The following is a 144,179-nucleotide window of genomic DNA, read 5'->3' as shown; positions in this document are numbered from 1 at the left end:
AAGGATAAATTATTACGGATGGTTCTTGAATCTCGCTATTTAGGATGTACATTTTTTTATCCCTTTAATTAAAAAATTAAGGTATAAAATTTTTCAATGAAACTCGTATGTTTTTAAGTTAAAAAGAAAAATTTATAAATAAATATTTATAAAGATATTTGATACGCTTAATCATTTTTCCGATCACCTTCTTAACTTATAACTTAAAACACATTTTAACATCAAGTGACGCAGGATATATTTTACTTACTTGTTTTGGCATAAAACATTACATTTTGACATATGCATTCTTACTTGTTTTGGCATAAAACATTACATTTTGACGTATGCATTCTTACTTGTTTTGGCATAAAACATTACATTTTGACGTATGCATTCTTACTTGTTTTGGCATAAAACATTACATTCTGACGTATGCATTCTTACTTGTTTTGGCATAAAACATTACATTCTGACGTATGCATTCTTACTTGTTTTGGCATAAAACATTACATTCTGACGTATGCATTCTTACTTGTTTTGGCATAAAACATTACATTTTGACGTATGCATTCTTACTTCTTTTGGCATAAAACATTACATTCTGACATATGCATTCTTATTACTTTTGGGAAAAAACGTTACATTCTGACATATGCATTCTTATTACTTTTGGCACAAAACATTACATTTTGACATAAACATTATTTCTTGTTTTGACATAAAAAATAAATATTTTAATTAATAAGTAAACAAGAGCTTTTATTTTAAAGTTACCGCAATCAAATTTTTTAAAAAATATAGACAAACGGCAGTACAGAAACAAGCAAGAATGTATTATCTTTGTCTATTCGGTATTTCTAAAGAAATCCATTTTAATTTTCAGTTTTTATTTAGGATGTACATTTTTTATCCGTTTAATTAAAACATTAAGATTTAAAATATTTTCAATGAAACTCATATGTTTTTAAGTTAAAAAGAAAAATTTATAAATATATTCAAAAAATCCTTTAACCCTTTAAAGGGCCTTTTTTCTAGTCATATTATGTTAAAATATAAAATTAGAATAATAAAAGGTATTCATTTATCTTATTAGATAAATTTAATTTGATTAATTAATTAATTTGGTTAATTAATAATTAAATATCAAATAAAGACACACCCGTTTGTGTAAAATAAAGACATCCGTTTGTGTAAAATAAAGAACTAAAGCATCTAGATTTCTGTCTCTCTAAAAAAATTTGTCAGAACTTATGCCAACCAACATAAATTCATACGAAGATTAATAAATTTGGTGGGAAGCATGCTTCCCACGGCCCTAGAAAGGGTTAATTCATTTCAACGAACAGCATAATCAAAGAGAAATATAAAATAAAAGAAATAGTGCAGATATACAACTGCCCCTAAGTCTGCTGATATTTTAAGAAGAATTATGGGATATTCAAATCAAAACTTCTACATTAAGAAAAAGAATAACAAAGCGATTTCAAAGGATCCCACTTGTAAGCAATAGAAAAACTTGGACAAATTTAATTCATAAATTTGAAACATTTACTATGATTTTCTTTTACGAATTTCATTCGATGTAAAAGATATAAATGTGAAACACAGCCTTTTTAAGGGATCTTACTCGTGTACAGCAATAATTCTAGTAGTATTTTATTGATTTTTGATAAACATTTTATTCGATAATTGAGCTAACTGAGATCAAACAATAGTAGCACCATCTATATTTCTCGTAACAAAGAACGAATAAAAATCCATTGCTAAAAGATCGCTCATAAAAGTTTCTAAAACATTGATAAACTTAATACTCGCAGCCGTATTATTTACTTCCTTTGAAGCGCTGTTTCCGATTTCCTAGTTGTTGATTAAATTGCCGGTTCTCCATCCCGGAAAAAATGTCAGGGGTCTCGAAAAGTTAGTCACTATTATTTACTTTTCGAACTCTAGATACTCCTTCGCACAGAAAAGCAGTTCTCATTTTTATATGTGAATAAAATAGCTTTCTTGGGTTCTTGAAAGAGATTTCTCTCGAGTTATTTACGGCACTAAACAGCACTGAAGAGGAAACTGTTTCCTTTACTTTATAATTAATTTTTATTAAAATAAACTTGTATCTGAGACTAAATCTAAAAAAAAAGAAGAAAAGAAAAATCATCTGATCAAGTTTTAAATACCAGAAATATTCAGAAACTAAGTTCTGTTTCAAATTTTTGCCGCGGAAACATTGCATCCATGATTTCACATGGACACATGCAATTTGTCGACTTATGAACAAACAATAGAAGTCGTTTTCAGATTTCATAGTATTGAGTCGGCTACATGTCGGACTTTTAAGATGTTTTAAAAAATTGAATATCCCGTCACATGCGAATTACTTTTTCACATTCTCGTTCTTAATATTAGGAGCAGAATATTAGTTACAATTCACAGACTAATTTGTAAATTAAGCATTCAGAAAACATCAGTAAGGAGGTGGGTGCGAAGTTTCAATGCCATGCATAAAACTTTCTACGATGAATTAAATAAAAGAGCAGTGGCTTCTGATTTATGATGAATTGTTTACAAAATATATATATAGAAGTTCAAGGTGAATCAAGGATTCATCATTACGACAAAACTAATACATTTTTCTCATATTTCCCGTTCACCTTTGTCATCATCGCAGGTGGCATCTTTCTATGACAAGGGCATACTAAAGATCACATCTTGCGCAGATAAATGCTTCAGAATGGGTGATAACTATTTTGAAAAATATACATGGCATGTTATTTAACTGTGCAATAAAAGTGGTTCTCAACAATAGTTTCTTTTTTTCTTAATTCCTTAACGGAACTTACTTCTTGGATAACATTGGTATTAGTTTGAGTATTTCAATTTACGGGATTAAAAATGGAAATACAATTTTTAAAAATCAGTAGTACTCGCATTCATTTCCAAACTTAATTCAACTAAGATAATATTGAGTATAAAGAAACTAATATCCAATTCTTACACGCTGTCAACTTGTTTTGTAATCATATCTCGTCGAAAGTTTCCTATCATTTAAAGCTCATTAAGCCTCTCTGCTAATCTTTGTTTGGGTAAGGAAACATACGATATCTTTACGACATGGTTTCATTTTCTAAATGCTGGCCAATATCAAGAAGATAAAATTAAAATATCGTTTGGCATTGTGTTAATAGTGATTAAAAAGGTTGTTTATTGAGCCCTAGATATTTTTTGCATTTTGAACTTATAAACGAAGTTTTTTTTTCTTCTTTCAATTCCGATAGACCATAAAAAAATAAGTTAGAGAACAACATTAATTAATTATCAAATATAGTTACTTTCCAACATAATAGCCTAGAATATTCATGAATCTCCCTTATCGATGAATCAGATTTCCGATTCCGTCATCAAAGATTACTCCACTAATAATGTGAATCGGACTTCAACATTCCTCTGAAGCTCCTCATTAGTTTGAAAGTTTGATATTTCTTGAGAAAGGTTATGCAGCAGAATGTCTAAGCAATCGCTCTTCAAAGTCGACATGCCTGTCGGTCAGCTTGTCGCTTCAGATTTACATTACCTCCTTTCGAACGACTTGATCCATTCGTTGAAGATGATTTGTTGCGATAGTCTCATACGTTTGACACCCTCCCCCCCCCCGCCGCCTTATGAATAATATTGCTTATGGCTTATTGTACTTTGTCTCTTATTTGAATTGAAGAGCAAGTTAGGATGCCCAAATAAAATTACTACAAGTTGGAAATTCAAAAGAATGTTAAGGCGCATCTGACATCAATGGCGACAATGTTTTTCTGCTTCAAATTCAAATCTTCATTTTTATTTTGCCTAAAAATAGTTAAGATTATATGTAATTCTTTGGTAATCAATTCATTTTCTTCGCTATTTTTTTCAATTGAAAAACAGTGTTTAAAAAACTCGCTTTTGTATTATAACTATTCTACAGTTAAATTTTCACTCCATTTGATTTTGGGCTCTTCCCAAATTTATAAACCCTTTTTCGTACATTGCCGTAAAGAAATGTGAGCAATTTTTGTTGAATTTTGGTTTGCATAGCAGTCTCCTTCTTTCAATGCATAAGAGAAACTGCATTTATAAAGAACTTAAATATATGCCAAACAGAGATACATTGGAATAATTACACATTAGTTCCGATAGAAATAATTTCCGAAATAAATAAAATAATATATATATATATATATAAAGATAAGAGCTTTAACATTATTACAAAATCTAATCACAAATTCTATCAGATTAGTGAAATATTTTTGTTTAACTCTTTATTTAAGTGTTGCCGCTCATTTTATCATAAGCTATAAAGTTAAATCATACGCCGCGTTAGTTACTGAAATTAGTTTGGTTGAAATTTCTATGTATGTAATAAAATTTTATTCACAAAAAATGTTAATTTTTATTTTTAAAATATGCATGTTATCATATTTCAAGAAAAAATTCTTGATAATTGCATAAAATGGAAAATTCATAGTTAATTGTAAAGGCTTTTCTTCCAAAATTTTAATTCATTGACTTTTGATAAAGAATTTGTATAAATCGAAGCATTTCAGTATTTTGAAAAAATAGGGTTTTATTCAATATATTCAATTGAACTGATTCTATAATAAATTGGTAACATTTTTTTTTAATTTTGAATATTAGCACACCAGAATTAAAATAATATTGCTCATTGGAATTTTGAGCTTAACGTAATAATCTAATAATTCTAAAACAGTTTTATTCATTGAATTTATAAGATTACAATGTATATTTCAAACGGATTTATTTTATTAAAAATTTCGAAATAAGATTTTATTTTCTTCACATATTAAAATGGATCATTACTGAATAACTTTTAGTAATTGAGTGTCATTTTCATTTTTTAGGAGCATAAAATCTAAAAGTTATAATAAATATGCTAATGTAATTATAAAATATTTCTTTATACTCAAATATAATAAAACTATTATTTTGTGTAAAATGACGGACTAAATAGTTAAAATATGTAAATTGGTAAGACTAGAGTAAATTATGTTCTTTGCCTGAAGCTATCAAAACTTCTTAATTATTTTCATACCTTAAAACCAAACCAAAACAAAAGAGACAGGTTAGAAGATAGAAGTTGGGAAAAAAAAAACTTAAAAAGTGAAATATAATCCACAGACATTCCCTGTGAATTAATATCCCACTTTTATTTATTCTTACCACCTCATGGTGATAATATAGCATTTTCAGCGAGTGTTTAATGACTTGTATTTCTGAAATTGCTTTGGATATTTAGAAAACACATTTAATGGATAGCGTTTTCTCGCTTCGTTTAAGATGAAAAGATGATAAGTTCGCTGCGAAGTAAGAAAATGTCAAGGGAAAACGAACTTAAATTGCTTTCAAAAAGTTATCAAAGCAAAAAATTAACACCATGCACAATATGATGAAAATATTTCTGATTAAATAGTGGGTTTGAATTTTTTCTGGTTTTGTTTATAAAGCAAATTATTTTTATTTAAGCCAAAGAAAGTATCTTCAAAGAGTAATGAAGACATATAAAAAAGAAGGAAATAATTATTGGGATTAGAGTATAAAGAATGTTTGCATTTGTCTTTTAAATCATGCTTTATGTCCTTTTAATTGATTCTTTTTTGGTTTCATTTTCACTTTCGTTTTAGAAGCTTACACTTAAAGCACAAACTACTAACTTGCGATTACTATTTAATTATTTTTTTTTATTTCGTTGTGATTTAGTTTAAATCAGTTTTATAATTTTTATATTAAGAACATTATATACAGCAGGAATTTTTATCAAGAAAATTCGATCGGTTAACTTCGAAATCTTTCACTCTGACAAGATTTCATGTTGATTTCTTTCCTATAAAGAAATTGCTTTCAAAATGTGCTCTAAAGTTAATTATTTTTATTATAATATTAATACATATTGTGTTATTAATTATTTAAAACGGCTTTACTAGATGATACAAATATTTATTTGGTTTGATGTGTTAAAGATATGTTCAAAATAAAATTATTTTAAAATAATTCACTATCAATGCAGGGTTTTAATTAAATGACTGAAACTTCTGGAGTTACTTTATGTGTTTTAGCATACATGGTGAAATTACATGCTATTACCTTTTAAAAGCTTCTGAATCTTTTCAGTAAGAAAAAAATATAGGAATTATGCTATTTCCAGCAGAAATAGTGATTAGTAACAAATATTATAAACTAAATTCATTAAATTCAAATATGTATAACATTTGCGTGTATCTTTAGTTTAAACGTTTTCAAACTTAGTAATGATCATCCATCATCATATTTGGCTAGACAGCCCAGGGTGGGCCTGTGCGATCCTCTGAATTTTGTTCCACCGCATTCTATTTTTGACACTTGTGCGCCATTTTTTTTCCCTGGATAGCCAGGAAGTCTGTCTCCACTGAGTTCTTCCAATTTTTTTTGGGTCTACCTCTTCTCCTACGTGTTAGAAGTTTACGTAAAAGATTTTTCTTTAAGGTGTACGTACACACTTGAAACTTCAAAAATTGTTCGAAATATCGAATATTTTTTATTGCTTAAAAATGTTCTCTGGTCCTTTATCTTTCAAACGATACCAAGATGTTGTCAATATTTCTCGAGTTATAATTATTTTTCTTTAGGTACTTTCACTAAAAACTCTAGTTTCGATTTTTTTTTAAAACTCATTTTATGACGAATGATATTTTTACACTATGTTGCTTCATTCAAGCAATCATAACTCAACAAGAAATTAACCAAATACAATTATTTATATATCAAAATCTGTATGAAACAGTAGATGTTTTGTACCTCAATCAAAGTTATATTTATAGAAATAAATTTTTAACAGCTATTTAAAAGTTAAAGTTGCAAAAAAAATCTCGCTTTTTCTATTTATTGTTGATAAAAAAATTGGTAAAAAGAAAACTATATATTTTTAAAACTTGATTGAGGTAAACAACATGAAGGCTAATATTACACGTAATTTCCAACTAGAATTGTGTTTCTGTACAAATTAGAGTTTAAGATATCATGTTTCAAAAAATATGCTAATTAGCTCATTAAATATTATTTAATTAATAATTAGTGTAATATGGTTTTTTTCTCACTGAAATGAATTTAAACATATATTAATGACATACTGCGAAAAAACTGGAATTTTAAAGTTAAAATTTAAAAAAATCCTCTAGTATGTACGTATACCTTAATATGGAATCATCATCCATTCCAAATATATGAGCCGCCCAGTTCATATTTATTTTTATGAAATTTATAATATCCGGTTCTCTATAGATTTTATACAGCTCAAAGTAATTTCTTCTCCAAACATTGGTGATTTTTATCCCACCAAGAATTATTCACAGAAATTTTCTTTCGAAAATGGCTATTTTATTTTCTCCAGCTTTGGTCATAGACCAGGTCTCTCAGCCATAGGTAAGTATTGGTCTAATTAAGGTTTAATATAGTAAAAATTTTGTATTTCTTGATAGTAATGAGGATTTAAAAATTGTTTGAGTCCTTAAAAGGCTTTATTTGCATTCATTAGACGACCTTGAAACTCCTTGACTATGCTATTGTCATCAGTAACTACGTATAGAAGCAAGATAGTCGCAGTAATGGCCTGTGTAGTGATTGGATTTTGAAGCGTTAAGAAAATAAACGTTCATAGATGGCGCTAGGCAACTAGCGCGAGTGTAATTCAAAGAGTGATGTCATTCGAGTGTTGGCTCTTGGAGGAGAAGGAGTTACTGAGCAGAGTAACTCGAACGAATCTGCAATAAATTTGTTAAGTTTTCTATTTGCCTAATTTTTTTCAAAGCACTCACGAACCAGCCACGACAGCCTGCTTGCCTATATTTTATTACAAAAATGTTTTGATGTAGAGGCCATTCCAAGTATTGAATTGCTATGAAACCTCACACTATTTGAGATAGAATGTTAAATAGTTACTAGCTAGTCATACTTTGACCGAATTAAATTTCACATTTGGTGAGAGAGTAGTAAATAAAAATGAGGAACAAAATTCAGCCATTCGTATTTCAGAGTATTCTCCAGTTCAAATAATATGCGTGAAAGAGAAAATCGAAAGTGGATCTCTAAAAAGAAATTCGCACAATGGGTTAATTGTGCCTAAATAAAGGGAAATGTTCCATTTCATTATGATGCCATATAACCAAGTTTGAACACAGCAAGCCATCTGAATTAGGAATCATCTTGTAACAACTATTGTTTTGCATCTTTCATTTTCAAAGATATAGGGACTGAAGATTTGGGCATCTGTGAGCATATTGCGATAATGCCCGGCTGTGATTTTAACTGCCATTAATAAAGAACTAAACCACTTGTCGTCTTCCTGTTCTTTTTTCTGTTGCATCATTACATATCTGTTTCGCAAACACATAGAAGTACATTTCAACAATTAATAAAGCTTGTCTATTTATTTGTTTTTGAATAAAATGTTTTTACTATAAGCATACAGAACGACATTAAATATTGGACAGCCTTTATTAAATTCATAAAATTTGAATAAATAAAAATCGAATTATGAAACAAATGATGTTCAATAAGTACTGATCACTTTCTCCTTATTATTTATTTATTGCTACTTATTCTGATTTTTTTAATATAGTTTGCCATTTTTCAAAGTTGAAAATAATCAGCAAACTTCCTATAATGATTTGAAAATCGTACAAATAAATATGTGAAATGTAAACAGAACTTTACAAATTTATTATAATTCGAATTACATGCATTAAGAACAATTTTTTTCTAAGAGTTTTTATATACCAAAAGCTGTTGATGTAATTAAATAGGAAATAAATAAGACATAGTCGTTTAGAAAAATACTTTCAAAAAATACTGGCAAATTTCTTTGAACTTTGAATAAAGTCCCTCAACACAAGATAATGAAATTTTATTATTAATTCTTTTAAATAATATCACAAACAATGAAAAGTAAATCTAAATGAAACACAAATAAAACTCAACCCTTTTCTTATAGTATAAAAATTATTAATGCGTATGTTACTAAAACTTTTTGTTTAAAGTTTATATATGGAATACACATTTTCCTTTATTTAATTCAATAGGATCATTTCCTAAATGTTTTATAAAATTGAAAAGCAGATATTGCAACTATTTTAATACCCCGTTCTATTTTTTTCCGTTTGATTTCTTAGCAAGAAAGAAAAAGAAAATTATCTTCTTTATGTCTTCTAATTAAATATAAAATTTATAAAGCGTGACATTTTAGAGTTTTTAAAAAATATTTTTCAAACAACGGTCAATTAATTTTCTTGAAACTTGTGAAATGTTCCTCAACACAACATAAGATTCTTCTTTGATTTACTATTTTAAGTAAGTTAAGTACAATAAAATTCAATTCAAGTTTTATTTTTCTTATACTATTATAAATAGTTATTTGACCTAATTTTAGAATCCAGATATAAGAGTCTATGTTCATATTATAAGCTTTCTAAAATTGAATACCATATTCTAGTTGTTTCCTAATTATTTGACAAAAAAGAAAATATATTTTGCAATTAATTTAACTCACAAGGTTTTTTTTTTCAAACTGACATGGGTTTTTGGAGAAGAAAATACAAACAAAAATAATCAGAAAACAATTTTATTTTTACCTTATAATTAATTTTTGAGCAATATCTTCCAAATCATGCTTGTAAAGCCCGTATTAACAGTTTCTTTATGAAAACACTCTTTCAATTAAGGAACGAAGGAAAAAATTAACACTTTAACAAGAATTATATGAAAATAATCTTCTCTTAAATCTAATAGTAAAGGCGTGATAACATTTAACTACTTAATTTAGATGGTAATTAAAACTTGTTTACGGCTAGAGATATAGTTAGCAATTTAAATTCATGTTTAAATTTGTTTTCATTTTTTTAAAAATTTTCCATCATGATATAATACATAAATTTAACTAAGTGATAATTATCTTCGAATATAACATTTTTATCATGATTGAAAGTGCAAAATTAAATAAATAGTGGTGTTGTGAGATTGAAAATTTTATTTCATTTATTTTAAGGATTTTAATTATATTAGACATTGACAAACAACTCCATCTATCTTAATTTCATAAATTTTATAAATGGGAGAAAAATTTTAATTTTTCCCAATTAGTAACAGACATTTATTTTAGATATTTTCATGATATATGTCCCAAATATAAAACAAAAATTGTGAAATAACTTGAAAAAAAATCTGTCATCCTTATTATTAATTCTGTTTGTTTCTTCCTTTCTTCTTTAAAAAATCTTTAAATTCCTTTAAATATATTAACACTTTAAGATCTATTCCAGGTGGTTGGAAAACAGTCTATTTTCTGCTGCTGCGTTCCAAAATTTTTTGCTATCTAATATGTTTATCTCTAGTTATGGCAGTGTGGGATTATATTACGCTATTAAATATTAGCATATAAATAGCATTCCGTTTCGTCCTAAAAATATTCTAAAGTATTTGCAAATTTTATATCTAAATATAGATTTTAAAAATCGGTATCAGAGAGATAAAAATAAACTGAAAACTTCTCATTTATGTGCTAATTCCATTGCATATTTTGATTTTGAAAATCTATTTTTAGACTGAATTTATCTGTTTTGTTTTATATTGCTAAAAATGGAATATTTTAATTGGGCTTTCATCTCACACTTATGTATTAAAGAGTTTAAATATTGCGTCCTCATTGATTCATAAAGTAAGATACTATTGTATATAGAATTTTATTCTGAATTTTAAAAAATAATTTGATTGGCATTTGAAATATTACCATTCTTCATAAAATTTTATTAGATCGCGTACATTTTTCATTGTTGGATGTACTGATTTCAGTTACAAACATTTTATGACTTCAGAAAATTATAACATGTAACTTAAAGATTTATAAGCATTGGTGCTCTATATCACAATAGGCAATGAAATATATAAGACAATAATGTATCTGTCCTTGTTTTTTATATACATTAAACAAAAAAGTTGACATATTCTTCCAGATAGATGTATTCTAAATGTTCCATTTCTGACGTGTAATTTGACGTATTTTACGGACTTTCATAATTTGCATTTGAAATTTTCATTATAACTAAAGCTACAAATGACGATCATATTAAAAATAAATGCTTTAAATATTTATATTATGAATAAGTGTTCTTTATTCTTGCTTTGCATGCGTATAATATTTCACCTTACAATGCAGACTTCAATCCAATTTTAGTTTCTTATATCTACATTCATCTACAGGGTGTCCCAAAAAAATGTATACACACTTTAAATAATTGTAAATTTGGGGTTTATTATAATTCGAATAATTTTCAACATGTAAAAGATTCTACAAATATCATTCTATTGTCTTATTATCGCATGTTCTCAAACTGATGTCCGTTCTGCTCCAGGCACTGCTGACAACGCGAAGCGATGGAATAGCACACATGATGGAACAATTCCCTTGGAATATTCGTACATTCATGTTCAATGGTTGCCCTCAATTGAACAACTGTTGCAGGTTTCTGTGCGTAGACTTTGTCCTTTAGGTATCAACATAAAAAGAAGTCTAGTACTGTGAGGTCTGGTGAATGTGGAGGGTATTGGACAAAACCTCTCCGTCCAATCCACCTGTTTGGCAAGATCCCATCAAGAAATGATCTAACATCACGATGGTAGTGTGGAGGTGCCCCATCTTGCTGGAAATAAAACTCATCCTGTTCAAAAAGCTCTCTAATGCTTGCTGCTAAAATGTGTATACATTTTTTTGGGACACCCTGTATATTGTAGACGATTGTAAATATTTTATCAAAATTAACAAATTGATATCTTTAAATCATAATTGAAAAGGGAATAGTTAAAATGTCAGTTTCTTTCATTTTAAAAATTGAACTTAACGATTGAATTACATATTTCAGATTTTGCGCTCTGCTCTGTTTACTTGTCATTTGATAAGAAATTAAATATAAAAACTGTTTTTTAAGGGCTGTTGTTTCAACCACGGCTCATAAAATTGAAGTTAAACAACATTCATAGGCCTGGGAAACTATTATCATTTCTCATTTAAAATAAAATTCAATAAAATATTGAATATCCTTGATTAAATAAATATTTCCTTGGAAAATTTTATTTAATGGATGATATACTAAATTTAAATATTTGTATCAAATAAAAGTTTTCCACATTTTAAATGATAAATAATTAAATATTTTATTCTGAAATCTTCCATTTTAAAAATATTTCTGTGAATTTTATCAGAATACTTCTGGACATTTGCTGAAGAATCAAAATTTAAAACAATGTGTTGGGAAATGAAAATTTCAAATTTATTAATTGCACATCTTTACGGAAAGTGTAGCAAAAAAAAACTTCAATTCCAAATTCATTGTCAAAACAAATTTTTGTAACATAAATAGATTCTGGAATAATTATTTTATATCATTTTGTAAAATAAGTGATTTTTATAAACGCATTCAATTGGATGTGATTAAATAACATTTAAGAATGTAAAATTAAAAATGTGCATATATTAAAATGTATTTTTAAGGAATTTTAAAATAAAATAACTATGGAATATATGTAAAAATATGGAATATTTTAAAAATCTAATGAGAGTATAAATTTGCTTATGATTGCTCATCTTTTTCTGAATTTTCTGTGCTTCGTTTCAAATATTCCTTCATTTGAATAAATAATTCCATTTCGTGATTTATTACATATTCTTATATATTGTATAATCTTTTTCGACCTACTAGGAATATCAGTTATATTCAATTTCATATATAAATATTATGTATAACTTGTTGTTAAGGATTCTTCCAAGAAAGTATTTATAAAAGATTAAAGTGTCATAGACATTAAAGCCTTGGGATTTTGATATCATTATCCTTGTTCTGTTTATGTTGTTACCTCCGGCACTAGCTATAGACTAGCCCCCTGAAGAAATTAGCGATTTACTCCGAGTTTGTGCAGCAGCTTCTGAAGGTAAAGACCCCTGAGCACCCAAGGGCAGAAGTCTGACTTCTAGCTCATATGAAGTATAAATAATAAGAAACCATATTCCGTTTGGACGTTTCTTTGTAACTGAGAACTGAACAGTGAGACTTTAATTATGATTTCCCAATATATTCTAGTGTTAATGATGATGCCGTGTCCGCTTTACAACGGAAAGGGGATACGGTAGCTTCTGCGTGCAAAGATACTCGAGCATAGGGATGACGAATATTTTCAGAGTGGTTATTACGTAACCAATATCAAAAAGTGACAAATACAAGTGATCAATACTTTTCAAAGATGAGTATGATTCAAATCCTTGATACGATCTTACTGATGATATTTCGATTACAGGTTTTGGATCACGAAAGAAAGTAACAATCGATACGATATCACTGAAATTTGCCGGAACGGTGATTTTACTGGAAAGTAAGAATCGATACGATCTGTCCAATGGAAGCTCTCGAAAGAAATCTGTGATTGGATTGAAAAGTGAACGGACCGGTTATTGGAATTATCGTATCGTATCATTGAATTGCATATCACTGAAATTTATCGGAACGATGATTACACCGGAAAGTGCGAGGCTTCACTGGAAAGTGCGAAGTCACCGCTCCACTTTACGAGAGTGACCGATATTCGTATTTGATGATGCACTATTCCATACAGATCATTTTTAATTGCTCGTGACATGATTGACTTTGATTACATGTACTCTGTTTACTGCTGGCGCCATCTATTAGTAGAATATAGGACTAAAGTAAACATTTTAAAGAAATGACATATATTTTTAACTCATCTTTTCCAGAAAATGGTTCACTCTAATAAATAAATTAAATAAATAGTTTTGAGAAAAAAAAAATTTAAGAAGTAAGCTGAAACAGATAAATTAATTCAATCAACACGTTAATTAAATTAGTAAATTAAGTATTAATTACAATTAATAAATTTTATATTTAATATTAAGTAATACTTTTTAATTAATAATATGATTGAAATAACAGATATTTGGAACGCATATTTAAAAATAACAATAGCAATATTATTTGTTATTCAAAAAATTGTGGATTATGCATCTCTACTTGAGCATCCGAGGGCAGAAGCTGACTTCTACCTCATATGAAGATGACACACACTCGCTTGGAGAACCCCTTTTTACGGGGGAAAGTTTTACATACCTCATAGATATAACACAAGGTTAAGAACAACCATGCCCGAACCAGACTTGAACCAGGGACGTCCAGATCACGGGCAAGAACGTGCTACCCCTAGCCCAGGGCGCCGGCTGTTCTGTTTATTGTATACATAAAAAATTCTATTGGAATGGAGTCTCATATCATAAAGCTATTAAAAGTGCAACTTTCCAGGTAATCCATTTGCAAATAACTTATTTTTCACGATGCAAAATTTCATTTGTGGCTCCTGAATACAAATAGCAAACCAAAAATTTTTCTCTGAGCTTCCAACAAGGAAAGGAAATAATGAAAAAAAAAGATATTTAAAAAAAATTGATGAAAGTGATTTGAATTCTTAGCAATTATGAAATATTTTGCAGAAACATATGTATTCTTTTAAAAAGTCAAATTTGCGAAAATACTGCTCTATATAATTACATTGATATAAGTAATTTTAATTTTAAAACTGTATAAAATGCGCTTTAGCGCATTACAACAAAAAAATGAATTTTCCTTTCAAAAAGTTTTTTTAAAAACAAATTTTTTTGATACATGCATTGTTATTCTCTAAAATATATTTGTGCAAATTCTGACAGCCTTATTTCAAAGCAAAAGAATGTCGACAGAACGATGCACTCATACTAACAGATGCACATTCCTTTATTATTAACAGAATTTATTATTAACATTATTTTTCTTTATAATTATGAAGCTGTGAATCATGTTAGCATAAAAAAACAAATGAAAATAATTTAAAAAACCTTTAATAATGTAATATAAAGTAGGTTTTCAAATTTTGAAAAGAAAAAAAACTTTGTTTAAAACAACGTGTCGCAAGGAAGAAATCTTTATTAAATTAATTTATCTATATTCTATTATGCTATAGAGATAATGAAATCATGTCATGAACGCACATATCTACAAAGTTTTAAACATCCAGCTAATACATAAGAAAGGAATAGAAAATTTCCCATGTTTACAAACTTGATGAGCTTGATGAGCTTAAAAGCTTTGACGAGTCCTACCTTAGATATGTATTTATGTCATCTTTCAATGAATGTGCAAGCCAATAGGGATAAATTTATTGACTTGTGCATCGACTAATTAAAACAATTCATATTACATTTATTGTTGTGCGTTGTATAATATCTAAGTATCTCTTTATCAAGATAAGAATATATATTGTCTAGACAGAAATTGCTCAATGGGCTTCAAAGCCCTTTGCTAAGTTTTGATCAAATGAAAAGTTTAAGCCTATTTAAATTTAAAATTTCGGTACTATCCTATGAAAAAGGCGAGATTAAATTCAAGTCTTTCCAACTTGGCTTTAGATTGGCGAGAAAATTCAATCTTCCAAAAGTTTTTTACTTTTAATTTTTGTGGATGGCGCATAGAAATATTGATCAGAACTTTGGTTTATATACCTTGAGTAATGTGCGTAAACCTTGGTCTGGTAGTTCAAAGGAATAAAAATATTCAGTGCTGTCTTTCATCTTCCTCCTTGTTTTGGACATTCACTCCACATATTGGTTACTAAAGTGATCGAACTTTTTAAGAATTTTAGTACTTTTTTAGACTAGGATGAATATAAATAGCTTGATATATATCCGCCAATGAATCTGAAAAATGAAGAAATTTTGCTAGATCTATTTTTTTTCTACTTTTATTTCATTTTATTGTGTGAAGAAAAGTAAAATGATGTAAAATTAATTATTTTATCAAAAATTTTGTAATAATGTTTGATAGATGTATGACTGTTTCAAAGATATCGAAAATAAATTTAATTATTCACAGTATATATTTCAAATCATAATTTGTAAAAGCTATTATTAATTTTGCTTTCTATAGGCAAGTTTAATAACCATATCTTCTTTTTCGGCTTGCTGGTTGGAGTAATTTCGTATTAAGAAAAGATAAAAGTAAGAGTTTCACTATTCAGGGACAAATAAATTGACGAATCTTAAATAATTGTATAAAAAATTATTCTCTTTTATTTTCTTTGACCACATATAGCAGGAATATCCAAAAGCTAAGATGCATAAAGGTATAATAGGAGAAAGCGATTATAAGATACCCATTTCTATTACAAAGTGAATCATAATGTGTAGATTCTTTTTCAATATAATTGTTGCCAATGCTGAAGCATTTATCTTAAAGGGGCAAGAGCATTCATTTGCTTTCGTCGAGGAAACAAGCCACTCTGAGAGGTGAAAGATTATGAATTTGAGGGCAATGCATTGACAGTGTGATAATGATGCCCCTTTGGTGCTAATTAATTTTTTAATCAAATGATCTGTAAACATCATCATCAATTAAAGACCCCCACCCACTTCTTTCTCCATCACGAGAAGGCTCGCATCCTTTCGTTGGAATTTCGCACTCTCCTCCATACCATCGAATTCCTCCTCATATTGTTTCATCCGTAAATTTTAATTTCAATTGATTTTGTAAAAGAAGAAAGCCAATAAACGTAATTAAAATTAGAAAGGGATAATTTCTTATAGCATTTTAAATGCTCAACATGCAGTGGACTCAGTACTCAGCCCATATGAGTAAAATCACGACTGTCAATTAAGCATATGGGTCAATCAATTGATCCATATGCTTAAAATCACGACAATTGATTACGCATATGGGTAATCAATTGACCCATATGCGTAAAATCACGACCGATATGAGTAATCAGTTGACCCATATAAGTAATCAATTGACCCATATGCGAAAAATCACGACCGATAAGAGTAATCAATTGACCCATATGCGTAAATTCACGACCGATATGCGTAACTGACCCATATGCATAAATTCATGACCGATATGCGTAATCAATTGTCCCATATGCGTAAATCACACACACACACACACACACACACACACACACACACACACACACACACACACACACACACACCACACACACACACACACACAAAATGCTTCAGTGGCAAAAAATGAAAAATGAACTTAATTTCTTTATATTCCCAGTATTAGGGTAGTATTGGTTGTTATTAAAGAAAGAAAAGAGCATTTATCTCAAAGATAGTCTCATGAATAAATCATATATAATGTCTTTGAAATGCTGTTTTTAAGATTTAGTCCCAGTTTAAAAAAAAATTATATTTAAGATTTCTTTTTACTGTGTATTCAATTGCAATAGAACTATACCTCCTTCTTCTGCTGTTGTGGCCGGGAGGAACTAAATGATCCTCATCGTTACAATTTCACTCTGGTTGGAACTATAAAGACCTATTTACCATCGTTGACCATGATACATTCCTTCCTATAAGAGATGTCCCATCATTGGTAAGTCATCCATATACTATTATTTTACGCACAATAGAAGCGAGAACCAACCACTATATCCCAAAATTATCATCTTTTTTTGGTGTTCTATTGAATATGAATTGAGGTTCTTCTACTGTATCACTCTATTGTCAATCCGCACTCTTTGAAAATATAGTAAATAGCTTAGGAAATACAGTATAAATCATATTATTTTGCCCTGTTCTAATTTTTTAAAAGTAATTCATGCAATTTAAGTTGATAAGCATGAGAAATTTAGAAAAATAACTGAGCATGAAAGTGGTAGTCGCAATAATTTAAAAAGCTTTAGAATATTTAAGATCAAACGAATAATTAAGCAGAAACATTATACGAAATTATTAAATATAGATCGTCCTCATATCAATAAAAATTCACTTTAAACGAAATTCCATTACATTATACTAAAAGATCAAGATTCAAATCTTTAGTATATTTAATACTAACAATTTTTATGAGAATAGATGAGTCATATTTATCGATTTCAATGGAAACAATTGATAATTTTAAAATTTCTGATTTATTCGTGTTAAATTGCTCATGTGTTCCTTTTTCCTCTGAAAAATGAAATTAATTATCACCGCGACCTAGGAAATTAGTAACAGAAGAACATTTTTTATTGTCTTTTTAAGTATACCTGCACCTATGTTTGAGATAAAGCACCATGCTAATAAAATGGTGCTCAAAAAGAAACTTAATCAGCACACATACTAAACTGCAGCAAAGCTTCACAAGAAGCAAAGAAATGACTGTCGACTGTTAGGTGGGGGGTTTTTATGTTTAGAGTAAATGCTGTTTTACTTCACCAATAAATTCCCTCTAATTAAGCATGCACAATAGATAACTTTAATTTTTAGTTTAATTTAGTTATATTAACGTCTCGTTGTAAAGCAACACTAGGAATATTTTGGGCGGACCTCGTAAATTTGTATCTAGGTCAGATGACGAAGACGACGCAGGGACTGGCACATACCTCTCCACCACCACATCAGTGGGAAATAACTTTAGAAGATAATAAATAAATTTAAAACATCGTTAAATTTAAATAAAGAAATTTAGAAGAAAGGCCAACCACATATTTACATTTTTAATATCGCGGTGATGTCATGGGAAGAGGCTGCGTAGAATGTGTTTATGGCAATTAATAATAGAATATATTTATGTCAATAAGTATCTAATAATTTGATGAAATTATGGACATGGAGTAATATTTAAAATTTTTAGCTAGTAATAAATTAATACCTTCTTCAAACCAGCTGGTCACCAAAAGCGACAAGTATGCAAGATGTATTTTTTTAAAAATAACTAATTTATCAACAATTTGCATATACAAATATTTTGAATAATAAAATTCAGTTTTTTAGAGATCTTTTACTGAAGGAATATAAATGCTTAGAATTAGTTATTTATATTTCTTTGAGTTAAGCGCAAATTTTTATGTTAATGTAATTCCTGTCATCAACGCTCTGAACTAATTGATGATAAGGCTATAAAAATAATTTCAACGCTTCGTTAATTTGCAACATTTCCTCTTAACCCGTCTCTTTTCTTTAAAATTTCTTTGATTTTTCGCAATCTTAGATATGCTAGATATGCAATAAAGACAGGTTTGACATTTTTGTCTGAAGTAATACATCAAAGTCAAGAACTTAAGTTTAATCCGAGAGAAAATCTGCAGGTTCTGTGACTTTTTATTATTATTATTATTATTATTAAGGCTGGAATTCTGTAAAAACATAGTCGATATTCAGTAAATAGCGGAAGAATCTATAAGAGTAGTTTGTTAAGAGAAAGGTAATTTGTTAATTCATTATTGAATGAGTTAACTAGAATTGAATAATTCTTTAGTAAATTGTTTATTCTATTCTTTTTCAAGATTCGGAAAATCAAAGACTTTCGAAACAAAGACAGAGTATTGGGTTTTAAAATATATTTTTGTTTCTCTATAAAGTTCTAGCAGACGGGTATTTGAAATTTTCAATTAAGTAATAGTTATCAAATGTTTAGCAATTTCTGCTGCATAAAAGGAATTCGAGAAATTTCTGGTAAAATTTGACATGTTTCACGATCATTTTATAAATTTTTATTACAAAGTGCATGGAGTTTGTAACTGTTTGTCAATTTATTACTTACCTAGTGAAATGCAAATTGCTAATTATTTAGTATATAATTTATAATATTCCGCGAGTTTCTTATTATATTCTTATATATATTTATATTACATTCCGTTAATTTTTTTTTTTTTTGGAAAACTTAATAATATTCTAGTTGGGATTTCTAGATAAAGATGACATTATTAAATGTTTATTATGTTCTTCTCCATTTACACAATACATTATTTAACTAATTTTGAACAGTTGAATAATTCAACTAATGCATAACTAATTTCAAAACAATGAAATATTCAAATGCTTTTTGGTAAAGATTTGCTAATAAATGTTTTTGAGAAATCGATATTTTAGATTTGATTCCCAATTCCATAATATTCACGAATATAATGCTTGACAAAACAAAAATTACAACAATTTTAAATGCTCTGTCATTGTTGAAAGACAACATTAAGTGTTATTAATAACTGAAAGAAAACATTAAACGTTATTTATATTAACTATTAAAGCACTGGGTGTTATTACAGTGTATAGACGTGTAATGCGCATCGAGATGACTTTGTCACAGAATCGCCAATGACGTGCTGTACTCATCAGCAAACAACTATCATAGAATTAAAATAAATTTCACGAACCGCCGAGTGAAATTGTTTGATGAAACAATGCTTATCATAGCACAATCTTAGGATGAAAATTAATTGATTTAGAAGTTATAATTTCTTTCGATTTCTATAAAGAAATGGATATTTTATGTGGTCTTGCTGTGAGTAGCAATGGACTGTTTGGGTACGGCCATCTGCTAATTTCTTGCCACCGCAGGGGATTGAGAAATGCTATTTTCTTACATAAAATGCATGTTTTACACATTCCTTTTGCATTTGAATATGTAAATGAAAATAATTTAATTGCATTGATAATTATATATTATCATTATGTGTTATAAATTAAATTTCTGATTTTTTGTATATCAGAAAAATTGATCACTTGATAATATTAATGATTTTTGTTGGAATTTAAAAATGCTGCAGAAGAAAGATAGATGCAAATATGTTTTTTCTTTACTTTGACATTTGGTGCATCGACTCACCCATAAAGAATTTGCTTGAACAGAAATTCTAAATAGGAAATGGAACCAGTTCAGCCAAAAGCGTTTACAGCGTCAAGACAACTTACTGTTCGAGTTTTCAATCAGAGTAATAATATAAGTATTTCCCACACTGAAAGTAGCTGAAAATGATGTTGGTAGTTCTTGTCAGCAATATAAGAGCCGCATTGAGTGATTAACGAATGCGTCACACTCGCGGCGTAACCATTTTTCATGTTTCCCATTTTGCTACCATGCGCCAATATATAGTAATTCTTTTAAGAAATAACAATATCCTATATTCCAAAACGATACTTACTACAAGACAAACGATATGAAAATGGAATTTCAACCCGAAATATGTATCGCTGAGCTAGAAAGCGCAGTAAATGTTAGAAAGGCCTTTTTCCTTGTGTTTTATTGGCACAAGAGCCATTCTTGGCTAAACTGCGCCAGTTAGAAAGAGCATAAAACATATTTTTTCTTCAGCTACAAAAATTGTAATTCGCAATTAATATATTTTTTTTTTTACTTCATTTATATTAAAGTATTTGGAGGCTTTGTTTCCTTCTGGCTTTTGCTCGCCACCCCCGATGGTGTCATCGAATCATTAATAACCTCAGTTTAACGGGATGCCCTGAGAGTTCGATTCCCTCCTTCCAATGACAAACTGTTTATAAAATTTCAGGGGTAAAAAAGCTCAATTCTAAATTTAAAAAAGTAAACATTAATTAAAATTAACAAAAAAAAATCTCTTTCATATTTTTAACTTTTTTTTTATCAAAAATGAAGAATTAAATCATAAAATTATTGTTTAATTTAATCAAAATTTTCTTAAAACCGTTAAAATATACTTACTAATATAATACGTTGCTTAATTTTTTTTTACTACTTAAGAACATCTTTAAAAAATATTTTTAATGCTGCCTACTTTAGCCTAGATTCAAATTCCAGTTCTAGATTTTATTCTAGACAGTACTGCATACAATTGACCACGTGAAAATATTCCACTTTGATCACTAATAATCATACCATCTTTGTCACACTGTTAATCTTGGTCATAATAAAACCTCAATAGAAGTTAAAACCTTTCCAGCTTTTTTTTTTTTTTAATATGGAAAACCCGCTCAATATTTTTCGCAATTTTTTCATCATCTGATATCGATATCATTATTATTTAAGGTGTACGTACACACTTGAAGATTTTTTTTTAAATTTTAACTTTAAAAATCCAGTTTTTTCACAGTAGGTTATTAATATATGTTTAAACTCATTTCAGTGAGAAAAAACCATATTACACTAATTATTAATTAATTAAATAATATTTAATCAGCTAATTAGCCTATTTTTTGAAACATGATATCTTAAGTTCTAATTTGTACAGACAAACAATTCTAGATGGAAATTATACCTAATATTAGTCTTCATTTTGTCTGCCTCAATCAAATTATAAAAATGTATAGTTTTTTTAAACAATTTTTTCATCAACGATGAATAGAAAAAGAAAGATTTTTTCTGTAATTTTAACTTTTAAACAGCTATTAAAATTTTTTTTCTATAAATATAACTTTGATTAAGGCACAAAACATCCGCTATTTCATACAGATTATTTTGATATATAGATAACTGTATTTGGTTAATTTGTTGTTGATTTATGATTGTTTGAATGAAGCAACATAGTGGGAAAATATCATTCTTCATAAAATGAGTTTTAAAAACACCTTAACTAGAGTTTTTAATAAAAGCACCTCAAGAAAAATAATTATAACTCGAGAAATATTTCGAATATTGACAACATCTTGGTATCGTTTGAAAGCTAAAGAATCAGACAACATTATTAAGCAATAAAAAAATATTCGATATTTTGTACGATTTTTGAAGTTTGTACATAGACCTTAAGAAAAATACGCAGGGTTAACACATGCATTTCTCAGGCATTCAAGCAATTGCTGGCCAAGAGATAAAAATTTTCGGTTACTCGAAAGAAATAAAGAAACCGGAAAGCTTTCCATTAGTGTTGCCACAAATTGCGTGTCTGAAAGTAGAACTCAATTGCTCTTAAGCTTTACTTATTCGTCACCATTTCACAACTAAGTACAATGTAAATACTTACTTCGACGTAATACTATTTTTCATTAAATATTTCAAACAATACTGGCAAAACAAACCACAAATTATTATAGGTCAGTTGATCTGCTATTTATCAATCACAAAGCGAATAAAATGCAATGTTTACATGAAAAAAACCATATAATAGAGAAAAAAAAATTGATAAACAGTGATTTCATATTTTCTAAATCTATTTTACGTCGAAAGTGTTCGGTTAAGATTAAATTTCGTACGATTTTTACGATTTGCATAAAGATTGAAATTCATGAAACTTTTGTGAAAAAACAAAAATAAGATTCTTTATATCATTTGTCAGACATACTGCAGAATAAAATGAATTTCTGCTCTTTGATGATTGGGATTTGCTTGAAAACATATTCGAATTTATTATTTCTAGTCCGCTCGATTCTTCGCAAAGTTTTAGCTGTTTCTGTTAATACTGTTTCTGCTAAAATAATTAGCTGGTCAGTTTTTGCTAACATTCTTTTGAACTAACAATCTTTTGAATTTTCATGAATAGATCGTTTTCCCAAATGCGATCATTCCATTGATTCACAAATATGATTAAATTCTTTTATAAAATTTATTTTTATGGAACACAAAAAGTATCATTCCATTTCCTTTTCAGGCCATTACAAAACCATTATAGAAATCTATACTTATAATAAAGCTCAATGTGTGTGTGTTGGCGCTCTACAGGCCAGACCATTCAACCTACAGCTACCAAATTTGGCACGTGTAATACCTTGGAGGCCGGGAATGTGCACATGGGGTTATTTTTTCGAATTTTTACTTAGAATTTTATTTATTTAAAAATTAAGCGAAATTTTGGCATGTTTCTGCTATAACTTCCGAAAACATTACCGCGCAAAAACGATTTTTACATGAAGTTAAAGATCAAAAATTTGTCTTTTAAATGATACTAAAAATTTAACCTTAAAATTAAATTTCTATTTTTAATGAATTTTTAAATAAATATTTAACTCTATTTTTCAACAATTTTTTTCGTACAAAATAAAAATAAAATTTAAGCTGCACGAGCACGTTTCGCATTCATGGGAAAAAATTAGCTTTTTTCAAAGTGTTGCCATCACATTGATTAAAGCTCCAATTAAAAATAAATTAAATTATTTGAAAATGAAATCTTCAAAAATATAATTTTCGGCGCGTGTCTGCAGGAAGTATAATTTTCGGCGCGTGTATGAAATATTTTTTTCTAAAAAATAAATTCAAGAAAAATTATTTAATGATCTTTTACACACTCTATATTATTAATCCAATAAATCAGTTTTATTTTAAGGCAAGTTTTGTTTAATATGAAAAGTATATCCATTCAAATCAGGGCCACACAGCTAATTTGTAAACCTTTAGTAAGACACAGATGTGCTAAAAAGGCCTAAATGGAAAATGATTATATTTTATGTAACTTGATTTAATAAATGCTCTAATAAATAACGAATTTTTGATTTTACATAAAGCTTCTGCTGTGGAAATCACGATTAACAAAATGTTCTTGAAACACTAATATTTTAAACAAAAAGAGTTAATTTCCAATCAACTAAATCAATCACTTAAACTGACTGATTTACGAAAATTTGAATATCACTATTCAATAAAAAAAGGATAATTTTAGATTTTCCATCGATTGTTTGAAAGAAAATACGCCAATCAGCGCGCAGGTTTCTCAAGATTAATTGGTCTATGATTATGAAAATGTTGAGTTTTTCTAAATTTTTAACTTTCAAAACTTCATAAATAAGTCTTTGTTGATCGTGGAAAATAGAAACATTCATTCATTTATTTAAAATTTGGTGTGTCCAGAATATTTCTCAGAATATGATACCTTACTGCATTAAATATAGACTTTATAATTTTTGAAATATATTTATAGGCCGGAACAAAATATTATTATTGATTTCATTTCAATCCTTTTGAAATCAAAACTAAGAACTGAATTTTATGCTGAATCTGAGAAATTTTTGTTGAATTATTCTTTGAGATATTAAAAAAATTATGAAAAATATTCTGTAGTTCACACAAGACTTAAATACCGAGCGATTCTGTTGGCAGTACTCATATTCAATAATAATAATAAATAACAATAAAAGTGATAAATAAAATAAAACGCTTGGTTTCATTAAAAAATATCTTTATATTAATTGCAATCTCAGCATTTCCACTTTAAATTAAAATTGAAGTTTTACCGGAAATGACAACAAATTAGCAAAACATATATAGTTAATTGAACGAAACAATCTAAACAACAGTATAAGTTTGGTATGACTATTAAAATTTGAAGATTAAAAATGTTTTGTTTGAGAATCTATTAAGAGACCAGTTACTTAAAATATTTAATTGAAAATTGTAGCGAGCGGTAATACTGGCGAACCGGCTGGTCGCCAAAGGCGGCTAGTATTAGATATACATATATATAGCATATGCTTTATTAAAATTGGTTGAGCAATCATTCTAATGGTTTTCAAACTATCTTTTTCTCAGAAAACGTAACTAGTTGAATAAAAAAAAAGATAGACTTTCTTGTGGGCGTCTAAAGCAATTTACTAGAAGAATACACTTTTCCACTGATTATCAGGGTTTTCTATAGAAAAATAACCTGCTTCCTTTCACTGTAATATAAGTTCTATTCATAGACATCTAAAATAGAAAAAAAAAATCAAATTTTTACTAGAGTCTGAAATATTTTAGAAGATTTAACAACGCTTAATTTATTGTTGTCTTGAAACTTAAAATTTTATAAACTTGAAAACTACTGTTTACTTATTGTTAATCGAAATTATTAAGATTTAGTTTATATTATTCCTATTCCTGGATTAATGATTTAATTACATTTATAAAAAAGCTAGAATCAATCAAAGAAAAGATTTCAAATATCATTCTTTCCATTCTTATTTAAAATTCTCCATAACTTAGATATTTTCTTCGAATATTAGTTTGTGTTCAGTTTTCACAGTTCCTGTCATTTGAATTAAAAAATCAGAAAATTTCAAGCACATGCAAAAAAACTCTTATTTCTATTGAGAAAATAAATTACCATGATTCATAGCTTTAATGTTGCTATATTTAAAATCAAAAATACTCCTGTTTTTATTAAAATTATCGTATCTCTTAAAAATATGTCTTCGTAATTTCAGATTCGTATGTGAATGCTTCTGGTTTATCATAAAAAGTATTAAAGTAAATAATATTTTTTCATACATTCTTTTTGATGTTGAAGGAAATAGAATCCCTAAGACATGCGCACTTTAATTTTAATTCCATTACTTCAAAGAGACTTATGTTTTGTTTCTTGAACCTATTTTCATGTAATTCCAGGAAGAAAGTAAATATAACGATGATCCTACAATAATTTTTTCTTTAATAAAGAGTTTCTGTTAGAGCAATCACAAAACATATAAGCTGTTTCATAATATTAGATGTATATAGCCTGGAGAAAATATAAATGATCAAAAATACTTTTCATAGGAATTTTAGAGAACTTTGTTTCAAAATATAAATTTACTTGTGAAAATAGCTTTTTCCTTTACACAAAAGTTAAAAAATATATATTTTTTGCTGAAGAACTCGACTTTTTTTTTAAAGAAATAATAACTACCAAGAGAATTTCCACACAATTATAATCTTCTTCGTAGCTTTTACTTTGTATTTTGTAGGGAATTCAATTATTGAAAAAGAATTTATTATATCCAATTTTCTTGTCATATTTATGGCGCTAAAATTTCATTCTGTTGAGACTTACTTTATAATTGGTTAATACATTTATATTTTTAAGAAAAACTCTAATACAGAATTATCCATATTAATTTTATTTATGCATTTTAATTTTGTTAAGATAATTATAAAACAATAACTAGCGAAACATTTCTCGGCAAATTTTCCTAGTCCGAATTTACTTAAATTTTATCATACTTTCTTTTTTTTAAATAGAAAAGTTATATCGAGCTTTTAAATTGAGTTTCATTCAAAAAGAGTTAAAGCAGTTCTAAAAGACAGGCTACAAAAAGTAAATTAATCTCAATGAAATCACAAAGGGAATTAAACAATTAAATCTTTCTGTCTGGAATTTTAAATTCATCTGTTATTTTTCTTTTTCTAATTCCCAGGAGATTAGAATTCTCTTAAGCATTTTAAGTTTCTGGAAAATTTTTCTTCTATACGAATTGAGATAAAAAATTAGCATCTATAAATAAACAATAGTTAAGCTAATTATCTGACAAACACTGTAGTAGTTAATAGTTAGAAGGGTTTTTTTAAAATTCATATTTAAAGCCTTTCTTCTATATATTTTACAATCACTTGGATGAGAAAATTGCACACAATTCCTGGTAATTGTTTCTTTATAGAGTATCTTATTTTACTCTCACGAATATTTCTGAATCCAATTCAAAATGAATTATTTTTAATAAGAAAAACTTCAATGCATTATAATTTTTTTTATTGGCAATAGTTATGCACATGCTTAGTTTTTATATTAAAGTTCTCTAGATACATTCTGAATTTCTTTCTTGTTCTAATTTTTCTTTATTTTCCAACTTCAAGATTATAAATATAAAATTAAGTTTTAGATTTCGTAATTAATAACATTTTGAAATTTAATTTGTTTAATAAACATCAATAATTCCATTAAAATTATAGATGAAATATTTCGAATCTTAATATAAATTAAAAATAGTATAAAATAATTATTTGTTTAAAAATAGTTTTACAGGAACAAATTTGAAAGTGATTAAAATTTATCACACTGCATAGTTCTAAGCAATAAATGTTTGTAAAACAGATTGCTGTAGCAATATATTTCATATAAACAAACATATATTTTTTACAAAAGTCTGCTTTACATACATTTAAAACCGAGACAGCGAATTCTTCCAAGAAATGAATATTCTCTTTTTTAAAGTGAAATATATTATTTTTTAAGAAAAATAAAATTAACAAATTAGGCACGAAAAAAAATTATGAGGGGGCAATGTTTTGAACAAAATTAAAGGGGTGTCTATATCAAGAAATTTTTGTAATTTGTAAAAATGCAAAGTATGCAAATTTACGGGTAAAAGGTTTTCTTCTTCTTCTTTTACATTTTAAGTTAATAATGATTATTATTTATTTTGCCAAACATATTATTAGATAAATTATTCTTATTTCAACAGTTGAACTAAATATGTTTTAATTATGTTATTTTATCTTGTCTTTCATTTTGAATACTTATTATCGAAAACATGTTCAAGCATTTTTTAATAAAAAGAATATATATGTAACATTTTAAGTCAGCTTTTATAATTTGCAACTCAGTTTTTCAAGTGAAAATTAAATAATAATTACCTATAATAAGAAGTTTTATTAGCTTTTTAGGGACATTTTTACTCAATTTTATTCTGGTATTTTTTAGCCGAAATTCTGTCCTAAAAAGATGACTTCAAAAGAAAGGGGAAAAAAATCTATTCACAAGTTTTTGTTACTTAAGAAATTCGATATTTCTTAAATATAAAGTAAAAAAAAATATTCGGGACTTAAATAATTTTTTAAATTGCAACTAATCATTATTTTAAAATTTTATCACCATTAAAGTTTAAAAAAAAAATACATTTTTTCAATTCATTTTTTTTCAAAAGTAAATGCAGCAGAATATTAAGAATTCAAAATAAAATGAGATCTAACTTTTTTTTTATTTCTTAAATACAATTTATTGTAAATAAGGAATTATAATAAAATAATATTTATCAAAATAAAAATGAAACAAAATTTAATTTCAGATATAAGTGCCAACTAATTCATCATCATTTTTTTCCATTTAATATACATAACTTTTCAATTGATTTCTATCTACTTTGTTGAAGAAATTACTAGGAAACAATTAAGAAATTAGCATATCAAAATCCAACAAGTGAGATTAAATCCGGTGATTCAATACTAAGACTTTAAAAAAAGTTTCTTTTATTACTAAGACAAAGATTAGATAATGGAATAATCACTTGTTAGTATTATTTCGTTTATTCGCTATTCAATTTTGTAAACACTCACATTTCATATTTACGTTTGCATTCGTTTTAATACGTTGTTCTAGTTTGTAATTGACTTACATCTCAAAATGAAATTATATCCTATTAGATTATCTATATAAGTAAATAATTATCTTCGTATCTTCTATATAAGTAAATAATTATCTTCGTATCTTCTATATAAGTAAATAATTATCTTCGTATCTTCTATATAAGTAAATAATTATCTTCGTATCCTCTATATAAGTAAATAATTATCTTCGTATCTTCTACATAAGTAAATAATTATCTTCGTATCTTCTACATAAGTAAATAATTATCTTCGTATCTTCTACATAAGTAAATAATTATCTTCGTATCTTCTACATAAGTAAATAATTATCTTCGTATCTTCTACATAAGTAAATAATTATCTTCGTATCTTCTACATAAGTAAATAATTATCTTCGTATCCTCTACATAAGTAAATAATTATCTTCGTATCTTCTACATAAGTAAATAATTATCTTCGTATCCTCTACATAAGTAAATAATTATCTTCGTATCCTCTACATAAGTAAATAATTATCTTCGTATCTTCTACATAAGTAAATAATTATCTTCGTATCTTCTACATAAGTAAATAATTATCTTCGTATATTCTATATAAGTAAATAATTATCTTCGTATCTTCTACATAAGTAAATAATTATCTTCGTATCCTCTATATAAGTAAATAATTATCTTCGTATCTTCTACATAAGTAAATAATTATCTTCGTATCTTCTACATAAGTAAATAATTATCTTCGTATCTTCTACATAAGTAAATAATTATCTTCGTAATTTCTACATAAGTAAATAATTATCTTCGTATCCTCTATATAAGTAAATAATTATCTTCGTATCTTCTACATAAGTAAATAATTATCTTCGTATCCTCTACATAAGTAAATAATTATCTTCGTATCTTCTACATAAGTAAATAATTATCTTCGTATCCTCTACATAAGTAAATAATTATCTTCGTATCTTCTACATAAGTAAATAATTATCTTCGTATCTTCTACATAAGTAAATAATTATCTTCGTATCTTCTATATAAGTAAATAATTATCTTCGTATCTTCTACATAAGTAAATAATTATCTTCGTATCTTCTACATAAGTAAATAATTATCTTCGTATCTTCTACATAAGTAAATAATTATCTTCGTATCCTCTATATAAGTAAATAATTATCTTCGTATCCTCTATATAAGTAAATAATTATCTTCGTATCTTCTATATAAGTAAATAATTATCTTCGTATCCACTATATAAGTAAATAATTATCTTCGTATCTTCTACATAAGTAAATAATTATCTTCGTATCTTCTACATAAGTAAATAATTATCTTCGTATCTTCTACATAAGTAAATAATTATCTTCGTATCTTCTACATAAGTAAATAATTATCTTCGTATCTTCTACATAAGTAAATAATTATCTTCGTATCTTCTATATAAGTAAATAATTATCTTCGTATCTTCTACATAAGTAAATAATTATCTTCGTATCTTCTACATAAGTAAATAATTATCTTCGTATCTTCTACATAAGTAAATAATTATCTTCGTATCTTCTACATAAGTAAATAATTATCTTCGTATCTTCTATATAAGTAAATAATTATCTTCGTATCTTCTATATAAGTAAATAATTATCTTCGTATCTTCTACATAAGTAAATAATTATCTTCGTATCTTCTACATAAGTAAATAATTATCTTCGTATCCTCTATATAAGTAAATAATTATCTTCGTATCCTCTACATAAGTAAATAATTATCTTCGTATCTTCTACATAAGTAAATAATTATCTTCGTATCCTCTACATAAGTAAATAATTATCTTCGTATCTTCTACATAAGTAAATAATTATCTTCGTATCCTCTACATAAGTAAATAATTATCTTCGTATCCTCTATATAAGTAAATAATTATCTTCGTATCTTCTACATAAGTAAATAATTATCTTCGTATCTTCTACATAAGTAAATAATTATCTTCGTATCTTCTACATAAGTAAATAATTATCTTCGTATCTTCTACATAAGTAAATAATTATCTTCGTATCCTCTATATAAGTAAATAATTATCTTCGTATCCTCTATATAAGTAAATAATTATCTTCGTATCCTCTATATAAGTAAATAATTATCTTCGTATCTTCTACATAAGTAAATAATTATCTTCGTATCCTCTATATAAGTAAATAATTATCTTCGTATCTTCTATATAAGTAAATAATTATCTTCGTATCCTCTATATAAGTAAATAATTATCTTCGTATCCTCTATATAAGTAAATAATTATCTTCGTATTTTCTACATAAGTAAATAATTATCTTCGTATCCTCTACATAAGTAAATAATTATCTTCGTATCTTCTACATAAGTAAATAATTATCTTCGTATTAAATTATATTTTGAGATTTTTTTTATTTGACATCTTCTTAACACTTTGCAGGACATGTAGGGTTTATAAAGTATTTCTTCCTTCTATTATTCCAAACTAGCATGAGACACGTTAGCACAATGACTGCAAATAATATAATGAAAAAACATTTGGCACGGAATTTGCATTACCTTGTAAAATTAGTAATCACATAATCTTAATATTGGGTTTGCTTTAGTTATTAATGAATGTACACTAAATAAATATACAATAAATAAATGTTCAAATGTGCGATACAATATTTTGAGGCATTTTTAGCTTGTTGCACTCTGGAATTTCTGCAGTATAAGCAACAATTTATTTAAGGGTATAATTGAAAAATATGAAATAAAGAATAATGAAAAGAATAATTATATAAGATAATTCATTTGTTTTTTTGTTTACATGATCAAATTTTCTCCATACGGAGAACTGTGCCCTGCTTTTAAGCGATTATTAAAATTCTTTAAATATATCTATGATTGTTAAGCATTCGATTCAAACAAAGTAAAATATATGAAATTTAATAAATTTTAATATTATTCAAATAAAACGATAAATAATCAATTATTTCAAATGAAAATTTCAGTAAAATATTTGTTTCAATCTTTTAGTAATAATGATGGTTCTCAGTTACTTCCGAGTAATAAACATCCGTTATATTTATATATTAATACAAAAAATGTTCCAAACCAATTTCAATACCGAATGAAAATAAAGGGAAATATTCATGTAATAATATATTGAAGTAATATTTAATTTTCCTCTCAGACAAGATCTAATTGATAACATGAAAAACCACAATTTAAAATTGTTCATCAAATCACACGTTCCGTTCATAAGCCATATATTTATTTCATTGAATATTCCAGATATTCAAGCCAGATATATATTTTACTGAATATATATTGAATATTTTATTTATTGAATATATATAATAATATGAATATATATATTCATATTATGAATATTCATAAATATATTTCATATATTTATTGAGTATTCATAATTATTTCATATATTTATTTTATTGAATATATAATGCAAAAGTAACCGTATATAAAACTGGAAAATTCTTGAGAAATATGTGGAAGAAATTTCTAAAGACTTATATTTTAATTATAAGATCAATAGTTTTTATTTAAAATAATTATGCATGAAATGAAAATCGTATATACTATGAAAAGAAATCTATAATTAAATGTAATATTTTAAAACTAAAAAGGAAAACTAAAATTTCAAAGAAAAAAACTTTAAAAAATATTGAAGGAATCTAGATGAAAAAACCCATTTGTTAAACGTACTCATTTCAATTTTAACAATGTTGTACTGTTAATGGGAAAAGAAAAACTATGCAATTAAAGGAGAAATGTTGCCACTAATTGCATTGATAACAATGACAAATCTATAATTTCCTGCGAAATTGCACATGCGTTGTACATTTCTTTCACATGGCATTTTTCTGCTTATATATATTATATATATTTATCTAGTATAGCAATCTGAGGCTATTTATTATAATAAAATCTCGATAATACAAAGATGTTGTTTGTTTAAAATACTCTCAATTCAAAAATACTATTAATCGCAAAAAAAGTATTATAATTCAAAAAATAAGACCAAGGATTGTTTTTTCTATTTAAAAGTAAATTTACAACATGTAAGCATGGAAATTACTCTTTATTAAGACATATATACTTATGCCCTATGTAATTTTTTTTTCAAAACATTTTGTATTGATTTTTATCCTTCTTCTATTCATTTCGCAAATTGTCGGAATTTACTGCGCCAGCCAGTTTTGAGTATCATTAGGCGTATACTAGTCTATATTATATATGCTGGTTAGTATATTTTACAGGAGTTATGCTAATATATAATTTAATAATGTGATTTATATGCAGAATAGCAGATCTGAAACGATTCTTACATATTAGCATTCAAAGGCATTCCTACTTTCATGTGATTTTTTTTTCGTTTTATTCATGTTCCTGGAAGAATTTCCTTTACATTTTTTGTATATATTTAAATAAATTCAATATTTCACGAAATAAAAGAAATCAGGAAAAGTCCTTTCAGTTTTCAGAAGCATCTAATTAGACAACATATTACAAAATAGAGACATTCAATTCTTAAAGTAAGACTTCTTTTTTGTTCTTAAGATATTTGTCTTTTGAATTTATTAACAGGTATGTAGATAAGAAACAAGTTGTACTTAGGGCTTCATCCTTATGTATAAAAGTAATTTCATGGAAGAAAGAGGAAAGAAAATCATAACATCTAAAATTGCTTTTGCTTCTATATTGAAGTCCTCTATGTGAAATATATCGAAGTTACATAAAATATCGCTAATAATATAGAATTTAATAATGTATTGAAGATCTGTAACTGTCCATTATATCTTCAACCACTATCCCGAGAATAATTACTTAATTTCCTTCTTTGAAACAATTTCTTTTGTATTTTAATTTAAAACAATTGCTTTCAATTTGAGCACGAATTGACAGCTTTATACTATGATGAGTTTAATATCCATACAATTAGTTTGTATTCGGCGCTTTTGCTATAAAAATGCAAAAGGAAAAAGACGAAAAATATTTGAAAAGAGCATCTGCAAGAAAAAAACAAAACAAACGAAATGACAAAAATTTCCGTTGATAACCAAACCCCCGCCGGAAAACATCAGAATTAAGGACTTGTCAAATGCAGCTGAATGATTAGGGACACAGTCGTCGACTTTTGAAAAAGGAACTATGAAACTTGTTCCTATGAATAGCCTTGTCGAACTTGGCTTTATTTGGCTGAAAAGTAAAGTCTTTAAGAAGCCAAAGAAAAATGAAAACAATAACTAAACAATTTTTATTTTTATTTTTGAACGTATGTAGATAAAAATTTAATTACTAAGTGTTAAATAAATTAAAGAGAATGACATTGATGCCCGAGACAAAAGATTTGTCGGAAGACATCCTGAAAGAAATTTTTGTGCATTTTCTGATAAAATATAATTTTAAGAAATCTTTGAGTTATAAAGTAACATAGAAAATACATATCAAAGGTATCTACACATTCTCGAAAATTGTATTTATCTAAAGTAATCACTATTAGATGTCTAAATTTCATTTTGTTAGATTTGATTTTTTTATATTTTGAGAAAAAAATGTAGTGTTTGAATACTTTTAATAAGAGTAAATAACTTAAAAAAATGTATAGATTGTATTAATAAGTAAATTATAATATTGTAATTGTATTAATCTTCCTGGAAATCAATTTATTACAGGATGGATTTGAATTCGTTTAATAGCTGTGAGAAAAACATTCACAAATTTATTTAAATTATATTTAGTGAACAGGAAAATCAAGATAAAACATCATATTAATGCTATTTCATGCGAAAGTTCTACCGAAGATAAGTTCTTAAAAAACTACATAATATTTATATTTTAAATATGAAATAGCAGAGTTAGATATATTTTACTGAGCTGTTTGTTAGCTTAGCTATCCAATATCTTACTTCATTGGGGTTCAAAAATATGAGGTTCATTTAAAAATATCCATTCTATTCATTCAAAATGAGACATTGATATTGCAAAACTAATCAACAAACCAATTCTTTTAAATTTATGTTAGAAACTCTCTCAGTAAAAAATAGTTCAAAAGTTTAAACTGCTATATATAAAAAGCATTTATCGTTGCCATATGCTTCAACATCTAACTAAAAATATTAGTTCTTATTATTCTTGAATATTTTATTGATAGATTGTAACATCTGTATATTTATAAGAAATAATTTCAATAGTTATTTATTATTTGGATGAAATATGATAAGAAATCAGAAATACAAAGTCAGCCATTTAAAATATGTGATTCATTATGAAATTAATCCTAGAATGCAAATACATTAAATTCATCATTATAATTTTTTATTCTTTAATTTATAATGACATTTTTGCAATTTAGAATAATAATGATAATTTAAATTTAAAATTTCGATAGCTTTCTTGGTTGAAATATTAATATTTCAGTTATAAGTATTAAGGAATATTAGAAAAAAAAATTCATTGATTAGCAAGCATACAGATGAAAGTGAAGTGTGGAATTTTGTTGAAAGATTTGGTTTCTTTGGTATGAAAGTCACATCTAAGAAATAAGAAAATTGCATTTTCTTTGAAAACATCTTAGTCTTTTTAATTATCCTTCTATTTTAAAGCGATATAAATAATATGATGATGGTCCGAGAGACTAACGAGTTAACTGTTTGGACCTCTTCGGAAAATGCGTATCTAAATTGTGTCGCAAATATTTAGCGTGTATGCTCGTGAAACCCAGAGTAAGTATAATATGAAATTATGTTGTAATGAAATGACGTTTATTTCCTATTTCAATAATCACATTTATTTATTTACTTAAGCTAATGTTCATTTTTTTGCATATGAACAAAAAATAAACATAATAAATAAATTTATTATTTTAATTTGCTGTTAGATAATGGTATTGGCTAAAGCATGGTACAACTTATCTGTTATTTGTTCTTTTGTTTCCGACTTGGCCTCAAAATATTTTACGCATCTTGAAATTTACGAATGAGTTTGAGTTTTTACTCTAATTGTAACTCAAACTGCATATTGTCACCACTTATTACTCCTGACGAATAAACTCGTCATAACGCAAAATGATGTACTATTTTCGTGACGAGTTAACTCGTCAACTGGTTAAGATCCATTGTTTCATCATCAAAATTTGTGTAAATTTACAAAATAAAAAATATGGACGCTAATAATTTACAAAATATATTTTGTTATCGATTTATTTAGAAATATAATTTTAGCTGATCTCTCTTAATAGAAGATTAGTCAATTCGTAATGTTAGAACTTATACAATAGAAAATCAATTTGTTTTTTATTTATGTATATTTCTCAGTTAATAATTTAAATTTAAAAAATAAACAATCATTGGATAGAGAAATTTATTATAATTAATTTTAAATATGTTAAGATAAACAATGAATTTTCTTACAGGCGAGTCACAAACCAAAACTTATAACAATTACTATAATTTATCTTCTTTCACCTCAATCAGCTTTCCAAATAAAAGATCGTAAACTCTCAATTAATTTACTCTAAATTTGAAAGTTTGGATCTTGGAAAGTTCAAAAGAATCCGAAAACCTTCTATTCAGAAGTCATGGTCCTCGTTTCTTTGTGGGACTTATTTCTCATTAAAGGCAGGAAATGATCAATGCATTCTTTCTTCCGACAACCGTCTGCAGGAATTAAGATAAGTGATTTATGTTCTGTGTGTTGACGGGCGGAATCCAAGCAACGGTTTTACCTATAAGGCCTCTAGCTTTCCTGGAAGGATTAGTGGGTAAGATTTATCTCCATTTTAGTCGCCATATCACTCCCCCTAATGAACGCTAGTAATCAAAATATAGCTTGCGCGAAAATGGCTTGCTGCTTAATAGCTATTCTCAGAAGCCGACCTTAGATATTCAGAGCTAATCATAATTGAAATATAGATGCTTAGAGCTTATTTACAAAAAAGACTTGGTGAAAAGAGTGTCATTTTTTATAAGTACTCTTTAGATAATGTTGAATCACTTATAAAAAATTCTCATTTTCATCATAAAAAAACAAGGATGAAGAAACAAGCGGAATTTCGAAAGTAAAATAGGCATCAAAGCTAATATAAGGAACATTTTATACGATTATAAAAACTAATGGGCATTTTAACACAGCAAAAAATTTCAGCAGTTAAATGGCCGGTGTAATTTGCATATATGAAAATTCTAGAAATGTTAAGGTACCAGAATACACTGCACAATAAACAGATCTGTTGCTATTAGCGATAGGCGAGGATCGAACTCGCAACCTTATGGTTCGTAGCCGAGTAACATGACCACAAGACAAAAGAAATTTCTCATGTCTCGTAGCTGTTATCTGGCTTATAAAGCGTCACCACATTACTCCCCCTCCAGTGCGTCGGAGGTGTGACGAACGATATTTTGTCCTGTTTTTGCTGTTATTAGTGGTGATATTGGCTGTTGCGCCTTATCCATTTTTTTAATTAGCTGATTATTTATCAGCTTCATTTTTTTGGCTGCTTATTTATCAGCTTCATTTTTTTTTTATTTATTGGCTGATTTTTTATCAGCTTATTGATTTTATTTATTTCTGGTAGAGGGCGCCACAACAGTTGTATGAAGGTTGTGTATTTTCGTCATCGAGTCACCAATATTGCTATTAGCGATAGGCGAGGATCGAACTCGCAAACTTATGGTTCGTAGCCGAGTAACATGACCACAAGACAAAAGAAATTTCTCATGTCTCGTAGCTGTTATCTGGCTTATAAAGCGTCACCACAGATCAATAGAGACATTATATTTTAGGCAACTGATGGTACCATTTTCAGAAAGCAATGATGAAGGATTTTATCAAGGAAACATATATATTTTGCAAACAAATTTTGAAAGAATTGTAACAAAAATACAAATATTTAAAGCATATACATTAATAGTATTGCAGTAACAATTTAAGGGACATTTTAAATGATTATAAATATTTTAATGGGTATTTTAACATAAAAATATTTTTCAGCAATTAAATGGCCTGCGTAATCTGTAGATATGAAAAGTTAAGGGATCATAATACACTGTACACATCAATTGATACATACTTTGGACAATCAATGAGGTCATTTTCATAAAGTAATGATAAAGCATGTTTCAAGGAAAGCTACTATACATATTTAGTAAATGATTTCGTGTAAGAATTGAAACAAAAATACATATACGTAAATTTAGTATTTCAATAAAACTAATTTCAAGAACGTTTAATATAATTATAAAAATTAATGAATATTTCAACATTGGAAAACATTTTCAGCAATTAAATGGCATGTGTAAACTGTAGATATGAAAATTCTAGAATCATTAAGGGACTATAATACACTATATATTAGATAGATCAATACATACATACTAATCAATAAATACAATATATATATTTTGCAAATTTGTGAAAATATTGAAACAAAAATCCAAAGAATTAAACTTTATATTGCAATAAAAAAACTAATTTAAGGAACATTTTATATAATTATAAAAAAGACTAATGGGTAATTTAACACAAAATTAAATTTTTGAGTAATTAAATTTCGTTTCTAAAATTCTATTAAATTTTAAACATCTGCTCTTCAGTTGTTGTTGTTGTTATTGCAATTGGGAGTTTATATTTTGATATTTTTATTTCTGTTCTTTCATAAATGTATTTAAAAAATTTGTATAATATGTTTCCTGCCTCGCATTCATTACGCTCGTACATAAAAAAATTGAAAATATTCTGAAAGAGAACGTTATGAACAACTGCGGACGAATCTTATATGCAGAGATAAGTTAAACATATGAATAATATTTGTAAAATTGCAGAACAAATTTACACAAATAGCAATGAAAACAGTTCTGATTATGTTTAGTTCTAATTATCCAAAATACATATTTTTTAAAATTGATGATTTATGAGATTAAGGCTGAAAAATTAATTTTTCAAACTGCAAAATGTTTTAAAATAAAAAGAAAAAGCATGTTCTAAAAAGATTAATAAAGGCTTTTGTATGAACAGTTAAAAGTTATATGTTTTATGCTCATTAATATAGATAAATAAAAGAAATCAAAAATAATTATTCAGAACATTTAAATTTGAGCCTTTCGTCATTTAAACGTATTCCCTTTGCTGTTTCAAAATATGTATTTAATAATAAGGTACTAAAAAGGCTTATATATAATTAAGATCCTTAAAAATCTTAATTATATATTATTATCATTGTAACATAACTAATAGTTTTTAGTTTTCAAAATAATAATTACTTTGTTTACAAACTATGAATAAGTAAATGTTTTAAGAATATTCCCCGTGAATGAAATAAATTTAAAGTAAATTTCTACGTAGGGAATTTTATTTCAAATTTAATACCTTTCTTCCAGGTATGTGTTTTTAAAATATATATTTGATTCTGTGCTGTTGCCAAAATATGAGAAACTTTTGTATCAAAGAAATTATTTAGAAAATAGATGCCTTTGAACATCATAAATAGGCGATAAAAATTCTATGATCATAAAAGTATTACACATTTATCAGATTATCAGTGTTTTCCCAAAAAATATGAAAAGAAGAACGCGCTTCTTTGATTACTTAAATAAACATTATTTTTATTTAACAATTAAAATTGATATTTTAGTTTCATAATTTTGTTTTAACAAAATGTTTCCCACTTCATAAATGTTTTATAAAATGCAAATTTCCTCATAATCTGAACATTGGGCTCGAAATTTGCATTACCTTTTAAAATTAGTAATCATATAATCTTATTATTGGATTTCCTTTAGTTATTAATAAATGTTCTTAAAATGTCTTTAATTATTAATAAAAATTCTTGAAATGTTATCGAATAAGTAATGAATAATAATTAGAGCACAAATGTCACGTGAATTGGATTGCAATCATAAATTCCAAAAATTACTGTAGTTAATCGCAGAATTTAGTGCGTTAGTATTTATAAATTCGATGCAATCATAAGATGATTTAAACTTTGTAGTTCCAAAGGATTTCTTGAAATCTGAAATTTTGAAATTGATCAAAAGTCAAATGAAATTTAAAACAGAATTTATAACAGGCCGAAAGCAAGATTCCATTTTCAAAAATATGTAAAACTAGTAAATCTAGAAAAAATGATATACATTATCTATTAGAAATTGTATTCCTATTACCACATTCACTTTATTTAGATACCGTCTTAAACTTGCATGTCAAAGTATCAGCGAATCTTGCTGTTACAGTGACTCTCACTAGTTCTCTGAATTTGCAGTAAGCGGAAAAGTTTCAGCCACTATCTAGGTCTAGACTCTAAGTCTAGTCTCTGTTTGTCCGCCAGTCTCTACTTGCCCTCTGAACTCTTATGCATAATGTATGTTAGAAGCATTTATTTCATTCGCAGTACTTAATTAAGGCATCCGACTTCATACATTATGATTGCTTTCATGCATTCAAAGTAGGCCGTTTAACAGCTGCTGTCACGCAAGAATAAGGATTGAATGTATCACCACAAGTATCATAGACGCTTTGTTTTCACAGGATCTTGTGACAGCTTTTCTTTTGTTGTCCACAAATGATGAATTACTGTCCCATTTATGGTCACAGGATGATTGACACAGTTGAGATAGAAGGCCCAAATCTAAAGGACCTATAACCTGAAATCCTGACTTTGTGCGAAACCAAAATGCTTGTTGCATATGCATCCACTTTTCTACCAACCAGTGTGATAACTGTCAACAGACTTGTAAACTACCATAAGTCACAACATACTAACCAGCGTTTGTCAGCATTGTCAATAAGATGAGCGCATGAATAGATATACATATCTTGACATTTTATTTAAAAATTGAATATTTAAAAATATATGAAAAGTAACAAATGCACTTTAATACCTTCCGAATAACTTTTATATCTAAATTTATGGATATTATACCTACTTTTAAACAGCAGTCAATTATTTTGAACTTTACTTTTGATGAACGATGAATATTAAGATTTAGGAATGTTCTCAGGGTATAAAAGTAATTCAAAGGTTTCATGAAGAAATAAAAATTAAAGTTGAATGTGGGTTTTTAAAATAACTCCACGATTTATTTTCTAAAAGTTACCACAATTGAAAGAATAATTACCATTTCGTTAGAAGACATTTTTGAGTAGATTACTGTCAGCAAATTATGAAAAAATGTTATTTAAACTCAGAGTGTTAGAAAAATAAAAACAGCATTTGTGTGCCCTGCTTGCACAGAATAATTAAATATACCAACAATGTCAATACTGATTTTGCCATGAGCATTATCATTCTCATTCAATTTTTACAATGGTGCAGTTGTATTGTCAACAAATATTAATATGACTAACAATAAACATTGTATAAATATAAAATTGAATGGCAGTGTAATTTTGATTGACAATGTAATTCGAACGGATATTTATATGGATGTTTATTTCTTTTATTAGCAAGATTTGGAATTCGTTAAATTTAATAAAATTGTCTAAAATTCTTTGGCAAAGAAAATGCAGTTAAAAAATTGTTGATTACAAAACATACTCATTTCTCGTTTCTGAAAATGTAATTTTCAGCACTGCACTTTATTTCGTCGTATGATTTTAAAAGTTTTCAGACTACGTTTCAGAAAAGTCTATTTCCATCTTAATATGAATTTAAGAGTGGATCGCATAAATTAATTTTTTTTCAAAATTTTGGAGAATATAAAATTTTATCATTATGAATCGTATATTTTATTAAGTTATAAATTTTTTTAAAAAAATATTTTCTAGTTCGTAGGTTGTACGTTCGATACTATTTTTAAAATAATAAAAGCGATCCGAAAAAAAAAATCTATAAAGATAATACCTTTGGTCGTAATTAATCAGCCCTTAAAAATATTTTATTGATAACAGAAAACTTAGTTCAATATTTATATTTAGAAAAAAAAATTCGGTTTGGTAATTAAATAAGTGTTTTCTAAAATAACAATTAGTTTAACAAATGGGAAAAGATAAGCATAAATAAAAGCAAGAAAATAAAAAAAGCATAAAGCCTTAACAAAGGGCAATTTTTTCCATACGGTTTTCCTTTAAAATGTATGAAATCATTCATTTTAAAAACATTAAAGGTATAAATTACTTCAAAGTTAATCCCACAGAGTAAGCATATAAGTAGAATATACCATGCAAGATAATTGTGGTTTAAAATTTACTGAATGTCGAGTATTTTAATTGCTTAATCAAACATTAGAACTGAGGGATGAATATTTTACTAACACCAGGTAATGAAGTGGAAATTTCGGCATTTCAAGCAGTTAACCGAATCAATTAAATGTAAACTAAATAGATATTTTAATGCTAACAAGATTTTAATTCGTTCTTTAACTGCAACAAAATTCTGTTCAATCTCTGTTCAATTGGGAATTATGTGACGGAATCGATTAAGTGTGTATATTTAACAAATGACAGAATTTCCGCTAATTCCGGCAGTTATATAAATTGTGTCAAATAATTACTTACTCAGATTTATACACCGCTTCAACTATCGGCGACAAAATTATCATTTTTCAATTGCATCTAATCATTTGAAAATCAAGGTCTTTGAACAGAACGTCGGATATCAATAGAGTAGCAACCAAGGGAGAATTTGAGAAGCGGAATTGAGGGATATAAATTCTAACCTCCAGGGACGCCACAAAAACAAAATCTTAGAAGGTTTATTTTGTGTTTTAAGATCAAATATCAAGAACGGAGATAATAAAATATTTTTGTTCCCGGTGCCATATATCTTTACTGCGCCACTGAATATCTACTGTTTTTTGTTAGCTCGATAAATTCTCTTTCTATGCAGCAATACTAAATAAATATTCCAACGGGGACTTTTGCTTAGAAAGTTAATGTAAATAAACTAACCCAATGAAAGCCTATTACTCAAATATTCTTACAAGCCATAAATATTTGAACAACAAAACATCCATTTGACATTGGTTTCCTTATAATAGTTCTATAAATCAACAAATAACATAGGAATAATATAAAATGAGTTAACGAATAGACATGCAATAAATCGTTGTCAATGGGACAATTTAGAGACAAAGTAAAGTATTGTTCTTACATTTTTAAGTCTGAATGTCATAAGAAAAGTGCTAAAAATACATTTTATCGTACCCTCCATATAACCTTGTTATTCAACGTCTGATAGAATGAGATTCATGCTATTTTTCTTTGTTTTCCTATCATTCCCAACTTTAACAGAAATTTGCAAGCATGCAGTCCCAATTGACTTTAATGTCTTTAATTTCAATAAATACAAAATGTTATATTTTATTTAAATTATTGATCATTGTGAATTGTAAATAGTTGTTATTTATAGATATTTTAACAATGAAAGATTTTAGTGAGATATTAAAGAGCCTTGCATTATGCATTATCTGAAATGTACAGTACAGATATGAATTTTGGCAAGAATAGAGGAATAACGCTAACATGCAACTGTGCACCAATTAGAAATTTGGAAATGATCCAGTTTCTATATAATTTTTTTTTCAAATCCTTACGGTTCCTGGCCTCTTTATGGAAATTCTATTGCTTTCTTAGAATTTAAGAGCTAAATTTTATAAAAGGGAGGCGAAAAAAATTAACTTCGTTATTGATTAATTAAATGTGTCCAGAAAGTACTTGTGATGATCATTTTTTATTACTGGTGAAAATTTGAATGATATGACTATTTGTTAATGACGTGGATAACAAGATTTTTGAATGATAAATTCAGAAAAATGCAAAAGAAGGAAAATTTTATACCATTTTAAATAATTTATAGTATAAATGAGAAGTCTATATATAATTAAAATATTGTTCAGAAGTTAAAAAAAATCAAAAACTCACAAATCAATAAAGTTTAAAAGTTACCATGTTTGACAAAAAATTTCAAATAGTTATATTTTTGCTAGAAATCAGAATTCAATCTTTAGCTTTAGTACTTGCAATTTAAGCCTCAAAATAGTACAGAACTCTTCGAAATAAGAATTATATGGAATAATACAGTGTGGATATAATTAAAGTGCAAGTATTTGAAGGACTGTAAAAGAAAAAATACTTAGAGTAGGTTGAAGAAATTTGGTGTATGTTATATTTACAACATGGGGAAATGAATTACAAATTAAAAAAAAAAGTTCATTTTTTGAAAAAGATGGCGTTGTAGATTATTAATACGTTGTTTTTGCTCTGTACTATGTCAAAATGAATATCACTTCAATTCAATTTTAAAATCATTATGATGATAAAAGTCATGTATCTTTAAGCTATAGCCGTGACTTTGTCAAAAGTAGAACGTGCTCTTTTAGTAAAATGTTATTACCAAAAGAATATCAATTATAGAGCTGCTTTGAAAGGATATCGCCGTCTTAGAGTAAAATACCAATATCTGTGAATGTCTTACAGAAAAGATTAATAAACTTGTAGCTACAGGAGAACTCGGAGTGCTCCCTGGAACTAGAGTAAGAAGATCTGTGAATCAGGAAGTTGTGGAAGAGATTAGGGGAGCAATTGATTCAAGGTTAGTGGATCAGCGACTTGCAAGTTCTAGAAGTGTAGCAAGGACTTTATCAAAACCATGGGCGACCATACACAAAGTCTTACGCTACATTTTAAGACGCTATCTATATAAAATTTTATAGCACTTGCAACCAGGCGATCCACAACAACGAAATGATTTTGCCAACTTTATTCTTGCCAAAATTGATGAAGACGAATCATGGATTCGAAAAATTTTGTGGACTGGTGAAGCTCATTTTGCTTTATCCGGAGCGTAATATAAATTATCCGGTGTGACTATTCAATATTCTATTATATGTCTTTGATAATCATAAAATGAAAAGTTTTTGTAATTTTTAGCTCGATCTCTATAATTTTTGTATCATGTTAGGTAAATCTAACTCTATGTGTTTTGAAATAACTTATAAATTTAAAACCAGTTGTTTCGCAGTGAAGTAATTATGATTAGTAATGAAACCTCCGAATATATATAACCTGCATTTCAACATTGTAGGAATCTCAATGTTGAAAACTTGATATGCTTAACGTTATATGAGAAACAATGTTTAAACGTTGTATTAAAAACTGAATAAAGCAACAAGACAGATACAACATGCGGTCATTTGTAAATAAAAATTGATAGCTCTTCGAAAATGAGAATTCTTTTACACACATCAAAGAATAATTATGTTATAAGATATATGTAAATCTATCCAGTTAGTTCTAATGGAATAAATATAATATTTGGCATCAATGTATGATCTTCTAGATTTACGTTCCGCATATTACAACAGAAGCTCATCGGAAAATGTCAAATAAATAATAATCGGGGTGTGGGAAAGGAAAATATTTCAGAAAAATGGCAGTGAACATCCTTTTCAAACCTTGTATGTTATTCTAGGAATCAAAAATGCATAGGAAAAAAAAACTTTTATTCACCTTTTCCTGAGTTGCTCAAGCAGCTTTTTAGTGTAAAACAATCTACCAACTACTATAAGATGCATGAACACAACTGCTTACAATGAAAACTAGAACAGTATATATCCTGCGACAGTCATGCATACAATTTTATTACATTTTCCGTATTACACTATGTAGAAATTGCGTTTACTTATAAAATTATGGCGTTTTTAATTTGCACAGTATTTTATACTCGTGTTATTAGCTGCATTCTTTTTCATATTTTTTTTCACTCATTCCTTTTTGCTCTGTAATTTTGAAACTTTTCTCACGTATGTATGAATGACGATGGTACAAGATTTGAATTTATTCAGAACAAACGAACGAATTTATTCAGAACAAACGAACGGATTCATTCAGAACAAACGAACGAATTTATTCAGAACAAACGAACGAATTTATTCAGAACAAACGAACGAATTTATTCAGAACAAACGAACGAATTTATTCAGAACAAACGAACGAATTTATTCAGAACAAACGAACGAATTTATTCAGAACAAACGAACGATATTATTCAGAACAAACGAACGAATTTTTTTTAGTTGTTCCATATTCTTTGCTGTAATGTTTTAATTCTTTTTTGGTTCAAATTGATTTCATTTCAAAATGAACAATTAAGGCGTCGATCGTCTTATTTCAATTTTGTTTTACATTTTATTTCCACGTTTATTATTTAAGATTTCTATCCACAGCGTTTCTTGAATTGAAGGCTTATCTTGTTTGTTTTTTCGCATGCTTATTATATTTTCCCTCATTTTTCGTATCTTTGAGATACTTTTTTTCTTTACTCAATCTGCTTTTTATTTATTTTCATTCTTACATTTTTATTTAGTTTTTTCTTTTGTTTATATATTATATATTTCTGCATATACCTGTTTATCAAATTTTATCTGTCTAGCAGTTATGTTTTGTAGTCACTGAATTCACTTTTTCTCGAATAATCAGACAGACTTTCTCTGAATGGATTTCGTTGAAAATTTAATAGAATTCTATACATTTGATCTAAAGTTCCATATGCCTAATTTTATTATAGGCATGATGTCCGCAGACAGATATAATGCCTGAATTGAAAAAATAGATTTTTGACAAGTCTGAAACGAAGAGATACGCCAAAATCTCGAGTTCCAGCTTTTTAATGATTACAATACTTTTACTTTTTGATATACGAAGTATTGACAAATGCAATCACCAGAATTTTCTTCAAAGTTTCAAGTTCATAAAATGATATTGAAAATATTATAGTACATATCTTATGATTAATAATCTTTTAGCAAAGAAGCAAATAATAATAATAATTTATACATATATGCGTGCTGTTTGTGTCTTTCTTTCTGTGTGGTGACCAAAAACAAACAAACAAAAAAAAAAGAATAGATGATATTCAAAGGAAAGCTTTTCCTCTGTAAAAGGCTAATGGTTCACTATTAAAATAAATGCCATTTTTATATTTAAAAATACGATAAAAAGAAATTAGTATATTATATAATTTATATTTATGTCTATATTATATATATGAAAAAATAAACTAAGAGGATTTATGTCGTTCGTCCATTAACTATTTATGATTCTTTCTTAAATTTTATATATCATCCTTAATTTAATACCATCTTAAAATGACATTTTTTAATATTTATTATAGCTCAAATTAGAAAAGAAATTTTTATATTAAATTAATAGTACAGGTTTCTCTTTTTGTCAGTCTGATGTATTGACTTATTCAAGGCAAAAAGAAGGAAAATGGGAGATTTAACGTTTCCTAATTACATTTTGAGCCATAAGTTTAAATTTTTGTTCACACAATCCTCTTTAACTTTCTTTGTTTTAAAAGACTTCTTTCAGATAATGTAATGAAGAATATTGTAAAAAACAAGCTCTAGCTAAAATATATTTCAAAAGAATATCTTGTTAAAAAGGACTTGAAAAATTTTAACTATTAAATATTCTTATGAAATATATCATATTTAGATTTAGAAAGACATTATGATAAATATATGGAATAAAATTTTTGATGATTTATGAATTTTTTTAAGAAAATTTATAATGTAACAGTATAAGTTAAGAGTATTATGAGCTGAATTAACTTTCTAATTTGTTATAAAATAGATTACATAAAATTTTGCTTTTTCTTTTTTAAAGGATTATGAATCATATGAAATATACTACAGCATTTTCAATACTATTTTATAAATTAGATGGTTTTATATTAGAATTTTATAAATTAGATGTTTTCAAGAAAATTCTGGATATTGAATTTTATTTCCTGGCACACGGAATATAGAGAAAGTTTTATAATCATCAAAAAGTTGGAATTCGAGATTTTGAGATTTTTTTTTTTTTTCAGATTTGCCTGAATCAGAAAAAAAAAATACTTTGTTACATGATGTATGTCTATGAATACGATAACTTGAATGAAATTTTGGGTATAGAACTTTTGAAGAAATTTGTCGCTTTCTAACAAACTTTGAAAAACTATTCAGAGAAATTCTGTCTGGCTGTTCGAGTAAAAAAAGATTTCAGTAATTTCAAAAAAGCGTAAACTAACAAAACTTAAAAATGAAATTTGATCAAGAGGTTTAAAATATAGAATGTTACTAAATTTTTAACTGAATCTGTTAAACTCATCAAAATAAATATGTAAACGCTGCAACTCATAAATGCCCGTACTTGTCCGCACCAGAATAACGATCACACGAGAATAGTAAAAGTTATATTTATCACGCTGCAAATGAAAGTATAAAACCACTCGCAGTCTTCTACGAGAGACTAAGAATCTTTTCCCTAATTCCAAGCATAAGAAAAAGAGTCACGGAAAGAAAAAAAACACTTTCATAAGAGTCCGAAATCAAGTTAAATTTCTATGCAATCTCCAAATTTTTTAGAGTTTTGATTTAAAAAAAAACTACAACTCAAAAGGATAGGAGATGGAATGGATTAAAATAAAATGCTTACACTGAATCCTATTTTGAGTTTATAAAATACAAATACATTCTTAAAGAATCACCATAATTTCAAGCAGTGAGTTTAGAAAGAAATAAAAAAGGCCTCTGTTATCCCGGATACTTACATATCTCTTTTGTTTCGTCACTGCTACTAAACCTTTTAATGAATCTATTTCATTATTTGAAAATGCTTTAAAACTCCCAATAAAATCAACGTTTCATTCCCTTAATTTAAAGCATTCCCCCGCAATTTACGGTCATCTTTGATAGTCCAATTTTTGAACCTATTCTTTTTGTGGAGAAAAAAAAAAGAATGTTTAAGAAGTTGTAAAAATTGATCAGTTGCTGAGTAAAATAAAATTTATAGTATTGTCCAAGGGGATTCAATGAGTTGACCTCAGAGTGAAAATAATTCGGGTATATATATTAGGCTGTATTAAGGAACAAATACTCCCAATGATTAATAAGCAGAAACATTGGGTACATCCATGTAAGATGGCTATTAATGGTAAATCGAATTTCATATTTATACTTTGCAACACTTCACTATTTTGATTTCCATAATTGAAAAAAAAAATATCTAAACTTGTTATGAAAGTTTATGCGCTTTCATAGCTTAATATTAAATGGCATATAAATTAAGGTAATAAGATGTTTAAATAATTTAGTTACGGCATGCTCAGTTAGCTTTTCAGAGAAAAGTTCTTATGGTGCATACAAATAGTAAGTGTCTTTCGGTTTATGCTGTTTCTAAAATACCTACTAGATTGAAAAAATTCGGAAATTAGTTGGCAAACGAAAACTCGAGAAATAAACTTCAGAAGCAAAAACCATCATAAATAAATTCTGAGGCGGAGGAATACATCGATCGTATCAATTGGTCAAAAACAACAGCATAACTATTTTGTAACTAAAGTATGCAAGAGTTGACCATTGCCACAGTAAATAGTGATATAAAGGAGTTAAAAGCTCCTTTGTACTCATAAAAATAAATAATTATAAAATGATTTGTATAAGCTGCTAAGCGTAATTAAATATCAAGAGTTTTTTTTTTAGATTAATAATGTTGGATAAAAATACTTTCTACATTTTGAAACGAAACTTCACAGTTATAACTAGAGGAATAAAGACGAAAATACATTTTAGTATCTATAAAAATAAAATAGATATTTTATCTTTATAGATGCTAAAATATTTTAAATAGTGAATAATATTTATCTCTCATAAAAAAAAATAATTTATAATATAAAACTTTTATTTAGTTTTCCTTCGCTTATTCTAAAAATAAGCTTAATTTCGTAAAATAAAAAATAATTAGATGCAGATATCGAGCATATTTCAATTTGAAATAGTTTTTATTTGAATGTTTATAAGAAATGTATTAATCAAAAAGTATATTTGAAGAAAATGAAATCGTCAAAAATAGAATTTTATTTTATGGGGTAATCGACAGCGGTACTGCTAATCCGGTGAATCTAAATTTTAGGTGATGAATATAGATTTTTCTTCTACTAACTAGCATTCTAAATCCTAAATTTTTATATCTAAAAATAAAAATTCTCTTTCTTCTTTCATTTAAAAAAAAATATAATTATGTTTTGGTTAAAAAATTAAATTTTCGGTTCATTCCGAGAAACCTAAATATTTTTCAACTTATTTAAAACATTTTTGATAATGATGTGACTGACGATAATTACAACATTTTATAGAATTCAAATTTTGAATTTCGAAAAATAAAAAATTCTGTAAACCCTATTCCTTAAAAAAGTATAATGCATTTTTCATTACATTTCATGCATTTTAATATTTTTAATCCACAGGAGAGAATGTTACGATTTTCATTTAAACATATCAAGCATGCTCGTTTCTTAGTTAAAATGTTATTTTTATCGCTTAATGACGCACCTTTGCAATGATTAGGTTTAGAACAAAATAAATAAATAAATATTTTTTGGCTTACCCGATTCCTTTTCTCTCGTACTGATGGCAACAGTACTTTTAGCCAAGGATGGTTCCTTCCCCAAGGGTATGATTTTTTCTGCTATGGACGATGTAATTCAGCATGTCTAATTATGTCATTCCCTCTTCCTCGACCTCATTCAGGATGAAAGTCATCAATTTGTCAAGAGATCGATTAAGTCTTGATTTGGCGATGAAAGAACATGGCACCAATATCTCCTAAAGCGTGTAGGACGAATTCTGGGCGGCATGATTCAACATGGCGAACATAGACATGGCGAGTTCCTTTTGCACTCATCCAAGGATTCAAGAACTAACACTTTGCTCTTCATTTTATAGTATATAATATAAAAATCACTATATCGTATAGCTCAGCCAAATCAAAATTTCTTTTACTACATGCATTTCACTTGATGCGAGTAAATTTCAGGTGTAAATTTTCACAAGATCTTACCCGAATCTTCACTTCTCTTGTTGCATAGCTTTAGCATGGTTTTCACTTAATGGCGGAAGACTGGTTACCAATCTGGTTGTTTCTTTTATCCAGGAACATAGATTTGAATGAAATACTATATTTTATCGTCATCTAGAATATTAGTTTGGATTTTTTCGAATTGTGACAAAAATTTATGAAAGTTTTTAGGCCCACCACTAAATTTTGCTAATTCCAATTTCAGCCTTTTAACTTCATCACATTTTCCGACATCACAATTTAACTGGATTGTATATTCTCTTCTTTTTTATAATATTTTACCAGTTGTCTTTTAAACTCCTTCCATTTATGTTTTTTAATTCTGTAAAGTCATCATCGTAATCATTATGCAATTCTTCATCACCCAGAAGCAGCACTTAAATTTCTTTCAGAACGATATGCAATTTCGTGAATTTATCCATAAACTACTTTTTAAAGGAAAATAAAATCGTTAACACAGTGTATTCATCTATTATCGCTTCTTTCGTAGCATTGCATCATGTGGTGAAACTTGTTCGCAACGACATTTGTTTTACTTTCAGATTGTCTTTCACCATTATTTACAAGCCGAAGACAACGGAAAATGCATGTTGTAAACAGATACAGATATAAATGCGTTTCTCGCATTATTTATTATAAACTTCTATGGGATAAAAAAGTCTAAAATGTTACCGGAAATAGCATTCCAAAGCAAGAACTTAACGAAAACACACCCACAAAAGCACAAACTAAACATCACGACATAATATATTGTTAAAGATATTAATTATAGGTTACAGTTAAGTCCTTTTGTTAGTAACTAGATTGTCTATTTTTTTCAATCTGTAGGAGAAGAGCCGCAACGGCATGGTAGATAATGAAACGGTTTGAAATGCAACAAAGAGCATTATGTGTTTTCCTGCATTGAATCATTACAGCCTATTTATGCTTAGAAAATCCATTGCATCTGATTATCAAAATTCCAGATATTAGCTAATCCAGATATTAGTATTTTGTTTCTATTTCAAAACAGCACAAAAATAAGTATAACAAATCTTATAACAGTTCAATTAAATTCTTTCATTATTCTTAAGCAAAGAATCTCAAGATAGTTCTCTCCTCCAGAATACGTATAAACAACTTGACACTTGTTACACGGGCACTACCTGGAAATTTTATTACATCACTTATGTTTACACTACCCTTTCACAGCTGAATACCTTCATTTTGATTCTAAACGCCTTTTATGACTTCAGAAAACGAGACTTCTGCAATTGGGAAACTCATAAAAGTGGTGCTAAACATCTCTTGGAGGTAATAAAATATATTGTCGCAAAGAATATGCCCTTGTTTGTGTCATATGTTGAAATAAAGATTAAAAATATTCAAACCGATAGGGAAACATTAAAACCAGTTGGAGTGTCTTCGCAAAGATTTCTCGCATGCTCTTTAATAAAGGTTTTATTCCAGAGGACTCCTTACATGGCTTTGGGGTACATTAGTTACGGAATACTAAGCTTTTGAGTAAAATTAGTATCTTTATATCATTTAATTATTAATTAATTATATATTATAATATAATTAATTAATAACTGGGCCAGTTATTTGGCAATTGATCCCTAGCAAGCGTTTAATAGTATCCTAAAATCGAATTTGTGTTTTAGACTCGTTTTTTTTCGCCTTACCTTAAATTATATTCTATAAATCCTATTTATTGATACTCAGAGTGGGGATTTTCCATTAGTTGAGAAAATGGAATATTGAAAAAACTACATGGTGTAATCCAAATTTTGAGTATATTGTGTTGTTACTTATGGCACTTGTCATAGATAAGCCCGCTGACAAAGTCAGCGATTTAAGCCTAGTAGCTTCTGAGAATAAGGGCACCTGACCACCCAAGAGCAGAAATCTGACTTCTAGCTCATGTGAAGATAACATTCACACACTCTCTTGCGCAATCCCCTTTTACAGGGGGGGGGGGGTCTTTCACACATCTCACAGATAGAATATAGGGTAAAGAGCAACCATGCCCGAACCAAGACTCGAACTCGGAACGGCCAGATAATGCGGAAGAAGCACTACCCCTTGGCCAAGACGCTGGCGAGTATACTGTTCAAACTTAATGCAGCTCAAAGTTCTTCAGTTTGTTCTTGTAGAACTATCCAAATGTTGTCGCAACTATAAAGAATTTCATGTAATTGCTTGAAATTTATGATTAAGAAGAATTTTTACCATAAATGTCTCTCAAAATAATGTTCACAAATAAATGAATAAACCATGATAAGTTAATCTCAAAGATGAAGGCTGTTTATTTTAACTTTCAATAACATAGCCTCAGAGAAATCTCAAGCATCTTTTTACTACGCTCATTTTGATGAAGAAAGTTGAGAGTGCTTTACCCTCTTATTAAGTAATTCAGATACATTTTTATATAAGATATCTACGAAGCATTTTGATTGCCAGTTAAGCGATCAAACATCTAGATGTGGGGTGACCGAATATGACTCGGCCATCAAAAAATAATCTATTATAACTAGTTTCTTTTAGAAAAAATGAATATTCATGATTTCTACATAATAGTAAATGGAGATTTTATTGCAAGATATTAAAAACAAATTTAAAGCCTCCTTATATGAATTGAAGCTATAAGCTAAAGCATATTTTATTCTTTATGTAGCCATTAAATTCTTGATTGCCAGATTTACTAGACATATTTGAGAGACATTTGGATTTATTTGAACGAAACCATTTGCATTCATTAGTGAAAAAAAAAGAAGGGGAAAAAAAAAAAAACGAAATGACCGCGCAATTATGGAATTTATTATTATTAGATTCGATTTAATGTTTCATCTTTATTAATCTTTTAAAAGCATTTTTTTTTACTTAGGAAAACAAATCCATTTTTGTATTTTTTTCTATTTAAATACAACCTGACTCATATTTTGATCAAAACAGAAAAAAATACTATCAATTAAATACTTTCTTCTAATTTAGAAAGAATTCCCATAATTACACACCATTATGCGTATCAGTACTATAAAAATGCTACCACAGGTTTGAAAACATATTATTTTTTTAAATTGGTTATTGGCAGAAAATTCCTTTGGGACTAAGAGTCTCAATTTATTCAATCTCCTGACTCCCTTTTAATCTAGGGAAATAGTGGAACATGTGTTGCAAAATAAATTAAACTTAAGATGAAAATAATGTATTATTTTTTACACTCTAGCATTTATATCAAAATCACTTAATAAAAAGAAGACATTTTAATCTCCAGTTCCATGCTGAAAAAAACCCCTAGAGATTGCAATTTTAATTTGCAATCATTTTGTCAAAAGCTATTGATTAAGAAGAAGTCCTCAAATATGATTTTTCACGTACGAATACGCTAAGAATATGGTAGGAAATATATTCTGTGATAAAATATTAATAATCAATATAAAGGCTTATAATTAAAATTTTATTTGTTATAAAATGAATGTTATGAATTGACGCTGACACAACTAAAATGCGAAATAAAAGCATTCATTTAACTTTTTAAATAGAGTTTGCATATTGTGCCACAAAAAATTAATTAATTTGCATTATCATTGAACATATTAGTAATTAATTAATATCTTAGTATGCAAGCGAATATGATGAATACGGTATGAATTCAGTAAGAATACAAACTCTAATCGTTAAAACTTCAAAATAATAATGCTAATCGTATCTTTCACAATATCTGAAGAATTGATTTTTTTCATTCAAATAGTAAGAGAACTATTCAAATTACATACACATTTAAATAATTAATGTTGGATTTAAATTCCTCTGTATCAGATGATTGCTTGTAGAAATTAAATTACTGAAAAAAATGAAAAAAATAATGACGTTTTAATGAATGCAGTTGTGCGTTTAATTTCACAGATCATTGCAGAGTTGCATTAAGTATAGTTTGTAGAACAATACGATTTCATATTAAACATTTTTGCTGAATATTTCTTTATTTATGATTTATTTACTAAAGAGAATTGGATGCCAAAACAACATTAATTACATGATATATGATAAAAATATATTTTATAAAACTGCTGTCCTACACTGACCCAAAGGTGACGCACTGACCTTACACCCAAAAGGTGTAGAGAAGAAAAAATTATTTAGCTTTAAGAGGAAACAGATTTATATAATTTATATAAGCTACATAAAATTATGTTCTCTAAATGTTAGTAAACTATTAATACATTTTTGATAATCATTGAAAGTCGATTAATCAACCAGCATTCCAAAGGACAATATATTGCTTTGAATATTTTTCTCAGACAGATAGGCAACACGTTATTTGTTTCATGAAAAATAATTATTTAATATTCCACATTTTTTTTTTACTCATAGAATATCTAGGTACAAGTAAAAGATAAAAAATACTGTTGTATTTGTATGGACTATTTTAACGGCTTAATTAATTGCTTGTAATACAACTACGGGAATTAGTTATCGATATTTTAAAAATTAATAATAATTCATTAGATAATCACTTGGAATTCGGTTTTATTGATTCAGCGCTTAAGAAAAACTGGTTGTTGGATTTTAGTATGGATTTAATCAGCTCGTATATCTCTAATTTACCTACACCATAAAAATCATTTGACAAAGGCGCATAAAGTCTATTTAAAATCTTTACTTTACAATTGTACATTAAAAGATATTTCTTATTTCATAGCAATTACATAGTCATGAAAAGTTTCCTGTGATAATCTTTGAAATTTAGAATTGAGGTTTCGTAAAAACTACCTTTTGCTGATACGAGAATAATACTTTTACAAAATCATTCGAATGGTCTTTTATCAAAATTCCAAATTTTATTTTATTGCAAATTCTTACACTTTATTACGCTGAAGTTACGAGATATCACATTACATTTCTAATGAAATATATTTCTGTTTATGATCATAAACAACTTCTTCGACCTGTCTGAAGAAAAACAGAAATATTGAAAAATCTCAACGGCGTGGCAGCATAGGTGAGGACTATATTTGAGTTCTGAAGGCATCATCGACCACGGTACAACTTCTCCCGTAAGAGATAGTCACCGGCAGGGGTTTGCTCGATAGGGTATCCCATCATCAGTAGGGGGTGAGTGAACCAACACCATTTCTAAATAACAAAATCCTACCCTCATACTGGAAGTTTCTCAACCATATGTCAGATATATCCTCCGGGATAATTAATGATCATATAAAATTAATATAATCTACTTTCCCAACAAAATAATTAGGAATTATCAGAAATTATAATGAAGAGAATTTTTGGTAAGATCTGCATATCAATTGATAAAAATATAATTCAAAGTTAAAATTAAATAAAGTTTACTAAAAATGCTTAAGAATGGTAGTTATAAAAAGTGCGGATAATTATCATTTGGAACAAATATTCAAGATTGATTTTTGTCATATTTCTTCCCATAAAAATAGTCAATAATTGAATTAATTAATTCATTTGTGATCGGTGGATTAAAGATATTACCAAGGAAGCCATGTAAAAGTTTCTTACAGACGAGCATTTGAGCTATGTTTTCTTTCTTTTTTTTGAGTCGTCTCTTTATTATAAAATATAACAAACAGACATATGCAATTAATTTTGCTAACGATAAAAAATGATATAATCGCAAAATAAGATATATATACAAAAAAAATGAATCTAACGAACTTCTGACAAAAATCTGGATAACCTTGCCATCGAAATATTGTAAACAACAGTATATACAAATCGAAGATGTGTTTCACCTTCATAAAAATTCATAAGCGACTTCATATTCAGAGTTTTTATTGTATAGTGACATCAAGGTTTTTATTGTATAATGACATCAGTCTTTATTGTATAATGTGTAATATATATGTTTTGGAAATAAACTAATTTATTTATTGCAGTTTAATTAACTAATTTATTAAACTATTTTTATAGCAGATTTCTTTTCCCAATGATCCATTCAACCTAAATATCAAGTTTCTTCGACATCCTTCCACTAGAGCGGACACTACGTAGGTCTAAACAGGTTAACTTTAATTATAACCACTCTGTACATTAAGAGACGGAAAGAAAAATAAATGAAATAAAATAAAATCTTAAATAATTGTTGTTTGACATTTTGTTGAAGCTGTCTCTGTATTTTTAAAAAAATAATTAACAGTAATTTCAGTTTTTTTTAAAAAATTATTTCCCTACATTTTCATAAATCCAGATGTTGATCGGTTTGTAACTTGAACACCATTTACATACATCAACAAGAGCTCTTACATTTTGGTTTATGTTGATAGATGTTTCCATAAAATTGGCTCATGTCTGCCAAGCTGGCTATAAAAAGACATAGGAAGAAGAAATCAGATGAAGAATATTTTGAAAAGAAGATCTCATAGAGCCGAGTACGCCGAAAGGAAAAAAAAAAAAAAAAAAGAGACCTGGCAATAAAAAATCTTAATTGGTTGTACAACACCCACCAGAATATCCGAATAACAAGCTTGTCAGATGCAGCTGACTGTTCAGGCAACGCGTTCATCGGCTTTCAGTGAACGAAATTCTGAAATGTTTTTCTAACTGACAGCGAGAATTAGACTGGATGCCGCTAAAAAAACACCGCGTCTTGGAGAAATGTCTGCTAAATGTCAAACTAAAATAAAAATGCATTTTTCTCTTTTATTTTTAAAAGTATCAAGATGTAAATTTAAACGTTACAATTTTTCTAAGTAAGTGTTATATTATTTAACTCGAAGCATGACAATCATTTGAAAGAAAAGGTGTTATCAGTGTTGTTAATCTTGTTTCAGAAAAAAAAAACCTTGTATGAAACATTGAAATTTTTATGAACGTTAGTTAATTAATAAAGCTGTTAAGCGAAATACAATAAAGTGCAACCAAAGCACACTGCTTATTAAAACATATCTGTAAATTATGCATCACAAATGAAATGTTTATAATGTATTGACAAAACAAAACTAATTTTTAATTAACTGACTTCATAAATTGATATAATTTCGTCTTTCTAGAAATAATCTAATTTAATAATTATTAAAAATAATGTTTAATTAATTTTTTTAAAAATTAATCATTAGCCATCCGAAAATGTAGATATGATTTTAATATTTTGGGTATCGTTATTTTTTACTATTGATAGTTAATTAATTAATCTATTTATAATTTGATTTTTACTAAGATACATTATTTCTCAAAATAAATCTGTGAATTATGCTTTTCTAGAAAATAATGTGATATATATTTGTGAAATAAAACTAATTTTATTTGAATAATTAAATACATTGTTACAGCTTTATTTCATTTCGATTAATTTGAATTAAATATTTTTAAAACGTATCTTTATTAATTTTTATAAAATTGATTATAAGACATGTAAAAAATATAAATATGTTTGACGCATTTGGATACCATAATATTATGTACTATTATAGATCTCATGTTATTTATTAAACTATTTATATAAAAAAAAATCATAATATTTTTTCAAAAGTAAAAAAAAAAAAAAAAAAATCAGCGAAAGCATTTTATTATTATATCCTAATTAAAATCTAATAACTTACGCATACAGTTACTGACAGTTTATAGAATTAATTTGCTGCTTATTTGTAAAAGAACTTGAGAAAATTAATATTTTCTGCCCAAATATTTGCCATGGGCGTTAATAATATATGCAAATAAGGATTTAACTAAAAAGAGAAAATATTTTAATAGTTCATTAGCAAATCTGTCAATAACTAAGCAAACATTTTAATTCATTAGAAATTGTTACTATATAGCCAAACTTATTTTTAAGGAAAGTTAATAATTTTAATTTGAAAAATAGTTAATTTCCTTGAAATACATTCTTGGTGACTATTTAAACTAGTATTAAATGAAACTCTGCTTAAATTATATTTGCTCCATCTGTTAGATTTAATATTGATTCTTTAGTAGCTTATATGCGAGGGAATAAAAATATGCAGTGTAAGAACACGGAGAATGCTCTTATAAATATGTTGTAATGTAGAAAAAAAAGCTGAAATATGCCTGATTTTAATTCGCTCTCAGAATGAAAACAGATGAATAAATCTGCACCACATTTGCTACTAACAATATTCAGCAATAAAATTACAATTTTCTCCTAAAAAGCTTATAGCTTAATAGATCAATCTTTGTGGGGGTAAAATATATATACAAAGCGTAGGTACCATACAAAAGAATTAAAAAAGGTATATTTCACCAAAACAGAAAAAAAGAAATGCAAAGAATCTACCTCTTTATGTATTCATCGAATTGGTTAGATGTTTATGGTGTATCAAATTACAAAACTTTGGTGCTCGGGAAAAATTAGTAAATTTGTTGGGATCATATTATGAAGTAAAAGACAGAAATAAAGAAATAAAACTGCCTAGGGAAATTCCAGCCAATTTTTTTTTATTAGTATGCTTTTATCTTTTGACAATACTGTTGTTTATTTTCAGTGGGTGTTTCTTTCCTGTATTGTAATTATATGTTTACTAGAATAATTTTTCTTTCTATTATTATTTATTTCGCAAATATGCAAAAATTACATAAATACAAACATATAATATATTTTATACACGACAAAATGTTATTTGCATACCATATTTTTTCTGTGTATTGCTTTAAACGCATTGTTTTCGTCATGATCAAGAAGCAAAAAACTAATTTTTTAGAATATATTTTTAATATTATAATAACGCACACCCTGATACACACACACACACACACACACACACACACACACACACATATATATATATGCATTTATTTTATGTGCTCGCATTTAACAAAACATATGCGGAAAGCTTATATTTCTGCAATGGAATTTTTAAAATACATTCCTTTTATTTATTTATACATTGAACATTCGACATAATATTTAACAAAATCGAGTTCTTTTTTCACATATTCATAACTATTTATATTCTTTTCTGTATTTTAACCAATTCGAAAGAAGGTCCTAGAAAATGATGTCCATTTATTACCATTAATATAATGATAATGAATTATAGAATCGTATTTTGTTCGTTTAAACATAAATTTATCTTTATCTAATACATAAAAATGAATTTTTCGTTTGTTCGTATTTTATGCACGTCCATTTGATTGCGATAAAACTTCGCCAACTTATTTTATACACTTGAGCAAAGGTTATAGATATAGTACAATTATTAACAACAAATCTTTTCATACGTTTCTATTAGTCAACTGTAATTTATAATTGATAGAAGACAAACAGTAAACGGCACATGTAATTCGGAGTTAATCACACATAATATCATACAAAATAAAATGATTATCGTCCATGTCAATCAATATGAGTGAAATGAAATCGAAAATATTTAGTGCAAGGGCCAATTTTCTTCTTCTTTTTGTTAATGAATATTCGTCTACAGAAGATATTGTCATTCAACATTCACAATATTTTGACTGCAGTTTATCGCACTTATTATTCAGAGTTTATCCCACATATACAAAATAGATCTATTATTATCAATGCCGATCATGGTAAATTATATATAATGAAAATTTTCTAGTGCAAACAGCAATTGTTCTATTTATTCAGTGAATCGACAATCGATTCGGTTACGCAAGCGTATATCGTGGTAATTGCTACGTCAAAAAATATGCTCCCAGACGTTCGTCACTTAGTACATCTAACAGTGCAGCACGTAGAAATAAACGAATTCGAGCTTTTCAAATAGATAAGGAACGACAAACGAGCAATGAAACAGATTGTTTACGAATTGCAAATTTACATGCTTCCGAATCTCAAGATCAACATACAGCAAGAATCAAACGACAATGTTTATATGCTAACCGATCAAGCGCATCAGAATCAGAAGAATCAACATGCAGTAGAAATTGAAGCAACTATTGTTAACGGAAAGTCGAAAGAAGATGTGCTCATTCCATGCATTCCCATTATTCTCAACGACTTTCCATTTGATTTCAAATGACTGCAGTTCCTTATTCGACTGGTATTCTTGATAACTATCAACAAGGCGCAAGGTCAATCCCTTCAAGTGTGCGAATTGAACCTATACAATCCGTGTTTAATACATGTCAGTTGTATTTTGGGCTTTCACGAGTCAGACAGCCAAGAAATTGATTTGTTTTTCTAAAGATGAAAAAAAAACTGTCTACCCTGAAGCATTTTATAATAAATTTAAAAAAAATAGAATAAATATTATTTATAATTCTCCTTTTTATATCATTCAATATCAATGAATGTATTCATTGCCGACAAGAAAATAAATATCATTCTTTCTATCATTCCTTATTAAACAAGACAACTGTTTCAAATTTCGAACTATATTTCCAAAATTATTTTTTTTTGTTCCAGCGAGTTCCAAATAAAGTATATGTAATCATGATTTTTTTTAATACATTTTTCGAAAATATAACTTTTAAACCTGAATTCTCTATTCTGAAATTAAAATTAATAGTTTTGTTTATTATAGGAATTAAGATTTCATGCATGTTTACTTTAATAAAATTATATAATATATTTATTTAAAAATTTAATTTAATCTTAAACTCTCCTTTATCGCGGGTTTAATAAAATATTTAAGAGCTTTCTTAATTTATTGCATGAAAATGCAATATTTGTTAATCAGATGAATAATAACGTTAATATTAATCAGCTAATTTTATGTTAATGCATATTTGCTTAGCTTCAAAAATAATTGTTTCTATTAAAGTGAGAGCTTCATAAAATATGTAGAATTATAAAAATAAATCTTTTTTTAATTTTGAATTACATTATCAGTCACAAAGCCCATTTTCTTCTGATTTTTTTGATTATTTAGAAATACTTTAGCTTCAAAGAAGTGAGTAATTTATTTTTTAACATTTAAAATTATAGCAACAAAATATATTTTTGTCTACAAAACATATATTTACAGAAAGTTGAAACATGCGGATTTATTTAAGACATTAAATAAGATTATAAATAAGTATTTTTCTCAATGTTTGATACTTTTTTTAAAATGTATAGAGGACATTAAATAAGATTTTTAAGTTGGATTTACTTGTTAGTCAAAAATTTTTTAATCAATTAATACTCTCAGCACGGGAAATGCGTTCCAATGAATTCTTCTTCTAAAAGAACGAGAGTTACAGTGAGCGAGAAAATAATTCATGTTTGCATTGCCATATAACCCTATCAGTGTTTTTTGGAAAAGATATTTGACATTAACTATTACACATTTGGCATTAATAAGACACTTGAGAATTAATCACTTTACGTTAAAAAAGTATATTTTGTTTCCGTCAGAAGAAATCCAACGAAAATACGAAATACCATCTTGTCTAGACGCTTGCTGTCTGGAGAGAGCAAGTATCCAAATTAAGTTTTTGTTTTTCACAAATTAACTTGAATGGCTGCTGAAGTCAAGTTTATTCATTTCATATTAATTCGCTGGCAGTTCTAATAGAAAATTATTGAAAATAATATTCCCAAAAATATTTAAAATGCGCTTGCCTTAACAACTGTAAAATATCCATCTAATAGTTAACATTTCATTAAACTTCCGTTTGTAGCAGGAGACATTTTAGATCGCTTTGTTGCATTTTTTATTTCTTGTTATCAACAAATCAATGGCAACGGTTTTGTGACGTTTCGCCCATCTCTTTATAGACTTTTGAAAAGTAGAAATTGCTCACGTTTTGGTATCAATCACTCCAGTTCCAATGACGATGCGCCATTGTGATTCATTGTAATTCTCGAAGTCTCTAATTAATTTCGGCTCATCCTTTTTTTCATTTTTTGTGTGCTTATTTTAAATTGTTTACTTTTTAATACAAATTAGATTTGGCACAACTGCAATATGTGAACAAGCTGTTAACCCGTTAATTGCCGCATGGAAAGCCTGAGTGCCACAACTATTATATGATTGTATCGAACTATCAATCTAATAAGATGATTCTTTCTATTCTATAAAAAGAAATAGTAATGAAAGGAGTCAGCTAATTAGAGAACTGAATATCAGATGTGAATCTTGGCAGTGAGATAATGCTGATACTTTTATTATTCAATGATGATGATGATGTCGTGTTCGCGTTACCACGGAAAGGGGGCGCAGTAGCTTCTGAGGGTAAAAACCCCTGAGCACCCGAGGGCAGAAGTCTGACTTCTAGCTCATATGAAGATGACACACACACATTCGCTTGCATAACCCCTTTTTACAGGGGGGGGGGCACATTCACAGATAGAACACAGACGAAGAACTACCATGCCCGAACCGGGATTCGAACCTAGGACACCCAGATCACGGGGAAGATGCGCTACCCCTATGCCAGGACGCCGGCTTATTATTCAATAGCGGCTGATATAGGTGCATTATTTACAAAAATGTAACGTGGAATTTTTTGTAGCATTTAAAAAATTATAAGCAAGCAGAAATATATTGTAGATATTTGATGTTATAGATTTGTAAACTAATTAAGAAATAAGAATATGCTGTCTGAGAGATCTCTTCGCTTAATTTGATGAAAAGAAAGTCTGTGCCTGACGAAAGGTTAAAGAAGTTGTTACAATATAAAATATTTCCTCCTCATTAGCAATATCTTCTTCAACAATTACATTGTCATTATCTTCATTGTCAATATCACTCTCACTCTTACTCTTTTCAAAGTTGGAATACGAAGTTTCTATATCCACAGTATTTGGATTCTTCTGTTCTTTATATTATTGGTATAAATACATCTATTACCACTAATTGAATTCCATATGCATAGCACAACTGCTGATTTGCTCCAATCAATTTTCCAACTTTTTTCATAATTGTTGCTCCATCAGTCATTATGGATACAATATTTTCTTTAAGGGTAATCCATGTTTCGCTAATTTAGATTTAAGCAATTAATTAAGCCATTAATTAACTAATTAATTTCGGCAGTTAGGGAGACATAAAAACAAAAACGTATACTACATTGCTATGTTCGCGATACCTGAACATATATTGGAGACAATTTAAAAAAATTTCTAGTAAATACCGAAAAACCGGTATTTAAACTTGTGAATACCGGTATTACAAAATTGTACAAATGGCTCAAAATACCGGTATTTGGTATCCCGGTATTGCCCTAATCCCTAATCTCACAGGACGGGAGTTTGGCGTTGCTAAGCCTAACTTTGAAAAACAAATCACAAAAAAATAAAGTTTAAGTCCCAATGTCGTCATTTTTCCTACATTTTTAGATTATTATCTTTTGATAAATTGCATTTTTTTTTTTTTGCCTTAATAAACCGAAACTAAGGTTTTCCGTAATAAAATAGAAGTGCGCGAAATGTATCCTAAAGATACGTAAAATATAACAGAACTGACGGTAAAACCCGAAAAAACTAGTTACGCAGTAATAGTAAAAAAAGAAGAGACAAAAAGAGGAAACGCGAATGATTCTATCAAGTAGAAAGTTACACAACGCAGCTCTATTTATTTATATTACTTTTACCCCTCCCCCCGCAACAGCTACTGAGTAAAACATCAATGTGAGGTTAATATGAGCAAACTGAAGGTCAGGATACCAAAACTATATTTATTTCAAAAGTAATGGTCACAAGGAGCCATCTAGTGGCGATTAAAAATTATTCCAGTTTAAAATGAACATATGCATAACCGTTCCACGATTTCGATGTCTAGAAATGTACGGGTGTGGGAGACGTCCACTGGTGATGCATATATGACACACCCGTTGCGAAAGGGGTAAGAATACCTAATCTGATTCTTTTTAAAGAATAATACAAATAAACAATTATATACATTATTTTCAAGAATTATATACATTAATTCGAATTATTTTAACAATAATTTACGCCTTAACAATGGGAGGATGTTCTTTTCAAAATGATGGCCAACATTTTAGAATCTTATGTCTTTTAATGTCTTAATCTCTTTTTATTATAGATAGAAACGGTCATTGCATTAATTTCCTTCTCAAAAGTTATGCTTTTTGGTGTTACCTGGGCGAAGGGCTACTAATCATAGCTATGATTATTTCTGCTGAATACTATAAGCTGCAAGTCCCTGGAAGGATTAAGGAGAAATAGTTTCTTGTCATTATTTTCTGACATAAGACATTATGAAAATAGTATTGAAAAACAAGTTGGGCCAAGACATTATCTCCAAATTGACTACATCCGCAAAGAATTAGTCAGTGAGCATACAGTGGATCCCTTCTCATGTGGGCATCAAGGGAAATGTAATTGCAGATGCTCTGGCCAAGGAAGGAAGCCTGAGTCCCAATTCCCCCTCTTCTAGACTGCAGGCCTCAGAGATCCATGCCTTGTTTAAACTAAGAACTAAAACGAAATGAAGGATTCCCTCAGAGCATGACTATTATGCCGGTAGGTGTCGAGGTTTGAGGTTTGTCTCTGGCGTGCATTAGCCCAAGGAGTGTTCAAATGCTCTTTTATGTGGAAGGTCTGGCCATATAAAAAATATTTTCTTCATCATCAGAGGCCAAAAAATGTATACCCTCGCCCCTGCTCGCCTGACGCTTCTCCCCTCATATCATTGGCTCCTCTGTCAGGGAACTGGAGAATGAGGGGGAGGTAGTTTACAATCTTATCATGCGATTCGGTCTCTTGGACTTGGTTTGAATTGGTGTTCAATCCAAGGAGGATAAGAAAAAACAACAGTACTGTAAAAAGGTTTTTGAAAATAGTCTTGAGTTGAAATACAGATTATAAAGAATATTAGACAAATTACCGGTATATATTGCCAATTTATATGTAAATAAAATAATTAGCAACAATTGGGAGTATATAGGCAATTTAAATAAATGTTCAGCTATACACATTTCTAATAGCATTTTTGTAGAGAGATAAAATTACATGGGAAAAAAATCGCCGTTAGTAGAATCGTTTTCTAATTCATTCTTCTCAAATACATTAAATAAATTAAATTTTAAATATAGTTATTATAAAGTGACGGTAAAGAAACTGAATAAGAAATTCTTGGACCCACACGTTTGTTCCCAATTTCAGAAGAAATCACAACCGACTCAATTGACTTAGTTTGTGTTGCAGTGAGGAAAATTCAACTGTAAACGTCTGACTCAGTTTACAGATAACTTCTAAAATATTTATATTTGCTATGAATAAGTTTTGTTGTGAATATATCTGTTTAACATTGATTACATGTCTTTGCTTTCGCGTATACAAAGAAGAAAGTAAGATAATCATCAAAAGATTCCAAATGAAGATTTTGATGAATCCCAACGTTTCAGACATCTCTCAAAACAGACATACAGACAGTCCGAAAGATGCATTTTGGGCATTATGTATGTCTGTGCATACAAGAACACAAAGAAGTCCATTCATAGAAAGTTTGTTTCTTTGCCAAATCGAATATAAGAGACAACTAGAAATACAAATTCTAAAGAAATTTATCGATACAATTTAGTTCGAATTTAGCATCTAAACTAAAGAGCAGTATTAAATTTTGAATGATATCCCTTGAAAGGAAGTTTGTCTATCCATCTGTAAAATTTAAGCGAACATGGCGTCTACAAAAGGTATAGCGCTAGGAGTTTAAAATCTGATAGATAGTTTTGTCATATAAAGTATAGATTCGAATAACAATTTTAACCAATTTTGTCGAAGAGGTGACCGTTTGACGAATTTGTGTACTTCCATTCACGTAAACGCGATAACTTAAAAACGCAATATTTTATATAAATGTTAATAAGTATGCGATTTCGTTACTGAAATTATAGGTCAGCATTTGATCTTTGTTTCAATCGGGTCACAAAGTTGCTTCAGAAATAAATACATAGTTTAATTCATTAAACTTACTACGTAGCCTAAACTGCTCATATGAGGAACTCTGAAAATATAATACGAATACTTTCGCCGTTCATAACTTTGCCCAAGTTTCATAATTTTATGCATACAATACTATGCATAAAATTATGATATGGCGAGATAAGTTTTGAGAGATAACTCTCGCTGGTTTATTCTAAATAGAGCCAGTATTTGAAGAATTTGAACAAACTTCCATCTCTTATTTCTTCGAATCTATAAATAATTTTCCCGCTATTTTTATTTATTTTATAATATTCTATTTATATTATGATTGCAAATTACTGAATCAATGCATTTTAAAAGATGATCTTACACAGAGAAATTTAGCTCACAAAGATTTGCTAATATTTTCTAATATATTTGTATTTACTATATTTTCTAATAAATTTGAATTTGCTAATATTTTCTAATAAATTTGTATTTGCTAATATTTTCTAATAGATTTTCATTTACTATATTTTCTAGTAGATGAAAGTATTTTACTATAATATCTATGAAATTCAATATTAATTCAATAAAATTTTTGAAAAGGCAAAGTAACACTTATCACATAGACTAGATGAAAAAAATTCCATATTTAAGCAAATAAAAACACTAAACGGCAGAGCTATTCTGAATGCAAAAACGTATCAGATCAAAATTTAGACGTGTACATTTTTTATCGTACAGTATATTGGAAAATTGTATGCATTTTATATATTCATCGAAGATACTCTTTGAAGAGAACATATATTAGGAATAAATTTATTATATTTCCGAAAGTATGCAATTTTAAAAGTCTGGTTTCTGTAAATCTAATTTCCGTGACGCTTTTATATTTCTTTGCTTGCTTTAACCAAGCAAATTTAATTCGAAATTCGTACACGAAATTAACATCTTCACTGGTTTCTGGTATATAACAGTCATTCAGATAAAAATTCTAAAATTACATATGGACTATTTCTCAAAATGTAGTATGGGATGCAATAAAGTTTAATGCTATGCTTTGTTTTCTGCTTCTTCAAAAAAAAAAAAAAAAAAAAAAAAAAAGACTTTAAGTAGCCTATTTTGCTTATTTATCTGGTGCGGTAAGATTAAGATTTTAGGGGCGTGAAACATACAGTCAAAGATAATTCCATTGAAAATGCAGTGAAATCTTCTATGACGCTGAAGAAACGTTCCACATAATACGAAATTACTCCAAATAGAACATGCATTAGAGAACACATTTATGTAAGCTCAAAACTGTCTTGAATTTGTAACTAAATATATGAGTGTAGAGAATTTATTTTCCTATAATATTAGTACTACTGTGCATAATAAACAATAAGTAAATGTATGATCTTCTTTCTGATCCAAAAAATTATAAACTACGAAAATTTTAAATTTAATTTACACTTAACAAAGAACTGTTAACTGCCTTAACAAAACTAGTCCCATTTTTTTGACACATTGCGCAACTTCCCGTTACAAGAAAAAATTACACTTGAGTCAAATATTAGACAGTAATACGAGTAGCCGAATACTTAGAATTTGTGTGAATTTGAGGCTATCGATTAATCACATTTGTGTGAATTTGAGACGATTAAATTAATTATCGTACAGCAATTGATTAATTTTACACTCAAAGTGTAAAATAGAGTCAATTGACTAATTTTCATAATTTAATTTTGAATAAAAATGTTAAATTACTTTATATTTTAGAGAAACATCAATTATAACAATTTCAGAATTTTATAACACTGTGATGCGAGTCTAAATTTGATTAGAAAATTCCACCTTTAAAAATATCAAACAAGACAAAAAAAATGATTATAATAAAATAGAAATTAGTAAAAAAAATGAAAAGAAGTAGAAAGTATAATTAATACAAAAGAAAATAAGTATGTAAGTTTTTAAAAATTTGTCTAAAAAGAAAATTGGCTTTTAAAACTCTTTAAAATTGTAATTCTAATCTCAGATGTTTTCCTTTAAATTGTGATTGAGTTCTTAAAGACGACGATTTGTAAGATATAGAACAGTTTTAATAATATAACATTTACAGCCTCGCATATTGTCAATTACGTTATGTGTCCTATATTATTAAAATTATCATTATATAATGAACTACACAAATTTTAAGCTTTTTATTCTTATTAGAGGTGCCTCCTATAAGAAAAAATGAAATTTTTAAATTAAATTTGGATAAAATATTATTGGAAGTTTCAATGTTTTCAAAAAAATAAAATTAGAATGTATTACCTCACAAAAAACAATTTTATAATGCTTTAAAAAATTCAAAAGCAAAATAATGTTTGCCATTGCTATTTATTATATTTCTTAAATTTTAGAAAATATTTTAGAAAATTTTCAAAATTATGCTTTATTATATTATTTATCATTGTTTTACTAGTTTTTTAAGTTTTAACGCATACATGGGTTGAAGCAAAATTATATAGATTTCTGAATCACGTTATCGTAATCATAATTCAAATTAAATTACAAAACATCATAACGATAGACGAATACATAAATTACATTAAGATAGACGACTCTAGAAACTCGAATCTGCTTTAATATTTTCCATAAATATTTGTAATTATAATATTTATTTTAAAAATTAGATAAATACTACTTATAAAAATATGTAGTCATTCTAATATGTCAAGAAAGAGGAATGGTGGCAAAAATTCCCATTTATGCTAATGACAAAAGTTATAAGCTTCTAATATTTAAAAACAAAACATTAATTTTCATTCAAATTACAGCTGTTAAAACTATCCTAACCGAGACGCATATAACATATCAAGCATGGAAAGTTTGGACTAAAGTTTACTCATAATTGGATATTTTAATTACGTATTCAAATCGACGAGGGATTATTTTGGGCCATGTTGTTGGAAGGAAATTTCGAGGACCCTGCTTCTCTCCGCATAATTGAATTAAATATAAACCAAATATTTATTGTGCTGTTGTCAAGGGCCTTGATTCCAACCTTAATTAGAGTAATACGCTGGCTAGTTTTAACGAAAATTATGAATTACATAATTAGATAAGGTTATGAATATTAATAACAAATCAAGTCTGAATTTTTATAGCTTTTTATTCACCGCAGGATATAGTGTTATGGCAAAACGAATTTTACCTTGAGGTTGGATTTCTAATACTCTTTACTGTAGTTAAATGGTGATTTAATTCAACAAACAATTCTCTATGAATTTATCTGAAAAATCTTTAATATCATTGACAGTAATTTTTTGTTTTTATTTTATAAAAGTGGTCTGAGGTCTGGTAGACATGGTTCTTGCACATGCAACCTTGGTTGTAAAACCACGATTTCGTCATCAAGATACAGCGGTCCTCCATCAATTGTGTTAAATCAATATTATTGAAGATCCTCAAAAAGGAAAAACACTCAGCAATTTTCTTATAAATGGAAATATTAATATAGATAGGAGTTTTTTATATATTTGATTATAAAATTAGAAATAAAGCAATATCTATCAAAATGGTATATGAAAAAAAATGCAAATTTCATGATCATATTGTTATATTAACCAATTTTGCCCACCAACTAACTCGCCAGGAATATTGGTTTTATTAAATTAGAGTTAAATAGTTTAGATATTACTCCTTGTTCATATTTCCGTTAAATTGTCTAGCGTTAAAACTAAGTTATTTTAATAGTCATATATATATGTTCTGTTCTTTGTGAGCATGGACTTTCCTAATGCAGACCAGTCCCATGTAATAACAGTATTAATAAAAAATATTTATCAGGTCTCATCTTTCTTCTAACATTCAGGATACTGCAATTAATTCTTTATTGGTTGTAAACAACACTTATATTAAATCAAGTTCTTTTTCCTCAATTTTTAAGGATAGGAGAAAATTCCAACATTAAATACTAGAAGAAACAATAAAAAGATATGGATTTCAGGTCAATAATAAAATTTATTATTGGAAATGCTATAATAAATAATATAATTATATATATATATATATATATATATATGTAATGATATTTTAACTCTAATTTCAATTTAATTAATTTTCATAGTAACTTCATCTTAATTTAGCCCATAGTAACTTCATTCTAAAATATTCTCTTATTTCGTGATCCAATTCCACTGTCTCTACTTAATTAATTCAAGAGAAGCTTTGTTAAATTGTTGAATCAGCTAAAATCTAACTTTCCCACACTACGCGTGAAGAGATAACATACCGCTGATCAAGCAAATTCTTTTTTAAAATCTCCCTTTGTTTCTCCTACCTTCTCGGCGCCTGTAATGAAAATCCCTATCGAAATCTCATAATACATTAGCACTGTGAAGAAATGTTTTCCCTATCAAAATCATAGGTTATATAAGACCAGGGATAAAATGTCCGAGAGCTCTTCCCTCATTCCTTTCTGTGTCGTTCTGTGTGCTCGTCGCTTGTACATATGCTTGCTTCTTCAAAATGAAATAAAACGACGTCACGAAATTAAAAGTATCTTCATTGCCTTCAAACTGCATCATGCTTCACAACAAATAATATTACATATATATATATATATATATATATATATATATATATATATATATATATATATATATATATATATATATATATATATATATATATATATATATATATATATATATATATATATATAATTTTAAAAGAAAACGCCTGTAATCAGGAAACATTTGAGCGATCATTGAATAGATATTATATATATATATATATATATATAACGCTAACTTACTTCGCATAGAAATCACTGGATTGATATTGTTAACACACACACACACACACACACACACACACACACACACACACACACACACACACACACACACACACACACACACACACACACACACACACACACACACACACACACACACACACACACACACACGTTATATACGTTACACAGAATTCATTCAAATTACGTATTATGTAATGACAATAGTTAAATATGAAGCACTTGAAGGGCCTAGATCGTTTCAAATGATCAATCTGGTAGTTTTAACCTGAAAATCTTTTATTCTATTATGCATGTGTAAATATTTCGGAGCCCTTCACCATTAACAATATTTTACCATTACTCAACGCGCTGTTGTTTTAACAATATATATTCAATTATATTCAGTAGAAATAGTAAATAATAAAGTATTCTAAATCAGCCTCAAAAGTAAAAATTCAGCAGGAACATTTGAAAGTATTTACAGTGCCTTTTTTTGTAACTTTTGTAAAGTAATCTGATACTCCTCGTCGAAGTATCTAATCAAATAGTCGGTACGTAGCGTCATCTCTATATAATACATTTTAAATGAAAATTCATCTGCCGAACATTAGAAGGAATATTTGAATCTTTATTTTGTTGCTGAATGAGACGTATCAAAATAGATAATTAAATGTATGTATAATGTAAAAGATTTCAACTAAATTATCAAAAATAAAATGTAATTTTACATGAAGCAAAAATATAAATATTTTATAATGCAATGAAGAGACATACATGCGGTGCATAGTATACTGGAATTTGAAATGGACAACACGATTTAATATCTACAATAAAATGTCTACAATAATGTACCTTCGGTACAGCCGCAAATAGTTTGTGTGGCATTGATAAACGATAGTAACATATTATTTAGATTCTGGACATGGCTCTATCAATTTTGCTGCATCTGTCGCGAGAATATCTGTTTTGTGTGTTTTCTTGCAGACCGATTGATACCAAAATCTGACACACAATTAAAGTCGTAGACGCAAAATAGCATACCGGATTTCATTGACTTCATTTATTGCGTTTAAATGTATGTGAAAGTACAGAACGTCATGCAGTTTGTGAGATTTTGTATAAAAATTTATAATTATATATATTTTGACAAGTAGCCATATCTAAAATTAAAAAAAAAATATTTTTGAAATGAAACTAAATCATTTCTGAATCGCAAATAAAAATTATTTTATATTATTTTATGTTATTGTATTTTTGCTTATTAGTGGTGGTATTCTTCTAATTTATTGTTTTGTGTTTTTCTTTTCTGTTAAAATGGTATATCTTTTAGGCCTAATTTCAGGGGATTTTCGGGTCACTAGGAATCAATATTGGATATCCTTTACATAATCCCTTTAAATCCTTACATCCTCCTTCACATAAAAAATCCTTTTTTTTAATCCCTGCCTGAGGGTGACCCTTGAGAAAGTCTTCAGGCCGGATTCTTATTTTATTCGGTTTAATTTTGATCCCCCCCTATTAACTTGGTTTTTATTACAATTATATTTTAACAAGTATTTCAACCTTCTAAGCTGTATTTATCAACTTAGGAATAAAACCTAAAATTAAAATTTTAGCTTGGCTAAATAACCAGACTTTCCATGAATGGAATTTGTTCAAAATTTAATAGGAATGTACAAATTTTTTTGTCATTACATATAATAAATTTCAGCCATTTAGCTCAAATCGTTTTTGATAGATAGGGTTCACAGAGATACTGACAAACAAATATGATGCTAAAAAATACGCTTTTCTTGCTCAGGAGTCCTGAAATGTGGAGATTCGTAAAAAATATTTACAAACTATCCTCTATCTGTTATTGCTTTTGTTTAATGATTTTTCAACATACCTATTTACGTTCTAAATTCGCTATAAATTCCTTATTAAGAGTCAATTTTCAATAAAGTGTTGCACAATCAGTTTTAATTATATGCAGTATCCTTTCAAACCTTAATAAAGTCTTATTACAGTATACCAAATTTGATACTAAACTTCATTTTGAGTTGTAAATAATTGTTAAAAAAAGACTTTTTAAAATTTAACCAAGACTTATAATTATTAATTAAAATTTTTATGTGTGTACCTCGTTTTTTTTCCGAAGTGTATTATTGTATTGTATTTACAGAACTTTCAATTACAAAATTTTAGCTTTAAATAGTAAAATCACAAAAAAAAAGAAGAAATTATTCTAAGTCTGTGAAATTGCTTTTCTTTAATCTTAATTACTTTTCAAATCTTTTAAGCAAACTCATCTTACTGAAATACTTTTCAGTATTTTATTACAATTTGGCGTGCGTGTTACTGCTGCTATAATTGAATGGAACCTTTTAAAATAATGGAAAGGTAATCGAAATAAATATGAAGCAGAAATGCGTTGCGATGTTCGAAGATAAGAATTTGGAATTTCTTTCATTCTTTCTTTACTCGTTTTTCTTCGCATTTCAAAAAAATTTAGTTGTTTGAACGACTATCTTTTTCGCATTTCAAAAAAAAAGTGTTGTTTGAACGACTTAAAAATATTTTTAAAAAGGCGTTAAAGCAATTGGAAAGCAAATTTATTAATACATTTTTAAGTAAAATATTCTCCTATTGAGAAGCACAGAGAAAAAATAAAGAATATATTACCTGAAAACATCTTTTCTTAATTGCCTTTTATTTGTCATGCAGTGATGTTGATTTTACGGGCGTCGACTCCCGTCTTTAGTATAACATAATATTATTCATCGCATTATGTTGACGATAAAAAAATAAGATGTAAATCAATATATTACATCATCGATGTGTATCATAATTATTTTACTAAGAATTGGGTTATTACAGTTATGTTACTATAATATGATTCGTCACTGTCAGTTTTGTTACAGAATACAATTGCAAGGGTATTAAAATGACACAGCTCTAAGTGCTATAATAATATGAAATTATAGTTAAATTATTATTAAATATTTTAATAAACTCTTGATTATCAAATGATATGTAAGAGATTCACCTGAAACTAACTAACTAACTATCATAACGAAACTAACTAACGATCATATGCCATTCCCTCTGAATCACCTGGTAAAGAAAAGTTGCTAGTAGTATGATGTAATTTAACTGTAATGCAATTAATTTAATTACCTATATTATATTGTAATATGAGAAACTATGTAAATTAACTGAGAAGCAGTTTCTATGTTGGAGGCATTGTGGAATTAAAAGCGTATTCTGCTAATTTTTAACTTAGATATTTAAGTTTTAAAATAGCTAAGAATGGCGAAACCGTATAGCTAATTAAATATTTATATAATTGTAATACAAAATTATAGAATTAATAATACATATATTGAAAGTTCGGAGAACCCTTTTCTTCCACTAATATTTCAGGAATGACCAAATTTCTTGTTTCTTTAATTTTTTGCAAACATATGTTGAAATTCTGCTGTTCGGAATTCATAATGCAGTAAGATTTAACGTAGACTTTTAATCTGAGCTTTTGTCAACGCTATGGTAACGCTATGGTTAAAAATTAATTTTTACCCATAGGCATGTAATGCGCTAGTAGAGGTTAAGTTATATTTTGACTTTTGTGCGAAATAAATTGTTGGAAAATATACATAAATGTTTTTTTTTTAATTGATAAAATTTTATCTTAATTTATATCTTAAAAACTTAGTATAATTGAAAAAATAATTTTTGAATTTTAACATGATGTAAAATTTATTTTTATAATGTACTATTTCCGATGATATAGTGGAAAATCTTCAAATATTTCATACATTTTAATGAATTAAAATTTTGAAAAACTCGCTCTGAGACGCACATTCCTTCTTCCATAGTACAAAGCGTCAAAGTTAGAAGCTCTAGGTCAGCCTGTAGAACGCCAACATGCACATGTAGGAACTTACATTCATCTGAATTTTATAAAATTGATAAATTATTTAAAATTATTGTATTATTTTGTTGTCAAATTCTTATTCACGTTGTTTATTCATTTTGTGCACCATATTTTTTAGACTTAAAATGAACTGTTATGATCAGATTTTAAAACACTAAAAATGCAAAATGTAATTTTCGTTTTACGAAATAGCTGATGATATTGGCATGGCTTACAATCTATTTTTGACTTTATATTTTTCATGTTTGATAAAATGATAGATTCAGTAAGTTTATAGTCAATAACATTTATAAAAGTTTGTAGTTATTAAAAGTTATATTTCAAAAATTTCCCTTTGAGCTTATAGATGTTATGCGTCTGAGGAATTTTATGACTTTTAAAGTTTTAATTCATAACCTGAAATATACGAGAAAATATATGATAGGAAGGCCGGAGTACAATTTTCTAAAGCAGGGAGGCGAAAACTACTTTTCAAGCTCAAAGAATTATTCATGGAATGAAAAATTCATGGAAAAGGGTAGTGAACAGCAAATTATTCAGCCTTTCGCGAGATGACTTTTCCATATGGAATGTAAAATTTGTAGCGAATCTTCAAAGGGAAAAAAGATGCGCGGATAAGAATTTTAATAAATGATTCTGATCTTTCATGTAAGGAATAATCTTGAAATAAGTGAATTCCTCATATTTATATAATGTGATAGAATCGCAATAGAATATAACCATTAAAAAGGTACGGATATAGGCATGGTGGCTATGAAATTATGTGAGGTATTCAGAGCTTTACATTCGGGAATACATTTTTGAAATACATAAAGGGCAAATGTCGATGTATATTTGATGTAGAATACGAAATTTCGATTACCAAAGATAATTGTTGTGCGTATGAAAAATGTACTACTGATAGATTGCAATGGCGTATCATTTCGAAGGCGAATTAAATTATTATTATAAGCAGGTTTTTAACAAATGCCAAAATTCTGACGATGGTAACATACGACACACGATCCAAAATAAAGAAAATTAACTCAGGTGCTTTTGATGTTTAGGCTACAGAATTCCATGGTGAAGGGATATTTTAATTTTAAAAATATTTCTGGAATATAAAATCAGTGAAGGGACCTGTTCAAGCATATCGACAAACACACGTAAAATTTACATCTCTGTATGGCAAGATTGAGAGTCGTAGAAACATTTCTGACAAGCAAAAAGCAGTAAGATATAATAGACATTCTATTTTTTCATATGTTTTTTTATTTGAATAAAATATTTATGAATAGTTTAAAGGGAAATTTTCTGTATTTGCATAGACTAATAAAATAGTATTTATAAAACATTATATTTACGATTATCTATATTCGATAATTAAAACAACTGATCTTATTTACGTCTTTTCTATATTTATGTATTTCTATGTTTGACAATATGATTAAGAGATTGTGCACTCATATGCTCTTTTGTAACTGTTGCTCATCAATGGAATGTGATAAGAATAAAATATCAGTTTGTAAGGCAAGCACGTCAATCACAGGAGGGAAAATAAAACTCTGCTTTCCAGGCGTTCAGGGCATTGTCCAAGGTCCACACTTTTATGCGGGAAAAAGGGGATAACAGATTCACAAAAGAGTATCTGGGAGCACTCCCGATGGTTTTACATATTATAGCCGTGCGTTATAACCAATAACACTTACAGTAATATTATTGGAAATATATATTTATCAATCGAAGTTAATCTGCATCTTTGAAGTATTCATCTATGTTCACATTTTCATAAAAAACATGCAGAGCAGCACCCTCTATTCATTTAAGTAAGGATAATATTTCTTCAGTACTTATTCCTTAAGGATAATATTCCTTCAGTAATCTTAACATTTCAGATATGTAGCTGTAGATTTGTCAATTTTGAATAAAGATGCTTTTTTGCAAAGAAACGAAGAAAAAAATAGCCTGTTTAATCATTAAAAATGGCATATATTTGTTTAGCTAAGGAGAATTTCAAATTTTAATTTCGATTTGTCTGAAAAAATGGAATCAAAATGTAACGATTGAATAAAACGTAGCTCTGGTAGAAAAAAATATTATTATTAAACAGATAATCTAAGAATATGTAAAAATGCTACATTTCGTCATTTGGATTGTTTATGAACATATTAATATCTTACTGTTCCAAAAGCCATCATTATAAAACCCTAGTTTCAGTGCATTAGTCAGAATGTACTAATAATGTTCTCTTGTCATCTTTTCACACAAGAGAAGGAGTGGTCCAAGACAACTAAGAGAAAAAGTGTACATCAGACCCAAACCATTGAAGAACCACCAATGTGTTTCACAGTCACATCAACTGTATAAAATTATATTAATGCTCGGGCAACTTCCATATATAAATACGGCAGATACTGTTCCATATACACTCATGTCCAAAATTAAGGTCACAAAAATGTTTTTCAAAGTAATTCTAAATGGCTACCAGTAAAATTTAAACAAATTACATTTTATATATTGTGAAGGACCGGTAACACGATATTAATCGTTGTTGTAGGAAAAAATGTTGTCTAGCATTCGTTTATGAGGAACTACTAAAATTAGACCGTTTAGGCATTTGGGATTTTTGCCTGCAATTTTGTGAATATTGCATTAAAACAAAAAATTTAACCTGTTTTCAGTGAGAATGAGTTGTCAGGCTTGAAGCTGGACAGTCTCAGGCAGAGGTGACTCGATGATTACAAATGGCACCGAAAGTGGTATTCAGATTGTGGAATCAATTCCAAACAAATGGTACTGTAACCAGGAAGGCCGGCCAAGGAACAACGCTGCTGCTGCGTTTGAAATAAGAATTTCCAGACAAACAGTATACAGACGTCATGCAGAGAGGGCCCTTTATGCCCGGCGACCAGTTGAATGCGTCCCTTTCACTGCATCCAACAGAAAAGCCCGATTGTTCTGGTGCCGAACACATTAGTCTTGGCACAGCAAAAATGGGAGCGTGTTCTTTTCAGTGATGAGTTGAGATTTACCACACAGAGTGAAACTCGTTGAATCTTCGTCTGGAAAGAGCGAGGAGCTCTCTATCATCCCTCCTACGTAAAAGAAATCGACAGATTTGGTGGCAGAGGAATCCTTGTCTAGGGTGGCATAATGCTGGGCAGTCGTACACCACTGCACGTCTTTTATGCGAGTACTGTCAATGCATATCACTATAGGGATGAGATCCTTGAAGCCTATGTGAGGTTGCTCCAGGGGGCTTTTGGCCCAGACTTCATGTTTATGGACGATAATGCGCGTCCACACAGAGCCCAGATCGTTGATGATTTTCTTGAGGAAGAGGATATTCGACGTATGGACTGGCCATCGAGGTCTCCGGATCTTAATCCTATTGAACATGTTTGGGATGGTCTCGGAAGAGCCACTGCACAGCGTAATTCCCCTCCTAATACCCTCCAAGAGTTAAAAGCCCTGCTTTCGGAAGAATGGACTTTGTTGCCCCACGCATTTATTGACATCCTCATAAACAGTATGAAAGCTCGTTGTGAAGCCTGTATAGCACTGCACGGTGGTCACACTCCATATTAGACATGCTTTCCCCGAGATAAATGCTTTATCACTGATTCATAATGTAACACTTTTTGATATACCCTGTTTCTTAATTCCCAATTAAAATCTTTTCCATGTTGTTATGTGACTATGTTCTTTCTTCCATTGTAGTGTACCTCTGTGCCAAATTTCGTGGCAACACAGTGAATAGTTTCTCATTTTTCGCAGATTTTATGTTTGTGACCTTAATTTTGGACATGAGTGTGTAATACCATTGAAGAACCAACACTATGTTTCACAGTCACATTAATTACACATGATTATACTCCTCCTCTGGCAACTTCCATATATAAATGCGGTTGATTTATTTCAAAGATAGTTAATATAAATTTATCACCACGACTACATAATGTCACCGCTGTGAGGTCCGGCACTGATGATCTTTGAATCATTGGCGTTGCATGCAAACATTTCATTATATCATCCACGATTTCCAAAAGAGCATTCTGCCAAAAATGTTCTCAAAAGGAAGCTCTCTTTATACATTTCTGGTAAAAACGAAATTTTTCTAGGAAAAAGAAACTAACGATTATTTGTATATTATTAGATTATTTATTAAGTTATATTATTACATTATTTTCTATCTGGATATACCAACTTGGACTTTTATATACTCAAATATTTTACTGACAACATCTTTTAACCTTTCATGAAGTATGTCTTAAAACCTAATAAAATGCGCCCTGCTCATTTTTTTATGTACATTCTTGCTACCATTGAGCCTAAAATTAAAGTTTCACTCATCATTTCTGATACCAAATCTATCAGCACAGCTTTTCTTAGTAAATAGATGCATGTAATTCCATCAACTAATATCTTTCTTTCGTGGACGCGGACTTTCTGTGCCAAATGGAACAACTTACAGGTAAAAGGCAATCAATATTTTTTTCTGGATTTCATACAAGTTTTCAACTTATCTTTCTTTTTTCCTTCTATAGGTTGTAACGTTTCCTATTTCCCTCACCTGTTAATTGGCATTCCGTCCAGACTTAACACCACCTGTTACCACACACATAGTAAAGTGCCTCCGGATTACCGGATGGGGGATCTTTTTCGCATTGTGTCTGGTCATTTAGTTCTATTCAGATAAGAACTACATGTGTCTGTTTCGTCGTTTCGGGGAGATCCATCGTATCTTCAAAGGAGAAGAATGCCGAAAATTCCAGATGGCAAACTTTTTTCTATTATGAATGGACTCCTCACATCAATCACCAGCAACCGTTGTCATTAAGTGTCGACGTCAGGTGGACTTTAGTCAAGTGTTAGCAGTGAATTGAATATAATTAACATGCTTTCGGAAAGGATCCGCTACAAAGATGAATCATTAACAGACATTCCCAAGATCGGCTGGAGACCATGGAGGAAACATTGCTGAACGGCCGTTGGATGGAAAGGAGCTCAAGTGCCCCAATGAGAAAATGAGTGGCGGAGATTTGGCGGAAATAAAATGCTGTATTTTTTAAAAAGGAAAAGAAAAGCAGTGGAAGGAGAAGTCGGAGAGACATGGATGTTCGAAGCTGTTCCTGATTTTATGAGAAGCCCCGTGTGATTCGGATTTCTGTGTTAAGATTCATCCGATAAAAATCAGTGGATTTCTGGAGCTACCACTGGAGTAGCAGTTTGAGCTAACAGCCTATCAAGAGTTTTTATGGTGTTTATTCTCCGAATTGATGGAAGAACTATTTCATGATTAACTTTCAATCGTTTTGTAAATAATATTAACCTAGATGAGAACAAGTTGTGTTTATGTATACATATAAGGCTGCAAATAAAAGAATTGTTTGTTTACGCTACCATCTGATTTAATCGGTTAGAATCAAGACATTACAAGGCTAACATACATTTTATACAAACGACGAAGCTATCAAATTTTGATTTATTGAAAATTGTATCATGAATAAAATAGAATTTCTTAACGATTATTATTTTTTTATATATCAATTTTTCTATCTTGACCAAAATTGTTCAGAAAAAATATTTTTTTAGACGAATACCATTGAAAGTGAAATTCATGTGTAATGTTGATATATTTGTGTAATAATATGTTAAATATATAAATAATGTATGAAATATATATTATTTTGATCATTTTTTTTCAAACCAATCGACTTAAATTGCATAATTATCAGAATTTTTATTTCCACGAATACAAATGACACAAAAAGTATTGGAAATGTCAAAAAATTCGACGTCGAGATTTTATAGAATCTCCATTTTTAAACGATTTCATTCCTGGAAAATGTATTTATGAAATAATATATATCAGTTTGTGAATTTGTTAACTATAAAACGTAAAAATGTAGAAAAATAATATTTGCTATGTTGCTTGTTTTTATTTCTAATGAGGATACAATTCGGTTGTAACGGCAGGTTCGGCTGAAAAGGCGCCAAGAAAATATTCCCCCAAATTATAAAAATATAGTCAAGTGCATTATTATTTATTATGATAAACTTTGAACTTGCGAATCACATGCTATATAATTTGAAGACTGAAATTACCGAATTGATGAATTTTTCTTTGGCGCTTTTTGGTCGCCGTTACAACTGAGAAGTACCCTAATGAGTTGAGAGGGTGGCGTCGAAAATATAACATGTCTTACTTCATTATTTTGTACTCGTCATAATGTATCATTTCACATTAAATCGGAAAGGAGCATTTCTGCTTGTGCATTTATTCTGAAGGCTTACATATTTTTTTCGATTATTGGAAGAATAAAAATCTGATTACTGAGTAATAAAAATCTGAGTAATACAATCTGCAATTTGCGCATGTGGAGGAGCAGTAATATTTATATTCAGGAATATTAGTGGAAAGTCTCCCACTCTTAGTTTCTTGAAACTGGTTATATTTCACTGTGTGGAAAAATAATGATAATTTAATAATATTAATATAACATAAAAGTAAGGTGTATGAAGTTTTGTAAAGCTACAAATGCAATGTTATTTAAAATGTTTGAATAATCAATTTAAAAAAAAATACATTCTGTTCTTTTAGTTATATATTTTTTTAATAGTTAAGGAATGTTCCCTAAAACAAAAGAATTATTTTCATGTATAGTTAATAGTTGCGGGGGCGAGAAAGGAAAAAAAATTGTTTTTTTTTTATATATAATTATGTTTGCGCTGTTAATTTATTCATAATTTACTCGAATTCTTTTTCCATTCCCTATTTAAATTATACGCCTTCCTTAACTTAATACCATGTTAAAATTATTCTTTTTCCATATTTCATTAAACTCAAAGAAAGGGTGGATTTTTTTTCAATTAATTGAATAAACCTGATTTTATTTTTCGGCGGTCTCGTTCATAAATCTGAGACCAAAAAAGAAAATGAAAATAATCTCCTTTACATTTTATAATTAAATTTTGTGCAATAACTTAGCGAAATAACACTGTTTTATTTTGTGCAAAAAATATTAATCTTTTCAATGAAGTATGGAGGAAACATAATAAATAGCTTTTAATAGCAATACATTTCAAAAGAATCTTATCTGAAAGCCAGTTAAAATAGGTTTAAAGACCTCTCGAATATCAAATTTTCAATAGCAATGCAAACATTTTTATGGCTGTTTATTTAATTAAATATCCTGAATAAATACCTTCAATTAGGCAGCTTTTATGAAGGAAGTACATTTTGTTATTCACTATCTTATTCAAGAAAAAAACTCACTTCTTTATAGTTTTTAATTAAATTTTGGGTTTGTTTGAAAACTCGCTATTATTTGTTTCTATTCATAAACATTTGTAGAAAAATTTAAAAAAATAAATAAACATAATGACAAAAGGCATCTGATGTTTACTAAGGAAAGATAAAAAAAAGATTTTATTTGATAGAGCACTTTTCAAAAGAGTATAATTTGAAATATTTCAAAAAGTGGTTTACAAAATATGTGGTTATTTATTCAATATAATAATGAAATTATTTTTACTACTGTTGATATAAGATACATATAAAAGTCCAAAAATAATATTCAACTCAATTATACAATTCTTTAAAATTCTTTAACCCGATCTTATTATTTTGAAGTATGAATGAATTTTCGTGATATGTTTTATATTTTTTATGAAATTTTAAATTATAAGGACTATTGAATATTTAAAAAAAATATTTAAAATATTTCTTATGGTTTAATGAATGCCTTTAAATAAGATGTAATGAAAGAAAACATAATAATTTAAATTGATGAATTAAAAATATTTAGTAATTGTGACGGCGCTGATGATGATGAGAATCAGAAAACGAACTGAAGGGAAGAGTTGAACGGCGGGAGAGACGGTGCATGGAGAGAGGATTGATGTTTGGAGCTCATGTTCTTGTATTAAATTTTGTTATATTGTTCTTGTATGTTTTGTGTTGTCCTAAGTGAATGTCAATTAAATGTTGTTAAAAAATTAAATTTGGCGTCATACTAATTATTCTAGTTTACATTTGCTAATGAAAAGGGCAGTCTTTGCCTTACTTATTTTTCCAGATAAGCAATCGAAATTGAGAAAGCTCAGCAGCGCCGACAGTAATATTATTATTTTTTTGGTTTGATACATAGTTTTGAAAAATTATTTGATCCTTACTTGTTATCATTAATTAAAGTTTTGTCCTCTGTTAAATATCATAAAAGAAGATTATAAAAATAAAACATATAAAATTCGAATGAGTAATAAGAAAGAAATTATAATAATAATTCTAGAAATGCTGTAGAAAATAAAGATCGTACTGAAATATTTTTAAAGATTCATTCTCTAGGATACTATTTTTTTTAATATTCTATTGAGAACAGCCTGTTTTATTCCATTTCTCTCCTAAGAAAGGAATTAAAAAAAAGAGAGAATGCAATTTCTTTGATGATTAAAACAGTAAAGTGCAGAAAAAAAACTACGAAAATAGGGCCATGTAACGAACTCATTATACTTTTTAATGAATGTCTATCTGCTCGTTTTCTGAGGAGAAAGTTAATTATTTATCTGGGTAGTGTTTCTTAAAAATTACAGGCTTCTTCAATCCAATTAGAAAATAATTTTACTTCTTGATAGAATTCTCGTTATATTGAAGAAAGAGCCTTAATATGAATAAAAAAGAAATATTATCATATAAATAATGATAATTCAGATAAAATTAAAAAAAAATTAATACTAAAAATCATTTTATTGCATAAGAAAGTTCAAATTAGGAAGCATATTTCTTATAATTTAATTATAATCTTATTTATTCAGATCATTCTTTAATTTATTTTATATTTAATTACGTTTTTTTAAATAAATAATTTTTTCTTTATGATAATAAAAAATGACTATCTTGTCTGGGATAGCAATTTAAAGAAATAAAATGTCTTATTATTATATGTATTCATTGCATTTATAATGCATTATAAATGAAACTATGTTTTATATCATTATATCTATGTATCATTATTTTTAAAATAAAATATTAACTAAAATGTTTGAATGTTATGGAGCAGCATTTTTGAACATTTTCATTGAGATAAATTTTCATTAGATATTATAAGGCAATTTTTTAAATTTTTGAATGAATCATAAAAATAATGTTTCTAAATTTTTTAATATTACAACAAAACAGAAAAAGTATGTCACATTATACTACCAAGATAAATATTTTTAGTCAGATAATTTGTTTATAAATTTAATTATATTGTATAATAGAACACATTATTTAACCTCGTTAAGAATAATGTAAAAAACTTTTTGTTATTGAAATGAGTCTATTAAAGATAAGAAACGATGTACTCCTAAATCAAGATTCCTTTTTTGCGGAATAATGAAAAAAAAAAATCTTTTAAAATAGTTATACCCTGTTCAAATGTGAAGGAAAACCGTATGAATTTAATACTATAACAATTTCTTTTTGCTGTTGCTTGCAACTGAAATATATCTCGTAAAATGGTATACATACATAGTATCTAAACGAAGTATTGCTGAAATAATCGAGACCCTTATTGATATTAATACTTTTTTCCTATTTTATTGTAACTTATAATAGACTATTTAATATTACAGAATAAAATATAAACTATTGGTATCGTATGGAACCTAAATCCATATATATATATATATATATATATATATATATATATATATATATATATATATATATATATATATATATATATATATATATATCTTATGCATAATTCACTAACTACTTTCTTAGTTGACACATTCATTAATTTTTGGTTTCATAAAATGAATACAAAGCTATAATCAGTTTCCACTTTCTTCTTGAATTTATATGCATTCGTAATGACTTGCTCAGGCATATTAGATTAACCAATCAAGCGACATTTACATTGCAAAAATGAATTTGGTGAAAATATCGAATACATTTTATTTTATTTATTTTTTTTCCTCACAATTTTCTTTATAAAATTGCTTTAAATTTTCTTCTACGAAATTATATTTGTTTTTATATTTGCATAATCTGCGTTTAAATACTATTTTTACCAATTCTAAATTTTGGTAGTTTTTTTTAACAAAATCTTTATAAATATAAATTTGATGTATATTTTTGTTTTCATTTGGTATAGTAATTTCTTAATATGAGTTATAGTTCCTGAAAAAATATTAAGTAATATGTTTTTTAAAAATATTTTACAAATGTTTTAAAAATTCAAGATGTGAAAAAAATGGAAATTCGTGATATTTATCAGTCGAATTTACGATTTAAAGGCTTGTTAGAAAAGTTTACAGTATGTTGATTAGTAAAAAAAGATTGTGTAATGTATTTCGTATTTTCAAATTTTTAAACACACTAGGAGATTTTTCTACTTTATATCTCTTTTCTGTACGAGAAAAAATTAAATTTTATATGGTATTCGCTATTAACTTAAACTAACCACTTTCGCAACTTATACTAGCCAACTGTTGATCTATTATCGATATATTTAAACTGTAGACTAATTCATTAATATTTAAAATTAATAACTATAATATTAATCCCTATATATTTGAAATAATAATTAAATTGGCCCTTTGATTGGGGGTGGCTAACTCTGTCATGGATTTTTACGTGGTGAATGCACAGTGAAATTTCTTTTTTCGATTTGTTTCGAAACAGGAACAGGTGAATGGCGAGGAATCCTTGATTATTTATGTAAGAATCGTAATCTTTCATAATGATTTTTATCAAAAAAACTATCTAGGATTTCTGCCGGAGAATTTTGTCGCTGGAGTTCTCATAGAGAATACATTGTGTAGTTTGTTTCCTATTTCTGTATAAAATGGAGAACATGTGAGAATACGCAGCCGTTGATGATGTATTTAAAGGTCATGAGATTTTATATGAAACCAAATTATTGAAAGAGGATCATTTGTTAAGACTGGTTTACTAGAAAAAAGGTGTTTCTTATTATATTAAATATGCAGATGTTTTTGTTTCATTAGAGATTTTTTTCAATGTATTTAATTCAAAATATAAATACTTTATATTACTTCATCCCAAACTTTGTCACATATAGTAAGTCAAGAAAGTTTAAAGTATAATTGAATAACAGTGTAAAAAAATTGATAATTATAAGTTAGAAAATAACTTCATCCTAAACTTTGTTACATATAGTAAGTCAAGAAAGTTTAAAGTATAATTGAATAACCGTGTAAAAAAATTGATAATTATAAGTTAGAAAATAACTTCATCCTAAACTTTGTTACATATAGTAAGTCAAGAAAGTTTAAAGTATAATTGAATAACAGTGTAAAAAAATTGATAATTAGAAGTACGTACCTTCAACATTTTTTTTACCTTTTTAAACACTTGTAGATAAATATAAAATTTCAACTTCTTTCACCATAGTGTCTAAATTACTAACAATTAACACTGTATGAAATAAAGATAGATATATTAGAAAGATTTCTTTTTATGATTAAAAAGTCTGAAATAAATATCCATCATTTAAACAATTTAGAACAAACTCAAGTCTGAAATTTCTTAAGTAGCAATAAAAAGAATAAGAAAAATTTAAAAGCTTTTCAAATTTTATCTTGAAATTTTCTTTGCAATTTTTTTCTTTATTTGATTTTCTTGGCCAGAACATAAGCATATTTATGAACACTTCTGGAAGGTATATCTCAAGAAATCTGAATATGTCTGGGGCTCAAAGTTCAAATGAACAAAAACATTCAAGGCTCTTTCTTCTGCTCCTATGAGTATTTTCAATATGCCATCCCAGATATTGGCTGCGATATTGATCGTCCCCATAAGGATTGCAGGAAAAAACTTGGAGAGTATAAAAAGTTTGCTATATACCTGCCATTAAACTCGAAGAAATCTGGAATTTTTTCTAAGGATTTATTATTTCTTTATTTGCTCCTTTCTTATGTTTTTTAATCACGAATATAAATTAAGGTATATGATTACGTCCAGGATTAATGTTTTGAAAACCGTTCGAGCATAGTTATATTTTAGAATAATTGCATAAGAAATATTTAAAAAAACCATCTATGAAAACAAAAAATACCAATTAAATGGCAAACATTTAAAAAATTCTTTTGGGAAAAAGATTTTTTGCCAAAAAAAGGTATCAGCAAAAATCTTCGAGTTTAAAGGTTTATCAAACGATTTGTTTAAAGTTTTTCAGAGAGATTAAGTAATATATTATCTAGATTCTGAATTAAAATGTAAATTTCTATCCATTCTTTAAATAATGGGAAATGACTGATAAATAAAGAATCATTAAAATTTTTGTAAAGCACATTGTAAAGCCCTAAAACAATTATAAGATATTTCTAAATGAATTGATTACTTTTTTCCTAGTTCAAGAATTTCAAAACATACTGAGATATTATTATACTAAATTCGGACAATAAAATATGCATCAGATATTAATTTATGAGGTTTAGTAAGAAAATGCCATCAAAGATAAGAATTTGAGATAATGAAATCTAATAATGTAAAAAATATCTAAATACAAATATAAAAATCAGCATAAAAAATAGACTTAGAATTAAAAAATAGATTCAAAAAATGACTCAAATAGAGTGACTCAAAAAATAGACTTAGAATCAAAATTCTAACGGTTTAATAAAGAAAGCTGTTCAGATATTAAGAATTTCAAATTTAAAAAAAAACATACTTTTAGTAAAAATCGGCTTTTTTAGTAACCTACCTTAAATAAATAATAATAAAGTTTAATACATAAAAAATAATGATAAAATTTAATAATTTCATAATAAATAAAAATTGATTTTAAAAAATAGCCAACATATGTAGTAATCTGTGTATTAATATAAATTGAAACTCCAAAATATAATCAGATTATTTTTAAAATATTTATATATATTTAATTTTTACTTCTATTTTTTGATTAATAATATAATGGAAAATCAAACAAGAGCCTTTACAAATCATTAATAATGTGGCTGCTATTTCTTGCTGTATCTTGAATTAGCCTCAACAATGCAAATGATTGATATGCCGCTGTTGAACTGTAATTTCTTCTCTCTTCAAAAATAGCTACAGAAATGTATTACATTTAGATATTGGATAATTTATTTTTCTGATATAACTGACCTGCGGGGAGATTAATCATCCTTAAAATATTCCATCTTTTTATAGTTCCAATCACACGAAGATTAAATTAATTACTTAACAGATAATACAAAAAATGAGTAATTACATTTTGCAGTAATTTGGAATGCAAAATCTTAATTATTCATTAAAAAGTTTGCAAGAAATGGATATTTGAGATTTCATTCATTTTTAAAGGAATAACATCTCCTTCCTTGTTTAATTCAAATGAATTGAGTTTCTGTCCCACTGTAATTTAAGGAATAAAATACTCGTCTTCTTTTCTGTTTTAGTTCATTCACCCTTTCCCTAACGCAATAACAATTATGTCCTGCATATTATTTGTCCCAATTTAATTTAAATAAATAACATTTTTACCCTTTGTTGTACTGCTATTCGCTCCCCTTTAACAGAACAACATCTTTTTGTTAAAGATTTTGAATATGAAGGAATAAATTCGATATGCTTTAGAAACACTGAAATGGTTATTTCAAACCTGCATTTACATTTTAGGGCTATTTCCAGTAAAAGACTACTAACAGCCATTTCAGATTCATTTAACGATTTTTCAGAGCAAAATGTAATTTTTTATTAAATTCTCCATATCTTAGAGGGATAACAGCTTGCGATCTTCTGCTTCATTTTTCTAATTTGGATATAACATGGCTAAAATCGAATTATCATGTGTTACTACTTTGGCGCTTTATTCATGAAGTAAAGATAAATTGATTGAAAAACGATTTCAAATATTTGTTAAATAGATTATTTAAATTTCTTTCTGACATTATATTACTTTTTGAAAAGGCAACAAGGAACTTACTGTTTAAAGAGTTTTTCTATGACATAAGGTTGATGGAGCCTTCATGTATTTCCAAAGTGTATGTGTGGAACTGTAGCTGCACAATTCTCCTTTGTTCTAAAAAAACCTAAATTCACTTGGCGACCACTGATTGCCATCCTAAATCTTAAAACGTCATTTAACAGAAATTAAAGAGACTAAACAAGCAAATAAATGAGTATAAATATAAACTATCAAATAAATGAGTATAAATATAATCAATCAAATAAATGGGTGTAAATGCGAAACAATAATAACAAGCTTTAAGAAATTAATCAAAAATGCAATCATTATGCAAATTGATTAAAAATAATTTTTTTTTCTGAACCAAACAAATAAAAGATACATTGCATTTAGAAAGCGCTAATGCTGCTACCACTAAAACACAGATGAACTTAACCAAATTAAAAATAAATATTAAGTTTAATGCAAAAAGAATATGGCCTGAAGAGAAGAAAAAGAAGTTTGTGGCTAAGCCTCAATTTCTTGGGATTTTGGGTCACGAGGGGTCAATATTTTTGTACAAAAGTCAGACCCCTCACAGAAAAAAATCCCTAATTTGAATCCCTGCCTGAGGATGACGTTTGAGAAAGTCTTCAAGCCGGATTCATCTTTCCTTTCTTTTCATATTAAACTTACTATTTATTTCTAATTTTGTTAACAAGCCTTAAAATGCTCAAATTTCAATTGTAGTAAAATACATTTAATCTCAATTTTCTAAATCGTCTTTAAATTTATCTAAAGTGTCTCGCTAGGTATTTTAATTGCAATTTACATCCTACATGCGTGAATAAGTAAAAATAATTTTGTTTTGAATCTTTTTATTATTTATTGATTAGCTACGAAAAATAGTGCCGTATATTGCATGAGATGCAAATATTGCTTATATGTTTTTTATTTAAAAAAAGCAAAAAAAAAAAAAAAACGTTTTTATTTCTTCGTTAAATTATTTAAAATAAATAATAAACTGTCTGAAGGTATTGAGACTTCTCATCATTTTATAGTGAAATTGAAATAGTCATAGTAATGCAGGAAAAAAACGCATGGTTATTCAAGAAATGTATAGTTGTTTTCTTTAAATTTAAAAATTGACTTCTGTATTAAAGCTTTAAATTTCATGAAATATCAATTTCAAAGTAATATGCTCAGTTAAGAAAGTATTAGTATTTTCTTTTTTTTATCATTATTCTCAACAATTTCCTTTTTGCTATGCTTGATCTCAATTAAGCAGAAAATGCCGTTGTAAAAAGACAAAATTATGTTTCATTTTAATGAAGGAAACTTATTTAATTCAATTTTAAATAACTGAAATGTAAATGAAAAAAATAATAATTTATAAGTTTTAATTCATGCAAAGCAAGTATTTATAAGTAATACTTGAATTCTGACTTCCTTTAAATTATATCTTTTGTGAAGGAATGCGATGGTAAAATACTAATACTAAAATACTGAATTCATATTACATTTCCGAAAGCATATACTGCATTGTAGTGATACATATATATAGCAGTAATATATAAACTGATTATGGTAGTTATTTCTTTTACAATTATTTGGGAATTTGCCATTATTCTTCTATCTAAAGTAAGCAAATATTTATTTTCATACAGGCAAAATGGTTTTCATGTTTTCATTATGGTCCTTCATTTTATTTTTTTATAAAGAAATAATATTAAAAGAGGAAAATTCTTTACATGACCCCCAAACATCCTAAGATTGTTGGAACTACTAATTTATTAAAAACAAAGATTAAGGATGTCTTATTTCATAATTCGTGAATAACGAATTCCTTAAATGAAACTATTATAAATGAAATCTATCAAAGATAAAATAATTATTTCCAATCGAGAGACCGTCTAAAAAAATACTAACATGAAATGTTTAAATTTTAACTTCATTAAAACCAAAATACTAATTATTTGTTTATAATTTTTCTAAATACAGTCGTGTAGTTTATATTGTTTTTAATCCTCCTACGAAATTTCAGAAAGGCTCACCACTTTAATTCTGAAATATATCCGTACATTTTTAATTTAAAGCATTTCCAAGCAATTTGTCTGTTTTATTTAATAGTTCGTATTCTTTTTTTTTAAATTTTGGACATGTTGGAAGAATGTTTTGACATCTTTCTAAGTAATATATCAAAGTCAAAACTTATGTTTAATCTGAGAGAAACTTCTGATACTCAGTTGATGTACTTCCCTTTTTCTTTCGTAAACACTGCAATAATTACTTAAAAATGTATTTAAAACTCAACGAGTTTGAGGTCAGTCTGTTGAAGAAAGTTGTTTAAAGGAAGATTATTTGTTAGTTAATTATAAAAGGAGTAACATGTGAAAGAATGGAACTTTTAGAATTATTTTTTTTAATGTTTTCTTATTATTGGTTCAGCAATTTCATAATTTTAAAATTAAATAAATAATAATGATTCTATGATTCTAGTACATGTTACCTAAGTTAAGTTTAATGGTCAAAGAGAAAAATTAAATCAGTTTCATTTCAATCAAAAATAAAGGAATGATTTTTTATCCCAAAATGTACATAAGACACTGAGTAAAGTGTTTTAGGTATAAGAAAATATTATATCTTTATACAGATTTATATATAGAGAATTATTTCACCTTGGTACTTTTTCTATTAGGAGAAGAAAAGTTGAAATCAGTTTCATTTCAATCAAACATAAGGGAAGGCTTTTTGGATGCGCATAAGATACTGAGTAAGATGTTTTAGGTATAAGAAAATATAGTGTCTTTATACAGATTTATATATAGATAATTATTTCACCTTGGTACTTTTCTATTAGGAGAAGAAAAGTTGAAATCAGTTTCATTTCAATCAAAAATAAGGGAATGCTTTTTGGATGCAACTAAAAGCGCATAAGATACTGAGTAAGATGTATTAGGTATAAGAGAATATAGTGTCTTTATACAGATTTATATATAGATAATTATTTCACCTTGGTACTTTTCTATTAGGAGAAGAAAAGTTGAAATCAGTTTCATTTCAATCAAAAATAAGGGAATGCTTTTTGGATGCAGCTAAATGCGCATAAGATACTGAGTAAGATGTTTTAGGTATAAGAAAATATAGTGTCTTTATACAGATTTATATATAGATAATTATTTCACCTTGGTACTTTTCTATTAGGAGAAGAAAAGTTGAAATCAGTTAAGATAAATTAAAATGCGCATAAGATACTGAGTAAATTGTTTTAGGTATAAGAAAATATAGTGTCTTTATACAGATTTATATATAGAGAGAAATATTTTTCCCTGGTACCTTTCTACCAAGACAAAAATTTAGCTATTTCTGCAACATATAAAAGATATTTCGAAACTTTTGATAAATGTACCACAGAAAATAGCCAGGGAAGATGCTAAAAATGAAAATGCACTGTTCAAGCAAAGCATCAAAATGATTTGGAAAATATATAAATTGATAAATGCAACGAAATATGTGAAAACCATATGTAATGCTTAGTTGGGAATATTTTTATTTTTCGATAAAATTTCTTGTTAGTATGGCTAGTTCAATAATAATCATACTAGCTATTAATCTCAGTGAAAAAAAAAACATTCAAACAAACAGTTGATAACTAAAAGCATTAGAGGAATGTTTTTTACGATATTGAAAACAACCAGTAAGTTTTATTTTCAGATCATTGTCATATTATTAAAGTGAAAACAATTTTTCCACATTCGGTTAAGATCAAACTTCAAGTGTCCTTAGCGATTTACTAAGTTTGAAACTCGTAAAACTTATAAGCACTTGAATAAAATGAAAACAAACTTACTTCTTTACGATACTTACTGCAGTTTACGGCGAAATAAAATAGTTTCTTCACTTCATGTTCTTTGATGATTGGGTCTTTGTTGAAAAGATGTCCTAACTTACTTTCTCTGGATCTTAAATTCTTTTCATGGATTTCTCTATTGTAAGAGTTTGGACTGGACTCCTGTGTCTGCAAGTTTTAAGGGTTTCTTTCTCAAGGAGTTTCAGTCTCTTATTTAGTAAGTTTTAGAATTTGAAGTTTAGTGAAATCTGTAAATGAACTAATTTTAGAAATTCTTGTTTCAGTTAAGTTGAGAATTTACGCTTAGTATTTTTTGGACTAAATAAAGATATGAATCGCTTAATATTATATATTTCCCCATTTAATAAATAATATTAACCTTTAAATAGCTTCTGTTCTGGGCGGCATAATTTGCATCACGACAAACTAGAAACATTTTCTTACAAAGAATTTTACATAATTTAGATATTTTTAATAATGTATCTTCTTATTTTACTATAATCAAAGTAGAATGATTTGCAAAATCTTTGTAACAATGTGATATAAATAAAATCCCACGACTAGAACGATGCATTTCAGACAACAAATCTAAAAAAATAATGATTTGAAGTTAAATAGTTTTCCATCAAAAACATTTCGATTTCATCATTAACGATTATATAATGAATAAACATTAATTATAAATTTAGAAGCAAACTAAAATTTTAATCATATTCCTATTATTCTTGAATCTGTGTAAAGGAGACGCTCAAATGTTTTTGAACTGGGTACATGAAATTGTACAGTGCGGAGCTCATTTTTATAAGTGATTTAATTATGTTTTAATTATGATAAGATTTAATTAATCTTAAGGTGTATGTACACACTTGAAACTTCGAAAATCGTTCAAAATATCTAATATTTTTTTATTGCTTAATAATGTTCTATGATTCTTTAGCTTTCAAACGATACCAAAATGTTGTCAATATTCTAAATATTTCTCGAGTTATAATTATTTTTCTTGAGGAGCTTTCATTAAAAACTCTAGTTACGGTGTTTTTAAAACTCATTTTATGAAGAATGGTATTTTTCCACTATGTTGCTTCATTCAAACAATCATAACTCAACCAGAAATGAACCAAATGCAGTTATTTATATATCAAAATAATCTGTATGATATAGCGGATGTTTTGTGTCTCAATCAAAGTTATATTTATAGAAATAAATTTTTAATAGCTGTTTAAAAGTTAAAATGACAAAAAAAATCTCGTTTTTTCTATTCATTGTTGTTGAAAAAATTATTTTTAAAAAACTATACATTTTTATAACTTGATTGAGGCAGAGAACATGAAGACTAATATTTGGCATCATTTCCAACTAGAATTATGTGTCTGTGTCAATTAAAATTTAAGATATCAAGAATTTTAGATTTCAAAAAATAGGCTAATTAGCTCATTAAATATTATTTAATTAATTAATAATTAGTGTAATATGGTTTTTTCTCACTGAAATGAGTTTAAACATATATTAATGACCTACTGTGAAAAAACTGGACTTCTAAAGTTAAAATTAAAAAAAAAAAAATCTTCAAGTGTGTACGTACACCTTAATAGCTGAGAACTCTGGCATGTTGTGGCACAAACTGCTTCATGTTTAATTAATTTAAAAAATCACTGCCGAATTCACGATTTCTTTACAAAAATTTGAAACAATTAACATATTGAAAGCTTAGTTAAATAAATTTGTCCTGACATTTTAAAAAGACATTATATATATATATATATATATATATATATATATATATATATATATATATTGTTACAAAATTTTTCTATACAGCAAAATACCGTCGATCAATCGTAATGACGCAGCGCATTTAATCTCTAATAGTTCATTAGTTCAGCAGCTTTCTTGCTGTCTAATCCTCCAGTTTCTCTACGTGTCGGCGACTCCGACTCCTCTCACACCACTTGTGACGATACACACGACGACTCGGACGATCCACACAACAACAACAACTTCGTAGCTTCTGAGCGCCCGTCTTTTATAGTTCCGGGAGGCGGGGCTAGAATCTTCTGACCAATCAGGGCGTACCTGGCTGCATCTCGGTTGTTAGTGGATGGATCTTGAAAGTTCTCGAACTTTCCGGTACTATCCATTTAGTCGCCAAACTCGCCAAATTTATCGCCAAGCCGCCAAAGGCTCGCCAAGTCTGTCGCCAAGCTCTAAGTTCATTGATCTCAGCACGTACAGGACCGATCGTACAACGGTCTTTCTTACGATGACTCTATTCGTGCCGGGTAGCAATATTATAGGTTCGTAACAATATATATATATATATATATATATATATATATATATATATATTATGTCTTTGTTTATTATCTGTAGGGATTTCTAATATTATTTTGGGGTTCTTTTCTTTAATTCAAGGTATTATTGATAACACATTCTACATTATTATTTTTCAAATTTTGTACAAAACCAGCCCTTGTTTTCTGCCATCTTTCTGGCGTTATACGGATTCTGCTTCAAAAAGAAAAGCGTCTTTTGATAATATTCATTAATGAATTGAATTCTTCGTATCTTCCTAAAATTGGAAGCTTTGTTTAGTCATATCATGCTCCTTGGATCGGAATGAGTAGTAATCCAAGGAGCAGAATCTGATGAATAGAATGGATGGGGTAGAACATCTCATTCGAATCTTTCTAAGTATTTTTCACTACACGAGCTACAAACGTCCGAGCGTTGTCATGTTGAAAAATTAATTTATCGTACTTTTCACAATATGCTGCCATTTGCCCATCAATTTTCGGCTCAATGTATCATTTGTGTTCGGTTCCGTTCTGCAGAGATACTTTCACATGCAGTTGAAGCAGATCATGAAAGCAGCACTCAACACCAACTTGATCTCACCATCTACATAGCATAAGCTTCGAACTATAGACACTGGGCCTTGCCATTGATGTTGATGCATAAATAGTTAAATCCCATGATTTTCTATATTTAGTGTTATCGTATCATATTTATTTTTCATCGCTAGTGAAATGCAGTGCAAATCATTTCTCTCTTTTGAAGCTGAAGAAATGGTTCACATATGAAAAATAGCAGTTCAATATCTTTCGGTTTCAATTATCCTGATGCACAATTCCCGTTGAATGAAATGCGAATAAATCCGAAAATTATTCCCTCAGTTTAATCCTAATTGAACGGATGAATTATTTCAAACCCAAAGTAGACGGTGACGTTTGTAAGCACTCTCAAACTATGTTTGCACAAAGCCTAATATAGCAGTTTTATATTTCTATTGAATAGAGACCATTTACATTACTAGAGGCTAGTATTGCAGTATTGTTCTAGAGCAACACTAAAAGCATTTAAAAGTTATGTTTGTTATTATGTTAAAAATTATTATTTATGCCTTTAAAAGAATGTTATGATTGTAAATTTTGTGATTTTAAAACGTTTCTTTTGTTTGTTTTGTAAATATATAGGAAACTTCGCTAGAGAATAATAGGCTTATTTATATTACAACAGTACGGCGATCAAACCAAACAAAAATATAGACAGTGTAATGTTTTCCTCTAAGCCCAAGATTTATTCTCGCATATTACCCCGTACAGTTATTACATTCTTTGGAAATGATTTGTTCGTGTAGACTGAACAAAGAAAAAAATGCTGTTCAGATGAAGCAGAAATATTAATTCGATTATCGACTTTAAAATTCGAAAATTCCTGCAAAAGTTCTTCTTTACAGCAGTGAGTGTACGGTCATGAAGGCTTACCAGACACTGAATTTTTTTACATGTTTTAAAGATTTAAAGAGATAATTGATGAGAATCGTTTTTCATTTCAGCTGACTAAGAATGCGACAAACTTTCCAATAGAAGAATTCCGTACAATGTTTCAGCACCTGAATGTCCTATCTTTTATATAGCTAAACTGTTCATCGATAAAATTCAACTAGTTTTTCAAATGCTTCAAATGAATGCTCGTAGGACCATTGAATCATTAGATGATAACTTATTGCTTTCACAACTCAGTATTTGATCTGACATTGAACTTTAAGATAGTGAACACTGAATTATGTGCTAGTATTTTGGCCTAAATATAGTATCTCTTTTGTAGAACGCCTTTATTCATTCTATCTATTTCCATATAAAGGCTGTATATCAACATATTCATTTGAGATCTGAAAGACATTAGACATGGAGCTATAAATAAAGTAAAAGTAAAATAATGGAGATGAAGTAAACGTCTTTAGAAAATAATGCGCAGATTCAAACATTAAAAAAAATCAAGGTGGAGGTCGTGAAAAAAAATAGATGGAGTTGATACACAGAAGATAATAAAATTAAAAGTGTAACAAGTAACAAAAATTAATAAATATTCAAAAATATCAGTTACATCATTTTTACTTTCATTGGCATAACTGATGATGGATATTGTTTTAAATTTACATATCTATATTCAAAAGTCATATCCATCATACTTAATATAAGCAGTGTTGTATAATGATTTCAGCCTTGCAGTTCAAGGCAAGAAGAATAGTTTTTTTAAGATGTGGGATGGTGGTAATTAAATAAAATGAGAAAAAAAAGTATATCTATCACTTATTTTTTTTAAATAAAAATTGTGTGTTTTGTCCCATCCGAAAAACTATACATACAAAATATTTCAAAATAATTCAAATCATTGGGTACTTCATAAAAAACAGAAATTTTAGAAACATCACGTGGCAGTGCTTCCAGAATTATTTAAAAATACGATATTTGGACATTTCTTTTTCTTCTGCTTCCTATAAAATCTGAAGTTGAAATAAATAGCTAAATAGAAATGAAATAAACAGTTTATCAGAAATGAAACAAATAGTTAATTAAAAGAAAAATTACAGGTTTTTCTACTTTAGATTTTGTATATCATCGCATTTCTCTTTTATATCACAATTTTTTTTATATTTAACATCTGTTATTATGATGTGAAATATAATTAATTATGACATTCATCATTCATTAATAAAAGTTTTCAAAGTCATACTTTAGTAATTTATTTTACTATCCCACGTATTCCCGTTTAAGGATAAGAAAATACTAAACTAAAAAATTCTGTTTTGTTTTATTTATGTTTTTTTTTTTAATATGGATGTGGTATGTTACTAAAATCTAACTAGTAAAACATTTCTCTAGAAAAACCCACGCATCTTATTTAATATTATTCCTTACTTTTTCTAAGAAAAAACGAAATTACTCGAAAGACTTTTTTTTTACTCGAAAGAACGCACACGAGTGTAAAAGATACTTTTTACAATGACAAAAAGAATGAATGCAGTTGCAAAGAGAATTGAATAATTAAATCATTCCGTCTGGCATTTCAGAATAATTCGACACTTTTGCTATTTCTGTTCCTTTGAGGGCAAAATCTATACATTCCAAAAAAAAAAAAAAAAAAAAAAAACCTCTTTATAAATAACATTTCTAATTAACAATGATTTGGTTGACTATATAAATACTCTAACCACTACATTTGTTTAATAAAAATATAAACTTTTTTTTGCATTTCATTTAAGTAGTAATGTTTCTTAAATGTTTTCCTTATCTTGTTGAATGAAATGAATATATTGAAACTACTGATTGCTATTTTTTCAATAAGATTTTCAATTACAAACATTTCTGAAATAATTGAAAAAAGAAAAGTTATTTTTATGGAATTCAAAACTTACAACTTTTACAACTTGTGTTTATTATAATTAAAAAAACGTTCAACAATAATAGAATATATATATTTCAGCATAATGTTTTTACACATTGAATATAAACCACTCAAAAGTTTGCTTTTAAATTTTTATTGTGGACATTTATTCATACTTAAAAATATTAGGTATATTATCAATTTGGAAATTACAATTTTATTTATTTCATTAAACTAAAAAAAAATATAATTAAATAATATTTTTATAGCTCATTTTAACTATCATTAATATTTCAGTAAATAAATTAATTTGTTATTTAATTGGTATTTTTTTAGAAATAAATCGAAAAGACGCGCAGAATTCAGAATGAATAATTATATATGCATCCAAATATGAATTAGTCATGTCAAAATATATCCAAAAGAAAAAATAGTAAAACTCTTTATCTTTCATACCATTTTGCATCAAAAAAATACAATGTATATACATTTTCTGAAATCTGAAAAAAAAAAATACCATTCAAAATGAGAAAAAGAAATTTATATATCCTTGGTTTCGGCTTACTATACAAAGGAGTTTGAAACGGGATAACATAGTAGATTTGACTATAGTTCCAAAATACAGACGACTTATAGGAACTTGATACTGGGAAAACATACCCAAACTGCATTTGAGCCGTATAGGGATGAGAAAAGAATATGTAGAGCTACAAAATTGCAATATTGAAAATATTTACTGAAAAATGATAAGCAACAAGATGAATATAATAAAAGCAGATCTTTCTTCAAGAAAACTGGTTGAAAATATATCATATCCAGAGTTTTAATCTTCACAAAATGTCTGCCATTCTCGTAAATAACGTTGATATACTCTGGAGATGGAGAAATTGTTACATACTTAATCAAGAATTGTATTATAATGTTGGTAACTTTCTTGCTGATAGTATGGAAGATTAGATTCCACTTCAGGCTTGGCGTAATTTAAAAGGCATTATCTCAAATAAACAAATAATGAGGCAATAGTTCTATATAGAATTCCAGCAGTATAAAATACGCTCATATTTTATTCTGCTGGAAAAATTACATTAAATATACTATACTATCTACATTTCACATACCGGAATCAGGAGGTATAGACAATGAGTTTTGAGCATGGTATAATTTATGTCATTTATAAGAATTAAAGAGCTTTTAAATGTTGGCGACATAGACAATAATATCCAATGGAATAATTGGCTATTTATCCTCTCACAATTCAGACTTGGTATAGAAAGCTTTAATCTAAAAGGTAAGCATAACATTCTAGACCCTGTGTAAAATTTGTAGATAAAATATTAATAGGCCTGTTTTTTTTCTCCAGAAATGGGATATCTTTCTATTATTACTTGATATAGAGATTTGTCTATTAATTGAGCTAGTGCAGGGGTTTCTAAAGATTTATACTTAAAATTTCATGGCTGCATATTGAAAATAAATTTTACTTCTCAGAACTCTCAAAGTTTTGGAAAATACAAGAATAGATACTTGTAAGTTCAGAGAAGCTCATATATTCGATTTTGAATTAGTAAATCTTCCATCATACATGAATAATGTCTGTTTTTTTTTCTCCAGAAATGGGATATCTTTCTATTATTACTTGATATAGAGATTTGTCTATTAATTGAGCTAGTGCAGGGGTTTCTAAAGATTTATACTTAAAATTTCATGGCTGCATATTGAAAATAAATTTTACTTCTCAGAACTCTCAAAGTTTTGGAAAATACAAGAATAGATACTTGTAAGTTCAGAGAAGCTCATATATTCGATTTTGAATTAGTAAATCTTCCATCATACATGAATAATGTCTGTTTTTTTTTCTCCAGAAATGGGATATCTTTCTATTATTACTTGATATAGAGATTTGTCTATTAATTGAGCTAGTGCAGGGGTTTCTAAAGATTTATACTTAAAATTTCATGGCTGCATATTGAAAATAAATTTTACTTCTCAGAACTCTCAAAGTTTTGGAAAATACAAGAATAGATACTTGTAAGTTCAGAGAAGCTCATATATTCCACTTTGAATCAGTAACTCTTCCATCATACATGGATAATGTGTTTTTTTTCCAGAAATGGGATATCTTTCTATTATTACTTTATATAGAGATCTGTCTATTAATTGAGCTAGTGTAGAGGTTTCTAAAGATTTATACTTAACATTTCATGACTATATATTGAAAATGTATATTACTTCTCAGAACTCTCAAAGTTTAGGAACATACAATGATAGATACTTGTAAGTTCAGAGAAACTCATATATTCGACTTTGAATTAGTAACTCTTCCATCATACATGGATAATTATTTTGTAAATTTGCTTATTAACAGAAAACATTATAGAAATCATCCTAATTTATTCATTTGTTTAAAACATTTAGAAATTTATCTGAAATATTTGCGATAGTAGTAATGTGATGAGAATAAATTATTCATATATTTCTTTTTTTTTAAGATTAAACATCAGAAATAAAGAAATTACTTTTTTAATTATTATTTTCTTCTGCCGTTACTAATTAGTGAATGAATTTATTTTAATTTTGAACACTGCATATTTTTTTTATAATTAAAGACAAATTGAAAATAATTTTGATTAAAAGTTAATAACTAATTTCATGATGTTTTAATTTTAATGATTGTGAGGTAATATTAATAAATATTTATTTTTTTGAAATGCTTTAAACATATTGCAAACGGAGTGCAATGAATCTAATGGCTAATTTAAATTAAAATTTTATCGACTAATTGGAAAAATGATAGTTATATAAAATTCTCATTTCGTATTACAACGAAAAAAATTCTATAAATCCTTTGAAGACTTTAGAATGTGCTATTACCATAGTAAACAAGTAATATTCTAAGAGTATGTATTTTTTCGACTTACTGATACACAAACATATAAATAAAGTGAAGAAACGTTCTATTCTATTTTATATTAATACCATTCTGAATTAATTTTATGAAAAGTTATATATTTACTCTAAAGAAAAAATATATTATTGAATATCTTGTGTAAATAATATATAGCTAATGAATCTATTCTTGATGATGATGATTATAAAATTTGTAATTGGATTTATATTAAGAAGTTACATAGCATTTTTATAAGTTTATATATTTAAACTGTGCCACTCTATATTTAAATATTTCCTATCGACATCCATACACTCTATGGGTTAATAGACCGGAATGAATACCATAATGTAATGTAAAATAAAATTAGACGGCCCTACACCAGTTTGATCAGTCAAAACAAATATCAGAAATGGATTTAGAAAAAAAAAGGGGGGGGGGAATCGAATTGTACGATAAAAGAAAGCAGTGCAATATTTTATTGATAAACTGTAAACATGTTTAAGATATATTTATTTATTCTAGATTCTCTCTATTACTTTTTTTAGATCTTCTTATTCTTTATTGAAAGATTGAATCAAGTTCCATGATATTCTACTCCGATGAGCTTAAAAAAGTGATATTTCTAACGGTGGTGCTGATACACAATAAAAAGTCTCTGATGCTTACTTTTCTATTCTGGAAATTGAAACAAGAGTAGTTTTCTAAAAAAGTAATCAGAAAAGGTCTCTGGGGAATTTTAAGGGACTCCAACGGTGCAGCAATATAATACTACTATTGTTTAGATGGAATATTTTTTTTCTAAGATGAGTTTTATATCCCAGGAGTACTCCGGATAGAAGAAACTAAACATTTGCAAAGCAAAGGCATAAATAAATTTCACGGAAGAATCGACAATAAATTAACCTTTTTTTTAGTTAAAATAGTATAATCTTTTATGATTTGTTTTATTTTCAGATTAAATTTCATAAGAAGTTTTAAATAATGAATATTATGTCGATTTTTTTTTTATTTTTCAATTAAAAACATTCAGGGGATAGGAACGATATATTTTATTACTGACTTCAGCATTATTTTATGTACAAGTAGCTTTAAATATTCATATCTTATTGCAAAATTATCTTTCACTTCTGTTTGAGTTGTTTTCCTTCAAAAAATATTTTATCGCTTTAATAAATGAGAATTAGTTCAATTGTTTCGTATTTTTTTAATTAAATAGTAGAAAGCTAATAATTAATATAAATGGATAGTTAAAAATAGCATTTGCCCTATATGAATTCATTGTTTCTGATAAGATTGCTGAACATTTATTCCTTTAAGATATTGAATTTATTTTTAAAAATATAATTATTAACGATTTTCCGAATACATCTGTTTAAATTGAATTAGAATGTATAGAATAAGCAAATAAAACGAAACAAAAGAAGGGTTTATACTGATAAGCCCGTTAATATTCATTTATATAAATTAATATACGTTCTATTGATAAGCAGTTTTTGAAATTTCGCATTAAGTTTCATCATAGCTAATCCTATGAGATTAAGCACATTGACGAATAAAAATAACTTTCTAAAATGATATTCATCCTCACTGAAATATTTAAACTAATGACTTATTCGTAGTGTTTTACTTTATGTAATATCAGGTTTAATATCTTTGGTTAAAAGAACAAGCTGAAGATTTCTTTTTTATATGTATGTAATAATGATATCTTAAAATTATGGGAGGAAAATTGAAATAAAGACATATAAAGGTGTTTCAAAAATAATTTGTCTTTTAAATTTTTAAAATTTCAGAATCATTTTTTGCCATTTTTGAGGGGAATTTTAAATACAAAATAATAATAATGATTTCAAAAAATTAAAATTTACGAAACATGAAGAAAAATACTGATGATATTAGAATCACATTTCGATTTCCAAGTACAAATATATATATAATTAAGTAAGGAATTCAGGGATTGAAATCAGCTTGAATGTTGATATAATCATACATTATACATACATGCATACATATAATTGCATATATCTATATGTATTACATACCTGATCGTACATATTAATTGCATGCCATTGTGAAACATAGTCAATTTTAGTCCCACACAAAAAAAAAACTATTAGAATACCATTTGTGGAGAGTAATTGCTGTCCTGATATTAATACAATAAAGAATTCCTTAAAAAAAAAAAAAAAACGAATTTTTTTTTTAAATTGAACTTAAACTAGTAGGCATATTTGTTCTGCTATAGAATCATAATGTCTTAACGAATATTATAAAAAAAAACTCCATTAGGAATTAGGCTTTTTCTTTATCATTTGGTTTCTAGATTTTTCTTATAAAAGCGTATTAAATGATTAATTTCTTGTTGCGAAGAATGAAAATAATTAAAAAATTCAAAAGCGATGCCCAGGAAGAATTAAATATTATAAGATTTTTCTTCGAATCTTGGGTTTCTAAATCCAGGATTGGCATTTCTAGAAAAGAAAAGATGCCTCGGAAAAGAAAAGAAAAAAAAAACTGAAAGTACTATGAAGAAATTGAAGGTATTCATGAAAAATTCTGAACAGAATAGCACACATTTGTAATTAAAATACAACATATATACAAAAGAACAGCTAAACGGGAAAATCTGAAATTAGTACGTATTTCAGTATTAATATATGTTTAAAAAATATGTTCTTGGATGAAGAGGTAAAGAAAACTTATGATGATTTGAAAAAAGAAACTGTCCATTTAAATTTCAATGAATATAAAAAATATACATACTATTCAACTCATTAGACATTTTGTTATCTAAAAGGCATCCATTAATGATGATTTTCTTTTGAATTATGATAAAATAATTGAAAATTCAATGAAATATCATAAAATATATGTGGCTAAGACATGAAAGTAACAGCAATCTGATTCCTGAGAAAACAGTTATATTTTCTTTTTGCAGATGTAAATAAAAGCAGAAAGTGAATGATTGAAAAAGAGAAGAAAGACAAACAAAAACACTGAAGAAAATGGATTTGTTTCAGTATATTGAGGAAAAAAGATTTGAGGATCATCTTTTTATCTGTTGAACATAGATAGTCTAGTTTCTCTCCTATTTTATGAGTTTCTCGAATAAAAGTTCTATTCCTTTCTCTCGTTGAATCTTCATCGTAATATTTTTTTATCAGTTACGAATGTAATGGTGTCTTAATCTAGTTTCTTAAAACGATACATTATTAAATTATATATAAAATTTATAAATGTTCTTGAGAACATTAAGATAGTTTTCCAGTAGACATTTAAATTGGAATTAAAATATGATATTTTGTATATACTATTTGATTTAGACTTATATTTGAAAGCTTTTGTACTTTATTTTTAACCATATATAATATCCAATATTTTGGTATGTCGAAGACCAATTATGTGTACAAGATGTTTTCAATTATTTTTCTCGAAAATTGTGGAACTAAGACATTGGCAAGGAAATGAATACATAGATGTTTGCCAAATATTGTCAATATGTTGGTTTCACTTTAGGGATCTAACTAACACGAAGCTATATTTTATCAAATATTGTACATATCATAGCGAATTTTGCAACTCCATTCCATTTCTTTAAGCATATAAAGAACAAAATGTTTTGATATGTATTCTTCTAAAGTCTAAATGAAAGCTCATTCACATCACTATTATATAATACAAATAATAAATCGGCTGGTTAGGAAATAGTACAATTTGTATTTGACCTCAGCTAATTTTCTTATGGATAAATCATTATTTATAATTCCACAACAAAGTATTTTTAAGAACGGATTTTGATAGACATTGAAACTGCAATATTTTAAAGTCTTACTTGTGTTTTATTATATACATGAAATTTCTTAACAGAAACAACACCCACAACATCACGATATCATTCAAAGCTCAATTGTCTATTTATGTGTGGTAATTAAGCTTCGAACTTTTATTCCGCATGTAAATGGTGAATATAGCAATCCAAATCTTTCTTTATCGTTAAACAATAGAAAATGTTACGTGATTAAATATTTGATAGAACAGTGGAAACTATTTGGATTTTATTGAGAAAATCAAATGGATTATTGAAATTTATGCAAAAAAAATCTCAGGAAATATTTGTTTCATAATTGATATTATCAAAAGTTTTATCTTTTCTTAAAAAAAATAATAAATGCATTTTCAGAAAAGACATATTCAATGGTACAGATTTTTATTCTCGAAATTTTTAATTAAATTTGGTAACTGTAGGTAAATTGATATATAGCGTCTTTAGAACACCATCAGACAGAAGTATATTTTCATCTATTATTATTAGAAATAGAAATATGATATTGCTATTCTCAAAGAACTCAAGTTTAAAATTTTATTTCGCAAATCTGATATGAATGACCTGCCAAAGATGATTCCTCAAAATATCATAAAAGATGATGATGTCTTATATTAAAAAGTATATGGATTTATTTTTATTACAATAACGTCATCGAAAAAGTATAAGTAGAAACAAAATACGAATTATATAATAATTCACGAAATTCTTTTATGGGCTCGTCCATATTTGACAAATAAATTACTTACAGAAAATATTTATATGAAAGGGTAAAAGATTTCTCTCGAAGATGAAAGCCAAACAAAGAAAGAGAATGCTGATCATTCAGAAATGGAAAAATAAGCCATTTCTGACTGAGTAGATTTAGTTCTTCAAAAACATCAGTAAATCCTATCCTTCCTCATAGATTACTCACTTTCTTTGGAGTAATCTTTCGGAATGCTCATTTGTTGATTCCGTTATCGGTTTCTTATCTCAACACATTCTATGATTTTTCCAATCAAAGGAGAAGTTATCTTTGTTTTCTTTGGTTGAGTTCGTCTCGATTTTGAGAGCAAATTATTATTTTGTCTGACTAAAATCAATACGGTTCTTTCATTCTGAATTTGTTGAAGTTGAGTAATAACGAATACTGATTTCTGTTTACTGATAATAAATTTTTTCTAAAGTTTCATTGTTTTATGATCTTAACAATTTGAAACCATAAATTCATCTCAACAATTTACTTTTTTAGAGAAACTTTTCAAAAAGAGTCAAAGAGCTTTTTCAATTATGTTCATATGTTAATATTCTGCACGCGGCTGATTTAAAACTTTTCATTTTAATATGTAATGATTAATAGTGAATCATAATTAAAAAAACACATTAAGGGATATAAAAATTGTTCCTTAAATAGGAAAAGAAAAATTTTATTTGTAAAGATAAAACTTCACAAATCACTTCAAAAATTTTGAGAAATACAAAAAAAGTATTTAAATGTAAACCGTATTCTTAACACTCTCAAAAACACAATGGCTTTTATTTGATTTCCTATTTACAAAGTGCTCCAAATCAAATCAATTTAATTTGAGAGCTACTAGTATTCCAAGACGAAAACAGTCTTATTTAAGATGCTAAGAAATCAATTAAAGTGTCAACTTTTTTTGAAATAGAAAAATAAAGTTATTTCTTTTGCATTACAATACTTGAAGAAAGATACTTAAAAGAATTGTTCAGTACAAAGTAACTTAGATATTGATAAAAAGAATTCTGAAATATCTTTTATTTTTACTTGAACTATACTCGAGTATATTGTTTCAATAAATGGATGCTAAGATCGTAGCAAAGATAAAATAAACAGAAAAATCCAATGAAACAGAAAGACTAAAGAAAAAAATACTGAAAATTTGTGAATTTTGTAAAATAAAAGACAAATACATGGTACACCATTTATACATATCTTATACTTAATACAACTGCTTTAGAATTAATAAATTTTTTCATAGCCATATTGTCCTTCCCTGATATGAATGAGAATTAAAAAGGCTACTTCTAAAAACAAGAAAAATTATTTCAGGAAATTAATAATTAATATTTGCTAAATCGTGGTTTCCTGCTGGCGTGATCTCAAATCTCAGGGTGAAAATTTTACACAATATTTAACTCTTATGTTTCGCAAAGATTTATATTATATTGATGTTGAAAGGATGAAAACACTATGATTCTCAAACTAGCCGAGAAGTTTGGCGACTTAAACTAAAATAAAGGAAGATAAACAAATGTGAAGAATTAGAGTGATAACTGTATTTGGGGCCGATATCTATAGGTAATTCTAGAAATTGTCATTAACTAATATGATTGAAAATTAAGAAGGTTACTTCTAAAAACCAGAAAATTTATTTCAGGGAAATAATAATTAATATTTGCTAAATTAAATAGTGCTGTTCTGCTGGCATGACATCATATCTCAGGGTGAAAGTTTTACACAATATTTGACTCGTACGTTTGGCAAAGATTTATATTATATTGTCATCAATATTTGGCAAAATAATACTTTCTGATGACAGATCCCATGTTTCCCGTATCCAGCTCTAGATCTGGAGCCAATAATTCGCTATTATATTCCGCTATTATGTATATTATTACGTTGTTACTGTCGATATTAATTCCTCTTCCTAGCCGCAGCTGGCAGTGCATTCCCGTTGCCTTGAAAGTTATGCAGAAAAGATTTCATGTTTGCGTAGCACCCATGATTAATAGACGTTCACGAGGTGTGTGAGCGATCAGTAGCTCGCGAGGAAAATCAGAGCAAATTTATTTTAATGATCAAGAGGAAATCCCGTGAGTTTTTTGTAAAATTAGAAGTTTACGAAGAAAATAATTTTTATTGTCTTGAAGAAATATTCGTAACCATGATATGGAATTGTTTATTGAAATTGTATATAAATAAGGAGTGTCTCGATGTGGATAAAGGGATGACTAATCAAGAAAACTGTTTTCTGATTTTTCTTGCGTAGAATCTACTATATTTCTTTTCAAATAGGAGCCCAGGATATGTGCTCACGGACATTGCAGTAATACTTCTGCATAAAGACAATTTTACTTAAACACTGCCTTTGCTAAAGTTGTGGGATAACAAAAATACTCAGCATATAATGATATCTTTGAGCGTTTACGGAACAGGTCTCCGGTTCTGCTTGGATAATAGTCTCAAAAAAAGTTTGATCCGATGATAAAATCTGTTGTAAAACCACACCAAACAGTTACTTTTCGAGAATGGAGTGGGATTTCTTGAAATGCATGGGGTTGTTCAGATGCCGAAATTCGAGAATTTTGAGTATTAACAGTCCCATTCAAATAAAAATGGGCCTCATCACTTCAGAGAATTGTCCAAGGCTAAGATTCGTCGACCTCCATCCTGGCAAAAAATGTCAAAGCAAAGGTAAATCGAAGATTATAATCTGTAGGTTTTAATTCATGCAAAAAAAACTAATTTTATATGGATAAAATTGAAGAATTTTTCTTAAAACTTTCCACACTGTTGAAATACTAACATCCAGTTGTCAGGCAACTCCACGTGTGCTGCCATTATCAGCAGTGCTCGTCTGATTTCTTCCAACGATTGTAGTCGCAACATCAGGGGTCGTATCCTCCGGTACCAGTTTCCGTCCTCTACCAGGCGAAGTTGCGAGAGTTGCTGTTTTTTATTCCATTTTTTTTAAAATTATTTCTTTTACTGCATTAATTGATAGAGGTCCTTTACGTAAATTTCTTAGACTTTTAAATTTGCGAAGAGAGGCCGCTGAATTGGATTGATTAAAATAAAAGAACTTCACAAGTAATGCACGCTGTGCCAAAGTGAGACATATTTTACAAATCAACTGATACTTGAAATGATTGTCAATGTCCCGCTTCTTTTTTATAACTCAAAATACTGGTATTGGTGTAGACTACGTAATCGGGATTTCCCCCCATGTTTTATGCAAAACCTTAGCTGTCTTAAAATGTAAAGAGCCACATTTTCCCCTATCGGCAACTTTTGAAACTAATTTTTTTTCGCGGATTCCTCTTTCCCATGTCGTCAATAGTCCCCGGACAAAATTTGGTGGCTTTGCGGCTGATAGTTCAAGCTACAGAGGTCTCTAAGAACTGTCAGTTTAAAAAAAAAACACCCTTTATATTTCAAAATTGCATAAATTTGCTATTTAATTTAAATTCTAACAAAGATAATTAAATGCCATACTGTATTATACATTTTAAAAAGTAAGCATTCTTTATTCTATGGAAAAAGGAAATGCTCTTTGATCAAATACATTTTTATGGAACCAAAACTTCGAAACAAATATTGCTTAAGAAATAAGGAATGATGTTTTAAAATGTTGAATAACTAAAAAATATATTATGCAATGGAATGTTTTTTTTTTTTTGTTAAAAAATTGCTAAAATATAATACATTTGTATATATTAAGTTGACTCATATATTGAAAAAATAATCTTAAAGACTCTAAATAAATTTTATTCTTTATTTTAAATTTAAGATTCCGTTCCAGATTTAGGTAATCTTATGAACTTTGCCCAAATAAAAAATTATTAATAGTAAAATAATGTTGCAACAGACAAAACATAAGATTTCATGAAGTCAGTAAATAACTACTTACTAGCATGATAATATAGATCAATTTTTTAATTCATATTTTACCTCTGATGTATGATTTATAGTTAATAGCCTGAAATATTTGTTTTGTGTTTCTGATTGACCGTAATAAATGACCGTAATATTTTGTGAAATATTGCTTAAAATAAAATAATTTGGCTTTTATTTTTCAAAAACATATTACATAAATTATATATTTTTTTTATAATAATGATATTTTTTGTAAATATTCTTTAATGGTAATATTAAAGAATTATACATTGCATTTTAAACGTGCATGCTTATAATATGATTACTTGCAATTTTAAATGTTATTAATTTGCATACTATTTTTAAAATGCTTAAAATAGCCATCTGCATTTCAGCATTTAAACTATTTTATTTTTTTGTGGATTTCTGTTTCCTCACTCTGTACTTTCCGGATTTGTTTTGAGTTTGCTTATTTTGCGTGTAGATTACCATTTGAATTTGTAGTTAATTCTTGTTTCATAACTATGAGAATTTAAAATTTTAATAATTTAATTAATATTGAAAAATAATTTAAGTCGATATTGAGTTTCAAAGACCTTTTAAAGCTTTTTTCAGAACTTTCTTCTTTTTTGGTAAAATTCCTTATATTTAATAGTAAGCTAGTATTGTTGCTTTTCACAGTAAATTTTTTATTATTTATAAGCAGTCTCAATTAACTTGAATTGTTAATTCAAACTAAATGTTGAAAATATTTGGTAATTGTGTTAGCTTTAACTAAGTATTTGTGAAGAATATTTAATATTAATACCACAAGAAAATGTGAGCGAAAAAATTGATTAAAAATTTCATCATCAAAAATTTTAAAAATTTAATTGTCAATTGATCATTACTAAAATTTATTTTAATTTTCATGCAATAAATGTCATCCGGTTGTGATATTTTTAGAAAACTTTATATCTCAATGCTAAAAAGTAGAAAATTATTGAAATAAAAATACCAGTTTTTCGAGAGGAAAAGTTCTATATAATCAAATTCTAAAGTTTAGAAGCTTGACTTCTGAATCATTTCGAAGATTCAGTTCTTAAATTCTAATTCCTGCGCTGCACAGAATCATTTACCATAAGGTGTTATAAATGTCTCGAGCTTAATGCTATTAGCAATACTGCATGTAAAACATTTTATTATATGTGTGGTAAAGATAATTTATTTTCAATATCTGTTTATATAAGAATGCTTTATATACAAAATTATTGCTATTTTCGCTGTTTTATGTCATTTGGAAGGCGTATTATAATCCTACTTTGAATGGCGCATTGGATGGTTTATTCCAGGATGCTATATTATATATATATATATATATATATATATATATATATATATATATATATTGTTAGGAGTCTGTAATATTGTTTTCCTGTTCATTTCATCTCGTAGTTAGAAAGAAAAAAAATTATAGATATTCTTAATTGATGTTGAAAGGATGAAAACTCTACAATTCTCAAACTTGGCGAGAAGTTTGGCGACTTTAACTAAAATAAGGGAGGATATACAAATGTGAAGAGTTAGGGAGATAACTGTATTTGAAGCCGATATCTATCAGTCATTCTAGAAATTGTCATTCCTAGGAGCCTTTAGCTGGCGAAATGCTCACACGATATTTAATTCTTTCTTTGTAGTGTTATCACATTGCGAGAGTTCAGACTGCTATTACTGTATTGTAGCTGTCCTAAAAATAATATTTATTGCCTGTTTGTTTTTAATTACTACAAGTGCCGCCTTCGTGTACGCTTTGGATGTCTCTTTCTCTAATTATGTCGTGTTTTCTTGTGAAATAAAGTGTTGCTATCCGTTATTGAGTTTATTGGATTTCTTGAACCATACAGTCATCAGAAATCATACAGTCACTCATTTATATACTCATTCAGACCATACACCATCACTCAAGTTGTATACTCAGTGATCATATGGTGTATACTCAGAGACCATACATTATACGTTCGTTGATATAGATTTTCATAACTTTATTAAAATTAAAAAAATACTCTAATGCCATTGAAAAGATAATAATCATTGATGATGGGCTTATAGTAAATATCTTTTAAAGATTCACAAATGTTATCGTAAATGCTGAGCCTTTCTGTTATGTAACCTTCTTCTGCTACATTTTAACTGCTGGAACAATTTTATATATTATATAATGATTTATGTTGTTTCTGCATGAAAAATAGTTTTTTTTTTACTGTCCGGTGAACGGGATTCCTTCAAATCATACATTTCTTGATGTCAAAGACATTCCTTACTTACTTTAAACCATTTATTATGGAGCTATTATTACAAGTTGAAAGCATTTTTTTCCCTTAAAATATTATTTTTTGACAATAATAAATCGAATTTTTGGAGTTCTAGATCTCTTGTTAAAAAGATAAAAGATTAGTTTCCTTCCTTCTAGTTTCAGTTTAAAGGAAACTAAGGCAACTTATTAAAATTGAATGATTTTATTCTTGCAGTTTAGAATTTTATCTTGAAAGAAGATTGAACAATCTTTAGACTATTATCATCTATTTCTATGCATAAATAATAGCATTATTTACATCTCAATGTGGAATATTGAGCCTTTTTATTCGATTATTCCAAAATTTAATTTTCTAATTTCCTTCTTCTTTCGATAATAATAGATAAATGAAGATGTTTAAGCATAATATCTCGCTGTATAACGAAATATTTGATTTATTATAATATTTCGAAATGCCTAAATATTTTCTAGTTTAGATAGCCAATTTTTCTGGTTTTAACGCACCAATAGTAAATATGGGATAAAGCAAGTACTACTTGGAAAAATTTGAGGAGTCAGAAAAATTCATTAGATAAAAACATTGAAATTTTCCAGTTTCAATGAGATAGTTCATGAGGGATGAAACGGATATTTCCTTAATGGACAGTATCCACCGGGCAAGAATGAGACAATAATATTAATCTCAGCCTTAACGACTTCCAATTAAAAATTAGAAATTAAAAATTCTTGGGAAACGCAAAAAATTCTTGGGAAGACTTGGGCAGTTGGAACTAAATTAAATTTACAAATATATTATCGAGAAAAAATATTACTAAATTCAACAAAACGCTAGCCTAAATCGTATGTTAGTAAAGTTTAATAATACATGCGTCTAAATTAAGGCAAAATATACGCAATAAAAGTAGGTTTAAAATCTAATAAGCTAGTGAGGTCATAAAATGTATGAACAAGGTGAATGGAGCAAATAGTGCAGTTACAGTGCAGAATATATCATTAAAACCATCGCATGAAAGCTTTGAAGAGCAAATACAGTTAACTGGAAACACAAATGTATCTTAAAAAGGTGTTGCCATATGAGAATGAGAAACAATGAGAGTATAAAGTGGAAGACTGTGATTAACAAGTTAGGAAGTCTCTGGGGTTTCATAAAATCTTTAATGCATGAAGTGAGAGCAATTTGAGAACTTATTTAGCACAAGTAGAGAGTGACATATTGATAAAGAAGTACGAATGTAAATATTACATCATAGTCATAACTCAAACAGATAAGGAACAGATCTGCTACATTCTATTTAATCTAAATGGTTAAGCAGCACTTCTGCATTTCAAGTTGCCATATACTTATAATACTGATTTGCTCTAGAAGCCTTTACAGTTGCTTGCAATAGAAATATTAATGGATTTAGTAATAATAAAATATACATCTTTTCAATATATGTATTGATATGAGATATACCTGTTGTTGTTGTTACTTATGGCACTTTACAAGCCCGTTGACAGATCTGTCAGCGATTTAAGCCGAGTGAGCGTCTCTTGTTCTTTCAGTAGCGCCACCTAGGGGCAAGAGTAGCTGTTTCATGCGTCACATTCGCTTGCACAACCCCTTTTTACCGGAGGACACATTCACACACTTCACAGATAGAACACAGAAGAAGAACAACCATGCCCGACTGGGACTCGAACACGGGATGCCCAGATCACGGGGAAGACGCGCTACCCCTATGCTAGGACGACGGCTAAGACATACTTACATTCTGTTAATTGGAGATTCATTAAATATAATCTCATTTGCAAACTTTGGCATTTTAAAAAAGGAAATCTGAGGCTATGCAAAAAGCTGTGAGATCATTGTAGAATAATTTTACAGATGCCTTATTTTTAATTTTAAAATGATTTATTTTATTTTATGATAATCATAAAGAAAGTTATTTGCACAATTTCTGTAAAAGGTATAGTTTTAATAAGCGCAACAATTATCAAACTTTTTTTTTTAAATTCAGAGTAACAAGTGAGAAAAAGCATTTATATCTAAAACAAGAAATGTTTGTGAAATTGACAATGTATATTGTTATCATTGTTGAAAATGTATATTGTTATCATTGTTGAAAATGTATATTGTTATAATTGCTGTTCCATTTTCCTAATATTTTATATTTTTTCTATTTGTTTTCCCTTTCTACAAAAGACAAATGAGAAGCAAAGAAAACAAAAGGAAACAACAAACAAAGAAAAGACAATAATTACACTTTTTCAAAGGAATAGAAACGAACTGTTAAATTTAATTATTTTAAAAAACGAAATTCTTTTAAAATAACAATTAATTATATACTATTATTCGTCCCGGACATAGTAATTTCATGATAACAATAAGCTAGTCGAGTCAGGAAAATGTCCAATAAAAGTAATTTTTCAACTATTTTCCTTTCACAAGAATACTTCGTTAACTCACGACATCTTGAATAAAAAAAAGCATACTCTTGCTTGTATTAGAAGATTACTTCGATTTAAAATTTATGTCACTACAAATTAGTCATTAGTTAGTTAAAACACTAGTATAATATATTATAGTACTAGGCATACATATGTTTATGTTCGTCCTTTTGTATTATATCTTTTGCTTTTTGTGGATATCTGCTATTTGTGATGCCATAAGTTTGTTCCCATGAAATTTTGTTAAATTTATGTTTTTTAATTTTATGCACTTATGAATATCTTCATCTATTAAATAAATTTTGATATTGTATATATTTATACTTCTGTAATCAATCTTATCAGAATTCTACTACACAAAGAAAATAATATATGATATGTTGTATAAATTTAATTTCATTATCATTTGGAAAATTAGTGTACTAGTTTAAGAATCATGTCTTTTTAGAATCATTGATTTAAATTGGGAATTATAAAAACTGTTTTTGATAAACTGAATAAAAATATAGCTAGTCAAAATTAATTTGTTTTTAACAAAAGGAAAAATTATTTTAATTTTGAAATGACCTTATCGCCACTCTGAGGTAATAAATTAAAAATAAAAACACAGAATACTATGAAATACGCACATAAGTGTCAGAGAATATGTCGTAGCTGTCAAGAATTTTTCCTACTTGTAAGAACCTTATATAAAGAAAATATATGCTGAATGCCTATTTCTTGGAACATGTTTTCGCTTAAAAATAAATTTCTATCATTCGAATCATAGATATAAAGAAAACAGTGCAGGATAATTTTTTAATTTATTGGAATAGGTTTTTTTCTCTTTTAAAGAAATGCATTTTTATCATATATGCAAGTAATGTAATTACTACAAAAATTCCTTAAAAAATCCCTGTCTTTTTCATGTACCTGATAATATAAATAATTTCACAATTTTGATCAATATTTGATGCGTTTGAACCTTTGCAGAATGTTTATTTTTCATATAACCTAAAGTCAAAGTAAATGTTATATCTCTTGTAATATTTCATTTTAAAGAACACGTAACATGCGCAATAAATTCAATATATAATTAAGAAGTTTTCTTTTTCCAGCTATGTTATCCTAAGAATATGTTTGTAACTACAAGGACACTTGTTCATTATAAACAACGAAAACACATTTTTATAAGACAATTTTTTCTTATATTTTGGTCATAAATAATTGTAGTAAAAACTTGTTTTCCTTTTTTTAAAAGTAACTGCTCATGTCATCTTCCTGAATTATGAACATAATTTGTAATAACATTGTTTCGTTTGCGTCTTTTGGTTGAAAAAAAATCGTTAATATTTGCTCTCAGAATAAAATCAAGATGGCATTATTACAGCTCAAACGGAGAGTGATAAGCTAACAGATTAAGAATAGTTCGGATATAAAAGATTATGTATTCTACATGGCATTGTAGTAAATCAAAATTAAAATAAGATAAAAGACATATATAATATAAATGAAATCACCCCCATAAAAGGTACAGTAAATTGGACCAAAGACACTCACTAATATCTAAAATTAATAAGAAGTAATAGATCAATAACAATTTAAAATAATAGTATGTGTCAATTAAATATATTTTGTTTGTTTGTTTGCTTGTTTCTTATGGCACTTGCCACTGACAAGCCCGCTGTTACGAAGACAGCGATTTAAGCCTGAGGGGGACGTCTCTTATTTTTTATAGCAGCGCCAACTACGGCCAAGAGTACGACTTTGCTACTCACGCATCACTCATTCGCTTGCACAACCCCTTTTTACAGGAGAGCACATTCACACATCTCACAGATAGAACAACAGAAGAACAACCATGCCCAAACCGGGACTCGAACCCGGGACGCCCAGATCACGGGGAAGACGCGCTACCCCTATGCCAGGACGCCGGCAAATATATTTTAATATTAATAAATTAAATAAAAAAAAGGAAAATTATAATAAATAGATATAATGAAAAGAATTTTGTAAATCTAAAACAGAGACTAAATAGAACTAATATGACTCCAACTTTTCCGAAGTCTTTTTCCAATTTCAAAATATTAAGAAGAAATAAATTTAAATAATTAAGCATTTTCTAATATTCCTCTTTATTGCTTTTTCGAAATTAAGGATTATTAATGTATTCATTAAGTAATTCATTAAGTGAAAATTAATGTATTCATTAAGTCAAAATTGATGTATTCATTAAGTCAAAAATAATATATATAAATGCACATAAAATATGAGTCTCAAACTGCATAAAAGCATTTTAAATATACAAGAATATTTTACTCCAAATTCTATTAAAAAATGTTTGCAAAATTTCTATGCATTATGTTTATAAGTCACTGCCAATTAAATGGCTAAATGTCTCTTAGAGCAAAATTCTGTATTCGCGATATTTAATTCCAAGCTTTTGAAATAGCGTTTACAGTTATTTTTGTAAGAGAATAAGAGCTTTTCTTAACATGTTATGCACTGAGTTGTGAATAAGGCTTTCTTTTCCGCCCACACAGCTTGGAGATAACTGAATTTCTTTACTTGCAAACTAAAACTTCACTTCCGTTCTTAAGAAGATGTTATACAAAATGCTACAATAGGCATTTTAATATGAAAGTACTGCTTAGCACTTTTCTTAAATTCTAGTTTTATTTTTATTGTAAGTTGATGTAAGCGTTCCTTGAAGATAATAAGTTAGAAAAATAAACGCTTTTTTTCATTGTAATATTTTTTACGCTCTTTAGAGTTGAAAACAAGGGAGTTCTTGATTCTGATATTTTTCTTCATGGAAGGATGTACCCTGTATTTTAAATGCTATTTTCAGATGCCAATTTTGGGACACCCACGCACAGAGATTTCTCAATTTACCATGGTATTAAATTTTGATTGCCGCTTACGCTACATAAAATACTGAGTCACAAGGATTCAAATATCACTTTTATATCTTTGGGTAAATGTAATTAATGGGGTGATTATGTATAAATTAATTATAATTAACAGGTGATTTGAATAATCACCGGTAACTAAACATAATAACCAGTTTATTAGCTTTACCGTAACATCTCTCTCTATATATACATATATGTGTGTGTGTATGTGTGTGCGTGTTAAAACTCAATAAACCTCAAAAATATTTGTGCACACTTTAAATTTACACATTTTTTTAGAATTTGTCGAGAAAGGCTGGATATATTATTACTTTATATTTCAATAAGGAAAAAAATATGAGTTGACATTTTACTGCGGATATTCGGGCATCAGGGCATTTATGGGACAAACCAAAAACTGATCATAAAGAAAATGATTTTGGCTCCTTCTTTTTCAGAGAAAAACTATTAATAATTTGAAATTTCAAACAAAAACCTTATTTCTAGTCAGCAATATGTATATATATATATATATATATATATATATATATATATAGAGAGAGAGAGAGAGAGAGAGAAAGAGAGAGAGAGAGAGAGAGAGAGACAGAGAGACAGAGAGAGAGACAGAGAGAGATACAACATAATTTTGGTGATGTGCGGCCGAAAAAAGGAAACGTTTGAAATTTAGCTTCAATTTATTTCACCATGAGAGTCATAATGTATACAAGAGAAGAAGCGCCGATAAAATGACGTTTATTTACATTCCGATTTTTTTTTCCTTTGGTGATTTTACTATGAGATTTCTATAGGTATTTCGTTGCCAAGTATCAATTTAGGCCAGGGAATCTTAGGTATTTTTGAAAAGTGTGTTTGAGTTTTATGTATTTTTTCCCCTTTCCTCGGAGAGTAAGAAAATAAAAAAGACATCAGTTTTCTAAAGCGCGTATTAGAACTAATTAAAAGGGTGGAATTGTATCAGGAAATAAAAGAATATATCAAAATGAAGTTAACATGGGGTAATTTAAGATAAAATTAAGAAATTAATTAAGATTTAAAAAACATCATCACACATACACACGCAGAGAGAGAGAAAACAATGCAAAAAAAATGTCCAATTAAATTGTAAATCAAGTGAAATAATGTAAGAGTGTTGACGCTTGTGCAAATAATAATTGCTAAAATAGTAAAACTTTTTGGAATTTATGATATCTGTCTAAATTACTATATCAATAGTACATAATTCATAAGGTCAATTGCATTCAGTATATTTCTAATCTTTTATAGAATTCAATTCAATTATACACAGATTCAAAAATATGTTATTTATGTTAAGCCCCTCTTCATTTAATTTTTCTTAGACATCAATTGATTTCAGGTCACTGCAATGTCGACGCCTGTCTCAATCTTAATGGTAATGAAGTGAAATATCTATACAAATGTTCTTATGTATATGGTTCTGAATGATGAAAGAAAAAAAAATCTATTTCGTGTATACGAAGTTAAACGTTTTACTAAAAGTGATCATTACCCTGCGATTATTTAAATTTTGATAGAATATTTTATCACATTCTCGGAAAACTTTGTAGGATTTCGCTTGAAAATTCCATATTTTGTATAGAGCTAATTTGTTTAAAAAATTATAGAATTAAAAAAAATGATATTTTTTCTAACATACTTAACATTTATATGAATTTCTATAAATATTTCACACGGCGAATAAAAATATTATTGAAAGTTTCAAATTCTTATTTGCTTTCTCAAAAATTGGGGAGAGGGGTCGTTTAATTCTTCGTCAGTTTCTGACCGAACTCCAAAAATGACTGTACTTCAATGTAATGGAAAAATATATTTAAATTCTCTAAACGTGAATTCAAGAATACTTACTTTCTTTTACTTATTGGAAATTCTATGGCAGTTAGTTTAGCATTTCTGAAGAAATTCATAAAAATATGTGAGTTGCACATTATGGGATCACATAGTTTGTTTATAAATTTTCACATATACTTATCATAACTAGATTATATATATATATATATATATATATATATATATATATATATATATATATATATATATATATATATATGAATAATTTTGTTATAAATTTATTATATATAATAAATTTGGATTTTGATGTGAGCCATATTCTTCTGTACAGTTTTCAGCATAACTATTCAACAGTTTGTTCTTATCCTCATTTTGTAAAGCTTTATACAGTTTCCTCGCTTCCTGAATTTAAATTGTAAAAGAATAAATAGAGGTCGTTCGAAAATCGTTTTTTATTTAAGATGATGCACCAGACAACTATATTCTTTTACTTTGGTGGTAACTTTTTTTTTCAAGATTGTACGAGTTCTAACTATTGTATTTTAATTTTTTGAAAAGAACTCCTCTGTATGTGCTATTTGATTTTTTTTATTGGATAGATTGTTTTTAATTTTTCACAGCTCCTTAGCAAATGTTTTACTTTATATTTAGCTGAGTTAATAAACTGAGCAAAGTGGATTTATTTTTTAAAAATTTTCTAGTGATTCAGACATTTGAATGTAATCCAATTATTATTTTGGTCAAAAATAATTTCCTCAATGTAAATTTGGTGAAGCATATGCAACAAATAGCCATTTTTTAGCATAAGATTTTAGGGATTCTTTTTATATGTTCCATTTCATTATTATTAAAATTTACTCAACAAAAAAATAAAGCTTTGCGCTATTGCATTTATATTTATTTTAAAGCTTTACCCCCATTGTATTTGCATAAATGAAATAAGTCTCAAAATATAATAGTAGAAGAGAAGAAATATGCTTTCGACTTTTAATCAAGTATTAATTAGACCATTAAAGGAATTAATTAAGTAAGTCAGCCAGTCTAGAATATATACATTTTTTTTAGTTTGGTGCATTGTTAATATGCATAATTCTTTAAATTCAAACATATTTATAAATTGTTATTGAAATGAGTCTATAAAATTATCATAAATATTGTGATTTGAGAATTATCAAAATATGAGAAAAAATATTTGAATAAAATTTCAATATTTTTTCAATATTTGAAGACAGATTTATTATCAGAGTATTTATAGACAGCAATATAACATTTATTTTGCATGTTTATTGTAGGATAGTTTTGTCCCTGAAGAGAAATAATTTAGACAAGTTAAGTGAAAACAGGCGCATTAAAAGTAATCTTATTTAGTTTCAACTCTAGGTATATAATATAATTTACTTTTAGTTTTTCCTGTTGTCTAGACATAACTCCGTTGGGTGCAACTATTTGAAACAAGTTTAAAATATTTGAGTGCTTTTCGGAGAGAAAGCGTCTACATGTAAGAACCAAAATAAATATTCAGATTTTTAATATCCATTATAATAATACTGTGATTGAATTTCATGAAATGTATCTAAGATTTCAATTGCAGTCATTTACATTTTTTGAAAATATTTTTTTCTGAATATATTTTACTGCAGTTTTTGTTATTAAAAAATACAAGGAGATATGCTATTTCTTTTACAATTAAAAAATACAAGGAGATATGCTGTTTCCTTTATAATTAAAAAATATACGAATATACATATTAGAAAATGTTATCATGTACTAAAGAAATTTTTTTTAACATATCTTTAATGATGACACTCAAAATTTAATTACAGTAATAATAGATGTTTATGACAAATATGTAAATTAATATCTTATTTTAAATTGTCTAGTGCTTTCAACAGGGCGAAATAGAATTAACTATAAAAATATGGTTTGTATGGTAAGAGAAAACAAATTGCTTTACTGAGTTTAGAATGCTCATTGCTTTCATAAAATCAGTTAGAATTATCATTTAAAACTAAATTCCCTAGCTAGGAATCATAGTAAGCTAGCATAGTCTAGCTAGGAGTCATCATGAGTAGGTTGAGTAAATTAAGCAATTTCTTTGAAATTTTTAAAAAAGTAAGAAACAAAAACATATGCATTTCCTGCTCTTCCTAAAATAAAAATACGTTTTATAATTTTATCATAATTAAAGATTTTAGTTTCTTCTGGCAATTACTTAAGTTTATTTACTATTCATTGAAATTAGTAAAAGTCGAAACGAAGTACAAATTCATTTCATTTTTGTATATATATTTATAGATTTTATATCTAACATTCTTTTTAAATATCTTCTTAAATAAAAATTTCTTTCTTACATTTCACGAAAGATATTGGCTCCTAAAGTCATTCTCAAATGCCATCAAATAAATCATGGACGTGGTATAAGAACACTGTCTGAACTTTCACGATGTAACAATGCGAAAACATTTGTAGCCAGGCGAAAGTTTTCAAATATGAGTAAAAAAAATATTCAACAGTATTTAATTAAGTAGGGAGATTTCCACTTGTCCACCGACAGCAGAAGCCCTATATTTCTTCCTTCATTGTGGGATAAATTTTTTGCTTTATAATTTAAGGAGATAGAGTGAGTAGATTATAAAAAAAATCTCACATACTTGTTATGTTACTAAAGACTTTTTGAGAAAAATCGTTTCCCTCACCCTTCTCTAAAGCAGACTATTTATACAGGATCCTGAAAATCTTAGAAATGTGTAACTAAGTTGCTTGCCTCATCAATTGTTCTCTTTTTTCTGTGGTCTAAATAGTTAACACATTTTTTTCGGATGGTTTATCTCATTATGTTGACTGATTTAATTTAAAGTTCCCGAAATACTCGTAATGTTTATATATATAAAATTATGAGGGATTAGTAATACCTTAAAACCGACTGACATGGCAGCTACTTTATAATTTATCAGGTTATTCCATTAGCCCGATATTTATTTACTAAATACCAGTTCTAATAGAATTATTTTGAGAGCTACTGAATATAAAATTTGCAAGATGTGTCCCCCGATTTATTATTTTAAATTTGATTTCAATCATTTTGCTAATGAACAGAATAATGAAAAGGCAAATTCCGTGTAAAGATTTCAATTTATATAACTTCTTAAAATGACATCTTATGATTTCATTTATAATCCGTGTTAAGAGATTCATTTATTAATTTTATAATTTGACATCATGATTTGAATAATTAGGAAAATATCTAAAATGCCACTTAAAATATGGTATGCAATCAAACTCATTCGTTTAAATATGTTAACACTTTATCATTCTTCTCGTGTGTAATACAAAGTATCACTGAAAAAAAAACACGCATTGATAAAACCACAAATTATAGAAAATAATATTATAAAATACACTCAAATGGCAGTGAAATAAGGATACTAGAAGTGTTGTTAATGTAATAGAACACTGGAAATTTGAGGTTTGATGACTTTGTATTTCCCATTTTATCAAAGCATTAAATTTTGCTCGCCGCTTACGCTACATAAAATACTGATTGCACAAGGATTCAAATATCATTTTTATATCTTAAGGTAAATGTAATTAATCGGGTGATTATGTATTAATTAAATATTATTAACGGGGGATTTGAATAATCACCGGTAACTTAACATAACAACCAGTTTATTAGCTTTACCGTAACATTTATATAATATACATCTATACTTATATAAAGCTCAATGTGTGTGTGTGTTGGCGCTCTACAGGCCAGACCGTTTGACCTACGGCTACCAAATTTGGTACATGTATACTTTAGAGGTCGGGAATGTGCACCTGGAGTCAATTCTTTGAATTTTTAATTAGAATTTTAATTATTAATTAAAAACTAACTTTCCCGCCAAAAAAATCTTCCATTTTCCCCATCGCCAAATTAGTAAGGCTTCAGTCTTTTTCCCCACTCTAACGAGCCTAGGGTTAACATTTTTCGGCCGATTATTTCAAACGATTCTGTTTATTTCCTTAATGTTTTATGCATTTAAAATTAAACATTGCTAATTAATCGGTCTTTCAGATTCATCCTGAAGTACTTTTGAATTAAAATAACACAGTATAAAGGAAATTAAAAATGTCTAATCTGCATAGCGTTACCTCAACTGGCGTAGAAAAATTCACGCATTTGCGTTACCGTAACTGGCGTTGAAAATGCACGCATGCGCATTGTGCTCTGATTGTTAACAATATTATCAACGGATGATTCTTGATTTAAATTATTTTTAGGTTAGTTGCATGCTTTTGTAATTAAATTGTATTTATGTTAGTTATATATTTTTTTGTATATGCTTATAGTTTTAAGTACATCGTTTTTTAAGTTGTTTTTTTAAACCAGTTTTCGACCGATTATTTTAAACGATTCATTTTATTATCTTAGTCCTTGATGCATTTAAAATTAAACATTGTTAATTAATCGATCTGTTCATGATGAATCTGAGAAAATTTTGTTGACAAATTCTTGAGATATTACATAAATTAAGAAAGATATTCTTTAGTGCCCATAAAGTTCAAACGCTCAGTGACTCTGTTATCAGTAATCATATTATAAAAAATGCTTTGTTTCAATAAAAAATATTATTATATTAATTGCAGATTAATTCTTTCCACTTTAATTTAAAGCATAAATTCTACGGGAGCTAACAGAAAATTAGAGAGATACATATTACGTCATGAATGAAGGCCTTTATAATATTATGAGTGAATTATATGACTATCAAAATTTGAAGTTTTAAAATATTTTGATGAAGAATCTCTTAAAGTAGGAATTGCGTAAAATATTTAATTATTAAAATTTAAACGAACATTACGATTGGCGAACCAGCTGATCGCCAAAAGTGGCTAGTTATTAAATAAAAAATTGTGGAAGACAATCATTTTTATCGTTCAGTAAATTCCGTGAAAGCTGACTTCAGCAAGCGGTTGTTAATATGCCCTAAAATATATCTTCATCACCCTAAACCATTTGCCAAGTGTTCAACGTGTTTTGCAGCAATGAGCTTTTTAAAGAATATTTAAACTGCCTTAAAGTTCAGATTTAAGAGAATGAAATTATTCTTAACATGAATACACCTATCGACAAGTTTTAATCAGTAAATCACACATTGTCACTTTTGTAAACCCGTACCTCATCAAAATATTGTTTTCCATGAGCTACAATTAGATCCGTACACATTCGACTGTGAATATCGTTTCCATTAACCCTTAACTGGGGAGGTGAAATTTTAGGTCTTAACTGGGGAGGCGCGGTCTACGAGACCGCATTTCATTTACACTCAAATTAAATTTTCTAATGAATGTATTAGTATGAAAAACTGTCAGTATATTTGCAGATATTTTTCTTGATATATATATATTTTTTAGAAATTTTTCAAAATACATTATGACTGAAAATAGTAAATGCGTTGGAACATACATTTTCTTCTCAAATTACATGTTACAATAAATAATATTCTTGAAAAAGCATATTACATTTTACTTTTTAAATCATATTTATTTTTACAGTATATGAAGATATATTGAAGACAATATAATGTAAAATTCAACAATTATATGAAAAATAAAACAAATGACAATGGGTAAAATTGGCCCTTTTTTTTATCGGCTTTTCGTAGAACAGTTTTCTAGGGCATTTTAAATATACAGGTTAAGAACTAGTATAAAAATCAACCTATAAACTCTGTATATATATATCTTGGTATATTAATATATTTTATAAATTTTTCAAAATACATTATCACTAGAAAAATTAATTATGTTTGAACATATATATCAAAATCAGTTGAATGCGAACTTTCATTGAAAAACTCATCTGTACAATTATCCTTATTACTAAAATCACTTTCTGCTTCATTTAAAAGTGTCTAGAGCACTGCATCATAATAGGATCAGTAAACTGAGTGATATTTTGGGGCTCAAATTTCAGCGCCCTCTGCTAAGCCTTGTTTATCACTGGGACACTAACAGGGAGATGCGGTCTTAAAGATCGCGCTCGAAAAAATAGCTGAATTATTTTAAAAAGCATCCGCTAAAATCGGTTGAAAAAGTGCACGTGTATTGAAGGTCACAAAATAGGAAGCTGCAGAGTTAATCCATTCAATTGAGCTAAAAATAGAATAGGGGTGACAGGAAATTCATCGCTATCGGTCTCACAGGCCGCACGTCCCCAGTTAAAGGTTAACATCTACTAATAATGACTGGGTTATTGAATACGGATCTGTTTGTAGGTACTCGTAAGATGTTATTTTATACCACTTTTATTTTACTAAAAGACATATTACCACTAAGCACTTTCATCCAAATTTCATCTGACATGCACCACATGAGAAATTTAGATTCCCACCTTCTCCTTCTATTTTGTAATTAATAATTTGTATGTAAAAATCCTAACACAGAAATAGTCACTAAGTAGCAGTCAATAGAAAGAAAACGAATTATTTTAAATGTAGTTCAGTAATAGCTTTTCTTCACAAATTTTCAGTACTCGTATGGTTTGAAAATAATTCCATCCTTCTAAATTTTATTTTAATAATTTAAAACCCAGATCCTATTTTCTATTATCAAATATTTAAAAAATTAGCTGTGTTTGACGTTTTTTTTTAACTTACATATATCCCAAACTCATTAGGAGATACCTACATCTGGAGAACGAGGATATGATGTAGCGAAATATGAATAATTTAATTCATAGAATAATACTATTAGAATCATAATTCTACATTCCATTGAATGTACTATACTTAACAAACTATTTTTTCAGATTTGAACTATTACTTAAGGAATTTCGAATAATTATAAAAGCTATAAAGTGAAAATAAATTGAAAATATAAAATTGATTTCTAATTTTTTTGCATTCCATTTAAGAAAACATTAATTTCAAATACCAAAATATCTATTTCTGCGGGCAAAGATAGATAATTACTTAAATTATTGTGGGAAAATATAATGTACATGGAAGGCTTACTGACAAGAAACTGAAAGCTCGAATAGATGCTTGTTTTTGTTTTGAAAAAGAAACAGAAGCTGCTGGCTTGAAAACTAATCACAAAAGAAATCTCAGAGGACCAATAGAATGAAAGGAAAGACACAGTGAAATAAAAACATTATTGTTTTCACAAAAAAGGATTCCTTTTCTTCCAGTTTCAGTTTGAAGTCTCAAAAGTAAGTTCTAAAAAAAACACAAAATGCCATTGCTTTTATGAGATTAGAGAGTTTTAAAGAAAATATATTACTTTTGTCGCTGTACAGTTTGTTTTCCAATTAGAGCTGCAGAATGCACTACGGACACGTGTTTACCGCTTTGACATTTCGGTAGAAATGTATTAAATTAATAATAAGCATGGAGGTTTGTGTCTTGCATCGAAATTCCAAAGCATCCAGATGAAATAGGAATGCACGCTTTATTTAATTACTTAAACATAAAGCAGTAACAAAAATCGTGATCTTTCATTTCGAGAACATATTTTATTCTTTCATTGTTTAATTATAGTAAAATTTCGGAATTTAAAATGAGCCGTCAGAATTAAAGCAAGAATTCTCTCGAAATTATTGGTTCATACATATTTATTAGAAACTTTTTTTAATTAATGTTACATTAGCGATTTTTGTAAATAGAAATGAAGTTTCAAATAAATATGTATGTTTTTTTTCTTTTATGGAAATTGCAGATGAAATTGAAATTCACAAATCATTGAATATATTTTTAATATTTTGTACATATATAAAGATTCTGAACTTTACTGTCATATTTTTAGTTGTATAAAAATAAATTATGCTCTTAAGTATTAATTTCTTGTTATAGAACACAAACATTTTATTTTAATCAGTAAATATTCTCTGCAAATATCACAAAAATAATAGAAAATTTTAATGCTGCAGAAGAAATTGCAGTGCTGTATGTTTTCTTTAATCAGTCTTAATCATTTTATGATATACTCCAATCCATCAAAAAGTTATTAGGTTATACGAATTTTGACCAGTTCCATTCACGAATTAATGCTGAAAATTTAAGTGAATTGTAAGATAGAGAGATTTCGTCAAATGCACAACAGGAATAAAAGAAAGATTCAGAAAATAGTAAAACTTAATTTCTATGAAAATTTAAACTTAAAAAATATTTTGGTGGAAAATGTAAAAGGAATTGTACTTAAAGGATTTTGTTGAAATTTTTCGCATGCAGTAATCTCAGTGAAATTACTACTAAAAAAAGAGGATATTAAAGAGCGAAGACACCAATTAATTATATTTTTTGTTAAAAATCTTTAAAGAAAGACATTTTTCATGTAGTTTAATATGTTAGGTAAATATTAAAATATGCAGACTAAATATGATTGATATATCTTTCATAAATTCCAAATGTAACAATAATATATTTATGACATTAATAATTAAACAGAAGTTGGTATTATTGAATTGGTTTATTTATTTTTCCATTTTTTTTAAACTTTCTACCTTTGTGACCGTAAGGGTGGCAAAATTTAAATTATGTGAGGGAAGATCATTAAAGTCAATAAATCATGCCAATTAAGTAAAAATGCATTTACTGAAATAAAAGGACATGATTTACAAGGGAAAAAAATTATTTGGTATAATGACATTTAATTACAAATATAAATTAAAATTATACTCTGGGCAACATCATGTTTACCGCTTGCTTCCAAGACTTGAACTAACTGTTTATTGCAGCGACCGTTAGAGAGCAAAGGAAAACAGGTACGCTTACACCTATAATATTATTAATTTTATATGACAATCCTAGAAAGACAAATATTCATTTAAGTCACAATTTTAAACTTTTTAAGATATTTTTTTAAAAAAATTAATGTGGTAATTTAAAAATGAATATGGTATATTTTCCCACAAAATAAATAAAAAACCTGTAAACTGAAGAATGCAATAAAATAAATCTTCCAAAATATCGAGATCACTTAACCAAAATTCAATGTAATATCACAAAATAAGATTTGTCTGCTACATCAAACGCTTACATTTGAATCCGAGATTTGTGTGACAGATCCCATTAGAAATGATATTTCTTTTACTGTAAGGAAACCGCAGTTTGAAATAAAGAATATTTTTACGAAACAAATGAAATTTTTCTGGAACGAAGATATTTCAATTATCTATGCTTCTTTTCTAAACATCCAGACTCAGTCTTATTCTTTATTTTTAAATAAAAATAAGCATAGATACTAAATCTTTTTTAACCCGGAGCTTATTCGGATTTTCAAAACTCCCCCCCCCCCAAAAAAAAAAAAAAAAAAAACTAAGAAGTTAAGAAGCTTTTACCAATCCTCTTTATAAAAATATATCCAGGTTTGCAAAATACTAACCAGATTTTTTAAAAATATTTTTTTGTTTTTGTTTTTGAATAGAAGAATACAGATACAGGGGAAGAAAAAAAATGTGGGAATGCTTTTGCAACATTTTTAAAATAAAATAATATGTAAAAAAGCAATATATTTTAGATATTTAGTTGCAAAAACGAAACATCAATATGAAAAATAAAGATATGACAAAAAACATACAATAGTTTTAACTAACAAAAGGTCAAAATGTACTGAAATTATTATGAGCCATTCGTGTGCTGAAATAATCCAGAACGAAGTATTTATTTTATTATACAAGATTAAAAATAAGTAATTCAGTAATCTCAGTAATTCTATTCTATATTAAATGCCTTCTCTTGTTGAAATAATGAAGAACATTATATGAATACATTTTTTTGCATTAAAAGCATGCTAGTTATACTCACGCTAAAAAAGTTCTTTTTGAATTGTATATATATTTTAGTTTCAAAGTAGGCAGCACCTGTTTAAAATTAGTTTGTTTTTGATAAAAATAAAGAAATGTTGGTTGATATCTTTCACTCTAATTTAATACCTACAAATTAAGACGAACGAAATGTATAAAATGTCCGTGGGAGTACAAAATTAATGTCCTGCAATAATTGAAATTCTAATTTTTATAGAACTGTGCTTTCTAATTTACGATAGCTGACATTCTTTTGCAAAGCATATAAAAGCGAGTATTCAATAAAAAGAATTAAAAAAATTGACCTGAAAATATTATTATATAAAATATTAATTACAAAATCGTATGCTCAGAATGAATGTTTTTAAAGATGGCCGAAACTGTTAATTTTATATTTGTAAAATTTATTCTGTACGTAATTATATTGACTATGAAGTATGAAAAACTGCACTTTTCCAAAAAATGTAAGATGGAACATTGAAGAAAATACGAATAGTTAAAATATGAAATAATTTTAGATAGCTACGGATTTAAATCGAATATGGAAGTTTTCTAAAAATTATAAGTTAAATGCTTCATAACTGTTTACTCAGAAAATATTTTTCACAAATATTGACAAATTTCATTTAAAAATACCTTTTATTATGTGCCTATTTTAAACAAGAAAAAATATACCGTTTCTGACAGAAAAGCATATTTGGATAGAGCGTTTCATTGTTATTTTACTAAACGAAAAATGTTTTTTTCTACCCTCTTGAATTTTATTTTGTGATGGAAATTGCAATTTTTTTCTTTTCAAAAGTTATTTTTATTTAATGTTATTTGCGATGATTATTGTATTTTCCAATAATTTTTTTCTTATAATATATATATATATATATATATATATATATATATATTACTTTTTTTGTAAAATATAAAAAATGTATATATATATTACTTTCTTTTGTAAAATATAAAAATACATTTCTTATATAAGCCTTGATAACGTACATACGTATTAGTTATCTGTCTTATTTCAGCATAAGAGACTATGAAAAAAATGATTTATGGTACTCAAGAGATCGTTTAGTTCTCTATATATTGTATTTTGCTGCAATATCGACAGAAAATAAGGGTCTCTAAGCTATGCCTGTCATAAATTTGAAAGATAAATTTTGATTAATGTTTCGTCTGATATTTGAGAAAAAAGGATTTTGTATGTATTTAAGAAAAAAAAGATTTATAAATATATCATATAAAAAATTCACTATTATAGCTATTGTGTAAAATTCACTGACACGCCCAAGTAAAAACGATCTAGTAAGAAAACCTAAGTGCATCGTTACATAGGATTAAGATATCTGTTTGTAACAAATAAATGATGTGTCCCAGATCTGATGTATTATTATTTTGTTGAGTTTAAAGCCATTCTGCTCATATAGTTTAGTAGTTCATATTTTAAAAAAACTGATTGCGATATTGTGTCCAGCATTTAAAAATATTTGAATATTTCATGAATTGAATTATGTTAAAATTTTATTACTCCAATAAATTAAGGAATTATATCATGAATAAAGACATCTAGACAGATATTATTCATCATAGTCTATTTTTTATATGAAGGATCTGCTAAAAATTCCTTTTGTCATTTTCTCTTAATGGCTGTCAGTTTCAGGAAAATAAATTAAAACTTCAAATTTTGATAGACTTATATATCCTACTATCTGAGAAATCTTATTATTCTCTACCAACTCACTAATTTACATCTAATTACATGAACACATGAATTAGATGTATAGTAATTAGATTAACTATACATCTAATTACATGAAAGAGCAGTTATGTTTAAAAATGAATGATATTTAAAGATTTTCACTACTGAAAATTAATATTATTCTAAAATTAAACCTTCATTATGTGTGTAGCAAAATTAAAAAAAAAAAAAATCAAATTATGGCTTGTATTGAAATTTATTCAGCGTGGGAAAATATACCGAAACTTTATATCTTGATCACGAACAATGGTGAAAAAAATGTCAAGATTAGCTGTTAGTTACAAAAATGAAAATGATTTAAATTTCACTTTAATAAAGAAATTGTTTAAAATATAAATAAAAAATTAATTAAAAATAGGAAAAAAAATATATTTCAGAAAACTGGTATCATTGAAAATATACCTTTTTTCTTTTAAATTTGGAGAAGATGTGAAAAACATTTTTTTTGAGTTATATTATTAGAATCTATCACGGAGGAAAGTCAAAATTTTACTTATTGTTTTATTTAATTAAAATATCAAAAACGTAATTAAAAGTGTGCATTTTCACCTTCTGAAATCTAAATTTAGTAACTCTTGAACAAACAGTCCAGATAAAGATTCTACAAACGCAGACTGTTGAAAATTTGTGTCGAAATTTTTAATCAAAAATTAATTGGAATTTCATGCTTTTTATTCAATATATTTAGAGCATAATATCTTATTAAAATCAGTTTGAAACACTTTTAGATTCAAAAAGTTACTTTCCATGTATATTTTAATAACTTTTTGCTGAATATTTTTGAGAATATTTCAAAAGAATAATTTTCAATGTTTTACTTGCTTTCAAACGCTGTTAAATACTTTTTGCTTTCACTTTATCCATGTAATAATTAAGAGTAAGTTTTTTTAAAAAAAAATAATATAAAAATGGGCGACTCAAGCTTAAATATTTTCATGCTTAATAAATTCACTCAACATCTTTCTCTCAAATAATCTATTTTATTTTATTATAAAGTAATTACTTAGAAATGTAAGCACATTTATCATCAGGAAAAATTTTCTTTTTAAAAAATCAATAATTCATATAAAATTGATTAACATTATTAGTGAATTATCTTGCTTTTGTTATCCATATGCACAAAGCAATATCTCTAAATATAAAATAATTGTATCTTTTTCAGTACCAAATTGGGTAAATCTAAAAATTACTGAACAAAATGAGAATAAGAAGGTGTGGTTTTTGTTTTAAAATTGTTTTTTCTTCACGTTAAGTCAACAGACATGCATGGTATTGCACATAATACATTCGAATCATAAATCTATTTATAATAACCTAATGAAAGTCCCTCCCTGTAATAAAGTGCTACTTGATAGTAAAATAGCTTATTTTTTATTCATTTCAATATTAGTTTTTATATTAATTTTCTACATGGTGTTGCACTGCAGGTGCGAAGTATTATACTGGACCTAATATTTAATATTATTATTAATATTTATATATATTAATAAAAATAATAAGATGAAAAGCATAATAACATCAGGTTTGCTCAAAATTAACACTTGCAATTTTTTTAATCTTGTCTGAAATAAAATTCAGTTTAGTTTAGTATTTCAATCAGATATTCCAGAGAATAATAATAAAAAAATCAATTTCCCAATTAAATCATTTTTTTTTCCTTTCACGTATTTTATATGGTATTTAAGGCTATTGCACTACTTCCGGTATAATACAACTTGAAAAATAAGATAAAGATTGAACTCGTTCATTTGAGTAAATGCCAGCCCCTTTTTCTTATTTTTCTCCCAATAACTCCTCATATTGCATATATTGATCGCACCCAGAAGTATTGGACAGCTTTTTCGTAAAGAATAGAAGACCAATCACTCTGATGAATCCAAGAAATTCTACGGGTTCTATCTATAGCCCAGTTCTTTTTCAATTATATTCTTTTCTTCAATGATATACTTGATTAAATATGAAAAATAATCAATCATACACCATAGAAGTAAATAGCAAATCACCCAGATTGTTTGCTGTATTTACTTCCATTAATATGTATTAGAAATCGGTATTATATTTTCTTTTTAATATTACTTCAATTACTTCTACAAAAGGAAGATATTTTATTATTTCTTTATCTCAATTCAACAGTAAATTATCTCAAAGTTTCCACTGCATTATTCTTGAAACTTGTAAACGCCATGTTACATTTTTTTAAAATTTTTGAAAATACATATTTATATGAAAAACAAAGAAAAATCAACAGTATATTACTTGTTATTTTTTGATAATCCTCATCATCTTAAAAATTTTGATGACGCATGAAGTGAATCATCAGGTAAACATTAAATATTTTGCGCATTGTTATAAGTAAGCCATTTTCCATATTTCTTGATTGTCTATCAAGGACAAATGATAATTCATTTGGTGGATATGCAGTTTAGTTTTAAAAAAACACGCGATGGATGTACAGAACATTCAATCTAACAAGCTTGATATAAATCAATAAGGGGACAATTAATCTAACAAGGGTTAAAAATTCTTTCTTCCATAAGAAAACACTGAAGGCAAGTTAAAAATATATCGAAAGTATATAGAGATTGTAGATGCAAAAGTCAAGAATACATATGCAAATAGTAAATCGTTAATTAAACAGTGACAACAGCAAAATAGTGATGGGCACACGCACACACACACACACGCACGCACGCACGCGCGTTACCATAATATTTCAAAAAAAGAACTAACTTCACTTCAGCCTTTCGGATTTATATATGTTTTCTGATAGAGCGTAACATTACATAGAATTTTTTAGAAGAATCCTCGGATCTTGGTTCCTAACAGAGATATATCAATAATTCTTGTATTTTGCAAAACTTTCATTTTTGGCTAATTCCTCTAAATGTCGAGTGATTTTTTTTTTCAAATATCGTGAGTCAGTGGCATAACATCCTATCACAATCCATTTGATAATTATTTCCTATCATTATATATTCTGTAATTATTTCCTATCATTGATAATACTAACATTGCAGAAAAGCAATATTATAGATTCGTAATACTTTGATACTAACGCCACTAATACAGATTTATCAATTAATTGGTAACTAAAATATTGCCAACTTAAACTGTATGCAAACTTGCTGCAATTACTCAGTTTTAATGCACGTTAACTTTACTGCAAATACCCAGTAAAAGAAAAAAGTGTGACCTTTAATCTTCAGTCTTCTTGAAAATTCCAAAAAAATTATAAAATTAGCATCTTCTTTTGGAATTGTACCAGTAGTAAATCCAAACAATCATACATTTTTCAGAATTTAAAAAAATCTATTTTAAAATTGCATAATGACAATTTTTGATAATTCATTAAATGACTACTGTTCTAATTAGATGAAAAACTGTCCCGTTTTGATAGCTATAATTAAATTTTACACTTGATATCTGATAAAATATTTTATATTGAAATTTCTTAAGTCATTCATTCCTACCTGGGAAAGTGCTATTATGGAATTACGAAAACTTAAACAATGCAATACTTGGCTCTGTTCCCTTCTTACCGAAAGTGAAAATTTAGTCTACAAGGCAATCTTATATAAAATTGATGTGTCAATGGGTTGACGTTACTTCATTTATTATTAAATAACGCATCTTCCTGTAAAATATGTGTTTTTTATGTAGATATATGTTTGAAGGCAAAAAAAAATAGCTGAGATAGATTTGTAGAATTTTCGATTAACTTCAAAGATTCACTTAAGAAAAAATACTAAAAAAGCTTTCTATAAAATTAAATTCACTGTTCGTATTTCTTCGATATGAGACTTATCTAACTAAATAAATTTTCTAGTATAGGATATAATATATAACTCATAGCCTGATTCATAATAAATTTATTGAGTAGAAACACTAAATTTTCAATTTCAGTTTGATTTTTAAAATAATTCTTGTGAAAGTTTCTCTAGAAATTTTTTTGATGCCTTGATGATAAGATTTGTTGAATGGATGCCATTTAATGATCATTGACATATTCTGTGCTAGTTTGAACATTATCGCTGTATTACAAGAAAAAAAATATTTCCAGATAAAGTTATCATCACTATTTTCTTTCTGGTTTATTGATGTAGGTAGGTATGTAGTATATGTATAATATGTAGTATTTCGTATGATATATTTCGTAGAATATCATAGGATATATTATTCAAATCAAATCAAGCCTTAAGGAAACATTGCAATAGCTTGATTCTTGAAAGAAGTTTCTGTAATTATTTCATGAATAAACTTTTAATTATTTTATGAATAAACGAGAAACAAAGAAATTTTTAAAAATATCGTCAACACAACTAATAAATATTATTCTTAGAATCAGAAGAAAATTCGATATTTTCTTCTAATTTAGATTTTGATTAATCCATACAATAAAATGATATTATATATTTTGATAAAGAAGTGGGTTATCTCGCACATTGCTAATATTTCGAGTTTAAGTTCTTCAGTATATTGGAATGCACGAATTTCTTTTTCAAAGAAAAGAAAATTTTCCTACCTCCTCTTGGAAAGACATCGTGTTTTTAAGAGGATGAAATAGAAAATAAGAACCCTTTAACTCATGACGATTATAAATAATATACATTCTTTGCCAGGATAGCCTGATTAGTAGGAAGTTGGATTCGCATCCGTTGAGTTGTGAGTTGGCGCACTTATAAATCTGTCGTGGTCACAAAGTCCTCCATGTCGAGAGTAATACCACTGGGGGGTACTGGTTCAGAGGTGATCGTTCTCTGATTCAGGTCTAAATTACGATCTGTGGATGAAATGCATGAATGAAGTCCCCCCCCCACTCGTAAAAAGAGTTGTGACGCGTTTGTAGCTAAGACGTACTCTACTCGTACGTTGGCTCTAGATGGTGCTACTGAAAAACAAGAGACGCTTTTTCGACTTAAAACGCTGACTTCGTCAGCGAGCTTGTCTATGATAAGTGCCATTAGAAACAACAACATACATTCTTTCAGTGTTCTAAGAAAACATACCTATGTCTTGAAATATATCTAGGTGAGCGTCTCTAGAGAACCAAGCATGTATTCCGGATATTCAATCAATCAGATTTAATGAAAAGGAGAAGAATTTCACATTGCTATCTAGGCTTCTTGGGTACTCGTTGTGGTTTCTCTGAACAGACGTTTGGGACATTTCAGTAATGAAAGAGTGACATGAATATGACATCATATGTTTTCGCATTGTATTGGTAACCATCGATGAACAATATACCAGTTTCTTGAATTTAATAACTTTACTCCATTATTGCTTAAGTATTAATAATCCAGTAGTAATGGTAGAGCTCATGGATACTTTCATTTTGATAAATGAAAATACACGAACCTCTTTAGCCAGGATTTCATTATGGCCTCTCTATAAAGTATGTTTCTCAAAATTAAATGATTTAGAAATCAGAAATTTTATCAATCCACATTCAGATATTGGTTTTCATACATTAAACTCGCTCTCTTATATCAAAACTGCTTCCAGAGGAAAGTTTCGAACATGAGGTATAAGCTCTGGTGCAGCTTTCACCACTGGTGTTGCTCTTCTGGTCTTTACTTTCGAAAATGAATGAAAAATTAAGACTATTTCTTTAAGCTACGTTATTGTAATATTCCAATCAGTTAGTACTTATTTAATATTAGTTGCCTTTGTTAACCAATATTTGTGCAGGGAATATTAATTGTTCTTAATTTCTGTTTAATTAAGTAGCCCCCCCTGGCCGGAATATCTTTGCTTATTAAATAAGCAAAAGTGCTGGAGTGCCTTACATGCCATACTTTGTTTATTGTTTTTAAAAATTCTTTGTAATAATCTCAAGTCACATGACGTCACAATCACATACAAGCGTCACTGTACAGGTGTTATCCAATTGCACGTTATCTCACATGATGTTGAAACTTCATTTTTTTAATTTCTCATGCAAATGCACAATTGATCCTGACGTTATAATAGTTCAGTGCAATTTATTTTTATCTTTTAAATCCAACCAACAGCATGTTTGCAATATTAAATAAAGTTTAAAAACTACAAAACGAGTAACTTTTCAGGAATTGTTTTTTATTGAATATAGTTTTATTATATGACAATTGCATCATTGAATAGATTTTTTTTTACTTTGCATTTTAAGATGATATAAAATTATGTTTATAAAAATTATGCATTATATTTTCTGAAGCTATTAACATAATTTGAATTTTTGAAATATTTAGCAAAATTTGATTTCTTCCTAATTAAATGAAATAATATTTAAAATTTCAAAAAATACCGGTCATAGAGGCCCTTTCCTCACTTATCAAATAATATTGCTTTAAAATTGACAATTATGAATGCACTGATATACCCCGTAAAAAGCAAGTACACAGAAATAAATTCACACTCTTTATTGTTATAAGTAGATATAATAATAGACGTTACTTTGGAAGGAATGCTGCAGCTATATACATGTAATAATTTAAACATATTGTACGAATAGGGGTTTCTATTATTTCGTGCTTATTCACATTTCTCATGATTCCTTAACGGAAAGATTTCTTTCTTATATTAACAAAATAAAAGAATACGTCTATTAAGAAATAGGGTCTCATTTTTAAATTAGTATTAAACTTCTGATAGTAACTGCTATTAAATAAAATGAAAACTATAATTAGCTAGCATATGAACTATTTACTCCGATAAATGAATAATACCATTTAAATAAATGTATACCGATAATGTTACCCGAATTTTTTGGACATGCATAAAACTTTCTATGATCTATCTATATTTTGAATATGTTCCTTGAATTTAAACTTTTAAAGCTATTGATCAACTATAATATACAACTCTTTTGGAATCAATAATGTGAGCAAATGCTACTATGGATAGAATATTTGCTTTTTATCATTCGCATCTTTCTCTTTCAAGATGATGTTTTCTGCCTTTCTTCAAGAGATAATGCTTTTCTCATCTTATAATGCTTTTAAATCTTTAGAATGGTACATTCTTTCTTTATATCCCACTTTACACTTTAAGAATATCCGAACTTATTTTAGCTCATGCAACTAAAATATTTCTCAGGAATATGTTACATAAGAAGTTTTATAATACATTCTAGAATTGCGGCAATTAGAATTAATTAAAATACTCTACACAACTTTTATTTCCAAAAATAGTGACTTACGAAGTCGAATTTAATTGATACATTAAAATACAGGGTGATCAAGAATTAACAGGAGGTATTATAAGCCCTGTAGAGATTTATGTACTGGACGAAATATAACAAAATTTGGCCACCATACATATTAAAGTATGTAGTTTCGATTTATTAAGAAAAAAAATTAGTACCAAAAAACACCGATAGAGGAGATCTTGGCGTTGAAAACGCATAATGTGTGGAAAAAGAATATATAGCTACCAATGGAAAGTGTAAATGACAACATACCAAATACCAACGAAAAATGTGTATTATAGCAAATTACAAATTTGGCTCAAGGTGACCACTGGCCTGATGTTCCAATAATCAATTGCATGCGGTACACGAGGTTTCCGACAGTGGCTCGCAGCATATCGGCATTTATTCGTCTGACATGTAATGTTATTTAATCTTTAAAGTAGGAATGTCAGAAATATGTCCTTGATACACAACGCTTTTCAAGAGAACCAGAAGCGCCTCACAACCAGAAATTGCCAAGATTCAGATCAGTGTCATCAGTTAATGGGCGTTATCTTATACGGAAAAAAATTTCAGGATCTTACGCAATATCTTCTGCATCGTCGAGAACGGGATAACTGTTTGTCATGATATCGCACGTGCACTGCTGGTATCCTGCTTATTAGCTATCGCCTGATCCATGACGGAGTTGCAAATTCGTCCTTTACGTCCTCGGCTAGGTTGCACACCAGAATTCCTGTTGTTTCAAATTTTTTAGCCATTCTTCGTAAGTTAGTTATGTCGGTCCTGTACGCAACCGTTTTAACCGCCGGTATTCAGGAAGAGCAGCACTGGCATTTTCATACCGCTGATAAAAAAGTTTGACTAATGAGGCACGTTCACGTAGTGACAATGCCATCGATCGGCGAATTCTTACAGAATGACTTGAATTTCCGCAATCCTTCTTTTTATCCTCGCTATCGAGTCACGAAAAACCCGTATATACAAAATATATACTAAAGTTTCCGATCGCAGGGCCAAGATATCCCCTATCGGCGTTTTTGGTACTATTTTTTTTTCTTGATAAATCAAAACAGCATATTTTAATGTGTATGGTGGCCAAATTTTGTTATATTTCGTTCAGTATATAACACGCTACAGGGCTCCGAACATCTACTGTTATTTTCTGATCACCCTATGTATCAAGAAAAGTAGATTAAGTTAGCAAATTTTCATACAATTCATTAATATTTGTTGAAATGCAGGATAATTTATGTTAAATTGTTACATTGATATCCTACATTGCTCTTATTTTCATTCTTTGCTAAAATATTTGATCTACCCATTAGCTTCTTACGTAGCGCGGCTCTATCCCAAGCCAACATTAAAAAATATGCAAAAATATATAAGATAAAAAAATATATATAAAGCAAATATATAAGATGTTTTAAGCCCAATGAAGTTTCGGCATGATATATGTTTGTTAGTGAAATAAATATGTAAATAGATCCCTTTCATAGATAACAATTTCTTTGAATAACTATTTATCAAGGCTCACATTGGAAAAAAAGCATTAAAACAATTTGATATGTTTTATTGATTTCTAAAAAACTAAATTTATTATAGTTGCTATGTTTTATAATAAGAAATATAAATTTCTTCAAAAATAGAATTTTTAAATTTCGAAGGTATTAAAAGAATTTTCACATAGATCTGAGATAGATAGATAGATAAGGAAGAAGAAACATAAATAGAATCTGGAATCTACATTAATTTAATCGAACACACTAACTACAGAAACTCAGCAATTTCTTTGATACTGTCTAAATAGTTTATACTTCCCAGAGATGTCTTTTCAATTATTTGATCTTGAATGATGTACAAAAATTCCGTAACATGAATGGCACTGTGATGCCTTTCTATCCATTCAATAACTTTAGCAAAAAAAAAAAAAGTAAGGAATACAATAACCTCAAAAATGTGCTCATTCATTGTAAATGTTTACAATCACTGATAACATAAAGGAAGAAAGACTTTGTTTTCGTAGTAAAGAACGGTAAGTGATTTGTGGGGAATAGAGTAACCATAATACAAGTTTCTGGGCAGCACTTTCTTTCTTATCGCGGATCAATAAATGGATAGTCTCCTTCTTGTGCTTATAAACATAATATTGCAGGAATGCAATTTATTTGCTTTCTTTTAATGCAATTACTTTACTTTCTTTTAATGCAATAATTTTTTGTTTTCTTTTAATGCAATATTTTTTACTGTCTTTTAATACAGTTTTCTTACTGTCTAGTAATGCTATTTTTTGCTTTCTTTTAATGCAATTTCTTTTAATACAATAATTGTTTTTGCTATCTTTTAATGCAGTTTTTAAAATATTTTTAATGCATTTTTTTGCTTTCTTTTAATACAATTTTTTTACTTTCTTTTAATGCAATTCCTTTGCTTTCTTTCAATGGAACTTTTCTCCTTTCATGTTAAGAAAGAAATTGAGAACTTTAAAATCAATATTAAGTTTCTTTCTTTGTGAGAAGAGATTTGCATATATCTGCTTTTATACAGAATCAATAAAAAAACACTGAAAGCATTTTAACCTTTTATAGAACTGTAAAGTGCTTTTTCGTTTCTTCAAAAAATTCAACACCTCAAAAAAGTATTAATTTATCGTTTCTACTTCAATATGTAATGCTTTGTCTGATAACTGTTTGAGAATTCAATTAATAATAAATAATAACATCAAAGTTTTCAGCGAATTACATTTTTTATGAAAGACTTTTTTTTGTTTTGCAAAGTGAATAATTAAATTGCCTTAAAGGCATAAAATTTAACGTCTACTTCATTTGTAATATATGTCAATGCTTTATTAATTGAAAGAAATAATTGTAGAAATAAATTCATTGATACTTACAAAGTTTTAAGGAATTTTTATTATTAATGTTTTCCTTCAATGGACATTATTTTTATAGAGGGTGTCTTATGAAAAGATTTAATTTACAATTAAAGAACGATTTTTAAGAAATAAGTCAGCTTTAAAGTAATCTCTAAGGGAATAAAATAAGTAAGTAATTCTGTTTGCTATTTTGATGTGTTTTTTGTATAAGAATTTGACGTAATAAATTTTAAATTTTAAATAAAATCAAATTCAAGATAATAGCACAAATCCTACTTTGATAAATTTGTGAATTTTTGCAGATAGTAAAAGCTTTCTTTGAGAAATTGAAAAATGTATTATCCTTTTTTTAAAAATTGTGTAATAAATGTAATAAAATTCATGATAAAAGTAAGTCTAATGGAAAACTTTGTAAACCAAAATTTTAACACTATTTGATGCAAAGATAATAATCAAAGACTTTACTTTGGTTGTTTTTGTCATAAAACAAATTCCAAGTCTTATTAACTAATCTATGAGCGATTTCTTATAAATAGCTACAAAACTAAAACAAATATTTCATTACGAACAATTTATTTCTATACCAATAAGAGATTATGATTTATTTATGAGAGAAATATTTACTTTTTATGAAGAGAGGATATTTTATAGGTCACAAGTAGTAGGAATGTTATTCTGCTAATAATTTAAAAGAATGTAATGGGAGAGAGCAGTCAGCCACTTTAGCATCGAACAAAAAGAGCATAGCAATAAATACTGTAAAAATAATTTAATCCATGATCTTCATATTTTATTAACAAAATATTTCAACCAAATAAATTTATAAAGTCCTGTTCCTCCCTGCCCTATAAAAAATACAGATTTCCGACTCGGGAATCCGAATCACAATTAAGATCATCTCGAGGTTCAAAATAAAAACATCTTGAAACATTTTCAACTTTCTTTAATCTAGAACAGTTTCGATTTCATTACACCGTTTTAAAAGGACTCATTAAGATTTCACCCTCCGCAATCCACATTAAAGTAAATATGTTGGATATTTGTTTTTATGGGAATTGAAATAATTTCTGGATAAATTGATCGCTTCTGTTTAGCCACCATTTAAAATAATATAAAAAATTAGCTTTGCAAAATGAATTCCTCACGTAAACTTTACATAAGAGACTTGGATGCTTTGATTGGATTAGAGGTTTCATTGTGAAAACTGCCTTATGAAAATGCATCTAAAAGACAGTCACTTTGACAGTGTAGGGGAAACTTCAATTGGCTACATCTAATGTTATAATGTACTAAATGTTTCTATGTACCTTAGGGCTTGGCTAAAGGGTTAAAATTCCTATGACTTAAGGTTTAGGATAAAATATCTTTCACTAAGAAAGATTATTACTTGATTAAGTAGAAAATTTTAAAGGTTGTCGAAGAATTTAGATAAGATAAAGGCTATAATTTACTTTACTTAACTTTTTCTTATGATTAAAGTTACTTTACATTCAGAAATATACAGATTCTGATATATACAATTGAGCTTAATTGTAAGTTTAGCAATTCTCTTAACGATTTTATTTTTTGCTGTCGAATCATTTGCAGCGAAACTGAAAAATAAAATTTTAGAAAATTGCAATTTCTGCAATATTAATTCTTAGCAAAATCATTTGTGTAAATTTTGAAAATCTATTTTCTATAAATATTTTAGAATGGTTTCATCGAGTCATTTATTATTGATATTTGCATATATTTTTGAGACATTTTATAGAAAAAATTAGCAAGAAATTTATTTCACTAAATATTTAAATAAAATGTTAATTATTTATAAATTAATTAGATCAAAAAGATTAAAAAGAAAAAAATACTACCTCGATGTTTTTTCCATCTGAAGATTACTTATTATCCAAAATAGATAAAATTTTTATTCTTTAAATATCAGAAATTATTTTAGAAACAGTATGCTATAGGAAATAAAATAACATAATGAAATGCCATGCATGAATGTAGCCATTGTTAATTGTTGTGTTTGGAAATATTTTACAGCAGGATTCTATATTATGGCAGAAAGTTATGTTAGTTATTATATTTATAGTGATTTTTCCTTTCAGATAAAATGGTGAATACAATTCTACAGTCGTATTTATTCCAGTCCTTTGGAAAAAAGCGTCAAAAGAAAGTAAAGTTTGGGAAGTTGATGGAACTAGAAAAAAGAAGCTTATTATTTAATATATATAAGTTTTAAAATCTTATTAACACAATTAGATAATGAATTAACAAAGTATTATGCCTCTTAAGCATTATTCTTTAATTAAAGCAATTATAGCATTACAATTCGTTAAATAAAAGAAAAAAATAGGATTAACAGTATTTCAAATTAAGGACAATTTTATTTAAATTTATTTCGAGAAAATGTGGTTTATTTAGAAGCATTTCTTCTGTTTATAAATTTTGAAAATCATATAAGATAATATTATAGGGGAATAACGGTAAGCAAACATTGAATATTCTATTTATTTCTTTAACATTAGTTAAATTCCTATAAATATTCAAGGTAAATAACCAAATGATTTATTTTATTTTCAGAGCATCATTTGTAAAAATAAAATACTATCAGTGAGTCTTATTTCACTTCGTTTAAAAAAAAATCCAATTTGCAATGCTATAGTAGGAGTGCTAATGGTAAGCAAAATGATACCAGTTCAATTTTTTCTTCTAAATCTCTATAATTTATCTAGAAGTATTATGGAAATAATTGGAAAATTAATTTGGATCATAATGGATGGAGAAGGTAATACGCCTTAATTTTTTAGGTTATTTGTATTTAATGAGGATTATAGTTACATAAAGTCATTCCTAATGGACTTCATCGAAATAACGTAATACGTATAATCATTCTAATGTCATATAATCATCACTGCAATCAATAGTTATCTTAATTTGTGGAATTTGATGCTTTTATGGGATTTTCAGAAATGTCGTCATTTTCATCATTTTGAAATGAAACCTCGATTTAACTGTAAATTTGCACACTAACTATTTATAAACTCTTTACTAAATGTTTTTTTTTATTCTTGAGAATTTCAAGTCAGTAGAAAGATGTAAATATTTAATGTGATAATATTGTATTAAGTCTGCATACTTCCTGAAAATTACAGGATATGAGGAACATAGATCTAGAAATGCATATAAAGCTTCCATATATGTCATATAATCGCTTCTCAGGCAGCAGTTATTCCTTAAAAAAAGGTACTTCAAAATTCGTTTAGACATTTAACTAAAAGTTAATTGTACATTAGCGCATTCTCTTTACAGACTTTGTGCATAATACTGTACTAAACTCATTTTATACTGTTTTAGAATAGAATA

The sequence above is a fragment of the Argiope bruennichi genome, chromosome 3, assembly GCF_947563725.1.
Source record: "Argiope bruennichi chromosome 3, qqArgBrue1.1, whole genome shotgun sequence".
NCBI lineage: Eukaryota > Metazoa > Arthropoda > Arachnida > Araneae > Araneidae > Argiope > Argiope bruennichi.
Note: the sequence above shows the minus strand (reverse complement) of the source record.